This window comes from Taudactylus pleione, unplaced genomic scaffold (genome assembly GCF_031769625.1).
Source record: "Taudactylus pleione unplaced genomic scaffold, aTauple2 ptg000043l, whole genome shotgun sequence".
Classification (NCBI taxonomy): Eukaryota; Metazoa; Chordata; class Amphibia; order Anura; family Myobatrachidae; genus Taudactylus; species Taudactylus pleione.
Genome location: NW_028284445.1, coordinates 8,360,744 through 8,504,922, shown reverse-complemented (window position 1 = coordinate 8,504,922; position 144,179 = coordinate 8,360,744). Strand labels below are relative to the sequence as shown.

At 45.0% G+C, this 144,179-nt stretch overlaps 1 protein-coding gene across 1 annotated transcript; it reads left to right on the top strand.

The window, feature by feature from the left end:
- The first annotated feature begins 42,509 nt into the window (after nucleotides 1–42,509).
- On the top strand, nucleotides 42,510–143,423 carry KL (klotho). Its single transcript, XM_088460232.1, has 5 exons — nucleotides 42,510–43,266; nucleotides 121,415–121,925; nucleotides 123,637–123,905; nucleotides 137,092–138,202; nucleotides 142,221–143,423. Exons 1-5 carry the CDS (start codon nucleotides 42,559–42,561, stop codon nucleotides 142,556–142,558), a joined length of 2,937 nt encoding a protein of 978 aa, XP_088316358.1. The 5' UTR covers nucleotides 42,510–42,558; the 3' UTR covers nucleotides 142,559–143,423.
- Nucleotides 143,424–144,179: the final 756 nt, after the last annotated feature.

Genomic DNA, 144,179 nt, shown 5'->3' with positions numbered 1-144,179 from the left:
AAAAAAAAAATTAAATAACAATAAAATAATAAGAATAACAACTATAATGTTTAAAAGCCCTTTTGGGATGTGATGTAGGTGAGTGGTATCACTCAGTCTCTGGTTAGAAGCTGTCCATGGAGTCAGACTCCTAACACTTGCCCTTACTGACCCTACCTTTGACTTGAAAATGGTGTCCTCTGTAAGTGTGTTAGATGCCTGGGATCCGGTGTCTGATAACTTTCCGGTGTCCACGAGTACAACATGTCTTCTCCACGGCGCTGAGTAATGACGTCAGGTGCCGTTAGCGATGTTCTTCAGAAATTCTTCCAAGTGCCGCTCTGTGTGCTCCAATGCGTTTCAAACCTCTGCAAGTTCTTTATCAAGGATGGATATGTTTGTCTTTGACTGCTTTAAATACTAAAAACTTTTATTCTCCAAACAGGAAGTGATAAAACAGGAAATGCCCAAACAGGGAGTGATAAAACAGGAAGTCCCCAAAAGAGCGGTATCCACATGTTTCTCTGGGGCTCCATTTAAAATAAGAAAAAATATAAAAAACAGAAAAAATTATATAAAATAAAATAAATAAATATATAAAAAATATATATAAAAAATAAATATTTTCAATGCTTTCTCAATAATGGTGATCAGTAATGTAGTGAAAAAAAGGGGAAATATATTTATGTTCGAAATGACTATAGAGATCGATATTTTAAAAACTAGTATAGAAACTATTATAGAAAAACTTTCAGCTCTATATCTATATTGAAGCCATTTGGTTCAAGTGTGTCTAAAAGGAAGATCCACTTAGTCTCCTCTTTTTTTCTAATGAGGTCTTCGCCTCTCCAATCAGGAGAATTTTTTTGGATGGCTAGGAATTTTAAACCTTTTGGATTCCTTTGGTGGTGTTCTGAAAACTGGGCTGATATGCTGAGTGCACCGAATTCGCATTCTTCCATTCGCAACTCCCTGAGGGTGAGAGATGGAAAGGAAAATCTTTATTTTAAGGTTAAAATGTTGGGACACTGTGCTGAACCCCTTGGACACCTCCCTCCCCCAATGACTAATTAGGCAATTGGAATAATTATATGTCATGTTTGTGGGTAAAAAAAAGTCTTTAAATTACCTCAAATCAAATGTTTCATTAATTTAGGCACCCCACATTTAATTACATTTTTTTCATTGAAAATTAATTTTCTTGTTTATAATTTTCTTTACATTTTCTCAAGATGCCCTCAAAGTACCGCAAAATCACCTTTTTTCCTAATTTTTTTTTTGCATTTTTTGTTTAATTTGTATGAGATTAAATGAAAAAAGGTTGCTTTTTATAATTTTTTTTGCATTAATAAAAAAAACCCCACAAATCAGCCATTTAACACCATTTAAAAACCTACAGTATCTTCCTAATGCCCACAAAAAGCCTTCTAGACGATCCTGCTAACAAAATTATCAATTTTGGGGTGTCCAGGATGGCCTCCCCACTTTTTTTATACACTTCTCTCACATCTCAATTGGCAGTCAACTCTCTGTGGATTAACGCACCATTGTCCCGACTGGAGTATTATCCTAGAAAGTTAAAGAGCAGATTGTGAGGAAACCTCTGCAGTTTTTGGGTGAGCCCACTTCTCCCCGGTATAACATTATTATATTGCAAGCACCTTTTGGGGTGTATAGGAGGGACTTTTTTTCTGCTACATTGTACCAACTAGCTGATTACTTCGAGATTAGACACATACATTGATCCATTTTTATTTAATTCTGCATTCTTGGGCATTTCTCCCAGCTGGTGAGCAATAAATAGCATTGACCTATATTAATGTTATTAATTTGTATTAATTTAATTATTTGCCATTATGTGTTTTATTGATTGTTAATAAATATTGTGGAATTTTAATGGTACTGGTGTGAGTTAGTTTTGTACAGCACAGGTGAGAGACAGGCAAATTCTCTCAGAGGTGTGCAGCAGCGCTCTTTATAGCACATTGCTTTTTGCACAGCGCCAGGATTGTTTCATACAGCAGCTCTCATCATGCTGCTCATCCAGACCCTCAACATGGATTTTCAGCAGCCTGGACTCAGAGGTCACCAGCGGGGAAGAAGAGGAGGAGAATACTGCAGCTGGGAGAACAGGGACCAAGGCAGCCAGGGCAACAGGGATGACTCCAGGATGGTACAGCAGCATCAGCAGTGCAGAGGAGCCACAGCACTCAGCAACCAGACCCTGGTTGATGCTGCTGGCATGGTGAGCTTGGTGCTGGTACACTGTGCCCTCCGATGTCACCAGCCATGTACCAGCATCAGATGGGGGTATGGGCACTATGTACTGATACTGGCCACTATGCTTTGTGCAGCCAGCTCACAGCAAGGTAATACGGATGGCAGCAGAGCAGGTTCCCAGTGGCACTGGCAGTAGGGCACATCTTGCGTTGCTGCTCGTTCAGGATGCCCAATTGGCTACAAAGTTTTTCCAAGTGGCTGTATAATTGCAATAACTGTATATATGTCCCTGTTATGTACATAGAATTATCCCAGCCATACAGAGTAGCTGATCTGCCCCGTGCCACTCGTGTCATGCAGTTACTGAGATGTCCTCATAGTGAAGGGGTCCGGGGGGCCAAGGACCACCACTCCCTCTTACCTGTCATCAGCTTCTCTCCCCAATGCTGGGCTGCAGTGTGATTTGGTAGGCTGCTGAGCAGCACCAGTTTCCTCTGTCTGTGCAGAGGTGTTGGGGTGTGATCAAACTAATCATGGCCCCCCTGGATTTGTCCCTGGCTGAGGGGCTCACAGCACCCCCTTGTTCAGCACACAGATATTTTTTTCTATTTCTTTTTTCTAAGGAATAAATGACTCCAGCAATTATGCCACACCCCAAAAAAATTACCGGGGCCAGACCGACTCTGTACGGGCCTGAGGAGGACGACGACTCCTAGCTGGCACATAAAAAAGGTGGACTCTGGGCTGACACATATGGTGTGAAGAACTCTGAACTGGCACTAAGAGGGACTGTGGTCTGGCACAAAAGTTGTGGCTTTGTGCTGGCTCATAAGGGGGGTCACTGGGCTGCAGAGCTGTAACTAGACTGTTTGGTGCCCTGTGCCAGAGAGCGCATTGGCGCCCCCCATTTTTTAAATAGGGACATAAAAGAGTGCACCTGAAAAAGGGCCATGGCCTCATGAGGAAGGGCCAGGGAAGAGATAGGGGAGGCCAGGAGATGCTGGGGATAAAAGAAGAGGAAGCTACAAGTGAGAATAATAATAAACAGGAAACTGACAGGCCCAAACAGCGTCCCCTGCCCTGCGGTGCCCTGTGCCATGGCACAGGTCGCACCACCCTAATTACGGCTCTGCTGGGCTGGAACATAAGGGGAGACTCTGGACTCCGTCTCTGTGTCCCAGCACTCTGGCTGATGGCCGATCACCATAAGGAGATATGTGGCCCTCACACCACTGTCAGTGACTAGTGCAAGTGGCAATTTTACCTTTTGTTCTAATCTCTCCATTTTAAATCAGTGGTATCTTTTCTTGTGTTCTCTATTTCATATCATCGTAAGTACATACAAAGAGTGATTGAGTTTGGTGTTCAGAACAATACTAGTGAGTGGCCACTGTTTATAGATTCCTTGAAGAGTAGTCTGAAAGCAGTGTTACTACATATTGTTAACATACTCCCTCTAGTGCCTCTGGCCTATGCCGTGGACATGAAAGACATTTAAGTATGGGTATGTTGTTGGAGGGAATCAAGTATAAGGATCATGTATTGAATCTTTGTTTTAAAGGTAGTTGCACTGCTGTAAATAATTTAACCTCCGCTTCACAGTAAGTTGGGCCTAATGAAGAATTTCATGAAAGTACTGGATAAAGAAGGCCAGGCTTTCAGTAATCTGAAGGAAAAGTTTCCAAAGTTAAGCAAAGTAAAGCTAAAAGAAGGCATAATTGTTGGACCCCAAATACGGAAACTGCTTGCTGATTAATATTTAATGCTAAATTTATGGACAGTGAGGACCTGAATTATCAACAAGTTTTATCACTCACAATAAGTTGAATATGATAAATGGTGCTCCAGCCAATCAGCTCCCAACTGTCATTTTCCAAACAGATGACAGTTGGGAGCTGATCGGCTGGAACACCATTAATCATATACAAAGAGTTTTATCACTCGTTGAGTCCGCTCCGTCAAGGCTGCTGTGCAAGGCTTCTTAGGGAACAGAAAAGAGTCCAAATACATGTCCATCGTCAATGGACTATTGGACAACTACTAAGAATATGGGTTGTAGAATGTCACTTAAAATTCACTTTTTACATTCCCATCTAGACTTGTTCCCTGACAACCTGGGTAGTGTAAGTGATGAACAGGGGGAACGCTTTCACCAAGACATTCTGACAATAGAGCATCGTTACCAAGGACAATAAATATATAATGGTGCGCTGACAAGACAGAGAAATATTACTGAAGTAACAAGCAGCTCACACAGCAGGTGCTGCTCCTGCTCAACTATATGGACAAAAGAGAAAATGGTGGAGCGCTAGTTAAATCAGATGATTACACAATAAATATAAAAAATGTAATGAATATAATTAATATACCAGATGGAGATGAAAGCATAGATCACATATAACATGAACCAATGAACAATAATGCATCAATTTAATAAAAAAATGGACCATATGACTAGGTCTGTAGCATAAAGTCATTCATATAGTGTTCGCTTCTGAATAACAGTATATTCTCTCTGTTACTGTTATATATGATACACTGTAACACCCACAGTGGGGAGATGGTAATTCACCTAGGAGCTATAATTCAGATGTATCACTGTGGAACAAAATGAAAATCCAGTATCTTGTGGAACACTAGGCTCCGTTCTTGCTGGGTATCTGGTGTTGTGCACTAGCCGGGCTAACTTGCACAGTGTAATTGGAGCCGCACTCAAAATTAAGTGGCTGTGAATATTTACCGTCAGGTGCACAGCTTGTGTGGTCTCTGTGTGGACCTTTGTTTTCTCCGATAGCAGGAGAAACCGTGATGCTGTGGGAGGCAGAAGGTGGCCGCAGGGTGATGAGAGGTAAAGTTACTCAGTGCTTAGACGCACCGGAGTCCATTCCCACCAGGGACCCAGCGCCGTGTGTTTGCCGGGCTAGCTTCTGCAGTGTGTGTGAAACTGTGGTGATCGTCACTAGCGGCTGTGGGTTAATGCCGTCTGTTGCACAGCTGGTGGAATCCCCGTGTGGAACTACGTCCTCCCTGGTGGTGGAAGGGCCGGGGTGCTGCGGGAGGTTGATAATAGCCATGGTGGGATGAGCGGCAGAGTTACTCACGTATAGCAATTAGGAGTGAAAAGAACAAGTGGTCTGTAGCATAAAGTCTTGGCAATAGACTCCTTGACGTGTTTCTCCGGGCTAACAGTGTTCCCAGTTTCCTACCAAGGACACTGCAATGATGGGGGACAACTGCTGGATCCTTTTTAGAGAGACCAATGTGACACTGTACAAATGGAAAGCGTCAACATCCTATTATCCTAAAGCAAAGTGACTTTACATTTTATCTTTTATTAAAGTCTCTTATTTTTAAGATGCCTTCACATAGGTTTATGGTTTATGCCAGGATTTGTTTCCTAGGTGATGAATGGAGCAAGTTGTCCCCACCCCCATAAAATGAAGGAATAGGAAGCCATGTCATCTTGAAAGTTGGGGTTTCCTACAGAAGTCAAAATGTACAGAATATTATGCCTTGAGGACTGCTCTCTTGCGTAGTATGTGCCAAAATGTTCTTGTTGTCCATAACAGAGGATTATCCTGTGTTTTAGAGGGTATCTCCTGGTCAGGCTGGTGGAGGAAACACACAAGGTCGGTAAAAGTGAGAAAGTTCCTCTCTAGAAGGGTATTGGCATACAGTACATGTCGGTGCCATGCAACCAGTCTTTCAGATAAAGCAGAATAGCTGCTGAGATGTCTAGGAAATTAATACCCTCCTTAGCTTTAGTTTGGTATAATTTTTGCAAACCTATACGTGCCCTACCTCCCTTCCAAATGAAGATGTGGAAAAGAAAATTATCGGTGCTAATATCTTGTTTGCTCGGAAGAAGCGGCAAGAATTGAAATGAATATACAGGTTGAGTCTCCCATATCCAAAATGCTTGGGACCAGGGGTATTTTGGATATCGGATTATTCCGTATTTTGGAATATTTGTATACCATATTGAATTGTTTTAGAAATAGGGCCCAAATCTAAACACAGAATGCATTTATCTTTTATATAACCTTATACACTCAGGGCCTGATTCAGAGGCGGACGCTCTGACCAGAGCGCTCGCTCTGAATCAAGGACCTCCTACCTAAACTTGGAGCGGCCTCCTGGCCGCTCGCATAGCTGTGGGTGACCACCCACAGCATATGCGAGCAGCTAAAAAGATGGTCGCGATGGTCAAGACCATCGCGACCATCGGGCTTGCGACGAGACCCTGCGGTAGGGTCTCGGTGACCGCAAGCTCTGGAGTGATTTTGGCTCTATCAGAGCCAAAATCACTCCCACTGACATCACTAGTGATGTCAGTGGGGCCGGACCCAGACGGTAGGCGTTCCCATGGGAACGCCTCCGTCTGACAGCCACGCCACGGCACGCCCACCAAAGGGGGCGTGCTGTCAATCAACATCGACAGCACGCCCGCTTTGGTGCGAGACCCATAACGACGGCTACCCCGTCGTTATTCGGGTCTCACGCATGCGCACGACGGAGCTCCCTCCGTCGTGCGCATGCGCACTAGGGCACCATCGACCCGCTTGCGAGCGCTCAGCGCTCGCGAGCGCGTCTGAATCAGGCCCTCAGCCTGAAGGTAATTTTATACAATATTTTCAATAATTTTGTGGCTCAAACAAAGTTTGTGTACATACATTAAATTAATTTATGTTTCATATACACCTTATACACACAGCATATAGGTCATTTTATACTTTATTTTTAATAATTTTGTGCCTTAAACAAAGTTTGTGTACACTGAACTATCAAAAAGCAAAGGTATCACTATCTCAGTCATGCTAAAAATATTCCGCATTTCGGAATATTTGGATATGGGAGACTCAACCTGTAATAGCTTAGTAAAGGAAACCCTTTTAATCATATCGGCTCTACCTTGGTAGGAAAGCATAAGATGTTGGCAGCCGTTTCGTTCATCAGATAATGATTTGATAGCTGTGGTCATGTTAAGACGGTAAAGGTTGGCAGGATTCTTAGGTAGTTGGATACCTAGGTACGTCTAGCATTCTGAGGCCTACTACGGTGGGCAGGCTTATTCCCAAGTTGGAGGACTATGACGTGTGTCTAGAAGAATCGTAACAGACTTATCAGTATTGATAATAAAACCTGTTAAAGGGCCAAAAGAATTAAGCTCATTGAGGATTGACTGAAGTGATGAATGGGGATTGGAGATATATAGAAGAACGTCATCCGCAATGCACAGAGTTTAACCTCCCTATGACCCCCTATGATGCACATATCCGTAAAAGTCATCCAATTTTGCCAGATCCTTAATACAAAGCCATAGCCATATTACATAGAAGGGATGTCTCAAATTCACAGTTTTCTCAAATACCACATGGTATATGCTCCGTATGGTAGATAATGATGCTCCAATTGTTACGAAATTTTCTTTTTCCTAAGAACTAATAGTGTACAGAAGTGAGGGATTGCTTTGGTCCAGGGGAAGGGGGGGAGCCGAGCAGATCAATTTCTCCTGTATATATCAATTTTAATGCTGTATTTCACATGATCTTTTGTATTCAAAGATATTTCATGTTATTTCTCACTTGCATGAAATGTGTAAACTGATGGCCATCCTATTGTTTTATTTGTATTCTTCTTAATGTAATACTCATTGCTTCAATAAAAAATAAATGTGAAAATAAAAAAGAAGTGATGAATGTGGGCAGACCAGGCGTGTTCCACATTCCATATAAATCTTATCCACTTTAAGTCCATTTAGTAAGATAGAGGCGGTAGGAGGGCCTTAGAAGTAATGGACAAGGTTTACAAAAAATCTCTCAAACGCCCTGGTCTCAAGAACGGCCATAGCACCATATTAAATGCTTTGTAAGCATGTACACTTAAAAGCATGTTGGTAGAGTTAATTCGTCAAGTGGGGGTAATGACTGCAGCAATAGCAGTTTCGGATCCCTGTTAGAGAATACCTGCACTGGATAAAGCCTATCTGGTGGTCGTGGTGCAGATGTGGCAAAATTGATTATAATATTGTCACCAGAATTTTGTCAAAAAGCTTAAAATCTGTGTATAAGAGAGGAATCATTCTCGCTTGTGTCATGTTCATCAGAAAGCGCCGGCTTTCTAAAGCTGTGTGCAGGCTCTACCGCTGTGTCCTTATAACATATGATATAATTTGTTTATACTGTGCCCACACTGTGTATCACTTGCCTGACCTGGGAGGACATATACTGCAATAATACAGTGTGAGGTAGCTATCAATCTGATCACATTGCTCCCACACTTTGTATTAAGGAATGGGTATGCCGGGATGCCTCCTGTCAAAATACCGACAGCGGCATCCCGATGGTCGGTATCCCATTAGGGGTCGGGTAAGTTTACTAACCCTCCCTTATTGTAGCCTAACCCTTCCCACCCCGCGCTCTAACCCTCCCTGTTAGTCAGTAATGTGCGGTCAGGTGAGGCAGAGCCTTCCTGTCATACTTGGGTATATTCCAGAGTTTTTACTATAAAAATTATAATAAATATCTTCTTTGTATTATTTTAATCATTTTTATACTCAAAACTCTGGAGTAAAAAGTGTATGACTGACAGGTGAGGCACTGCCTCCCCTGTCTACCATTTCCGCACATCCCTGATCAAAACACATCAAATTTCCAGCAGTATATACTGCTGCACCTTTGTATAATGCCCACATGAACCCTCGGGTTCATATATGTATCTGTACATCTGGCTCTGATACTAACCAGTGCCTCCCCAGCCATTTACCTCACCGCACGTCACAGCCATTAGTGACTAAACCTAATGCTGGCCATACACCTGCACGATTTTGGGCCGATTGCTCGTATGCTGGTCGTGCAGATGTATGGCCAGCTTAAGTCTCCCCCCTTCGTGCCTAACCTAACCACCCCCCCCTTAGTGCCTAACCCTAACCCCCCCAGTGGTGCCTATTCCTAACCTCCCCCCTAAAACTTAACCCCGCTATGCTGCCTAAACCTAACACTCTTCCCCGCACGGCTATCGGCTAAGGCACTTGGCTTAACTTAGTTCGGGATGGTGTCTGTCTAGATTACGGCATCGGGATTATGATAGGCATCGGTATTTCGATGCCTATCTTTAGTCCCGTGTCGGTCTTGCAACTTCGGAATCTCCTAACCACATCCCGTGTATTACTTGCCTGTCCTGGCAGGGTTTTTATACATATATATATATATATATATATATATATGTATATATATATTGTGATATGATCGGGGTAGGGGGTCCCTCTCCTGGGGTGGGTGGACACTTCCTTACACACAGCAGCCAGGAAACAGCACTCCAGTCATGGATTTTCGTGCAAGCTGGTTGGCATCAGTTTTTATTGTGCAACACCAATAACCATATAAACAATGCATAAAATAAATCCTAGCCCATCTGGGCTCTAACTAGACAGTAAATTCCCTCACTATCAAATCACTAAATAAGTTCACATCCACAGTACTTACAGGTTTGTATCAAACAGTGTCTCAGAGCAAGCTAACCTGCGGGCCTGCTCTCCCAGGTGTGAGACACTCAGCTATGACAAAACCCAGCTTATCTGAGCCACTTTCAGGTGCAAGCCCTATCGAGCCTGCTACCAGGCTGAAAGGCCCAACACCTGGAGTGGCCTGTGGATGGAGCCCTCCCTCTCCTCACATCCACACCCCCAGGACCCATTCCGGCTCTTCACAAAAGCCGACATTTCTAGTCCGCTTTGTTCAACAGACTTCTCCTGGGGTTTTTTAAAACACATAGGACAGGAATCTGGGACAGATATAGAAGCCATTCCACACTTCTCCAGTGCTTCTATCACAATATATATATATATATATATGGAGCTATTAGAACTGGAATAGAGCGCCTAATGTGCTTATGTACCTTTATATATACACAACCGGTATTAATTGATTAATAAACTGTGGAAAAGTGCTATAGTGCAACAAATAATATATTAAGGGATACCTCCCAAACAATGAAGTACCCAAAATAAATATCAATCAAATTCATATAAATGTGCAACCGTGCATCAATTATTAAAGTGCAAAAATATGAAAGTGCAAATCAGACAATGTTAAAAAATTAAAAATAATAGTTTTAATCAAAATCAGCAATAATATCCTTCCACATGAAGGATAAAATACATAAAAATTAAGAAAACAATTGCACGTCTGTATATATATATATATATATATATATATATATATAAAAATACCATAAAAAATCAGAATAAATAGGGATTTAAAAAATAAATATAGCTTATCTGATAAAAAATGGCAAGTTCATGAATGGGTAGAGAACAGGAGCATCCAACGTGTTTCGTCCGTATCCTGGACTTCTTCAAGGGATAGTAAGGCTCCTATGGGGTATCCAACATTTATACCCCTCTAATAAGGACAAACAAGGAATGATAGCAATCGTTAGTGACATCACTTCTGGTTTTCCGATTAGCATAAGCTTATTAAAGAGTCATAGTTGTTATATATCCACTTAAACTATTCTCTTATTAGCCACACTGTTCATATACATCATCATATTCCTAGAATTTAAAGTCATTTTAGATCTTTAGTTAGAGTATTGCACCGTTTATGGTTGTATTGCGTCACTTCCGCCCTTAGTTCCCGCGGCACTTCCGCCCTTTACTTAGTATGCAGTATATTATACTCATTTCCATTAGTTGTCTCCAGCTCACGTGACTTCCGCTCAATTTGCATACAGCGCTACACACCATCCTTGGCTTTCCGTGATAGGCTGGTCAGCCAGCTTCCTCCACTCGATCATCCGGTCATGTGTTCACGCCTCCTCCACTCGATCATCCGGTCATGTGTTCACACCTCCCCATGTCTGCCGGTATCCATCTTGGTACTCTCATTGATGTCCCCACTCGCGGCCATCTTTCTACTCCCAGTGACCATCTTATTACTCTCACAGGTGTCCACTCGCGGCCATCTTTCTACTCCCGGTAGTGGACACCTGTGAGAGTAATAAGATGGTCACTGGGAGTAGAAAGATGGCCGCGAGTGGGGACATCAATGAGAGTACCAAGATGGATACCGGCAGACATGGGGAGGTGTGAACACATGACCGGATGATCGAGTGGAGGAGGCGTGAACACATGACCGGATGATCGAGTGGAGGAAGCTGGCTGACCAGCCTATCACGGAAAGCCAAGGATGGTGTGTAGCGCTGTATGCAAATTGAGCGGAAGTCACGTGAGCTGGAGACAACTAATGGAAATGAGTATAATATACTGCATACTAAGTAAAGGGCGGAAGTGCCGCGGGAACTAAGGGCGGAAGTGACGCAATACAACCATAAATGGTGCAATACTCTAACTAAAGATCTAAAATGACTTTAAATTCTAGGAATATGATGATGTATATGAACAGTGTGGCTAATAAGAGAATAGTTTAAGTGGATATATAACAACTATGACTCTTTAATAAGCTTATGCTAATCGGAAAACCGGAAGTGATGTCACTAACGATTGCTATCATTCCTTGTTTGTCCTTATTAGAGGGGGTATAAATGTTGGATACCCCATAGGAGCCTTACTATCCCTTGAAAAAGTCCAGGATACGGACGAAACGCGTTGGATGCTCCTGTTCTCTACCCATTCATGAACTTGCCATTTTTTATCAGATAAGCTATATTTATTTTTTAAATCCCTATTTATTCTGATTTTTTATGGTATTTTTATATATATATATATATATATACAGACGTGCAATTGTTTTCTTAATTTTTATGTATTTTATCCTTCATGTGGAAGGATATTATTGCTGATTTTGAATAAAACTATTATTTTTAATTTTTTAACATTGTCTAATTTGAACTTTCATATTTTTGCACTTTAATAATTGATGCACGGTTGCACATTTATATGAATTTGATTGATATTTATTTCGGGTACTTCATTGTTTGGGAGGTATCCCTTAATATATTATTTATTGCACTATAGCACTTTTATACAGTTTATTAATCAATTAATACCGGTTGTGTATATATAAAGGTACATAAGCACATTAGGCGCTCTATTCCAGTTCTAATAGCTCCATTTTTATATATGTAGCAGATTACCACTGATACATTGTTTTTACTGGTTGAGCTGACACCCATATCATTGGGGGAGTGCATGATAACCATCTATAAATCTTTGGTTTGGTTAAAGTATATGTGTGTGAGATAAGTAACACACAACTAAAAACACAATTTAGGAGGATTTCTACCCAGTTGGCGCTGTAATCTCTCTCTAAACATATAGATATATATATATATGTGTGTGTGTAAAAAAACACAGTGTGAGTAAGCTGGCAGTTCAGAGGTATTAAAATATCTCCATAGATACATAATGCAAATCTGATTGTGGTGGGTGTGTGGCAGCACATAGCACCTTCATTACATTAGAATCCTGGAGGTACATTAATGGCATGTATACTGTATGTGGTAGTGTTCCTTTTGGCGTGTGACAAAGAGGTAGATTACTCTCTACAACACTAGCAATGATAGTCATGGACACACAATACCCTGCAAAAACCCTTGAGGACATTACCCAATATATAATCAAAGGATTTTTTGGATTGTGGCTACATTATTACCATTAATTTTGATAACATTGTCACACAGCGGATGTTACATCACACTGTGTAATCCCTGGGGATATCTGTTACTCCCACCTTCATCTGATACAATATAAAATATATGAAAGAGATACTTATAGCGGCATTCCTGCACACAGGAATTTTTAATCACAATTTCTATCTTTATTCACACTTCTTAGTATTATTTTACGTCATTTTAATTAACGGTATTTTAATATATGTAATAAAAGTTATATTTTATTAATTTCTCTCACCACAGTATACACATTCTAGTCTTTGAAATTCTTTTTTTTTTACTACTACTACTGTATGCTTGAAAGTCCTCTGAGTGTGATAAGTAGTGTGGGAAGCACCAAAGACGGTCAGTGGGCCTTAAATAGACATGGAACCATTAACTGAAATTAAGATATCATGTATGGTCACTCTATGCACCTGAGAGGACAAGGCATCCACACTATTCCCAATTTTCCCATTAGATTTGTTCATGCTTCACCTGATTTTTGAACTAATCAGAACAGTTAAAATGGATGGGGGGGAAGGTGGGGTCCTAACCTAATACCAGATAACGAGGGCAGGAAAGCTTATATTACCTAAGTTCCCACAAATAGGGGAAAATAATTTGTGAAGAGAAATGCACCTTTGTTTATAAAATTGTTGTTTTTTTTTAGCCTTGAGCAATTGTGCAAATAAAAATATGCATGTAAAAAAAATCTCATAACATGGCTGCAACTAAGGGGGGGGCTGGTGGTGCACATGCCCCAGGCGCCGGATTATTCGGGCACTGATGTCCGATGCCGAAATTATGGCGGGGTGACAAAAGCGGTCGTCCCATGGCCCCCAAACTGTCTGCATACTCCCCCACTACTTGCGATAATAAATGGCTGCACATTGTAGTACTCCTCAGTGGCTCAGCTCTTTCTTACAGTGGATGCCAAGGAGCCTCTCCAGTCAGAGTCTTGCGAGATGATGACGCCATCATCCCGCGAGGCAATGACTGTGAGGCTGAGATAGGGTTGTGACTGCCTAAAATAAGTCAGTGGCACAGACTGACATAGTGCACTTGGTAGGTAGTCCGTCCACTATGTTAATAAATTATATATATCTACATGAATTATATATATCTTAATAGAGATATACATATTTATCTATAGATATTTATATATAGATATTTATAGAGATATATCTATAGATAAATATATATACATAGTTACATACATACTTGTTTGGACAGGGGACATAACTTTCTAGATACTGTATATCTATATATTTCCATATCTATTTATCTCCATATCTATCTATATGGATATTAAATCTATCTATATGGGATATTACATTTATGTCAGAAAAGGCCATTTTATAGGGGGCGCCAAATTACTGTCTTGCCTCGGGTAAAATCATAGTTTCGGCCCTGCTCATAAATATTATGGTTAGTAAATGGCTTTTAGTATCTACTGGATGTGGGAGTGGGTGGGGCGATATAAATATAGAAATACATATGGTATATGAGTATGAAAATAATTCATTGAGTAGGAATATGATCTCAGCGTGATAAATACTTTAATAAAACCGCATTAACGGAATAGATGACAAGTACAGTAGCAGTCATTTAAGTTTCCTGACCACAAGACTTGTAAAGCACCTAAAAAACATCTAAAAATAATCCAAAGAGCTTCATGGAAAATGTACTATGTTCAGCAGAAATAGGTTCTAGACATTGTTGGGATATTTTTATACAGATCCACAGAAGTTCAAAGTCTTAACAACTAATTCCTGTAGTCGTTACAGCTCTTAATTGCTTTTTTATATCACATAAACTGTATAGTAAGAGTGGAAAAAAGTCATAAAAATTATACATTAACTAAACTTTTACTATATACTCAACAAAAAAACTAAATACATTTGGAAAATAATTTTATAATCTTTGGCAAAGATCCACAAATAGCTCACGCTATGTAAAACAATGTCTGTTATAGATTTGCTTTATTTTTCAAACTAAATTTTTGTTTTAGATCCAATTAATACAAATAAACAAGACTGGTGTAGAGGCAAATAGGGCCTGATTCATAGATAGACACTATAGCGATACTAGCTGCTATTTCAAAAGGGTACATGATACTAAACACTCACATCCATTGCCACCTTGTTAGAATGTATGATGGACAGCGGTTTGCACCAATCCAGAGTGTCTACCGGTTACACCAATCACCACAGCTGGATTTACATATGTGAAGACCGCCCCAAAACTACTTATTGAGACTTCTTCATTGTAACTACTACCTCCTTGAAAAAGGCCTAAAGGCTGAAACGCATTGGAGACCACTGCATAACAAGCTATCCTAATTTTTTTACCTATTTGTGCTATTACCAAAGACCCCAGACCAGCGTGCACTTTGCAAGAAACAGGAACTGATATCAAGTATCCACATTACCTATCAGGACGTTATTACTTGGAACCCTCTAGTCACGTGACCAACCCCGGAAGCAAGCATCATCATCAACCGAACGAGAGCCGGCAGGACAGGAGCGGTGCCCGCTGGGGTAGAGAGGTAAGTCCCCCGGCTACGGTGGAAGACGCTCGGCACATTGCTCTAACAAGCGGTGTAGCCGTGCTGTCCCCTCCTTAGACCACAGCACGTACCCCGGTACGTTCCGCCGGAGGCAGCCTGTTCAGTCAGGCGCCATCCGGCGCCTGAGCCGCTGGGTACATACGTGCTGGAGTTAGGCAGCCTCTCCCCTACAGTACACACCGTACTCCCTGACCTAAGAAGACCATCCTGGGCATCCATAATTCAACTCTCATATTCCACACAGACACTACCTTAGCGGGACGCCGCTTACGAAAGTATTCCCTTCCCCCCTTTTTTCGCCCCATCTTCATTTTTTGAACAGTATTCATTCAAACATACACTCGGATTTACAGCTAATAACAGTCTGGATTTTCATTACCCATCAGTCTGGGTTATGTTCTGGATTGATTGACATTGTCACCATCTTGCATGTGCACCTTTTCTGGCTCACTAGGGTTTAGCGCATAATTCAATAAATCACCTTAATTTTATTTTTGTTTATTGGCATACTTTCACATTATCATATTAAGTACACTGTATTTACCTCCATATCTGTACGTGATTCTATATAGGCCAATTAAGTGTACTACCAGCCTATACAGGGCCGAAACTAGGATTTTTGTCACCAGGGGCAAGACAGTAATTTGGCGCCCCCCATGTAATTCCCCCTGCAGTAGTGCCCATATTGTAATGCCCCCATAGTAATGCCCATATGTTAATACCCCCATAGTAATGCCCCTGTAGTGCCCACCATACAGTAATGCCCCTGTAGTGCCCATGCTCCCATATTAATGCCCCTGTAGTGCCCATGCTTTCATAGTAATGCCCCTGTAGTGCCCATGCTCTCATAGTAATGCCCCTGTATTGCCCATGCCCCATAGTAATATCCCTGTAGTGCCCTTACAGTAATGCCCCTGTAGTGCTCATGCCCCCACAGTAATGCCCCTGTGGTAATGCCCCTGTAGTGCCCATGCCCCAATAGTAATGCCCCTGTAGTGCTCATGCCCCATTAGTAATGCCCCTTATTGCCTATGCCCCCATAGTAATGCCCCTGTGGTAATGCCCCTGCCCCCATAGTAATGCCCCTGTGGTAATGCCCCTGCCCCCATAATAATGCCCCTGTAGTGCAGCTTATTAAAAAAAAAAATACTTACCTTGAACCCCGCTCCTGCATCCAGCGTCGCGTCCGGTCCGCCGGCTGCTCCTTGGAACTATGGGGGAGATGTCATGACGTCTCCCCCATAGTGCCCGTGGGGAGAGCCGGAAGCTGGAGTTCGGGAGAGAACTCCGGCTCCGGCTACACCGCGTCGCTGCAGAGAAGGAGCCGGGCGCCCGCTGGTAATAAATATTACCAGCGGACGTCCGGCTTGGAGCCTCTCTGCAGCGCCGGGCTGGAGGTCACTGGCACCAGGTACAGCGGCTCACCCGGTGCACGTGCACCTCCAGCCCCCCCCTAGTTGCGGCCCTGGCCTATATATATTTTGTCATCAGGGACTTACATATCCATATATTTGGATTTACATCTTATGAAATGAATGATTGAGAACGTCATTTCAGTATCATATTAGCTTTCATAAAGGTTGAGCGCTACACAATCTGTCTCTGATTACGTATATTTTTTAGGTAAGGGTACCTACAAGTTGTCAGCAGCTCACCTTTTCATAGGCAAGCTCAGTGCGCAGGTCTACTACGTGTTTCATCACTCATCTTCTGCATGGTGCTGTTAATATTAGTGGTAAAATTATCAGGATGGTCTGGGGGCCTTCTTAACAACTCTTCTGCTTGTTGCAGAAATGTGTCTGCAGGATCTTTGCTTTGGGTCTTTTTCCCAGGACGTTTTCTTTTTGGCTGGGTAGGTGCTTGTTTGTGGTTGGTGGTGTGCATTGGAATAAACACACATCCCCCACTGTCTGCAATGCACCTTAAATCGGGCATATACCCCAAATCTAGTTCTTGTGTTGGAGTCTGTATTGAAAGAAAAAATTAAAAAATTATCAATGTTTTAACATTTGTTTTTGTTTTAATTTTTCCCTAGTTTCCTAATACAGCTGAAGAGTTGAAAACCATTACTGAAGACTTCGAATGGCGTTGGAATTTCCCTAACTGCGGGGGAGCAATCGATGGCAAACACATCTACATCAACCCACCTGCCAACAGCGGATCATACTATTTCAACTACAAGGGGTACTTCAGCATCATTCTCATGGCGGTGGTGAATGTCAACTATGAGTTTGTGTTTTGTTATATGTTGGCAAGAATGGCCGTGCTTCGGATGGTGGGTCGGAACGGCATTTGGCTCACCTCCAAAACTCTCAACTTGCCATCAGTGGAGGAGACGAAGCACGGCCTAAACTTCGTTTTTGTGGCTGAGGAAGCGTTCGCATTACACGAAAATGCGATGAAGCCATATGCGCAAAGGGGCTTGATATCTGAAAAGAGAATCTACAACTATCGGCTTTCTCGGGCACGCAGGATTGTGGAAAATGCCTTTGGGATACTCAGTAACAGGTTCCGCATTTTCCACACCAGCATAAACCTGCGTGTGGAGAAGATAGACTGAGTTGTGATGGCCTACTGTGTTCTCCATAACTTGTTACGCCACAAAACCACCCTACAAAGGGCATCAGGCACAGCTATGCCAGAAGACCCAGACCTTCCGGAGGTGATTGGCCAGATTTCATCTTTGGCAGCACCAACAATGCAAGCAACAGGCACTGCACGGGCCAAACAGGTGAGAGAGGAGTATATGTCCTATTTTAATGGCCCGGGAGCAGTACCATGGCAGGAGGGACTGTCTCTGATAAATAGTAAAAAAAAAAAAAACAGGGTGTGTATGCACTCTACTTACCAAACCAGCCTGGGACGAACTGCTGGACAATGGACTGTCGCTGTGGTTCCTGCTCCATTAAAAATTATATCAGAGGATAGTACCACAGGGTGGGGCGAGAGACATCATCAGCAGATGCTCTGGATCGTTTGGAATCCTCTACCTTCTTCCATTCTTTTATAAACACAGTGTGGAGGTTTTGGATTTTAAGGCGCACCGACTTCAGTGTTGCATCGTGGTAGAATTGGCGACTGTATTCAACCAGTTCCTCCAACGCGATAAGTTTCTTCGCCCTATTGGAGTAGTCGCGACTATTAATCCTCCATAGGCACTCATTTGCCTCCCAACGCTGCAGGAAGCCTGTGATGTACTCGCGTTCCTTATTCATAGACATTTCTGTTGGGAAAAAAAAAAATTATAAAAAAATATGGACGTATACAATATTGTCCTAATTTGTAATAATTTGGAAGAAAAAATTATATATATATAGGGTTCTGTTTTTGGTTTGGTTATGTTGTTTTAAATTTTTGAAATCCTGATTGCATTTTAAAATATTTTTTTTTTGAAAAATCAGTAATTTACTTGAGTCAGTGGTGCATTATACACACATAGGTGGTGAGTGGGTGGGTGGGTGATGCATTATACACACATAGGTGCTGAGTGGGTGGGCGGGCGATGCATTATACACACATAGGTGCTGAGTGGGTAGGTGGGCAATGCATTATGCACATAGGTGCTGGGTGAGTGATGCATTAAACACATATAGCGGCTGAGTGGGTGGGTGGACGATGCATTATACACATATAGGTGCTGACTGGGTGGGTGGGCGATGCATTAAACACGTAGGTGCTGAGTGGGTGGGTGATGCATTATACACATATAGGTGGTCAGTGGTTGGGTCACATTGGTGGCCAGTGGGCAGGTATATTCATTGGTGGACAGGGTCTGCATATACTGTACATTGATGCTCATTACAAATATGCTCACCAAATTACCAGATTCCACGATCAGGTGAGCTCAACAAGGTAATCGCGTCCGTCTTCCTTGATGTCATGATGCTGCACAAAATGGAGACTGGGCGTGTACAGGGGTATGCCAGTCAAGTGACGGAAGGGACGATATATCGTGCGATGGATCACAAACACATGTACGATCCGCACCACATCGGGTCCGAGATTGCAGCAGGCAAGATCTGTTTGTTTATTATATATGTAATTTCACTTTTCTACTCTATACATGCAGCTGTTCCTGTATATCTTACTTTTCACTTCACCTTTCTCCTTAGAGCGATGCCCTGGGGTGGCTCAGCTGAGCTGGTTTGGGGGTGTCCTGCGCCCTGGATTTGAACCCCTGTATGTTAGGGACCTACCCTACAGAGGTTACCTGGATATGGTGGGTAGGCCCATAATCTTGGCCATGATTATGCTAAAAGCCTCTATTTATTGCAAAAAATGTATTGCAAAATGTATTTATATATCTAGAATTAGTAATTTTTTTAAGATCTGAAGATGCGATGTATGCCCAGCGGTGTGCGCATCGGCATCGTAATCGTGAGTAGAGACTCACGATTAGGACATATTTTACATGATCTGTCGTCCCGATGCGTCGGCATCGGGCTGATCGTGTATAATATTGGCTAGTGTGTGGGCACCTTTAGGTCAGGGCTACTGTAATTCTGCATGAGGGGCAGATGTTACTTGATGTTCCTGATGTTAAGGAGGTTTGCGAAGTATTACGGATGTGAGATAGCGGTAGTGGGAGGTAGTGAGCATCTCTATGCTAGCAGTGCGACAGCATTGTGATAGCATTCATTAGCATATTTTCGCAGCAGACCTGCATGCGATTACGGAGCTGCGATTGCAATAGTGATCCTTAATGATCAGGCCCATAGTCACTTGTAATTGAGCTGGCGGCGGACAGTCATGGTCATTCCTGGGAGGTGGCTTGAAAAAGGCCATCTCGTGGGCGTGTTATGGGCACATCCAGGGGTGTAAGTTCATGCCAGGTCCAAGAAGCGAGATAGTTGTTGGTGCCCCCCCTCAGCTTGCATTCACTACCAACACCCCATTCCCCACAGCACTCACACATTTCCCCTAAACCACATTCACTACCAACACCCTAGCAGTACCCAGTCACACACTCTCCTCCGCCTGCATTCACTTCCAGCATTCACAGACACACACCCTGCAACTGTATTCACTGCCAAAACCCCATCCCAGTAGCACCCAAACACACATCCTCCCTCCTGCATTCAGTGCCAACACCCCAGCAGCTCCCAGACACATACCCTCCCCCCCCCTGCATTCACTACTAGCAACCTTGAAGCACCCAGACACACTCTCTCTCTGCATTCACTGCCAACACCTCAGCAGCACCAAGACACACCCTCCCCCCTGCATTCACTACTAACACCCCAGCAGCACCCAGACACATACTTTCTCCCTCTGCATTCACTAGTAAGTACCCAGAGACACATTCTCTACCCCTGCATTCACTACTATAACAATGCACAACAATGAAAATGTTTCTGATGTGAAAATAGTTACTTCTAATTGATTTCAGCATGCAAATAATGAATTTGACAATTAAAACTCTCAGTTAGCTCTGAGTTCCGAGATCTAGCCCATTTATGACGATGTAGGGGTATTCCTAGTGAAGTGGGCAGAATGGAGAGAATCTTACCAGCAATCTGCGTTCCGCGCAGAGGGGGTGGGGCCTAATGACCCAATTAAATGAATCAGTTATTTGTTCCCTCCCCTATTCAAATATATGCGATTCACGGGATTACCCACACAAGATAACTGTCGTGCACTGAGTGACAAGCATAGTGAGCGATTCCACCAAGGTATTTCAGCAATGGAACAAAGATATCAGGGGCTGTGGGTAAAAGCCGGAAACATAGTAAATGCATTGAAAAACCCGGAAACCATGAAAAGTGTATTGAAAAAGCCGGAAATCTTATTAAATGTATTGAAAAAGCCGGAAATCTTATTAAATGTATTGAAAAAGAAGGAAACCATAGTAAATGAATTGAAAAAGCCGGAAATCATAGTAAATGAATTGAAAAAGCTGGAAACCTTATTAAATGCATTGAAAAAGCCGGAAACCATGTAAAGTGTATTGAAAAAAATCTGGAATTCATATTAAGGGCCATATCCAATTAGCTGTAAAAAGCTGCAGTTTGTCGAAAAGTTTACACTTGTGCAAACTTTTCACCAAAAATGCGTATCATGCTATCCTATTAGCCGCGGCTTTTCGTACATGCAAATTTTTTTGATTTTTTTAACACATGTGCTATGATTTCTGGCTTTTTCAATACATGTAATATGATTACCGGCTTTTCTAATACATCTAATACATAATACATCTAATGGAATTTATCCAGCACCGACTCGGGATATTCTCGAGTCGGTGCCGCTCACACCGCAGTCGGGTCTGCATAGACCCGGCTTTACCGGCATGAGAGTGGACGCTTGGAGATGACGTCATCTCCAAGCGCCACTGAAGCCGGACCAATCGGCCGGGTTGCGGCGCACTGCAGGTCATCAAGACCCGGAGTGCTCCATACACACAGCAGGGTTTCACTCGACCCGGCGATCCAACCCTCACCCCTTTTACACCAAGGAACTGCCCGGGTTAACCCTGCAATAACCCAGGTTTTAGCTCCGGTGTAAAAGGGGTATTACTATGATTTCCGGCTTTTCTAATACATTTACTTTGATTTCCGGTGTTTCTAATACATTTACTATGGATTTCCGGCTTTTCTAATACATTTACTATGATTTCCGGCTTTTCTAATACATTTACTTTGATTTCCGGCTTTTCTAATACATTTACTATGATTTCCGGCTTTTCTAATACATTTACTTTGATTTCCAGTGTTTCTAATACATTTACTATGATTTCCGGCTTTTCTAATACATTTACTATGATTTCCGGCTTTTCTAATACATTTACTATGGATTTCCGGCTTTTCTAATACATTTACTAGGATTTCCGGCTTTTCTAATACATTTACTTTGATTTCCGGTGTTTCTAATACATTTACTATCATTTCCGGCTTTTCTAATACATTTACTTTGATTTCTGGCTTTTCTAATACATTTACTATGATTTCCGGCTTTTCTAATACATTTACTTTGATTTCCGGTGATATCGCGATGTGATTTGTATAGTATTTATAAGCCTTACTTATTATAATAAGAAATGAAATAATTCACACCAATACCAACTCTAAAATAAATAACAATGTTTTACTTAAAAGCAAATGAATTATACTTGTATTATTGTATTATTGTCAAAGCAGACTTACAACATAAAAAAACATTAGTTCAGCTACAGTGACAAAATGATTATTTGCAATGCCTAGCATAGACTCACAAGGTGACAGCCAGCCCTGTTTATACTTACAGCCCAGCGCCCCGGGACTCTCTCGACCTACGATCTCTCCTGCTCAACCCGACTGACCGACCCCTCCCCTTTTTGATCAATCTTTTATACTTTTTCCCTCTCTGCTAATGACATATTCTAAAATGGCGAATATTAATTAATTAATTCAATATTTAAGCGCACTAAACATTTCACTGATAATATGTTTTATCATAACAAAACCTATAATCTCCTTTCTATGTTCTCAAAATACTGGTGACCGCATATAGGCCAAGGCTATCCCGATTAGCTCCCTTCTTGTTTATACGGATCTGGGACCTACTGTCTACTAGTCTGTTCATACTCAACTAACCCATTATGCTGTCTTGCTAGAGAAGAAATAGTTTTCCACAGTTCTGATTTATACCTATTTCCGTAATAACACTTATACCTTTTAGATTAAACAATATCAAACAATAATAACTGTTGCTTCAGACAAACACCTGCCTACTTTAGAGAGAGGGTAAACCTCATCTCTAGGCCTGAGGCCATTCGACACATGTCGGTCCTCCGCAACTTACAACTAATATATATTCTGAATCATTTCTATGTACTCTTAATTGCAATGAAAATAATGAAAGACATAAGCATGCATATATTCGTGAATTGCTGAAGGAATATGGACGGTCACATATTCCGATGTTATCACCGGCTTTTCTAATACATTTACTTTGATTTCCGGTGTTTCTAATACATTTACTTTGATTTCCGGCTTTTCTAATACATTTACTTTGATTTCCGGTGTTTCTAATACATTTACTATGATTTCCGGCTTTTCTAATACATTTACTTTGATTTCCAGTGTTTCCAATACATTTACTATGATTTCTGGCTTTTCTAATACATTTACTATGGATTTTACGGCTTTTTCAATACATGTAATATGATTTCCGCCTTTTCTAATACATTTACTAAGATTTCCGGCTTTTCTAATACATTTACTATGGATTTCCGGCTTGTCTAATACATTTACTTTGATTTCCGGTGTTTCTAATACATTTACTATGATTTCCGGCTTTTCTAATACATTTACTATGGATTTCCGGCTTGTCTAATACATTTACTTTGATTTCCGGTGTTTCTAATACATTTACTATGATTTCCGGCTTTTCTAATACGTTTACTATGGATTTCCGGCTTTTTCAATACATGTAATATGATTTCCGCCTTTTCTAATACATTTACTAAGATTTCCGGCTTTTCTAATGCATTTACTATGGATTTCCGGCTTGTCTAATACATTTACTTTGATTTCCGGTGTTTCTAATACATTTACTATGATTTCCGGCTTTTCTAATACATTTACTAAGATTTCCGGCTTTTCTAATACATTTACTATGGATTTCCGGCTTTTCTAATCCATTTACTATGATTTCCGGCTTTTCTAATACATTTACTATGGCTTTCCGGCTATTTCAATGCATTTACTTTGTTTCCGGCTTTTACCCTCTTCCTCCAAAAAATACTATACTGTGTTTGAGGCTACTGGACCCCAAGAATAACCCTTCGTTGTTAGTTTTTTTTCCCCAGTTATATATATAAAAAAATTGCAAAAAAATATATATTTTTTTCCTGTTAAAAACAAAAAACCCTGCAGTTTATTCTAATTGAATTTAAAAATTATATTGTGTACACATGTTTCAAGAAGTGTGTACTCAGTTCAGATGAGTGATGCAGTGTATATTACTGTTCTTTGTGCTGTGGTGCACCACTCTTAATCTGCCCCCCAAAACAATTCTCACAAAGACCTATTCCTTCAATGAGTGCAAACAATTGCCAGAGTTTTTTTGTGTAAAAAAACAAAGCCATTAGTGCAAAAACTTGCATAGTGTTTTCCATCCAGTGTAAGAGACAGTTTGTGCGGTGGTGTTCACTCGTAATGTGCACCCCAAAACAATTATGTCTACTGATTTAGTTTCTCCAGCAAATGCTGCTGCCACTGGTGAGGAGGATGAGTCCGCACACCAGAGCGAAACACCATTATGACATCTGGTCAGGCTTAAAACTATTGGCTAAAATTATTGACACCTCTACCATAACTTAATCTGATACAGTAACCATCAATAGAATGGTGGAGGATTACTTTAATGACAATATACAAATTAGCATGTCACACAGTTCCTTTGAATACAGGGATGAAAAAAAAGAGAATTTGGAGCCCCTTGTACAAACTAGCTTTTCTTTACTTAAGTAATGTACTACTTCCATGTGTACTCTGAAAGAGTGTTTGCCACAGCCGGGAACCTTGGCGAAAAGAAACTAATGTTCATAAAAATTAACTACAAATTCTATGAGGAAGACCTTTGTAACCAATTACAACAAAATACAGAGACTTCTCTAATGGTGGATTCCAGTGGGGGTGAGCTAATATTGTGTGATGATGATAGTAACAACACTGATGAGGATGAGGATGATAATGACATCTTCCAAATGTAGAGATGATTACTAACAACACTGTTAGCCACCTTAAGTCCATTAGTAGCTTGTTTTATGGGGGCCCAAAAGCACTTCAGCCACAAAAGTGGCAGTCCACTGATGTAACATAAGATAAAAAGAAACTGTAAATTATTACATTATGTGACTTATAAAAAAAGACACATACAATACCAATTCAACAATTAAAGAATTAGCAAATTAAATGTGTGACACTTATTTTCTGTTTTAAGTATAATGTATAATACCAATTAGTCTTTCTCTGTACAGATAGAGACAAGGGCCCTCATTCAGAGCCGTACGCTCTGAGCAGAGCGCACGCTCTGAATGAGGGCCGGGCTCCATTTTCATGGAGCGTCCTCCTGGACGCTCGTATAGCTGTGGGTCACCACCCACAGGCTATACGAGCGTGCATTGTGATGGTCGCGATGGTCGAGACCATCGCGACCATCGAATTTGCGAGCCGGAGCCTGCGGTTGAGTTTCTCAACCGCAAGCTCCGGAGTGATTTTGGCTCTATCAGAGCCAAAATCACTCCCACTGACATCACTAGTGATGTCAGTGGGCCGGCTTCTGACGGGAGGCGTTCCCGTGGGAACGCCCCCGTCAGGGAGGCACGCCCCCGGCACGCCCACCAAAGGGGGCATGCTGTCAATCAACATTGACAGCATGCCCCCTTTGATCGGACACAACGAGCGAAGGACTTTCCTTCGCTCGTCGCATCTGGCGCATGCGCACGACGGAGCTCCCTCCATCGTGCGCATGCTCAGTCCATAACATCGACCCACTTGCGAGCGGACAGCCGCTCGCGAGTGGGTCTGAATCAGGCCCAAGGTTCCAATATAACTCTCCCAAGTTTAAAAAAAATTAGCCCGTTTGCTTCTCCTTCTCAAATATGGTCTCCACCCAGTCCATCCTGAAAATGTGATGAAGTTTCTCTTTATATAGGGAAAACACAAGTGGACCTAGGGGTATCCAGTTTAGATTTTTTTTTTGCTACAGAACTCAGGGCTAATAAAAGTTTTCTACCACCTTTTTGTGACACTTTGGGATTTAGGCGGGAACCCAAATATACCCCATTCTGGTGTAACGGGAACGTTATTAATCCGTAATCTCTCTGCAGCCTGTTTCACGCTCAACCAAAAACCCCTGATTATTGGGCAATTCTAATACATCTGAAGCTAGGCCAAGTTTGTAGAATCCTCAATAATGGGTCAAGGGATAAATTAAAAAGTAAGAGAGAAAGTGGACAGCCCTAGTTAATATGCCTTCCTCTCAGTCCATTAATCAAAAGAGAAGTAGTTGGAGAATGGTAGAAAAGGGAAATGAATGTAATAAAATCAAGATCAAATGCTCTATGTTCCAATAAAGAAACTAAATGGGGCCAGACCACTGTATTAAATGCTTTATGTGTATCCAAACTCAATAACATATTATCAGAATGTAAGGATTGCATCGAGGACATCATTGCTGCAATAGCTGTCCAAATACCTTCTGTCTCCCAGCCACAAAACCCAACTGGTGATCTATTAGCAGGCCTGGCAAAATTGCTTGAAGATGATTGCCCATAATTTTCAACAAAATTTTGAATACGCCGTTCTATAGCGTGGTCAGCCTATATGAACCCAAAGTTGTGATCTTAACCTGGCTTAGATAATAATATTGTGTGCGAGTCGTTAAATGTAGGATATTGAGGGGAAGATCTATATATTAACTGATATAGCTCCTGTTAAGCCAGAATAATATTATAGTGTAATAACATAATAATCACCGGACAAACCATCCGGGCCCAATGCTTTTCGAGGAGATAAGCCTTTGATTACTCATCAAGTTGAAATTGTGACAGCTTGGGGAGATGGGATTCTTGCAATATGTTCTTGTTTTTTAATGGTTTGTTCCGTTTATCAAAAATTATTTTATTTACAGTTATATTCTGTAATCAATTGGATTCTTGTTTTTAATGGTTTCTTCCATTTAGCCCATATTTTTTCCTGTATAGTTATTTTCTTATCAAACAATTAATCACTTAATCAATCAATCAATCCATCAATCAATCAATCAATCCTTTACCTGGCTTCCACAAATACTATAACCTCTATTTCCCTGTGCTGGCCTCGGGCCTCTAGTTCTTCATTAATGAAAACATTCTACAGCATCGTATGGTTTATAATAAACTGCCATTCTGTCTGCCACTGCAGTGCCACTTTGTTTTCTAGATGTTTAATATGAGAAAAATACAATGATTCAAGTATATACAAAAATAATTAATAACAATGACATACAAAGATAGTCTTAGGCAAATAATTTTCTTTTAAACAAAAATTAAAAATTTGACACAACAACCTCACTTACATGATCCTGTTTGCTGTGAGAAGCAAGAAGATGTAGCAATTCCCAATGATTGGGTCCCAAGAACTCTGGTTGTATGTGGGATATTGTATTTATCCCTATCTGGGTGTCAAGTGACCCTCCTGTGATTATGAGCATTGGCTGTTTTCTGTGTGTAAGCAAATTAGCCAGCAGTGGCGTAACAGGGCTCAAATGCCCCCTGAGCCCTCCACATCATGATGTTGCATGCAGGACATCATTACCTTGCACAGAGGGGACAGTGGCAACAGCATCGGGAAGGACTGCCGTGGTCCAGAGCATCCTAAGGACACTCTTATTGACTATAGAAGTTGGAGGGTACCTGGTAGCCAGGATTCTGCTTGGAAACAAATGTTTCTGAGGTGCTGGGTGAGCATGCTGTCACTAAATTGGGAATGTATGCCACTCTCCAGGCCAGCATCATTTTGGTAAGATGGGCAAGCCGGGAATGTATAAGACAGGTTGGGTATGAAATACAGACGGCTTAAAATTCGACACTGGAAGCCCGACAGCAGAAAATCCTGATGCTGGCTGGTAGGTATAGTTAACCCTCCCCTCTCCCCCCCTAACCCTAATCCTCCCTTGGGAGTGCCTAACCCTAAATCCCCCCCATGGTGTTTAACCCTAACTGCCCCTCCCTGCACCCTAAACCTAACCCTCCCAAGGGAGTGCCTAACCCTAACTGGAATCGGTATGATTCGATTCCCGGCATCGGCAGGCCGACAGAAGCAGAGTTCCCAGCAGCGGAAGCCCGACAGCGTTGGAAATCCCAATTGTTCCTAAGGTAAGTATAAACTAACCTAACCCCCTAACCCTCCGCCGGGGTGCCTATCCCTAACCTCCCCCCAAGTGCCTAACCCTAATCCCCCCTCTAAGTGCCTAACCCTAACCCCCCCTTCCCCGCTGCCTAAACCTAAATCCCCCCCGGGGGTGCCTAACCCTAACCCTCCCTTCCCCTAGCCTAACCCTAACCCTCCCGGGAGGGTGCCTAGCCCTAAGTCCCCCCCCGGGTGCCCTAAACCTAACCCTCCCCCCCGCGGCTGTACGCTCGCGCGCCCGGCATCCCTTCGATCGGGATGCCGGGCGCCTGTCTCCCGGCGTCGGGAAAATGTCAGGCGTCTAGACGCCCAGCATTTCATCCTCACCGGGATATGACAGTCGGGAAGCCAGCTGTCGGTATTAAGGCAGCCGGTTTCCCGATTGCATCCCCCCTAACCTTCCCGAGGGTGCCTAACCCTAACTCCCCCTTCCCCTAGCCTAACCCTAACCGTCCCGGGAGGGTGCCTAAATCTAACCCTCCCCCCCTCATGACTAACAGCTCCTGATGCCCGGCTTACCTACGTTCGATATGCCGGGCGTCGAGATTTCAGCGTGGGGCTAATGATAGGCATCGGTATTTAGACACCTATCTTTTGTTACATGCCGGGCTTTCAGTGTTGGGATTCTGGCGGTCAGCATTCCAGCCGTCGGCATCCTGACTACATCCCATATAAGACCCCGTCATTTTACCATTAACTAACTGTCTGTTGGATAATTTGCTGGCAGTTGGACAGGGCAATACATAAATTGGTCAGTCAGTCCCCCTCATATGCAATCTTCTTAGAGAAATAATAACTCCAGCAGCTGGACATAAAGGTTAATTCACAGATCACTATTCTGGTATTTAAAAAAAATCTCAAAGTATTATGCAATTAATACATAGACAGGGTTCCGTGTTGCCCAATATCTTGTGATCCATAACATAATCACGACAACAACATTAATGATACATAAGTATTTATTTATTGGTTACTAGCGAAGTGGTATGTTTCATTCTGATAAATACTGATGTAGTCCATAACAAGTCTGTCTCCAATGTGTGCACGTGGCTGCAGCAGTTTAATACTGTGGAGAATGTCAGGATTAGACACAGATTGTGAAAATGAAATGCTCTATAATAAAGTTCTATAAAATAATTTATGCATCATTCTACTGTACAGAATACATGTTATACAAGGTCAAGTGAGATGAGAATATGAGGCACTGAGTAACCACATTACTTTGATGTGTTACAGTGTATGGGAGAACCTGAATGAGATTATTATACTGAACACAACTGTAAAATGAATGCTATTTCATGGATGATAATAGTACAGATAGAACAATGTTTATAAGATATTAGCCCTTATTAATCACTTCATGTCAGAGGTTTTTTTTTTGTTACGATCCAGTTTGGTTCTACTTTCACCATGGGGTGACTGACAGGTGCTGCCACCCAGGGTACAAGTCTGAGGGCGGCATGGTCGCTGTCTGCATCATGGTACCCATTTGTAGTAGGTAGGGTGCCTGGAGACATACCTTACCTTAGAATTTTGCAGGACTCCTGCCTGGCACCAATTTTCTTGCTGCCCCAGTGTTGTTCTTTACGTCATGATATCACATGGACCGGGGCAGGAGTGCTGGTCCAGGGCACCCTTGCACATTACTATGGCTCTGCTGTCACACTATGCAACCTGCAACATTAAATGTAGGTGAGACCAAAATGCATGACTAAAGGTGCGGACACACACAACGATTTTTTGAACGATTTAATTATAACGACATCGTTATCGTTCAGTTGTTCAAAAAATCATTCAGTGTAAAACGATAAACGATGAACGATTATCATTCATGTGCGTTTCACGTTAGTCGATTGTAGTTTGTAGTTCAGTCAGACTGACCAACTGAGCGATTTTCAATAGAAGTTGCAACATTTTTCCTTCAACACACAGAAAATCGTTTATTATGTAACGTAAAACCAACTACTTTGTAAAACGATTTTCGTTCACTTTTTCAAGGGAAAAACTGAACGAAAATTGTTCAACGAAAATCGTTCATTACTAACATCGTTGTGTATGTATGCACCTTATGTGTTGCATTTGTGTTGTCAGTAAATGGAACAAAGTGATACGGTTACAATGTCCAATGTACATCTTGTCATGTGTTTCCCAATGTAGTCATTACAGTCATAACAGCAGCCCATATCACTGTCACAGGTTCTGATACATGGAGGACTCTAAACCAGAAGAAAACAAGCACTTCTATAGTCCCACCTCAATCTGACTGCCTACAGTATATGCATATCGGGATATTCATACAGCAATTCTAATAATAAAACCATGTATATATAACTCATGGAAATAAGTTGGATTGCTAAATATAATAATATAACATATCTGCAGACACAGGAATCTCACCTTTTATAGAGGTTGTCTGCTTTGACCTCCGTCCTAACCAATCCTGCCCCATATATAGCAAATAAATGAATTGGGAACTGGCTCTTGGCGCTGCTATCGGCATTAGAGGACTTTGTAAGAGCATATGGAACTAATTAGTAATATGGCTATAGTTAGTTCTGATTTAGCATCTTCTTACAATTCAGGTATTTTACACTTGGCCATTAACTTTGAACTTGCTCACCTACTATAAATATTGTCAAATTACCATAAACTATTTAAAAAGTCTAAAAATAGCCATCTATCTTCTGAGAACATCTAAAGTGGGTGGTTTAATGTCTTTAAGTGGAGATGAAGAGAGTAAAACAATTTGCATGTGCAGACATCATTTGCCTTTATATTGCTGATTACAATATAGGAAAATATAGGTAACATAGGTTACAATAGACAGAGGTTAGCAGATTTGCAACTAGCAATTTGCAACAATATCTTATTATCAGGCTTAAGACACAAACAACATAATTAAACCAACTTGGTATTTTTCCATAAAGGCTGAAGTATTAATTTAACTTATTTATTATAACTATTTTAACAGCACCCGAATATGGCATTTAAATGATGTACTGTAAAATAATTAATGTGCAAGCAAAACTATCTCTCTGTAACGTGACTTTTGTGGCTTTCATATTAAACGCTTAACAAATGATGTTGAGATGCTAATGCATTTTTGAACAAAGATACTTATATTTGCAACACAGTCACAATTCAACACCAATCTCCATGCAGGACTGTGCGGCTAATTCAGTGCACTGCTGAACGCGGATTCCAGATTATCGGTAACTTGTGCATGCGCAGGACCCGTTCTGCGAGTGTGCAGAATGGGTCCTGCTAACACGCACACTTGCCCTTGAATGCCTGATGGACGGCCGGCGTTACCGGAAACGGGGCATGTCCGGTCCGCCACGTTTTCCGGGAGTGGCCAGCCCAGAGACTGCGTGGACGTACGCAGTCTGCTGGGCTCACAAGCCTGCCAGCCTGAGTAAGCGACCATTTTCAATTGTAACACTAAAGGGGTTATATACTGTATTGAATGTCCCTATAATAAGAGATATGCAGGAATGACCTCTTAAAAAGAATTTTGGAGCATGTGGGTAATATCCGCAATGCAGCTACAGATGTTGGAAATTTCAAAATGATAACATCCGTAGCACAACATTTTTTTCAAGTACATAATGCTAAATATGAGACCTTGAAAGCTTTTGGCTTAGAAAAGGTCAATTTGGGCATCAGAGGAGGTGATCTTACCTCTAAGCTATTGCAGAGAGAGAGTAATTGGATCTTTGACCTGGGGACTTTGATACCTATTGGAATGAATGAGAATATCCAATATGGAGCCTTCCTACACTAAACTAGGTATTACATTCATAGCATGTGAATTCAAATATACCTGCTTGGTGGGTATAACTAATATGGAATCACCTTGATACATCTGTACCATAAGTGCTAACATATCCACTAGTGAATTCAGTATGATTGACCGCTGGCCGGTTCAAATCCCGAAAGCGGCAACCCTGCAGCAGTGAAACTCCCAATCGTCCTAAGGTAAGTATTTCCTACCCTTTACTACCCCCTAACCCTAACCCTCCCTTAGGGGTGCCTAACCCGCCCCCCAAGTGACTAACCCTAATCCCCCCTCTAAATGCCTAAACCTAACCCCCCCTTCCCCGCCGCTTAACCCTAAAACACCCGGGGGGTGCCTAACACTAACCACCCCTTCCCCTAGCCTAACCCTAAACTCCCAGGGGGGTGCCTATCCCTAAGTCCCCCCGGGGGTGCCTAACCCTAACCCCCCCTTCCCCTAGCCTAACCCTAAACTCCTGGGGGGGGTGCCTAACCCTAAGTCCTCCTAAACCTAATTCCTCCCCTCCCCCCAGCGGTCGTCCACGGCCGGCTTACCTTCGATCGGTAAGCCGGGTGTTGGTCTCCCGGCGTAGGTAAAATGACAGTCGTCAGGATTTCTACACCTGTCATTTAACCCATTGCCGGGATTAGACAGTCAGGAAGCCGACGGTCGGAATTCCGTCCGTCGGCTTCCCGACTGCTTTCCCCACTAGTAGTAAGGAAATAGATATAAGGAAATAATCTTTTGATTCCAAAGCTAAATATATATATATGGATATAGTAACTTAATTTTATCATGTGGATTATATCATGGGTTTCCATATATCTATATACTGTATGTATAAAATAAATGTATGAAATAATTCCTTAATCCCCGTATGTTTTACAGATATGGACTATAAAAGAAACCCAGAATGAGATTTGTTCTTCACTAATTTTATTATTCGCACTTTGATAATTTGGTGTGATTTTCACTAGTATGCACTTTACAGTAGGGATACATAATTTATGATTGTACCATAGGTTTATGAATTAATAATACATAGACACAAATATATATTAGACAAAACTATATATTTATATATTAATTTATTATTATCAATGATCCACGAACAATCAGCACATAGGACAGCAGTCCATTATAATCTTCACAGATTTTGTGACATTTTGTTCATATGTATAATTAACTTGAGGGCTATGTATGAAACAATTCCCTAGTCTCTGCAATTTTACAGATATGGACCATAAAAGAAACCCAGAATTAGTTTTTCGCTAATTATTTGCACTTTGATAATTTGGTGTGATTTTTCACAAGTGTGCTCTTTGCAGTAGGGATATATAATTTATGATTGCACCACATGTTTATGAACTAATAATACACAGACACAACTATATATTTATATATATAATGTTATTATCTTTGATTCACAAACAATCAGCACATACTAGGACAGAGCCGTAGCTAGACATTTTGGTGCCCTGTGCCAGAATTTGCATCGGTGCCCCCCCTCATGTTGTACACAGGGACAGTGCGCGTTACAGGAGCGCGTCCGAAAAAAGGGTGTGGTCACACTATACTACCCCCCAATTCACATTACGAGACATAGTAGTTCCCCTTATTCACATTACACTACATAGTAGTATCCCTTATACACGTTAGTAATGCCCCTTACACATTATGACCATACAGTAGTAGTGCCCCTTACAGATTACGCCACACAGTAGTAATGCCAATTACTCATTATGCTCACAGTAGTAGTGCTTCTTATATATTATGCCCACAGTAGTGATGCCCCTTACACATTATACCCACAGTAGTGATGCCCCTTACACATTATGCCCACAGTAGTGGTGTCCCTTACACATTATGCCCTCAGTAGTAATGCCCCTTACACATTATGGGCCTGATTCAGAGCCGGACGCTCTGATCAGAGCGCTCGCTCTGAATCAGGGCCCTCCTCCATGAAAATGGAGCGGCCTCCTGGCCGCTCGCATAGCTGTGGGTGACCACCCACAGCATATGCGCGCGGCCAAAAAGATGGTCGCGATGGTCTTGACCATCGCGACCATCGGACTTGCGACGGAGACCCTGCGGTAGGGTCTCCCTGCCACAAGCCCTGGAGTGATTTTGGCTCTATCAGAGCCAAAATCACTCCCACTGACATCACTAGTGATGTCAGTGGGGCTGGCTTCAGACAGTAGGCGTTCCCATGGGAACACCTCTGTCTGGCAAGCACGCCCCCGGCACGCCCACCAAAGGGGGCATGCTGTCAATCAACATCGACAGCACGCCCCCTTTGGTGCGAGACCTGGAGCGATGGGAAGCCCGTCGCTCCCCGGGTCTCGCGCATGCGCACGACGGAGCTCCCTCCATCGTGCGCATGCACAGTGGGGAACATCGACCCACTTGCGAACGTACTGCCGCTCGCGAGTGGGTCTGAATGACCCCCTATGCCCACAGTAGTAATGCCCCTTACACATTATGCCCACACAGTAAAATTCCCCCTTACACATTATGCCCACACAGTAAATTTCCCCCTTACACATTATGCCCACATAGTAAATATCCCCCCTCCCCCTCATACATTAGGCCAAACAGTAACCCCCCCCTTACACATTAGGCCAAACAGTAAAAATCCCCCCTTACACAGTATGCCAATTAAAATCCCCCATCCCCGCACATAAAGCAGCACTTAGCTTTATAATGAACTGGGGGATGGGCGCATTGGGGAGCTGCAGTCTCTGTATCTGCCGCAGCAGGATGAATAGCAGCGGGCCAGCGGCTCCTCATCACAGGGCACCTTGGAACTGACTGGGAGATGTCATGACGTCTCTCCCAGTCCACAGTGATACTACCAGAAACAGAGAGGGGGCACTGCAGTGCTGCCTGGCCCACTGTAAAGTATATAAGTAGCGGTGTGCCCGGCAGTTAAAGAGCCAAGCACACAGCTACTATTAATCGTTGTAGCGGGCAGTAGTAGCCATGATCGTAGATGGAGGCGGCCGGTTCCGCCCACAGAGCAAGTGTGCTCTGTGCGGACGCTCTGGCCGCACCACCCTAGCTACGGCCCTGTACTAGGATAGTAGTCCATTGTAATCTTCACAGATTTCGTGACATTTCACATGTATAATTATTATTATTTTTTTATTTTTATAGATTATGGTGATTTTTATTCACAGACTACACTGAAGGGTTTATTAAATACTCTATCACTGATATGGGCACTTATGAGGAGTTTTAATATTAAGGAATAGGGAAGAAAGGCACCAAATGATGAAGGAAGACAGGCCACCCAATAATGTGATTAATATATGGAATACAAGAAATGACACATACGTATAAATAGGAACAATCAATACTTAGGAATAGGCTTTGTGTTTGTATAACTATCTACTTTGCATATTCATTCTATGTAATTAATCTTCAAATTAAAGTATTGTGTAGCTGAACAATTGCTGTTGCAATGTAAGTTCAGGGATATTGGGGGTTAATCTCGCCTCTTTCCTGTTGTAATTAAAGAGCAGTCCGATTGGTGGAATGACCTTTGAATAGGAGGGAGTAGCCATACTCTAGTTACTCCATTTGAAAAAGCATCTTGGATGCGAAACGTACGTCAAACGGGCCCAGTTTGATGGACACCTATATGTCCTTTTAATGTTAAAATTGGCCAAGCTAGTTTCTATTTATGGAGTTAGCAATACATTGTTTTTTTTATTTTTATTTTGCAGCAATACCTCCTGCTTTGTGCATAATGGCGTTGATGTGTATTTAAATCTGGTATGCAGTGTGACCCTCTGAGTGGAGAGTAGCCCCCAAGGAGATTTATTTTCAATGCTGACAGCATCAGCTATATGAAATAATAGCAATACAATGACTCTCTCCAAAGTGCAATTCACTATTGAAACATTGCATTTATAATAGTGTTACATACAGGGTTATGTTGTACCTGAGAGGTAGAAGAGTGGTATACTAATTCACAAGAAAATGTATTCAGCAATTGCTAGTAGGTGAACCTAGATCAGCGTGCCCGTTGAATGGAGGATCCGCAGACATACTAAATGTCTTAATTAACAGTATATGGGGCCTATTCATCAACACTAAAATAACGTTTTTAAGGACATTTTCCTTAATTACCGTTATTTTAATATTCATGAAAAGACTTAACACAGGAGATGTCACTGATATTTCCTGGTTAAGTCCCCCTGCGTTAATTTACACACTCCCCATACATTAGTACATTAGTATGGGGATATGGAAATTATGCTATTCATCAAATTCCGAAAATTATGTATTTTCGGAATTTGATGGCGTTACTATTCGCCACTGTGAGTCCCTCGGCGTCTTCCTCCAGTGGTTTGGTCCCTCCTCTGGATCCGGTGTCTGCTCGGACACTGTGTTCTCCCAACAGAACACAATAAAGTTTAGAAAAAAAAAACCACAGTGTCCGAGCAGACACCGGAGCCGGAGGTGCTGCAGCGGCCAGATAAGTGCGGGACAGGGGGGAGGTATGCGGAGGGGGGGTTGGGACACAAACAGAAAATTACCGCAGCCGTAGGCAGTGCTGCGCATGCGCTGATTTTATGGATGTAGCAGCGCATGCGCAGCACAGATTCCTGCTGCGGTAAGTTAGAGTAGAGAGGGAAAATTATTTCTCGAAAAGCTGTCATCGCAAAAATGAAAGCTTTTCGAAATAGATACTGATGGAGAGGAGGAATGATGAATTCCTCCGGTAATTAGGTAGAACTCCATGCGAGTTCTAAACCTAATTACCTCCATCGATTTTAAGTTATGATGAATAGGCCCCATAGGCCAGGAGGCCGCAACTAAAAAAGCAGCGCCCGCCCTGATTCAGAGCGAGCGCTCGCTTTTTGCGAGCGCCTCTGAATCAGGCCCAGTGTGTGGTCTTTTTGTTTTGTTTGTTTTTCTATATCATTTTTCCTATACAGCAATACAGACAATTGGTGTGTCATATAAATAAAAGAGAATAACTAATAAGTTCTTTAGGCAGGAGAATAATTCCAGCTATTCGGGTTAAACCCAGAAAATCTTTCCTTAAATGTTCCTTTTATGTACCTTGAATTTCATGGTGTCTGAACCCTGAAGGCAAACTTGTCCGATACAACGATCTTATTTTTTAATTTAGGCTATATAAAATATATATGCAAAAAACATACAATACTGTGCAAAAGTTTTAGGCAGGTGTGGAAAAAATGCTGCAAAGTAATAATGCTTTCAAAAATAGATGTGTTAATAGTTTATTTTTATTAGTTAACAAAATGCAAAGTGAGTGAACAGAAGAAAAATCTAAATCAAATCAATATTTGGTGTGACCACCCTTTGCTTTCAAAACAGCATCAATTCTTCTAGGTACACTTACACAAAGTCAGGGAATTTGTAGGATTATAGTCAGGTGTATGATTAACCAATCATACCAAACAGGAGATAATGATCATCATTTTCATATGTAGGTTGAAACACAGTCATTATCTGAAACAGCTGTGTAGGAGGCTTAAAACTGGGTGAGGAACAGCTCAAACTCTGCTACAAAGGTGAGGTTATAGAAGACTGTTTCATGTCACAGGTCATACACTCTGGCAGGACTGAGCACAGCAACAAGACACAAGGTAGTTATACAGCATCAGGAAGGTCTCTCCCAGGCAAAGATTTCAAGGCAGACTGGGGCTTCAAAATGTGCTGTTCAAGCTCTTTTGAAGAAGCACAAAGAAACGGGCAACGCTGAGGACCTTAGACACAGTGGTCGGCCAAGGAAACTCAATGCTGAGAAATACAGGCAGGTACTCACCCATCATGCAATACCATCAGGGAGGCGTCTGATTGGCTCCAAATTTATTATGCATCAGGACAACGACACCAAACATACAGCCAATGTCAATTGAACTATCTTCAGCGTAAAGAACAAGGAGTCCTGGAAGTGATGATTTGGCCCCCACAGAGCCCTGATCTCATCATCATCGAGTCTGTCTGGGATTGCATGAAGAGGTCAGGGGCGCAGAGAGGGGGGGTGCGAGTACTATTTACCCGGGCTTGCTAGAGAGGTCCAGCGGGGGCCCGAGTCCGGCGCCCCCCCTCTCTCTTAACTCTCTTACCTCACAGCAGCCAAGCACACGCTGCTGTGTGCTGGGCTGCAGTGGGAGATTGCTCGCAGCTGCTAAGCAACAGCTGCAGCAGTCTCCTATGCCTGTGGGGGTGGAGCAATCCCCAATTAGGCCACATCCCTTCCCCCGGGCCCGGCGCAGCTCTCTACAACCCTGGAAGAGATAGAAGGATTTGAGTAAGCCTACAGTAACAGAAAATATGTGGTTAATTCTTTAAGATATTTGGAACAACCTCCCTTCTGAGTGCCTTCAAAAACTGTGTGCAAGTGTACCTAGAAGAATTGATGCTGTTTAGAAGGCAAAGGATGGTCTAGAACACAGGTTCTCAAACTCGGTCCTCAGGACCCCAAATAGTGCATGTTTTCCATGTCTCCACACTGAATCAAGTGAAATAATTAGCTCCACCTGTGGACCTTTTAAAATATGTCAGTGAGTAATGATTACAACGTGAACTGTGTGGGGTCCTGAGGACCGAGTTTGAGAACCACTGGTCTAGAAGATTTGATTTAGATTTTTCTTCTGTTCACTTACTTTGCATTTTGTTAATTGATAAAAATAAACTATTAACACATCTTTTTTTGAAAGCATTCTTACTCGGCAGCATTTTTTCCACACCTGCCTAAAACTTTTGCACATTATTGTATATACACACATATATATTCTATGTATAGCACACACACCTGCAGGTCTCATAGAAGTGCATAATATTGACCCACTCCCCATCCACCCATGAATCGCAGCATTACGCCGCAATGGGGCGGGGGCTCCTCTGTCAGTACAAAACTATTTGGTCGACAGGGTGGGCTTCTGATTATTCAGAAACCCCTCTAGATGAGCCACTGACCCTCCACCTCTCATGAAGGGAATCCCTGAAGACCGCAAGTTCATCTGCCCCCCCTGTATATGTATAAACAGATGCTCCATGGGCACACAGTGTTCCATATTTGTCTTTGATCCTTATTTTATTTAAATGAAAGAAGAAAAACGCAGCATCAGTGCTGTACTGTGCTCGGGGACGGCTTCATTAACAGAAAGGGTCATATAGCAACAGAAGTGATTCAGCATAAGACATGATACAGACAAAGATGACAGAGAGAGGATAGATATGAGATGTATGGTAGGGATCCTGCTCGTGAGAGTTTATGTTTTATATTAAGTTATTTTAGTACAAACATTATTTTATTTTCTTACTTCCAGGCCTGTTTTATTGCCATTGCTGCCTACTGAGCAGCATAAACAATATTTGAATCCAGATTGCCAATGGTTGATGCCAATGATATTAAGATGTATCAAAAGCAACAATGAGATGCTTCCATATCTGTAGGGAACATTCAAATTGCTGACTATGATTTTAATTTGAAATAATCAAAAAATGACCATATTGCATGATGTATTGCCCCTGTGCTGTACAACGTTCAGCCAGCATGAAATAAAATAATAACTAGCAATATTTACCTAAAAGTGTATTAAAATAAGTTATTTTCACCGATACATCTGTAGCATTAGAAAGAATTTACTTTGCATCAAATATATTTCTGCTTTAATCATGAAATCAAGTTGTGTTGCTGTTTCCATCCTTTTCATGTAAGTAGGGACAATCTGTTATCTTCAATGATTCCCAGAGACAGACTGCTAATGTAATTATAATTTGCAGAGCAAGTATCAGTGATTTTAAATTGGTTTTACCCTTATTAATTGTGACATAAATGCATCTCAGTATCTGCCACAAATACATGACTTGTGCCTTTTATTTCCCTAGGGCCGCCTGTTGCCCATCATTAATGTAAACCTTCATCATCTCTAATGTAAATCTTCAATTCCTATATCTAGAAAATGGCACAATCCAAGTCCCTTGCACTGGCCCTGGACATATATGTACACATTGGTCTTCTTATACACTGATTGTGTATGTAATGTAATAATTAACTATATAGATGGTCTAAAGCAGTGTTTACCAAAATGTATTCCGGGCAGCTGGAAACCCCCATCCACCCACCCACACCCTGCCCCCACGAGTGTTTGCCTATGATATATTTATGTATTTATGTGTTTGTGTATTTGCCATATACTTGGTTATATGGCACTTTAAGGGATAGGCAACACATTTAGTTTGTAGTTACCTGCTCTCACAAGATTCATCTCATGACAGGTGATTAATGTTCTCCATAGACTTTAATGATTAAAATGAATCACACATTAAGGAAATTAGCCAGTTCTTACCATAAAATGCTAATGCAATGAAAAACACAAACTTTTTTTGCCTTTGAATCTTCTGAGATGAATCCCATATAATAGAATAAAATGGTGTATAATCGCACGGTATTCTAGGCGATAAATATAATTCCATTTCACAGCTTGAAAATCATCCATATTGCCTACTTGCAGAAGTTTGAAATTTTTGGCACAGAGGACCCGAGAGATGTACACTAATGCCATTACAGCTGACAAATTCTACGCAGCGGAAGTTGTAATTTATAAAGCTCCGGTAACCAAACATTGTCATAACTGGTATATAAAAGCTAAACCCATCTTCATCCCGATGGTTTGCGTAAAGCTCTGATGGAGGCCGATCGGTACATGCGCAGGATCTATACTGTGCATGTACCAATCTGTGTCTGCAACGATGGCCACAGTGCCCCCGGAGCCACAGCATAATTGATATGCTGCGCCCATTTGGGGGCGGGAAGGGGCAGTGACGGACAGCTTCCCAGAAAACGGGGCCGACACCTTCCCGAGGCCAGTGTCTGCATCTTCTGACGCAGCTTCACTGGCCCCGACAGCATAAATTTCATGGCCAACCCGATTCACTTGAAGGCTGCTCACATGGCCAATGCTCAAGCAGTTGATGTGATTCTGCGTCATTGGAAGCAGCAGTGGATCACAGAAGCTGGCAGGAGGCATCTATTTACAGAAGACATCTCCTGCTGCATTAGCAGCTGCTACTTCAAAGCGCACATCGCTGAATCATGCCCAGAGTTAGCAGGCTCTTTGCAGTGAAAGCGCTATCAGAGTGCAAAGAGGGATCACCCATGAGCCAATGCAGCAACTCAGTCCAAGCGACTGGACCACTTCCAGGACCCACAGGCCATCTTATTGGTTATCATACAACAAAATACCTGCTTATGACATCATATGTACTCTTAAGATTTGCTTGTGGTTTGGGCCACATATGTTGGAGGAGAGTGCTCGCACTGTCTCCTCGGTCCTCGGCCTGCACCCATAGTAACAGAGGTGCACCCCACCAGGCATGTGCGACCTCCGACCCAATGCAACTTCTGTGCATGCGTGACTTACCGCACGTTCTTCATCTTCCTCCTTCCTCCATAGGAGTAGGACGTGCCCACGAGTTTCCTGTCTGTCACTGAACTTTACAAATGCGGTGTGGAGCTACAAGTCCCACTGCCAGTACTGTGTGCATATTACCCTGTGCAAAGCCCAGACACTGCATGTTATACTGCTCCTGGCTGGATCTGTATCATACCGCATGTGCCTGAGTTATGCTGCATTAACCCTGTGTTGTCTCACACCCTGTTGTTAATAAAATAAATACCTGGATAAGCTATTCAATGTGTGGACTGACCTCCATAACACACCGCTGGCACCTGTCAACATAAGTTCTGCCAATAACATAAGTCATAATTTAGGGTTATTTGATACATTTCTCTAACAAAATACCAGCAATAGTGAGAGTATGAACTATTCATCTCAACTCTCTAGAATGGATTGTTCCAAGTCACCTGTATACTGTAGGTCTGTATAAAGCTGTGAACACTGTATTTGCCTCTTTGCACAGTAGCACTAGGAGATTTCATGGCACTATGAATAATAAAGTACTATATTATAGAGAATATAAAGGAAGCAGCTTTTTGCCTGACAGACTCAATATCTCTTTTCATGTAGCTGTTACTGTATGTACAGTACGTATTCATCCATCAGTGTGTAATCTGTCTCACTGTACCCAGCCCTGCATCTGCCACTGTGCACCCCCGAGTCTCTGACTGTGCACCCCTGCCCCACTCACTTTGCACCTCTACCCTCCTGTTTGTGCTCACTTCCAGCTCATAGTGATTGCTTCTTCAGGAACCGACCATAAGCACCCCCAGCTCTCACTGTGCCCCCAGCAGGTACCTCTGTGCTCCCATATCCCTCAGTGTAAGAGGTGTGTGCACACTAGGAGAAGGCAGAACACCACTGCTCAGCCTTGTTGCATGTTGCAGAGCACATTACTATTGCTGCACACAGCAGGGGAAGCAGCACAACAGCTGATGAGCTCCTAGCTAATGATTAATGGCCTGTCCCTCCCTGCTAGGTGATATATATATATATAGAGAAGGGAGCTGGAGGGTCCTATAATCCCCGTATCCCCAGGAGTGAGAGAGACGCACCTGTGTGCCCTGTCAGCGCCCGGATATGAGCAGGGGTGCCATCAGGTCACTGGTGCTGTGCCTGTCACTGACCTGCGCCGGGGGTGCAGAGAATGTCTGGCTCAGGTTTGCCCAACTCCCCTTCCCTCAGGATGGAGAGTTTCTCTATGACACCTTCCCCCCGGACTTCATGTGGGCAGTGGGCACAGCTGCCTACCAAGTGGAGGGGGGCTGGCAGCAGCATGGCAGGGAGCCCTCCATCTGGGACACTTACTGCCACAGGAAAAAACGTGCCTGCGGGGATGTGGCCAGCGACAGCTACAACAACCTGTTCAGGGACACGACTGCGCTGCAGGTGCTGGGGGTCTCCAGCTACAGGTTCTCCATCTCATGGTCACGGCTCTTCCCAAACGGGACTGGGGCAGGTGCCAGCCAGGCCGGTTACTCCTACTACAGGGCACTCATTGACCGGCTGAAGGAGCTGGGCATACAACCTGTGGTCACCCTCTACCACTGGGACCTGCCGCAGAGGCTGCAGGACCTCTATGGGGGATGGCTAAATGACTCAATGGTGGGGATCTTTGAAGCCTATGCTGAGGCGTGCTTCCAGATGTTTGGGAATGATGTGAAGTACTGGATTACCATGGACAATCCCTATATGGTGGCTTGGCATGGCTATGGCACCGGCAGCCTGCCCCCCAACATCAAAGGAGATAAATTACTCGGGTATAGAGCTGGGCACAATCTTATTAAGGTAAGAGGTGGGCACTAGACTAGAGTGAGTGAATGGGTTATACTGTAGTCGGGCAAGAAATATGTATATTCAGCAACAGCAATGTATATACAGGATGCCCAGGAGGAGGTAACAGGTGCCTGTATCCAAAATAATGGTCTTCAGTCCTGATAAATCAATTGTACTGTCCTAACTTTACAGGAAAGTGTGTGTGTGTGTGTGTGTGTGTGTATATATGTATATATAGATAGATAGATCTATCTATGAACATGTAAAATTAGACTTTATAAATTGTGTATGATATGATAAATCACCTGTCCTCTGCCATCTCTCATTATGTAAATGTTGATGAATTATATGAAATGAATAGCTCTGAGGAATGTAATGTAATGAATAAAGGTCAAGACATGTACATGAACATATATAATTTATTTATTAACAGTAATTGAATTTATATTAAGCGCACACATATTGTGCAGCTCTTTACGGAGAATCTTTAGTCATTCACTGCCTCAGTGGAGTTTATAATCTATGGGCAGATGTATCAAACCCTATAAAGACTGGAGAAATGGACAAGAGGTGAAGTTGCATAGCAAACAATCGGCTTCTGTTAGCATTTATCAAGTACATTGTATAAAAGTATTGGTATAAGCTGATTACTATGGGCAACTTTACCTCTCTTTAGAAAGTTTGTTACATCTCCCCCCTAAAGTCCCTACCGCATGTATACACTAGTGTCACCTTTTTTTTGTGAGAAGCCCATGGAGTGTGTGAGGAAACTGGAGCACCTGGAATAAACCCTTTAAAAAATGGGGAGAACATACAAACTCCACACTGTTATGGCCCTGGGCTTGAACTCCATGACCTCAGGGCTGTGAGGCAGCAAAGCTAACTATGATGCAACTGTGCTGACCATGATGAGCCACCTGTAGCTAAAAATGTGCTCCAAAAATGGGAGAATAAAGTTGCCATATTCCGGGGTGAATTACTAATATAGAATGTAAGCCAGATCAGTTTATAAATATTTTACTGAGAAACTAGACTTTAATTTTTGGGAAGTCTTTATACATTGGTGTTGTGCTGTCAGTCCTGCATGACCCCAGAAATATGTACTACTACATTTCTGTTCAAACCTTTCCATTGGAAAGTTTTTGTGGTCATCACAATGTATATATTACAACACATCTAAATTCTTCTTAAATATTACTGTTCAATTGCAATAAATGCATTTATAGAAAAAAACACTGATGTAACGTAAAGGAAGAAACAATGGAAAATGTGTCTTTCCAAAGGAAATATATGTAATTTTAGCTATATGGGGTGAATATGGAAACATTTTGGTGAAGAAATCTGAGCTAAATGACTTGTTTGTTTTCTTAGTTGAGTTTTGGGGTACCTAAAACTACATGACTATTGAGTGTAATTGTTGTTTATTAAAAATTATACTGTGCCAGCATATTCTGTCTCACTTTGCAATTGAGAGGAAAAAAATAAAGTAATAGAAGATTGAGACCTATATATATTAATAATTATGGTAATTGCGTTTGTTAAGTCAGTATCACGACGGATATTTTAATTTTGAATTAAAATATCCTTGCTATGTACTAAGTGTAACTCGCAGGGATGCAGTGTCAGATTCCCTCCTCTGCATGTGCACAGTAATAGTTTCCAGGGCCGTACGGGGGCTGTTGGAGAGGGATCCTAATGGTGCATACACACGGTCAGATTTTTCTTCAGATCTGAACGATAACTATTTTAAAAATCATTCAATCGTTCAAGGAAAATCTGACATATCTGAACGATGAACGATGCGCGGCCCCGATGGTCAGATAACTATATCTGACATCTGATGTGTTTGCAGTCAGTTTTGGACGATTTCAGTCATTTTAATGCAGTCAAAAATCGTTCATAGTTCAAATCGTTCATCTGACACATCTGATGAATCTGACCCTGTGCATACACCATAAGATCCTACTCCTGCGACCCTACCTCCATAGACATAAAGTGGTTTAGTGTAAACCAGCGAGGCCAACCTTGGTACATAGGTGTCAGATCACAGTCCTCATTGATGAGGACTGTGATCTGCAGTGCTAATTAGCCTTCTGCAGGAGAGTTCTGTGAAATTTCCTGCATTAGGCTGTTAGTACATAGCACTGACGCATAACATTATGCAGAAACTGCGGCTTCTGTCTAATTTTATGAAAAAAGAACCTAGATAGGCCCCTGACTATTAACAGACAATAAGGTAAGAGGGTCCTGTTTGGTAGCTTACAATCTATAGGAAAATAAAAGGTGGCTATCTGAGTAGCACATATTACATAGTGGTCCAGCCAGAATACAATGCAGACAGAAATGTCCAAGAGTGCTATATGATCCAATCACACAGCAATGTTGGTTTCTGGCTTACGGCTCAGTAGTTTGTTTCCCTACAGAAGGAGAATAAATGTAAGTTTAGAGTGATGTGTAGCTAAATGGCAATCAGATAGAAGATTTTAGGGAGGATAAGAATGATTAGCTTGTCTGAAGAGGTTAATAGAAAAAGGAATCCTGACCCCAATTATTGTAAAGCCGCTCCTGGCTCCCACCATAAGCATTAAATAAAATAATCAGAAAAAAGTAAAAAAAACAAACTTTTTTTTTTTTTTTTAAATCTATGCTTTTGTCTGTGTGTTTCCTAGTATTTAGTATGAAGTAATTTAGGAGAGACAGTCCCAAATCTAGTCCTGCTAGACATCTGTCCCAGCTAGGTGGGAATGTTAGTAGATATAATTAACTGTGCACACCTTCAACTGGTTTGCAGGTCAGTGCCTGAGTGTTATTAGAGGAATGGAGTTGGGGGTTGGTTGTACACCCCTGGGTGACATGGCATGACTTAAATATGAAGCAACACCCTACCTAAATAACATTATCCCTTTTCCATTGATTTTTATTATCCTCCTCATATCTAATGGATATAGATCTATTACAGTGAAGTTTAGAAAATAAATTTGTTTTCTTATTACATTGAATAAAGATATTCAATGAAACAATGAAATTAAACATAAATTGGAAGGAATTTAAATGGTTCTATGACATTGGGCTTGTTTTGATGACTTCTAATAGGATTGGGTACGGGATCCTGGTGGTTGGGATACGGGTGGTCAGAATACTGTCAGCGGCATCCTGACAGTCAGAATACCGATGCCGGCAGGTAAGTACTTCTACCCTAAGCAGGCCCACCAAGAGCTGCAGCGTGCCCGGGTAACAGGGCGTGGCCTAATTGTGGTAGGTGTGGCCACGCCCCCTTCCCGGAAAAAAAAGAAAAGCTTTGCACGCTGGGGAGGGGGGCGCTCTGAGCCCCCTCAGCCCTGCTCAAAGCCAGGGGGGTGGGATCAGTGTGATCCCTCCCCCCACAGACATAGGAGACTGCTGTGGCTACTGCTCAGCAGCCACGAGCAGTCTCCCACTGCAGCTCAGCACACGCTGTGTGCTGGGCTGCTGTGAGGAGGGGCGGTGCCAAACCCGGTCCCCCAAGGAAGCCCGGGTAATCTATACCCGCTCCCCCCCCTCTCGGCGCCCCTGACCCTAACCCACCTATCCCTAATCTCCCCCCACTAAGTCTAACCCTAACCCACCTCCTAGTGCCTAACACCTAACCTTCCCCCTTACCCTGATACTTTCCGTCGGGATGCCAGCGGTTGGGATTCTGGTGCTGGGATTCCGACCGCCGGGATGGTAACTACATCCCTAATAATGTTATTGGGCTTGTTTTGATGACATCTACTGTAATAATGTTGTTCATGTTACAGTGGCATCCCGACAGAATCCCGAAGCCTGCAGGTATGTACCCCTTCCCTTAACCCCCCCCACCACCTGCAGTCTAACTCTAGCCCTCCTCCTAGTACCTAACCCCTAAACCTAACCTTCCCGCTATCCCTAATACTTACCGTCGGGATGCCAGCGGTCAGGATTCTAGTGCCGGGCTTCTGAGCGCCGGCATCCCGACCGCCGGGAAGATAACTACATCCCTAATACAGGTTGAGACCAGGGGTATTTTGGATATCGGAATATTCCGTTGTTTGGAATATGTGCATACTATAATGAAATATCTTGGGAATAGGACCCAAATCTAAACACAGAATGCATTTATATATTATATACTGTACACCATATACACACAGAAAGCATTTATGTATTATATACTGTACACCTTATACACACAGAAAGCATTTATGTATTATATACTGTACACCATATACACACAGAAAGCATTTATGTATTATATACTGTACACCATATACACACAGAAAGCATTTATGTATTATATACTGTACACCTTATACACACAGAATGCATTTATGTATTATATACTGCACACCTTATACACACAGAAAGCATTTATGTATTATATACTGTACACCATATACACACAGAAAGCATTTATGTATTATATACTGTACACCATATACACACAGAAAGCATTTATGTATTATATACTGTACACCATATACACACAGAATGCATTTATGTATTATATACTGCACACCTTATACACACAGCCTCCAGGTAATTTTATACAATGCTTTCAATAATTTTGTGGCTCAAGCAAAGTTTGTGTACATACATGGAAATCATTTATGTGTCTTATACACACAGCCTGAAGGTATTTTTATACTTTATTTTCAATAAATTTGTGCCTTAAATAATGTTTGTGTACATTAAACCATAAATAATCAAAGGTCTCATTATCTCAGCTATGCTAAAAAAAATTCTGTATTTCGGAATATTTGGATATGGGAGATTAATACCCCTTTTACACCAGAGCTAAAACCTGGGTTATTGCAGGGTTAACCCAGGTAGCTCCTTAGTATAAAAGGGGACAGGGTTGGATTCGTGGGTCGAGTGACCCGGCAATTCAATCCAGGTAACTTGCAGGGTTTAACATGGGAATGACCTGTGAAACCCTGCAGTGTAAGCGGCACGCTCCGGGTCACAATAACCTGGATCGCGCCGCATGCTGGCCGATTGCCCGGCTTCAGTGGCGCTTGGAGATGGTGTCCTCTCCAAGCGTCCACTTCAACGCTGGAAGACCCGGGTCTCTGCAGACCCGGCTCCGGTGTGAACGGCGCCGACTCTGCAATATCCTGAGTCTGCACCGGCTAAATTCCGGGTCTGATTCAGTTTGGAACCCAGGGCCTGATTCAGAGCCGGACGCTATTTGCGCTCGCTCGTTCAGAAAAAGGGGCTCTTTGCGGTCTGTTGACGCCTCTATGTCTGAGCGAACGAAACATGCGCTCGCTATTTTGTAAAGACTCCCGCTGGCCGCTCGCATCCTACGTCATCTCCGCTATTTATTTGATTAATCGAAAGGCGTCTGAACTGCTCGCAGTGCTTGTGGTAGGATTTTCCTACAACAATCATGCGAACAGTTCAGGCTAAGAAACAACCAAGTGACGTGGTCGATGACGCTGCTTTGTTAATTATGCACACCCTTAAAACGCCCGTTTTGACCGTTTGGCACGGCTGCGTTCGGATCACCACTCCCCATTTTCAAGCACCTTCCCTGTTAACACCCACAAACGCCTCATCCTGTCACTCAAACTAGCAGGCACTTGCTATTTTGCGAGCGCTCGTTTTCCGACCACAATGACTGGTCGGCGCATGCGCATTACGACCCATACGCATGCGCAGATGTGCGAACATCGCTCGGAGCAAACGAGCGGCCGCTTGCGAGCGGCTCTGAATCAGGCCCCCAGTTCCAACCTTCCGGTCAGACCCGGAATTTAGGTATAAAAGCTGTATAAACCTGTTATGTTGTTGGGCTTGTTATGATGACTTGTAATAAAGCTATTGGCTTGTTTTGATGACTTCTAATAATGTTATTAGGCTTGTTTTGATGGCTTATAATAAGTTAATTGGGCTTGTTTTGATGTAATTGGCTTGTTTTGATGACTAATAATAATAATTTTCCCAGTGAGTGTCATATTAATGCTCCAGTATGGTTACAGTATTGCGAGACAGAAGATTTTAAATATACACTTTACTATAATTATTACATTGTACACAAACTTGACGGTAGAAACGCTATGTGCAGCCATATGTGGGAGGACACTCTGATAACTACCTAGAATGATTATTGGCGTTTTCTTTCAGTTGTTGTGATACTCTGTTACATATTTTAGATAAATGATTTCACTATTTTGATTTGCCTTCAACAATAAAAAGTAAAGTAACATAAATGTTATCCAATCATTTATCACTGGGGGTATTCCCACAATACATCAATAAAGATCATGTACAGTAGTAGATGGCCCCCTGAACCTATACATAACATGCCCATTACAGCACAATCTAGTCAGTAGTATAAATGAGGCTATTATCTGTCTTCTAAGGATATAAGGGAAACATTGATGTATTTATCATGCCTCTAATAGGGGACATTTATTGTTAAATATTTGGTGCTTATTCCCCGAAAACACACATTTTCGGGGGGTAACTGCAAATATTTAGTATCACCCCCATGTATAAAGGAGGGGCCGCAGCAGATATCTCTGATACCTGCTGCGAGCCCTCCATTATCGCCGGCAGCCGCATCCCCATTTGGTTTCTAGGGGGGGTTGCGATGTTGCCACAACCTCCGGAATGCGATGCGCTGCCAGATAATACATTCCGGCACCACATTACCGCCCATGATAAACTCCGGCACCGCATTACTGCCCATGATGATATATTCCAGCACCGCATTACCGCCCATGATGATATATTCCAGCACCGCATTACCGCCCATGATGATAAATTCCAGCACCGCATTACCGCCCATGATGATAAATTCCAGCACCGCATTACCACCCATGATTGCATCTTGCCATGCGATCATGGGTGGTAATGTCATTCCCAGATCACAATGCAAATGCGCTCATTAATAAATGGGCCCCATAATGGTTTTCACAGCAGGCAGAACTAATACAACTTTGCGTAAATGTAGAAACTGACACGAATAACATAATTGCTTTCTATCTATTGGTACAACATGCAGATGTGCCTTTGCAGACATCCTATCACTTCAGTCCTCAAACCCTCTCTCTCTGGGAATACCAGGTGCACCTGCAGAAAAGGAAATACATGTGTGCTACGCCTCTGCCTATTCAGGTGTGATCCTTCCAGACCCTTTTGGGAGCTAATTGAGGATTTTTTTTCATTCAATGTGTAAGATTCAAGCGAGGGACACATTGTAAAAGAAATGGAGAAATGGACAGAGTGATTATACAAATCTGCAAAAATATATAGGCTGTACGCAAGGGCTCCTGGCACCCCTCAAATAAAGCCACCCCCTCTTTTCTGTTAATTACTGCTACAGAAACAGGTTGAAGTTTGGAGCTTAGTATACTACATCCATACCCCCCTGTAGTATTAATTTAAATTTTGGGGGATAGGTATTTGACCTTGCCTCACTGATTTTGGCCACGCTCCATCCAGTACCTGGGCCCATCCCCGCTGTCTATGGACCTGATCCCAGGGCTACTACTACGCTAAACATATAAATATATAACTTTGGTCCACCCCATCCCCTCCCCATTCCGTGGACTAACGTGAACAAGCGGGTACGCTGATAATGCAGGCGGTCATAATCCCGGCAGCGTAATCCCGACTGTGACCGTTCCCCTAATCCTACCAATAATTCTAACCCACCTTTCCCACAGCCTAACCCTCCCCCTAGTGCCTAACCTATACCCCTAACCCACCTTTCACGCAGCCTAACCCTAATAATCCCCGTCCCCTCCTGCAGTTTAACCTTAATCCGCCTTCTAGTGCCTAACCCTAACCCCTATACCTAATACTCACTGTCGGGATTACAGCCATTGGGATTCTGACTGCTGTATGGATTCTGGTGCTGGGATTCTGACTGCTGTACGGATTCCGGTGCTGGGATTCTGATTACCGGCATTGTGTGCGTCGGGATATCGACTACATCCCGACCCAGCATCCCTTTACTGGTACAAATACAATCACGACCACGTCATCCTGTGCTTCCACTAATCATTTTGTTAATCCATCTTTTACTATTTTAATCGGGGCAAAACTTCATGGAAATAAACTATCTGCATTTTATCTCACTTGGGGGCCTATTCATCAACACTAAAATAACGTTTTTAAGGACATTTTCCTTAAATAACGTTATTTTAGTATTCATGAAGCCACTTAGCACAGGAGATATCACTGATGTCTCCTTGCTAAACTCCCCTGCGTTAATTTCCACACTCCCCATACATTAGTATGGGGATATGTAAATTATGGTATTCATCAAATTCCGAAAATTACGTATTTTCGGAATTTTATGGAGTTACTAATCACCACTGTGAGGTGGCGAATAGCAGGACAGACTCACCTGCTTCCAGCTGTGCAGGTCCCCCGGAGACTTTCTCCGGCGCTCTGATGCATCCTCTGGCTCCGTCTGCTATGCTGACATTGTGTTCTACCAGCAGAACACAATAAAGTTTAGAAAATTTTATTTATTTATTTTTGTAAACTGCACTGTGAGACCACATGACAGACCAGCAGGACGGAGGCGTGCAGCGGGCAGGTAAGTGCAGGACGGGGGGAGGTGAGCGGAGGGAGGAGGGGGGGTTGGGGGGGCACACACAAACTTACCACAGCTGTAGGCAGTGCTTCACATGCGCTGCGTTTACGATTGTAACAGTGCATGCGCAACACGGATTCCAGCTGCCGTAGGTTAGAGTAGATAGGGAAAACTATCTATTTCCCGAAAAGCTGCCATCGCAAAAATGACAGCTTTTCGGAATAGTTATAGGGAGGAGGAATGATTAATTCCTTCGGCAATTAGGTAGAACTCCATGCGAGGTCTAAACCTAATTACCTCCCTCGATATTTTAGGTATGATGAATAGGCCCCTTAGGGATCTATTTATTATTACATATTTGTGGGATATTCTCCGAGAACACCAGCAAATACGTAGTATCCCCCAGATGTATTATGGAGTGATCACAGCAGGTATCTCCAAAAGGTCCCTCCATTCTCAACAGCAGCAGCAGCTGCCCCCATAGGTTTCTATGTGGGATGAGATACTGTCAGATTTACCAAGCTCCGGAACGTGAAGCTTGGTCCCCGCAGCTTATCCCGTATTAAGATGGCCGCCACACATGAGTGATCTGAGACGGTCTCTTCACTCCAAGCACATCGCAGGACTCCGTTCAGAGCTCCTGTCCCTGCATGTGCTCTTTAATACGTGCTGATACTAAGATCACATAGTGCAATGCGATAAGGGGCGCTAATATCGCAGACAGAACACAGTGCATATGCAATTATTGATAAATGGACCCAATAATACTTGTTCTGACAAACAGTGATGTAAAGTCGACAAAAACACTGAAACTGAACTTTGTAATTTAGAACTAGTCAAGCATTTTAATTGTGGGCAAAGTTAATGTTTTGGATGCACATCCTCAGGCTGCTGGAATAAGTTTGGGATTTTCACAAATATGTTGGTAGCTTAATAGTTGTCAGCAAAATAACCAGCTAATGGCTACAATATCACTGGGTAGCAGGTGGTGGGAGCTACAGGGAACCAGTCATGCCTTTAGTGCCATCACACACCATATCCGATGCTGCAGGTTTTCACCACACATCCAGACGCCTGCAACCACTTGTGCTCATTCGTCTTATGTACATGTGCTATGACACTTCATGAAAATGAAGAATTAAATGATTTATATTATGAACAACCAGTGTTCTCCATCTTAGAGCAGACTGGAACTGGGAAGACGCCAGCAGCCTCTAATTCCAGCTATGCGCCAGGATCATCCAGTTCAGTTTTTGGCCACTGAATTAGCAAACATTCAATTCAATATACCTCCTGGCATTTTAAAAGGCAAATTGAGGACATAATAAGCACTCCCATGATCCACCCAAATCCAGCCAAAATATCCTTATCTTCATGAGGCCACGCTCCTTTGAACCACAGAATTGGGGCACTTCCTCTAAAATAGGAACTGTAGGGAGCACCTATAGTCATAACTACAAATTGTAATGTTGGAGGCAAGAATCAAAATTGATGCCCCTTAAGATCTCAATTGTGCCCAAATTATCCTAAAATATAAATTCCCTGCACACCCTTCAGCATTGCCTCCTTGATAGCACTCGCCTAGTTACAGTATTGGATAGGAGGTAATATGTACTAATACCAGAGTTGCCGACATTCTGGCTGCCCCTTGCGGGAGGGGGCAGCCAGATTGGCATCGTAGCTGGGCGTAGTCTTCATTGAGGGGTGGAGTGGGGCCGTGGCCACGTGATTACCAAGATTACAAGCCTCGTGAAGCAGGGGATGGGGCCAACATTCTGCAAATTGCATCACAGCCCCCCCCTACCCCGATGCGGGGGATTCTCTTGATACCGCTGGTGGAGCCGCCGGGAGGCTTGCCTGCCTTTCCAGGGTGTCGGGAGCGGCACCCGATTTTCGGGAGGCTCCCGGCCGAATTGGGAGGGTAGGTAAGTATGACTAATACCATATTTCCCAGTACAAAGCTCCATTCAAGGATAATTGGTAGTTCCTGTTGGCATCCAGTAGCTCTCACTATAATCTTTGTGCATACGGCAAGTAATTGAACATCTTACAGTCTAGAACAATAAATTAGAAAACTGAACCTAGGAGACATACATCTTTAGACCCGAATGTATCAGAAAGCTTTCACTTCATTTATATCTGTATACCTAACGAATGCTCTTAAAATTATCACTTTTTTTATACTTATTATAGAACAGTGGTTCTCAACTCCAGTCATAAAGTACCCCCCAACAAGTCATGTTTTAATAATTTTTTTTTTTTTTTTAAATCATACACAGATGACTTAATCTATTTTGCTGAGTCAGTAATCACCCCACCTGTTTCCACAGATAGAAATCCTGAATATATAACCTGTTGGGGGTACTTACGGGTTGAGGGTGAGAAACCCTGCTGTAGAATAAAGCCTCAGTGTTGAGGCTAATGAAATGCTGCTTGATGACTGATTATGTTCTTATGTTAGCTGTAATGAGTTCTCGTCTAATTAGATAGACAATTAACATCTGTTGGAATACAAACACACATTTTTACTTGTAGTTTGTGTAAAAATACAGCATAACAGGTCTGTATCTAGCATATATAGGTAGACACTGTGAGAAGAGGTTACTTCCCCGTTGGAAATTCATGACAAAGTAATCCGCACTCCTGATCAGGGGTGGATTGGGCCACCGGGAACTCAGGAGAGTTTCTGCTGGGCCAGCCTCCTGCTCCCCACCGCGCCAACCCACACTGATGCAGAGCCACCTGCCACGTTGTTCGGTCTCCAGACTGGGGCATGAACGGGGTCCAGTCTCTGGTGTTCTTCCCCTTCAGGCACTCTATGTTGCAGTCCTCGCAGCATTGTAGGCCCCTTCATGTCCTCTTAGATCTGTCTCTAATGTGCTCCTGGCCTCCTCTCCGCTATCCACTTCTGAAACTCCTTAGTTGTGGTTATTCTTTTGGTAGGCAGTACAGACATAGGTAGTTATAAGCAGCAGAAGTAAGGAGCTAGTAAGGCAGCAAATCAGTAGGCAAGTCCAATGTTGAAGACAAGCTAAGTTGGAAATCAGACAGCAAAGTACCAGAATGCAAACCAAAGTAGTACTCTAATTCAAAGAAGAGGTCAGGGTAGGCAGCAAATTAAGGAGGTCCAAATCAAACAAGACATTAAGGGCAGGGCCGAATTTACTGCCATGCAACCTAGGCACCCGCCTAGGGCCCGGCGGGTCCCATGGGGCCTGCGGACGGGCACCACGAAATCCGGCCCTGATCATCTGGCAGACTCGGTGGCGGACAATGCATTGCACCGCTGCCCGCCGTTCCCATGGCAATGAAGGGACCCACACAGCAGCAGTGCTAATAGCACTGCGTCGGCCATAACAAAGAAGGAGGAGGTGTATGGCCCGCCTAATCTCCACCCCTATTGTCTCAACTCCTCCCCTTACCTCATCCTCTGAGACTGCTGTCACGAGGGGTCCGACGTCACAATATAGTGACTGGCCCCGGCATAGAGGAGCTACAGCCAGGACTTGGATAATAAGTCGGGTAGCTGGCAGGTCCATGTCTCCTCTGACTCTCTGGGCTCCTGCTGCTGTGCTGCAGAGAACCGCGTGAAAGGAGGTCAGTTATTCTCTCTCCCCTATGATTTCCCATCTACCCATCTAACTTGAATTTTTAATCTCACTTTCCCATCTGGAAATTAAGCATTGGTTACTCTCACCTTGAAGCAGTCACCTCTTGATCTATCCTCTACAAGCAAGAGTAAGGTTAAAAGCAAGGTGGTAATCTACTGAATGCCTTGTGTATGCCACTTAATATTTATCATACCTAATATTTCTTTTAACACCATTTGTAGGAATTAAGAAATGTACTATTTGAGGCTTACATATATTTATTTGCAAACAACACTGACAGATCTTCATATCTATAAATGTATTTTGGTAGCTATAAAAAGTTGTAATCCAATAATTTTTTGAGAAAACAAAAGTAAAAAAAAGGAGCTGCCTATTTTCTTATGGTGAACATTACTGACAGTAGGGATCAAAGGGAAATAGTAGGGAGATGTATCAACCCTTCTAAAAAGATCACAAGATCTCCCCCACTGATACTTTCCCTTCATGTCCCAGTGAATCCCTTTCAAACCTAACATACCCTTTGCCTGTCACTGACTGCTTCTCTTTGTAACCCTCTTCCTGTCACACTCTCTCTATCCCCATCTCACACTGCCCGTCATCCTCTGCCTCTCTCTGTCATCCTCTCCCTTTCACCCAATCTCCATCACCCTCATTATCTCCGTTACCCTCTCCCTGTCACCTACTGCTTATCCCTATCACCACCTGCTTATCACCCTCTCCCCATCACCCTTTGCCTCTACCTGTCCCCCCTCTCCCTGTAACTCACTGCTTCTCCTTGTCACCCACCCTCTGCCTCTCTTTGACACCCTGTCCCTTTCATTCACTGTCCATTATCCACTGCCTCTCCTTGTCACCATCTACTTCTCCCTGTTACCCTCTCCGTCACCCACTGCTTCTCAGTATCACCCTCTGCTTGTCACCCTTTCCCCGTCACCCTCTTCCCCTCTGTTACCCTCTCCCCATCCCCCTCTCTCTCTGCCTCTCCCCGTCACCCTCTGCCTCCACCTGTCACCTACCGTCGTGGGGTATATTGTGTGTGTGTGTGTGTGTGTATATATATAATATAATTTATCCTTCATTTATATGGTGCCACAAGGTTTCCGCAGAACCTAACAAAGTACATGAATTGTTTGAGGGAAGGTGGGCCCCAAACCTGTACCTTACCTAGGGCCCCATGATGTCTAAATCCGACACCGATTAAGGGTCATAGGGCTCTATTTACTACAATCCGCATTGGTAATGTAGATTGTAGTGTGATATTACCGAGTGAATTCGCATTGCGAATTCAGGCAATATCACAGGGATTTACTACAAATCCCTTACAGTGACAGAGCTTGCGATAAAGCTCTGTCCCTGCGAATCCCCTTCGAGCCTTATCACGGTATTTTCGCAAAAAATACCGTGATTAAGTGCCTGCGCATGCGCCGGTCGCCGCTGCTACTCCCCCTCCGGTGCTAAGCCCTGCCCCCCAGCGCTGAGCCTTGCCCCCCACGATCGCGGACCCCCCCTCCCTTACTTACACTTACCTGCATGCTCCAGGCCTCCGGTGATGTTCTCCATTCCTCCGGTCAGGTGATCTCCCATACTGCACTGGGACCCGATCACCTGATGTCTGGGCAGCAGTGCACTGTGGGAGACCAGCTGACCGGAGGGGAGTCCTCTCCGGAGGCCCGATCACCGGTCCCTGGAGTCAGGTAAGTATTTTTTTTTTTTACTTTTTTTTTTATTTTTTTTTTTTACAGTAATCAGCTTGCAGTCTGTTTAGACCACACAGCTGATTACTGGGACCGACTCCCGGCTCTGCTCTCCCCGTTAGAGCAGAGTAGGAGTCCGGTAACCGGGAGAGACCCTGGATAACGGCACCTCCAGGTGGCATTATTATCACAGGGCTTTCCCCGATATTTTTTTCACATTTATTTTTAGTAACTATGGTCAGATCACATTTCCCATTACAGTTATGGGAAATGTGATCTGCTTTAGTAAAAATAAGTGATACTTAGGGCTTGGAGTAGAATTTTACGAATTCTACTCCAATTGCCCTGTAATAACTATAGGTGATACTAAAATAATGTGAAATGGGTGTGAAAACACCCTTTTTCACATTATTTTAGTAAAAATAATGTTGATAAATAGAGCCCATAGAAACTATTGCATAGAGGCAGTGGCGTAACTACTGCCCCCGCAGCCCCCGCGGTGGCTTGGAGGCGCTGGGTAGCTTGGGGGTGACGGGGGCAGTAGTAGTAACTACGGAGGGTGCAGGGGGTGCGGTCGCACCCCCTGCACCCTCCATCTGCAGGGCACCCGCTGAGTGTGTTACCAGCAGGCGCCCGGCTCCTATTCAAACCCCCGGCGGCAGCCGGAGGACGGAGCTCCCTCCGTCTTCCGGGTCCTGCAGAGCACTATGGGAGTGACGTAATGACGTCACTCCCATAGTGCCGAGGAGCGGACGCCGGGGTATGGACGGCAGCAGCACTGGAGCGGGGATAAAGGTAAGTGTTTGTGTTTTTTTTCTTTTGTGTGTGTTTGTTTGTGTGCATGCGGAGGGGGGGAGCAACTACAGGGGGCTAACTACTAGAAGGGGCACTACAGGGGGCCCTGCATAATGGGCACTACTACAGGGGGCATTACTTTAATGGGCACTACTACAGGGGGCCCTGCATAATGGGCACTACTACAGGGGGCATTGCAAAAGGGGCACTACTACAGGGGGCATTGCAAAAGGGGCACTACTACAGGGGGCATTGCAAAAGGGGCACTACTACAGGGGGCATTGCAAAAGGGGCACTACTACAGGGGGCATTGCAAAAGGGGCACTACTACAGGGGGCATTGCAAAAGGGGCACTAGTATAGGGGCATTGCATTTTGGGGCACAACTACAGGGGGCACTGTTTAAGGGGCACTAATTTGATACACAGTTTACAGGTTATAAACTATGTTCCCAATAATCTGGTTCTACACGGACATAAAAACTGTGCAACCTGTCTTGAGCTGAGGTGACGGACTGGCAGGAGCAGAAAGGAGGGTTGGTGAAGTAGATCTGTCAGGGTGGGATGTAATGGGCATTACTGTTTGGCATAATGTGTTGTATGTGGCATAATCTGTTGTGTGTGGCATAATGTGAAATAGGGGCATTACAGCATGGCATAAATTTGTTATAAGCGCTTTACTGTATGTCATTGTGTTATATGTGGCATTATTGTGTGGGATGTGTAAGGGGCATTGCTGTGTGGCATAATGTGTTGTAAGGGGCATTCCGGTGTGGCACACTGTGTTATAAGTGGCATTACTTAGTGTGTCATAATGTGTAAGGCACGTTGCTGTATCATGTAACCACACACCTTAAACATAGTCTTTGGGTGTGTTTGATCTTTGGGCGGGGCCCCCCCCCGCCCAAATGACTAAGCGAGGAAGCCTGTCTGTCTGACCTTTATGCACGGCCAGTTTTGGACCTAGCTCCACCAAATTTGGCTTGAAGGTGTAGTTTGATCAGCGTTAGGATTTTGCCTAGTTTCGAACATCGTCAGGGCCACACACTGTCACACAATTCCTAAAAATGGTGACACGTTAAATTGCACAGGTTCTAGAGCTGGCTCAAGTGGAAATTGGCAGTCTGCCAAAAACCTATGTGAAAGCTACAAAAGTATCCTTTAAACCTCAGTCTGAGCAAGTGTCACGTTCATATTAAATCCAGAGTAGTCATTTTTAAAGTGACCAAATATATTACTGTGTTTTGCCTGTAAAGGCATAACTAGAATTTTGTGAGCCACATAGCAAGATTGTAAAAGGGCCCACCAAAAGTAAAAAAACATACACTTGCCCTCACACAGAGCCCATTCATGTTATGCCACACAGTAGTACCCCTTATACACATTATGCGATGCAGTAGTAGTGTCCTTTATACATTATGCCACCCCAAAATGCCACTTACACATTATACCACACAGTAATGCCCTTTCCATGTTATGTCACATAGTAGTAGTGCCCCGTATAACACATTATTCCACACTATAGTAGTGTCCCTTACACATTATGCCACACAACAATACCCCTTATACCATTATGCCACTTACACATTATACCCCTCCAGCAACTCCCCTCCCCGTGTTCTTCCAGCAGCCTCTCTCCTTCCCCTGTATGCCATCAGCAGCAAGCCGATGTGGATGTGGGGCTGGGCCGCCAACTAATTACAGCTGGCGCACCAGCAGGCAGCGACAGACATGGACAGACAGCCCCAGTGCAATTTGAATCTGGTGGTGATTGCAAGACAACCGGAGCTTGTGGGCCGGCAGTCAATCAGGAGCTGCCATTGCTGATTGGCTGCCAGTCAGCGAGCTCTGATTGCCTAACGACCAGCGGCACTGTCTCTCCATGTCTGCCCGCCGGTGCGCCAGCTGTAGTCAACTGGGGGGCCGACACCAAATCAAAACTGACACCGGCCCCTGACTGGGCCGGTCCACTGTGTGTGTGTGTGTGTGACTGGGTGCAGGGCAGGCGGCGGCCCACAGAGGCAGCTCGGGCACCATAGCAGCTGCACCCTTTCCATCCAAGGTAGTTACGCCACTGTTTGCAAGCATGTTAGCAAACAGTAGGGTCCAATTCAGGATCAATGGAATGGGGTTATAGCTGGGATAGTGTAAACAAATAAAGGCTGCAAGTGTACTTCAGGGTTTAGGCTTCAACCCGGGCAACACTGGGTATCCAAACTAGTACTATATAATGCTCCTCCCTGGTAGGTGTCTGTCTGTTCTGGCTAATCTCAAGAACCACTGGACAGATTTTGATGCAGTTTTCACCTTTCTATAGACCATTTGTTGAGGAAGGGTAAGGTGTATAACATATTAATCTATGACAAAAGGGAGCCAAGTTGTGGTGATTTTAGTGAAGCTAGTCAATGAGAAAATGGATGTCTGAGCACTTTCTTAGCTTACGTTGCCTAAATAATTAAAGATATATCACAATGATTTTATTTTATACCATGTAGAGATTGATACATATTATCCAGGTTCACCAGAAAAAATGATGTAAGCCCTGGTTACTGATACAAAATAAATTTTTTTCCCTTGTTACCATTCCTATTTCATTTTGTGAAAATGATTCTGTAATTTGAAACAAGTCCATTTCCCGGTCAGAGTCTGCGTTGGCATGGCAATAAATAAAGCACAGGGACAGACACTTAATGTAGCTGGAGTTGACCTGAGTGGAGACTGTTTTGCTCATGGACAGCTTTACGTGGCCCTTTTGTGTGTAACGTCAAAACTAAATCTTTCGTGTTGACGTCAGGTGGAAATACGACTAATGTCGTCTACGGGGCGATCTTATAAGACCCTAGTTAAAAAAAGACTAACTGTAAATTCTAAATTGCTCCTGTGCGAAGTCTGGTAGTGTGAAATATAAGGAAATGCAAAGCCACAGAGGAGTTTTGTGCGCAGGCCGATACAGTCTTAGGAACTTTGGCCTTCGTCTAATGGAAGTGTTGCTGGGGTGTGACCATAAAGGTCTCTAATCAGGCTTGCCTCCCCTCTCGATTTGGCCGGGAGCCTCCCGATTTTCGGGTGCCACTCCCGGCCCCCCGGAAAGGCAGGCAAGCCTCCCGGAAGTCTCACATCCTCCCCACCTCCCCCCTGAAAAAAACAGAAATCCCCGCAGCGGGGGGCCCGGTGACGCGATTCGCGCAGAATCGCGTCATCGTGGCCCCGCCCCCTGCTTCACAATGCCGAAAATCACGGCATTGTGAAGAGGGGGCGGAGTCACGATGACGCAATCGTGCGGCTCCGCCCCCAGTGTGACCCAAAATGGCCCCCCCGCCCCCGGCTCCGCCCCCAATGGCCGCCCCCCCCCCCGCTATTAGCCGACAATCAGCTCCCTCCCGGAAGGCTGGAGCTGATTGTGGGCAAGTATGTCTCTAATAATAATGTATTACTTTGGAAACTTGAAGTGCGGCTTTCACATGTATTTGGAAGTGTAAATGAATCTCATACCATAACTGTAATTACATTTACATATGGCATAGCCAGTGCTTACATCCAAGTCAGTCTTGGACAGTTTCACAGCAGGAGGTAGATGTGTATTTCTTCTGACAGTGAGAATCCCTGGGAGAATCCGTCTGTCTCACCAGTGGCGGCAATCAATAATGTGAGTGTTAAAGGGGGATACACGGAAACAGGGCTTTATTTTACTAATAAAGAGGGTGGTAGCCATAATAGGATGAGATGCATCTGACTCAACATACTGTGGGGCAGATGTACTAAGCTCTGGAAAGTGATAACTTGGAAAGTGATAAACTACCAAACATTCAACTCCTAACTGTCACTTTACAGGCTGTGTTTGAAAAATGATTCAAATTATTTATATGGCGCCACAAGGGCTCTGCAGCACCTTACAGAGTACATAGACAGAAACAGTATAAACAAAATAAGAACAAGGGGCCTGATTCAGACCCGCTGCGCTCGCGAGCGGGTCGATGGTGGGCCATTGCGCGATCCCCGGTGCGTGTGAGAAATCACTCGCTCCGGGGCTCGCTACAAGATGGGGCGGCTGTTGATGTTGTTTGACAGCTCGCCCCGTTTTGTAGGCGGGAAGGGGGGGGTGGCTGCACAAACTGAGGCGTTCCCGAAGGAACGCCTGCCGTTTGTGGGCGGCCCTACTGACATCACTTGTGATGTCAGTAGTGGACTTCCTGCTCTATTAGAGCAGGAAGTCCACTCGGGCTTGCGAGACCTGAGACCCTACCACAGGGTCTCCTCGCAAGCCTGATGGTCGCGATAATCGCGACCATCGCCAGGCCGCACGCACACGCTGTGGATGGTCACCCACAGCTGTGCGAGCGGCCTGGAGGCCGGTCAAAAAAAAAAATAGGGACACCCTGATTCAGAGCGAGCGCATGCAGATAGCATGCGCCTCTGAATCAGGCCCAAAGTCACTTACAGTACAGAACCTAGCAGGACATGGACATGGTTTATAAACATTGCTGCTTCAGCAGTCATAATACCCAAGGGATAGGTGCTGTTGTAGGCAGTGGGGAGGAGGTGATGGTGTAAGTGAGGGAAGGCAAAGCACATGAGGGAAGAGGGCCCTGCTCGTGAGAGCTTGCATGTAAGTATCCTTTTTGTTTGGACCTTAGTTTTTTCCCCTACATACATGACTGCATAGGCGTCCATCTAAATAAGTCCTTATGGGCCTGATTCAGAGTTGTACGTGAACCCGATAGTTTAGGCACAAATTCGATAATTATGGGCGCATGCGCAGGACCTGAATTGCACATATGCCAATCACTGACTGCAATGGTGGTTACAGTTCTCCCTAAGCCGCAGCCTGATTGAACAATGTTTTCGTAGATGATAGGATGCTACGTCCTCGGACACACCAACGATTACAGAAGCTTCCGGGAGACTCCGCATAAGGCTGGATCGGACACCAGTGGGGAGTGGGAGCAAAAGAGCAGCTTTTTGGAAATTATATTTTGAAGGCATTCATTATGCCTCCCTAACAAAATAATATCTTAAACTCGCAGCAAGCTTGAAACATAATTATCACTAGTGATAATTATGTAATGATGAATAGGCCCCCTAGTCTCCTTAAGGCTTGAGGAAAATATTGGTTCATCTTTGACCGCTTAAATTTCTCATAAACACTGACATAAACAGTCTTATTCCTCACACTCTTGTATTAAAAAGGCAAAAAGCCCTATTGTTAGCGAAAACAGGCCAGCATCAGTAAAAGCTGTAACAGTTTCACGAATAGGATAATACACCCTAATGCCAGTGAAGTTATTTGCTATACAAAGAAACTGTATTGTACAAATTACCTATTAGCTTTATCATTCTAATTTGTTACAGAATTAAATCAAACGGCTGATTGGTTGTTATGGGTTACCTGCACTTTTTTACCTTGTTAAATTTAAACCACCAAGTATAAATCCATTAACTGGAGATGTTTTCTTTATATTATGAGATTATTACTATATTTGTTATTAGTTACACTGCATTTTAGAGTTTGATCGTTATCATGTAAATATTGCTATTGTGTACTGGTTCTCCATTTATTCCTTTAGTAAAAAGTACTTAAAAGCTTGTTACAGCTATTTGTAGAACTTCTGTGGAATTCCTTTTATACTTCTTTTACACCAAAGTTCCAGGTCTGATCCAGGTGGTTGGAACAGGGGGCTCGATTCAGACACGCTCGCTAGATGCGTATGCTCATGGCCAGGGCTGCCATCAGAAATCATGGGGCCCGGGACTACCAAAATAGGCAGGGCCCCCCACCCCCACAACCCTGGACACTTATCATAGTTACCACTCTTCTTATTATTCTGTTCTAGCTGCTCCCCAGTCCTCACATGCTGCGGCTCCAAGGGGAGAGGCAGTGGCTGGCAGTAGATATGGGGGACTGGTAGAGATAGTGGGAGATGGAGAGGTAGTGGGTGACAGGAGAGGGTGACGGGAAGAGGTGTGATATGGAGGATGACAGGGAGAGGCAGTGGCTGGCAGGAGAGAGAGGTGACTGGTAGAGATAGTGGGAGATGGAGATGGAGAGGTAGTTGGTGACAGTAGAGGAAGACGAGAAGAGGCAGTGGGTGATAGGGAGAAGCAGAGTGACTGGGAGAGGGTGATACCTTGTAGAAAGCAGAGGGTGGCAGAGAGAGACAGAGGGTGACAGGGAGAGGCAGTGGGTGATGCCAGGGAGAAGGTAACAGGGAGAGGCAGTGGGTTATGCCAGGGATGGTGTCAGGGAGAGGTAGTGGGTGATGCCGGGGATAGGGTGACAGGCAGTGGGTGACAGTGAGAGGCAATGGGTGATGCCAGGTAGAGGGAGAAAAGGAGAGGCAGTGGGTGATGCCAGGTAGAGAGTGAAAGGCAGTGGGTGACAGAGGATAATGAGAGGCAGTGAGTGATATATAGGGGGCACTGGGCTGGATGGAAAGAGAGCAGTGAGATGGTGGTGGGAGGGGGGAACCCTGGGCTGAATGATGGTGGGACACTGACTGGACTGGCGGGGTTCTTGCTGAGGGGCAGTTAGATGGAGGCAGCAGGCTGGGGAGGGAAGGGGTAGACACTGTGATGGGGGAGTTAGTGAGATGGTGGGGGACACTGGGCTGGATGGGGGGCACAGGACAGGATGAGAAGGGGGATCACTGTGATTGGACTGTTTGATTAGTACCTGTGCCAAATAGAATTGCACATGGTACATGTGCTGGGGTTTTGGAATTGCAGAGGAAGAACAGAACAATGATCTGCAGCACAAAACATGTCGTCTGTAGAACTGCTTTTCCACATTTTTGTATTTCAGCTCATTGGACTCTCTCTCTCTCTCTGTCTCTCTCTCTCTGTCTCTCTCTCTCTGTCTCTCTCTCTCTGTCTCTCTCTCTCTGTCTCATTCCAAAATCTCGGCACATGTACTATGTGCAATTCTAATATATTTGGCACAGGCACAGCATGTGCATATGAAATAAAAAATACACCTGACCTTACCTATATGGAAGTTTCTCTGCGATGGGAGACCTCTGCAGAAATGTGATCCTCCCTGGGCAGACTGTGTCTTCACTCGGTATTCACTATTCATGTAGGAAATCCCATTGTCCGGAAAATGCCTGTTTGTGTAGGAATATAACTAAAATCATTATCATACAACAAAGGTTCAACCAGACTCGCCACTTGTGTCCCCTCCGGCCTTCTACCCATGTGTCACTCCAGCCTCCTGCTCCATTTCTCTTCTGTCAGCTACATTATCATACCCCATTTCATCTCCAGCCTCCTGCTCCCTGCAACATTCCAGCTTCCTGTCCCATCTCCCCTCCAGATCCCTGCGTCATTCCAGCCTCTCTGCCCTGGGGCATCTCCAGATCCCTGCACCATTCCAGCTTCCTTGTCACTTTCCTCCCCATCTTTCAAGCCACCTGCCCCGTTGTCTTTCCAGCCTTCCACCCCCTTGTCTTTCAGGCCACCTGCCCCCGTCTTTCAAGCCACCTGCCCCCGTCTTTCAAGCCACCTGCCCCCGTCTTTCAAGCCACCTGCCCCCGTCTTTCAAGCCCCCTTGTCTTTCCAGCCTTCTGCCCCCATTGCACCCCCTTGTCTTTCCAGCCTTCTGCCCCATTCCACCCCCTTGTCTTTCCTGCATTCTGCCCCCCCTTTCCACCCCTTTGTCTTTCCAGACTTCTGCCCCCCCTTTCCACCCCTTTGTCTTTCCAGACTTCTGCCCCCCTTTCACCCCCTTCTCTTTCCAGCCTATGTCCCCCTCTCTTACCATTTGCATGATTCTCTGTTAGCTGGTCCGGATCTCAGTCCCACGCGGCCGGCGGCTCCTCTCCTCGGCAGGGAGCGCGACGTGACGTCACGAGGTCAGCGTCGTGCTCCCAGCAGTCCTTCAGGTAGGAGGAACTGTGTCATAGCAGGAACTGCCGCTGCGCCGCCGAGCGAGACCATAGAGCTTGGCGGCACAGCGGCAGTTCCTGCTGTGACACAGTTAATAATGGTAACGGGTGTACTGTATGGCGTGGGCTGGCGGCGTTTCTAGGAGCGGGCAGGGCCCCCAGAGTGTCCGGCTGCTGTCATGGCTTGTGCATCGTCAGGGGTTAGGAGCAGGTGGGCCCCCGGAGCTGAGCAGGAGGACTTACCTGGGCTTGGACTGCGGCATGGGGTAGGAGCGGACGGGCGCCCCCCCTGATGGCGGCCCTGCTCGCGCCTAGCGTATGCAAATTTGGGAAGGCAGGCGATCGCACGGCAAGGCATTAGCACGCCCACTATGTCTTGGCATGCAATTGCTCAGTGTATGCAGACGCACACCAGCCTGTCTTAAGACGCCCACTTATGCACATCATCTCCAGGAAGTGTATGCAACCATCGGTACATCGGGTACCATCGGATGCGACCGCAGCGCTTGAGGTTGACCATACCCTGCCGCAAGCAATGCTAGCACTTCAGTGTAATAACCAGCCAACTATTATGCACACCTCTGAAACGCCATTGAGATGCTCAGACATGCCTGCGTTCGCACCTCCACTCCCCCCATTTATAGTGGTCAGCCCCTGTCGCCACCCACAAACGGCTTCTCCTGTCACTCACTCTGCTGGGTCTATGCGCAGTGAGTGAACGGTTCCCGATCTCTCGCACTGGTTCGCATGCGCACAATGCGAAAATCGTCCGGCTACGAGCGAACGCATTCTAGCAAGTGGGTCTGAATCAGGTCCTGGGTTCTAATCCGGATCAGACCCAGAACTTAACCCTTTCACCCTGCAGTGCTGACGAAGGATATTCCCGAGTCGGCGCCGTTCACACTGGAGCCGGGACTACAGTGACCCGGTCTTCCGGTGTCATGATCCAGATGGCGCCGGTTACACTGCAGGGTTTCACGGGTCATTCCCTTGTTAAACCCTGCAAGTTCCCTGTCCCCTTTTACACCTAGAAGCAGCCCGGGATAACCCTGCAATAACCCGGTTTTAGCTCTGGTGTTAAAGAGGTATTATTCTATTATCATGACAGTTAAACTGGTGGGTGGGGGACGGGGACGTGCACTACTATAATTACAGTTCATAGTGTTTATGAAATATACAACGTGTTTTTTTTGGTGTCTGTCCCTTTTCAAAAACAGCTGTGTTGTTGTGAAACTATGACAGTAACTATATGTTCGGCACATTTGCTGCTGGTCTCTTTAAGGTAAAGGACAGCACAGTGTAATAGGGTTTGCCATGGTGTTACTGTGCTAGCCTTGGTACAATTATGTAATCAGCTTTTATTGCATACCCATTTGACAACATAAAACGATTTAACTACACCATATTCAGGCAATAAACACAGATGACTTCAGGATTGTTGTCATTTTCTGTGACACTTCCACTTCTGAGTGCAATGGACATGCCAATTAGTAACACATTATCAAATCATACCTGTGGGAAAAAAAAACATCAACGACTAGCTGAGATACAACATTCTAAATAGTAACAATATATTCTAATAAATATAAACGGGGTCAATCCAATTAGGTGCACGTTTGTTTCATGAGACTCGCACGAATGCACGCACCCGAGAATTCTCCAATCCAATTAAAAATGCCTATTTGCGGTACTCGCAGCTGGGGTTTGTCAATTGTCAGCCAAATTCGATGCGAGAGAGGTGCATGAAAAAGTGGGATTTTATTTGCAGATTCATACAGAAGGCTGTCCGTGGGCATAACAAAAGTACTGGAAGTATTGTTGATAAATTGTTGATTTGTGCATTTAGAAAAAAAAAAAAAAAACTTTAAGAAATTATAGAAACTATTTTCGTTTACTTTAAAAAACAAATGCAAAAAAGTAGGCAAAAATATGCTTTTGTGGTGACATTTAAATTTTTTTTTAAATATAAAAGACAATTGTTTTTCAAAAAAAATAAATACTGTAATTAAATTTGGGTTGCATAAATCAACAATATAGCTTGATTTTGGGGTAATTTTGAGGTAATTTTTTAAACCCCTAAAAATTACATGTGTTAGAGGACTAATTAAGCTAATTGGAAACTACCAATGGACTAATTAGTCATGGGGGGGGATGTCCAAATATATATAGATATAGATATATATATATATATATAGGGGTGTGCACCGACCACTTTTCGTGTTTTGGATCTGGATCTTTCTTCGTGTTTTGGATCTGGATTGGTTTTGCCAAAACCACCCTTTCGTGTTCTGGGTTTTGTGTTTTGGATCTGTATTTTTTTGAAAAAAAGCATAAAAACAGCTAAAATCACAGAATTTGTAGGTTTTTATGCTCCTATGCTATTAACCTCAATAACCTTAATTTCCACTCATTTCCAGTCTATTCTGAACACCTCACAATAGTGTTTTTATGTCCAAAAGGTTGCACCGAGGTAGCTGGATGACTATGCTAAGCGACACGAGTGGGCGGCACGAACACGTGACCCATCTAGGCGTGATACTGCAGTGGCAGACAGGATGGCAGTTTGAAAAACTAGGCCCCAAACTGTACATAATGCAAAGAAAAAAAAGAGGTGCAAGATGGAATTGTCCTTGGGCCCTCCCACCCACCCTTATGTTGTATAAACAGGACATGCACACTTTAACAAACCAATCATTTCAGCGCCAGGGTCTGCCACACGACTGTGGCTGAAATGATTGGTTCGTTTGGGCCCCCACAAAACAAGCTGGCAATTAATCTGTCCCTGCACAAACTGGCTCTACGGAGGCAAGATGTCATCCTCATCCACCGATTCCTCACCCTCTTCAGTGTGTACATCCTCATCCTCACAAAGTATTAACTCGTATTAACTGGAATCCACCACCACAGGTCCCTCTGTACGTTCTGGAGGCTGGTCTCCCTGGAAGAGCTGATAATTCATTTTGATGAACATCATCTTCTCCACATTCTGTGGAAGCAACCTCCTACGCCTTTCGCTGACAAGGTTCCCGGCTGCACTAAACACTCTTTCGGAGTACACACTGGAGGGGGGGCAACTCAGGTAAAATAGAGCCAGTTTGTACAGGGGCCTCCAAATTGCCTCTTTTTCCTGCCAGTACAGGTATGGACTGTCTGACATGCCTACTTGGATGCTGTCACCGATGTAATCCTCCACCATTCTGTCAATGGTGACAGTATCATATGCAGTGACAGTAGACATGTCAGAAATTGTTGCCAGGTCCTTCAGTCCGGACCAGATGTCCAAACTTGGTCCTGCCTGCCCTGCATCACCGCCAGCGGGTTGCTTAGGATAGCTAAGTTTTTTCCTGGCAGCCCCAGTTGCGGGAGAAAATGAAGAAGGAGCTGTTGACGTGTCACGTTCCGCTTCAGCTGACAGTGTGTTCACCAGCAGGTCTTTGCACCTCTGCAGGCTTGTGTCGGCCGGAAAGAGAGACACCACATAGGCTTTAAACCTAGGATCGAGCACGGTGGCCAAAATGTAGTGGTCTGATTTCAACAGATTGACCACCCTGGAATCCTGGCGAAGCGAATGAAGGGCTTCATCCACAAGTTCCACATGCCGAGCGGAATCGCTCCGTCTTAGCTCCTCCTTCACTTTCTCCAGCTGCTTCTGCAAAAGCCTGATGAGGGGTATGACCTGACTCAAGCTGGCAGTGTCTGAACTGACTTCACGTGTGGCAAGTTCGAAGGGCTGGAGAACCTTGCACAACACGGAAATCATTCTCCACTGCGCTTGAGTCAGGTGCATACCCCCTCCTTTGCCTATGTCATAGGTGGATGTATAGGCTTGAATGGCCTTTTGCTGCTCCTCCATCCTCTGAAGCATATAGAGGGTTGAGTTCCACCGCGTCACAACCTCTTGCTTCAGGTGATGGCGGGGCAGGTTCAAGAGTGTTTGCTGGCGCTCCAGTCTTCGGCATGCAGTCACTGAATGGCAAAAGTGGCCAGAAATTTTTCGGCCACCCAAAGCGTCTCCTGCACGCCCCTGTCGCTTTTCAGAAAATTCTGCACCACCAAGTTTATTGTGTGAGCAAAACATGGGACGTGCTGGAATTTGCCCAGATGTAATGCCCGCACAATATTGGTGGCGTTGTCAGATATCACAAATCCCCAGGAGAGTCTAAGTGGGGTAAGCCACTGGGCGATGATTTCCCTCAGTTTCTTTGTCGGCGGTGTGCCTCTTACTGAAACCGGTGATACACAGCGTAGCCTGCCTTGGAACGAGCTGGCGTTTCTGAGATGCTGCGACTGGTGACGCTGCTGCTGTTGCTGCGTAAGGTGATACATCTACCCAGTGGGCTGTCACAGTCATATAGTCCTTAGTCTGCCCTGTTCCACTTGTCCACATGTCCGTGGTTAAGTGGACATTGGGTACAACGACATTTTTCAGGACACTGAGGACACTTTTTCTGACGTTTCTGTACAGTCTCGGTATCGCCTGCCTAGTGAAGTGGAATCTAAACGGGATTTGGAACCGGGGACACACTACCTCCATCAATTGTCTAAATCCCACTGCACTAATGGCGGATACCGGACGCACGTCTAACACCAACATAGCAGTCAAGGCCTCAGTTATACGTTTTGCTTCAGGATGACTGCTGTCGTACTTCATCCTCCTCGCTAAGGACTGTTGGAGGGTCAATTGTTTAGTAAAAGTAGTGGTGTTCCTACTTCCTCTCTGGGATGATGAACGACTCCCAGCAGCAGCAACAGCAGGAGGCGTAGCAATGCAGGATCCTCCGGAGGAATCCGGGATAGGAGAGTCAGTCATGCCAGTGACATGGCCTGCAGGACTACTTCCGATCCTGACTAAGGAGGAAATTGACGAGGAGGGAGTTGACGGTGTGGTTTGCAGGCGCTTGGATACAACAGGACAACGGGATTTAGGTGTCCCTGGACTGCTTACGGTCTTAGCCAAAGTTTCTGAACTTGACAGTAACTTATTATGAACGCGCTGCAGGTGCCGTATAAGGGAGGATGTTCCTAGGTGGTTAACGTCCCTACCCCTACTTATTCCACCTTTACATAAGGTACATATGGCAAGACAGTTGTTGTCCGGATTTGGATAGAAATATTGCCAGACCAAAGAGGTGGAATGTTTGGTCTTCTGCCCAGGCATGACCGTGATGGGCTTTTTCATCCCACGGACAACAACTGTCTCCCCCGGAGCCTGATTTAAACAAACCACATCACCATCAGAATCCTCCTCGCCAACTTCCTCCTCAGCGCCAGCTACACCAGTATCCTCATCCTGTTGTACTTCAACAGTGACATCTTCAATTTGCATATCAGCAAGTGGACTGTGGGTGCTCCTTTCAGCACTTGCAGAGGGCGTGCAAATGGTGGAATAAGCCACCTCTTCCCGTCCAGTGCTGGGAAGGTCAGGCATCGCAACCACCACCACACTTGGACTCTCCTTGGGGATTTGTGATATCTTCTTAGAAAGCACAGTTTTTCGCTGTGCTTTTGCCAGCTTAACTCTTTTGATTTTTTTAGTGGGAGGAGGGCTTCCATCGTCATGTGAAGCTGAACCACTAGTCATGAACATACTAGGGATCGACCTTAGCCGTTCCTTGCCACTCCGTGTCGTAAATGGCATATTGGCAAGTTTACGTTTCTCTTCAGATGATTTAAATGTTTTTTTCAAGGTCATTTTCCTGAACTTTGTCATTTGGGATTGTATGTGCCCTCTATTATGACATTGGGCATCGGCCTTGGCAGACGACGTTGATGGCATGTTATCGTCTATGTCATGACTAGTGGCAGCAGCTTCAGCACTAGGAGGAAGACGCACGCACGCACGCACGCACGCTTGTCGCTGCTGCTTTGAGGATGCAAGTGCGGCTACAGCCCACACAATTCACAAAGACAGAAAAAAGAAGAAGAATATTTTTATTGTTTGTGGAGCGCACTTTGAGGGTTACACCATCCTTTAACAGACAGACGCACGCTTGTCGCTGCTGCTTTGAGGATGCAGGTGGAATCTAGACGGGATTTGGAACCGGGGACACACTACCTCCATCAATTCTCTAAATCCCACTGCACTAATGGCGGATTCCGGACGCACGTCTAACACCAACATAGCAGTCAAGGCCTCAGTTATACGTTTTGCTTCAAGATGACTGCTGTCGTACTTCATCCTCATCGCTAGGGACTGTTGGAGGGTCATTTGTTTAGTAAAAGTAGTGATGTTCCTACTTCCTCTCTGGGATGATGAACAACTCCCAGCAGCAGCAACAGCACTAGGAGGAAGTGGTTCTTGATCTTTCTCTATTTTATTTTTATCGGAGAAAGTTTAGTCCTCCATTTATGTTATATCGATTTGATATATACGTGCGGCTAAACACAGAAAATATCTTTTTATTTTTGCTGGAGAGTAGTGCACTTTGTGGGTTACACCAGCCTTTAAGAAATGAGCCAGCCGGCTCTTTACTTATGGGACACAGGCGCACGCTTGGCGCTGCTCCTTTGTTGATGCATGTGCGGCTACTGCGCACACAATTCACAAACACAGAAAATATATATTTTTTTTGTTTGGAGTGTACTTTGGGGGTTACAGCACCCTTTAATGGTCAAGCCAGCCGGCCCTTTACTTATGACACAGGCGCACGCTTGGCACTACTTTGTTGATGCACGTGCGGCTACTGCGCACACAATACACAAACACAGAAAATATTTTTTTTTTTGGTTTGGACTGGAGTGTACTTTGGGGGTTACAGCACCCTTTAACGGTCAAGCCAGCCGGCCCTTTACTTATGACACAGGCGCACGCTTGGCACTACTTTGTTGATGCACGTGCGGCTACTGCGCACACAATTCACAAACACACAAAAAATATTATTTATTTAGCACTTGGGGGGAGCACCCCTGATGGACAGAGCTCCCCCTGGACAACACTACACCCCTTTAGGACTGGGACACTGCACAGTACTTTGGAGTGGACACAGCCCCTATGGAGAACTGACTGCACAACACAGTGCAGCCAGCCCCTATGGACTTTGAAGTAGTGGACACAGCCCCTATTAACAACAGCAGCACAGCACAACACAGCCAGCCCCTATGGACTTTGAAGTAGTGGACAACAGCAGCACAGCACAGCACAACACTACTCTGCACTACACTACACTACACAGCCCAGCCAGCCCTAACTCCCACCCTCCCTCTTCACTGTCCACAGCCGAGTGAGAAAATGGCGCCGACGCGGGTACTTTATATAGGTTCCAAAACCCGCGAGACTCGGAAGGCGGGATGATGACGTTTTGCCTCAATTTCAGATCCGAGTCAGGCGGGAAAAGTCGAGCCTGACCCGGATCTGCCTCGGATCGGGGGGGCTCGGGGGGGTTTGGATTTCAGAAATCCAAACCCACTAACCCCTAATATATATACACATATATGGCCTATGCACACACTTACCTTGCAGCAACTGCAGGCTGCAAGTTGTGGATGGGACCTTGCTGGCAGGCAACATGTTAAAACCAAATGACACGATTCTAGTGGAATCGCATCACATATTGGAATCGTTGTATTCTTACCATGAGGGGACGGGGCTTAATAACCTGGTGCCTGTTCTTGCATATGCGTGCGCTACTGTGTTCAGACCTGGCTATATAGGATCCTTGCCCACAAGATGGGAAAGGTGTGGTTACACACCTGTCTGTCGCTCTGTGCAGACCTGCAAGCAGCAGGCAGACAGATCAGCTGAACAGGTGCCAAGTAGAGACCTGCAAAGTGTCAGCAGTGGCATAAGTTTATGCCAGACGCCCGGAGGCAAGTTATAATTTGGTTACAGCCCTAAGTGGGGTGAATATGTTGTGGACAATGCAGGAGGTGCCCCTTCAAAGCTGGAGCCCGGCGGCAGGCGCCTCCATTGACTCCCATAATTCTCCACCTGAGTGGCAGGGAGTCTGAATTGGCAGCTCTAAAGAGAGTGCCGACAAGACGGCCAAATGTGGGGCTGAGAGAGACTACGACTGAAGAGGTAATCAGCTTTGCTGCCTGCTGGATAGTGAAGGCTGAATACATGAGCCAGCACTCACTGTGACTAGGTTTATCATTTCCTGCAAAAGCTTAATGTTGCTGACAAATAATTTTAATTTCAAGTCTCCATTGTCAGTGGGCTTCCCTATTGTACGCCCAAATAGATGACATTTGGCAAAAGACTGCTACCAGAGTTCAATCCCTGGCTAAAACTGGTGCACCTAGAAGTGTCTGTCTTTACTACCGCTACATGCTAGACTAAATTGATACGCAGCATACTGTACAACACTCTCTAGGCAAATAAATGTGTGTGCGCGAACCGGCCACTGCAATCGGGACTGTGATTGCAGTCACTGCACACACCCATCATAGAGTGATTGACAGGAGGTGCCGTTCATTGATGATGACAGGGGGGGGGGGGGCGGTGAAACACAGGCGTGCCAGTGCATTTGAACGCCGTTGCAGGGGTGTGCATAAATTATCCACTGCGATGCCATACCCAGCCTGAGCACTTATAGCGTGCAATGAAGTTAGCAATTCCTGAGAAAGGTCAGAGCTTGTGCAAGTGTGCGTGAGGCTGCGATGGTACTCGATGTTACCGATGTTTCGCAGTCTTGCTAAATATTACGGATGCATGTAAGGTAAAGTGGGCGTCCTTGTGCAGTGCTGTGACGGCATAGCGATCGCAATGGAATAGCATACTATCCCAGTGAGACTGTGCGTAATCACTATTACATTCGCTGTTGCAATTGGTAATGAATCAGGCCCTTAATCTACTCGATGGATTGTCCATACGATAATTGTATTCTGGCAGCGCTCCTCATTTTTCTTAAACTTTTCTTTGCAAATTAGTATGTATCATCCCCCACAGCCACTGTCCTAAGCAGGAAGGAATAAACTTCTTATAATATATGTCATTCTTGTTAATGAAAGGGGTTTAAAATAAATTCAAGGGGCTTGCATTATGAGATGATATTAATTTGATGCCCTGCTACTAACATGTTGCTTTTTCTCTCTAGCTTCATTCTGTGCTTTTCTGTGGTGTATTTGTATCATTTTTGACTTATTTTTAAAAACCATTGTAGGGAGATTGTGTAAGTAAAGCTCGGTACACACAGCACGATATAGTTAATGATTTGGCCAATTCTGACGCATCGGAACGACAAATCATTAGTATTGTGCAGTGTGTATGCACTACATCGTGTAGTGCGCACTCCCATGGGGTCATCAGCGCATCGTCTGATCTTTGTACATGCAGTAAAATCAGGCAAAATGCCTGATGATCCCATTCAGCGCTATGCGGCAGGGGGCGGCATATCGGAAAATTGGGGTCGCCGGTCAGATCGATGGGTACACACGTCGTTAAGTCTGTACCCAGCTTAAGTGCTGCACACATCCTGGTGTGCTGCTGAAGGAGGCATATCCAGACCCACCAGGCGTAACCTATAATATTATGCATAAAATGATGTCGGAGGAGTTTGTGTATGGGTGGCATGCAGCCAGAAGGGAAGATCATGAAGAGGGTATCCGGTCGTTAGGTCTACAGTAAAAAGGTAGACCTAATGTTTAGGTAGACAATACAAGTTCGATAGGCAATAGGTCGACGGGGTCTGAAGGTTCACACACTAAAGGTCGACTAGTAAGAAGGTCGACAGGGACAGAAGGTCGACAGTTTCATTAGGTCGACACAAATGGTCAACACTTTTTTTTTTTTTTTTTTTTCATTTGGTTAGGGATAGGCACTTACCCCGACAGTTAGGGTTAGGCACTTACCGGAGGGTTAGAGTCAGGCACTAGAAGGGATGGTTAGGGTCAGACACCTACCCCAATGATTAGGGTTAGGCACCAGGAGGGAGGGTTAGGGTTAGGCACTAGGGGGAGGGTTAAGGTGAAGATTAGGGCTAAAAAAAAAAAGTCACCACATCCGTGTCGACCTAATGACCCTGTCAACCTTTTGTCCTTGTCGACCTTTAGTGTGTTGACCTTCAGACCCTGTTGAACTATTGCCTGTCTAACTAGTATTGTCTACCTAAACATTGTGTACCTTTTTATTGTAGACCTAATAATCCACATTCCATGAAGAGGCTGAAGGGAGGCATAGTTTGGCATCATCATGGCACGGCCCATGCTGCTCAATGGTTTGATTTGCGTCTTCATGCAGGTGAAGCCCCCATAACTGCTGAGTGCTGATGCAAATTGCATCCCCATCCAGGCATCTAACCTTGGGCATAACTAACATAGGTCCAAGAGGTGGAGCTACTATGGGGCCCAGAGCTGAGGTGGGGCTATCTTCCATGTCAAAGTTACATGTGTTATATAATTTGGCTAAGATGATTCTCTGCCACGAGATTAGAAGACGTGGACACAGGTGGAGGAGGGAACAGGAGGTGAGGGAACTAGATTAGTGTCTTCCTCATCCACCAGTACTGGATGTTGGTCGAAACCTGACCAAAGGCGCACAGTCTAACCTACTGGGAGGTGTTAACCAGTGACCTCTCCAAGCAGGATTTGGGCTTAAGCTTCACCCAGTAGGCAGGTCGCTGCCCTTTGGTCAGGTATCCGGCACAACTGGGAATAAATGAAATAACACTACCACAGGGCAAGCACTGGTGAAAGATATTGGAGGATTGTACTGAAGTGATGTACAGAGGACACACTTAATGGTTTTAGTCACAATGCTGGCACAGGAGATGGTATAATGAGCATGTACTTGGATGATGTACTAAGTACACATACTGTGGCTTTAGACGCAGCACTGACACAGGAGAATGGTACAAGATGGTACTTGAATGATGTACAAAGTACACAAACTGTGGCCTCAGATGCAGCACAGGAGAATGGTATCACGAGATGGTACTTGAATGATTCAGCCGTGGAGCTAGCACAGAAGTTGACTCTTAATAGATTGTACTCAGCAGACGTTCTGAGTACATACACCGTGGAAAACACTAGAAACAAGACACTAGAAGGAACGGAGCTTGGAATCTGGAACAATGCAACAGCAAGTAATGCTGGAATTAACGACGTTGTACAGGCAACTTCCTGTTGTCCAGAGCCCGGTTATATTCCCTATGGCAGCAGTCCATTGGAGGATACTGTCGGCTAAACGCAACCAATGCTACCATTTGGTAAAGAGTTAATCAGGTGAAAACAGACTGTCATGGCTGCGTCCATGACAGTAACCGCAGAAACCACATCAAGGAGTGAGCACATGGATGTCCTAGCAGATCCCAGGTATAATCCTCAGCACATCACTCTCCACCGCACCTGGCGTCTGATTGCTCTAGAGATCAGGGGAAGTCGGAGCTGAGGTGAGTAACAGCCGATCCTAGGCCGCAACCTGACAGTAGCCTCCCCTTTCAGGGTGGACTCCGGACACACACAAGGCTTATCAGGAAATTTCTTATGAAATGCTCAAACCAGCATGGACATTAGACACCTTGATCCATGCTCGTTCTTCAGGTCGTACCCCTTCCAGTCAATGAGATACTAAAGATGATTCAGTTAGTGTCGAGAGTCAAGGAAGCTTTTTTAACTTCAAATTCAACTCCAAATTGAGTCTGTACTTGAGGAGTCTTGGGTGGAGAGTGCTGAAATCAATTAAGAATTAATTGTCGTAGAAGAGAAACATGAAATGTGTTGGAAATCTTCAATTGAGGAGGTAGCTCTAGTTTATACACCACTGGATTGATGATTTTAAGAATATGAAGCGTGGAGCAAATTTTATGCTTGGAACCTTTAATCAAATGTTCTTAGTAGACAGCCACACCCTAATCTCCAATCTTCAGAAGAGGAACGGCCAGATGTTTTAGATCCGGAAACTTTTGTAATTACTAGAAGCTTTTTTTCAAAGAGGATTGAATGTTTTTCCAAGTATCAGACAATGATTTCACAAGATTAGTGACAGCAGGTACTTCCATGGGAGGTACATCTTGGAAATCTGTAACACGCGGATGTCTTCCATAAACTTCTTCAAAGGCTACTCCATTTTTTGCAGAGTGGTACCTAAAATTGTGGGCAAACTCCGCCAACGGCAATAAATTGAGCCAGTCATCTTGAGAAGAAGAAACAAAGTCTCAAATGTCTCCAATTCCTGATTCATCCTCTCAGTTTGGCCATTCGTCTGCGGGTGATAGGCGGAGGAAAACTTCAGTTTAATTTCACAAAAGGCACATAAAGCCCTCCAGAATTTGGCCACAAATTGCACACCTCAGTCCGACACTATCACCTTGGGTAGTCCATGAAGATGGAAGATGTCACGAATAAACATTTTGGCCAACTGTGGAGCATAAGGAAGTCCCACCAAGCTTTCGAAAATTGGGCCACTACCACCCAGATGGTATTATGTCCCTTGGAGGGTGGTAACTCAGATAAAATCCATCAACTGGTGAGTCCAAGGAACATCAGGAATAGGCAAAGGACATAAAGGGCCAACCACTTTATTGCGAATGGATTTATGCTGGGTACACTTTGCACAGGAGATAAAAAAATCCCAGACATCTTCTTTCATAGTGGGCCACCAGTAGGAGTGCTGTAAAAACATAAACGTCTTGAGAATGCCGAGTGACCAGCAAACAAGGAGGTATGAGCCCAAGTTAATAGGTTCTTATGCAACTGAGGTGCATTAAAGACCTTGCCAGGAGGAGGAGGAGGCAGAGGAGGAAGCAGCTGGGTGTGAGCGAAGATAAGCGGATCTAAAATAGGATGAACTTGAGATTGTTGTACTTCCTGTGGAGGCAAAATGGATCGGGAGAGTGCATCAGCCTTTTTATTTTGTATACCAGGCTGAAATTGTACTTTAAAATCAAACCTGGAAAAGAAAAGACCAGCGAGCCTGTCTGGCATTCAAATGATGAGCTGTCTTGAGATAAAGAAGATTCTTGTGATCCTTAGTGACTGTAATAGGAAATTTAGCACCTTCCAAAAGGTGTCTCCACTCCTTTAGTGCCAATCTCATAGTCAGCATTTCTTGATCCCCATGGCATAATTCTTTGAATTTGTGAGAAAAGGAACCACAGGGATTATTCTTTCCATCTTCAGCCACTTGAGACAGTACGGATCCCACTCCTACCAAAGAGGCATCGACTTCTAATGTGAAGGGTTTTTCTAGTTGTGGTTGACAAAGAATTGGAGCAGTAGAAAAAGCTGCTTTGAGGGCTTAGAAAGCCGCCACTCCTGCAGGAGGCCAACTGGATGGGTTAGCACCCTTCTTGGTGAGAGCCGTGATGGGAGCAACAATCGTAGAAAAGTTTAAAATGAACCTCCTATAATAATTTGAGAAGCCAAGATATCATTGACTGGCTTTCAAGGAGTGCAGTTGGGGCCAATCTTGGATGGCTCTTAGCTTGTCTGAATCCATTTGAGGAGAATTACCAAAAATGGCACGGAGGACTGTTCAAAAAGGCATTTCGAAATGTTCCTGTAGAAATGATTACCTCGAAGATGAGATAGGACTTCCCTGACATGAATGGCAATAAGATTGCAGGTTCTCTGAAAAAAATTAAATGTCATCTAGATAAACTACAACGACTTTGTAAAGGAAATCTCAGAAGATTTCATTGACATAACTTTGAAAGACTGCTGGTGCATGACAGAAGCCGAAAGGCATCACCAAGTATTCATAATGGCCATCTCGCATATTAAAAAGCGGTTTTCCACTTGTCCCCAGTCTTAATACAAATTAAATTGTAGGCTACGAGGAGATCCAATTTAGTTAAAAAGGACGCTCCACAAACCTTGTAAAAAAGCTCAGAGATAAGTGGCAAAGGATACCTATTCTTTACGGTAATTTGATTCAGCCCACCGTAGTCTATGCAGGGTCTGAGACCTCCATTTTTTTTCTCGACAAAGAAAAATCTGGCCCCAGAAGGAGAGGAAGTTGGTCTTATAAAACCCTTAGCTAGGTTTTCTTTTATGTAGTCGGACATAGCCGCTGTTTTCGGAAGCGAAAGAGGATAGATACGGCCACAAGGTGGCATCTTCCCAGGGATGAGATCAATACCACAGGCCCAAGGGTGATGGGGAGGCAATTTGTCCGCAGCTTATTCACAAAAAACATCAGCAAAATCTTGATATGGTTTGGGTAGATGAGAATCTGGTTTAAAACTTGATTGGTCAAAAATAGAAGGATTCAGTAGAGACTTGTTGGGTTCATACTAGAACAACACAAGGAAGACACTGGTGAAAACAATTGGATCCCCAGGCCAGAACATGCATGGTGGACCAGTTCAGCGTGGGGTTGTGACATTTCAACCAAGTCAGAGCTAAAACTAGAGCATGGGGAGTCATTGGTAAGACCAGGAATTCTAACTCCTCTTGATGTAGGCAACCTACTCGAAGTGAAACAGGCAGAATAACTGACAATATAACGTCTCGGAGGATAAAATTGCCATCCACCCCAGAAAGAGCCAAATTGTTTGGAAAAAGAACTGGGATTCCTAGTTCATGTTTCAGAAATACAATTTCCAGCAGCTCCTGAGTCCACCAAGGCTTTAATATTATTTTGTCTGAGTCTTGAAACAAATAGACACTGGTAGAAGACTATCCATCAATTGGGAAGACTAACACCCCCAACTGGATGCTCCCAGAGCCAGTTAGAGTCTCTCTATTCCTGTGAGGAGAGGACAAAGTTTAAGAATATGATCAGGGGCCACACAGTAGAGGCAAAGCTTGTTCTGGAATCGGCGGGTCCGTTCAGCCGAAGTTAACTGAGACCTGTTGATCTGCATAGGTTCCTCTTTATCTGGTGCAGAAGAAGAACGTACAGCTGGCAGAAATCTATCCTTGAAATGATCTTCATGCCCTTTATTAACCTGCCATTCTCTGTGGCACAAGTCTATCTTGATACATAATGATATCACTTCTGATAAAGAGTCAGGAACAGCTCGAGAGGCCAAGATGCAGAGCAGGACTCGCTGGAGGTCAGCGGCTGTGGTGGAAGCAGAACACTGCCACAGTGAAGGTATCCCGGCTGCAAACAGCCGGCTCAAAGACCCCAAGAGAACTCATAGCTGTAAGGACCAGTGAAGAACTGGGAGGACCCCCCAGTATGGAAAAGCCCCCTGCTAAGTATGAGGGCTGTGCTGTTGCTGCCTGCTGTTTAGAGGAGTGCCTGCTGCAGGGACCTCTGCTACCCACCTGGATTATAATCATTGAGCCCCTGGGTTGCTCTGGATTACAATTACTGTACTATGTAGCAGAGAGGAGTACCCCACTGGAGTGTTATACCAAGCCCCTACAAGTGCCTTACCGTGAATTATAAATACTGTACTCACTGGAGTGTTATACCAAGCCCCTACAAGTGCCTTACCATGGATTATAAATACTGTACTCAGCAGCAGAAGAGGAGTACCCCACTGGATTGCCATACCAAACCCCTACAAGTGCCTGAGGTGTAATTACACTCACCCTGGAGGCTAAAGAACCCTGCTGAGCCTGCCCCTGCAGGACCCCTAGAGTAATCTCCACCTGTACCTGTACCTGTCAGCCAGGAGCAGACTGTTGCTGCCGGGACTTGCTGGGAGAGCCGTAGGACCCCTTATACTGCCCGGAGACATGCCTGAAGACACGGAAGATCAGCGCAGAGGAGCTGCCTGTGAGATCAAGGGGAAGGAGCCCGCACCGCGACTGGTCCACTAGCGCTGACCGGAGGGGACGCCCACCTGGAGCAAGGCTATGCTGGGAGGACCCAAAGACAGTGTGCAAGGGAAGGGACAACCACAAAGGAAAAAGCTCAAGGACCCCTGGGCTGCAGTAACTTCTCTGCCAGACAGAGCCCTGGGAAGGGGAATTTCCCCTGCAAGCATCCCTGTGTACTGACATCTGAGGACTGCTTCTTGGAGCTCTGGTGCGGTGCCTTGCATCCCGGAGCTCCCCAGGATTTTGTGGGAGGTTGAACAGCCACTGCATTGGGGTGAGACACTATATTACCCTGCAACCTGCCCTAGTGTTTACTCCACTGCCCACTGTTTGCCCTGGCAGTGGAGTTTGGAGCTAGAGGAGATAGTTGTGCCATCAATGGATAATGAAATTGTGGGAAGTAATTAAGTGGAAGAGGGTGGGAAGATGATCAGCTCAGTCTTAGACATGTTAAGTTTAAGAAAGCACTGGGACATCCATGAAGAGACAGCAGAGAGACAGTTGGAGATACGGGTAAGGAGCGAGGGGGAGCGCTCAGGGGTGGAAAGGTAAATTTGAGTGACATCAGCATAGAGATGATATTGGAGGTCAAAGGAGTTAATGAGTTCACCTAAAGAGGATGTATATAGGGGGAGAAAAGGAGAGGTCCAAGAACAGAACCTTGGGGAACTCCTACTGTTAGTGGAAATGGGGGGGGAGGAGGAGTCATGAGAGGACACAGAGGAACGATCAGAGAGGTAGGAGGAAACCCAGGAGAGGGCAGTGCCACGTAAACCGAGAGAGTAAAGGATTTGCAGGAGGAGAGGGTGGTCTACAGTGTCAAATGCAGCAGAGCGGTCAACTAGAATGAGCAGAGAGTAGTGGCCCTTGGATTTGGCAGCAAGGAGGTTGTTGCTGACTTTCGTGAGGGCAGTTTCATTGGATTGAAGAGAACAGAAGCCAGATTGAAATGAGTCAAGGAGGGAGTGGGAGGAAAGAAAGGTGATAAGGCGGTTGTAGACAATACGCTCAAGGAGTTTGGAAGCAAAAGGGAGAAGAGAAATGGGTTGATAGTTGGAAGTATGTTAGGCTCAAGGGTAGGGTTTTTAAGAATGAGGGAGACAAGGGCATGTTTGAATGCAGAAGGGACAGAGCCAGATGATAGGGAGAGATTAAGCAGGTGAGCCAGATGGGAACAGGCAGAAGGGGACAGGTAGGAGAGGAGACGGGAAGGGATAGGGTCAAGAGGGGAGGTGGAAGGAGGGGAGGACCGGATGAGGGCCATGACTTCCTCTCCAGAAGCAGGGGAGAATGATGTCAGAGTTGGTGAGGCAGAAGGGGGGGGGGGGGTGGTCAGGGCAAGGAGGGGGAGGAGTGCTGAGGGTATACAAATAATAGAGGGTTGTACAGCGCTATAAAATTCATCAAAAATATTAAATGGGATATAAAGACAGAATTGAAGTGAAATGAGCAATAATAATAAAACACAAGTCACATGTAAAATGGGATTTGTGGCTTTTTTCGGCTGCAAATTGCAATTTGTTAGTGCAGATGTGCGTTTTCTTGCAGCCACAAACCTGACTTGTGAGTGTGTACAACTAGGAGGTCAGGGACAGAAGTGGGTGTGTAGTGTATGTGAAGGGTTGGGCGGAGGAGGGTATTGTGGGAGAAGGGGTGGTAGAGTGTAGCTTTGCCTATGGCGCCTAGAAACCTTGCAAGTTGCACCGGCCCTGGTGGTGCCACGATTTGTACCTCTCTGTATTAAAGTATTTTTTTTCTTTCTTTAATATATTTATCTCTCACATCCTGCTGATGCATTAAGTGTGTGTGTTCTCTTTGTGCTGTCTCCATAAGCGTTCAGAAGCTTTACAACATTTTTTCAAAGTCTCATTTTGTCTTGTTTGTGCAATACATAATAGTAACACCGGTTCCTGACTGACTTGATGATTTACTTAGTTAGTTAATCTGTAAAAGCCGTCATGTAAGCTACAGTGACAAAAAATGAATTACAGTGTTAATATACATTCCAGGACAAGTAATGCTAATGCGATAGTCACTTTTTTTCTTATTTTCTGTTAGGACTGTACATTACAGACTAGTTGAGTCTGACTGCGGTGTCTCATATACAAGCGTTGTTTAAGTCTGGATTGGTATGGCAATGTAGATATGTTTGGAGAAAATGCAGCGGTAGCAATGACTGGGAGATACCTCTTAACTTTCCCAGCAGTTAGCATTTAGGACCATTAGCGTATCTAAAATGGGTGCACACGAGCCCCTGGATCCAGGGGAGCCGACGGTGCACACTTTGCACAAATGTTTAATACTTACCCCTCCCGGAGTCCCACAAATCACTGGAAAAATGGTGCAGTGGCCATTTTCCCAGAGATTTGCGCATGTGCAGTAGAGGAGCCAGCAGTAGCATGGCACAGGCGCACAGTAGACTCTGAGACAATGCCAGAGTCTACCGCATCGCTGAGAGGAGGGGGCCCCACTGAGTCTGCACAGGGGCCCCCTCCTCTCTTAAATAGCCACTGGTCGGGACGGCTCAGAGACCTCCCGGAATTGGGACAGTCCCACCTTAATTGCGACAGTGTATGTTATTGTACATCAGACCGATTTCCATAGTACCAGGAGTTATCAGTGTATGTTATACATGTATATACAATGTCATTCACACTGTATACTGTACTATGCTTCTTTGACTGACTGCCTTATGGCTCTTAAAGTAATATAATTGACACTTCCTTTAATAGGGGATTTATTTTACAAATGATTAACAACTGTGTTATGGGCAGATCTATTGTAGATTAGTATCTTTTGAAGTTAGTACTTTAAAAAAAAAAAAAAAAGTGTGTTTTATGTCCATTTACAACCAAAACCTTATTAAGGTATAGGAGTATATTTACTAAAGGTCCATTTGGCTTTTTGGTCATTTTGCAATTGGTTGTTAAAAAAACTACCATTTATTAAAGACAAAACCAACACCAAAAACCAGACTATAGAACACTTTAAAACATCGGACCAACTATCGATATTTTCACATAGACCAGTACAGTAGCCTCAGTGGCGTCCCTCCCCGTGGTGTCACCCGGTGTGGGGAGGGATGATATGCACGTTTAATCGCCGAGCGCTGTCGAAAGGGGGCGTGGCCTCATGGACAGGGTGTGGTCTTTTGGGAAGGGGCGTGGCCTCACAACCGGACCCCCATGGACCCATTGTGCCTGGGGGACAGGGGGTGCCGGAGGTGCGAACTGCCCTGTGTGCAGTGCCGGACGGCTCCCTCATAGTTGTCAGCAGCCGAGTGCTGCACTTATTATACAGTGCAGCACCCGGCTCCTGTCACTGAGGGGGAGTCTGCACCTCGGTGTCACCTCTCGGCGAGTGACACCCGGGTGCGGCCCGCACCCCCCTTGTGACGTCACTAACCTAATATGTACTAATAGTCGGATTTAAAACCGACCTGAAAGCCAGACCTTAAAACGATGGTAAACCCACCCCACAATAGACCTGCCTGTGGCAGGCGAGTTTGGGGGAAGCACTGCACATATTACAATGATCTGTGCCGGCTTCGTTAGGTTTAAAAGTAATTAAACAGTTAAATAAATGTTTTTGAAAAAGCATAGATTCCCCCCTCAAATTCACAACCAGACCTCTGAGCTGAGGCTGGTATTGGAAAATAGTGGCAATATATGACATGGGGTTCGCCCAATATTACAATAACCAGCACTAGGCTTAACCAACCAGGGCGATGAAGCTTTAGCAGGGAGACACACAGTGGGATCCCCAGGGAAGCGTCCCCCCAAAAATAAATAAATAAAATAAAATAATGGAAATAACTTTCCCTTTGCAAAGCCGCTAAGTGACTGGAGAAGAGATGTACTAAGTGTGGATGTAGATAAAGTACCAACCAATCCGTTCCCAACTGTCACTTTACAGGCTGTGTTTGAAAAATGACAGTTAGGAGCTGATTGAGTGGTACTTTATCTCTGTCCACTTTATCTCTCTGCAAGGCTTAGTACAGTACATCTATGCCATGGTCAATCGCAGTCATTGTCCATAGTAATGAATAGGGATGTGCTGATTGCAGGGCCGGCCCAAGCCTAAAATTTTTGGTAAGCGAATATAGATTTTGGCGCCCCTTACATGTTTGATAATTGTGCGATTTTAAATTTAGCTTAAATATTGGTCCAGTACTCCAGGCACACCTGATATTAATAATTGTATAGTATGTAATAATCTAATTCTATATGGAATAGAAACAGATGTATGGTTTTCGTTTTCAGAAGATTTCCAATAAGGCCAGATGTAGCCTTAGTCATTTTGGGTGGCAGACAGGTAAAGCTGAGAAAATATAACTTCATGTAAATGAGCCAAGAGGTGAGGATAAATGATGTAGGGTCTGGCACTATAATAACATTTTATACATTTGCATTGCAAAGAAAAATAACTATTTATTGTAAAAGAATCCCATTTAATGAGCTTATACATAAAAAACCATACCCTAACATTGCTGCCTAGGCTTAAATTCTTTTTGGTGAGGATATATAACTAAAGATATATCCAGGGCAGAATCATAGGAGGGGTGACAGAGGCAGTTGCCCTGGGGTTCCCACATACTGGGGCATATGTATGATTCGCCACAGAGGCATCAGCACACGTTATGTGCGCTGATACTGGTTCTGCCCCATGTATGATTGGGGTGCTGGCCGGTAAATGACAGGGATGCTATGTCATTATTGGTGCTGCTATATACAAGATAGTAGCGCCGATAGACGGGTCTATGTATGAACGGTAAGCCTGACTGTTCTGCCAGCTGCAGCCATCGCAGTACGCATGCTCAGTGGAGCCAACCCTGACTGAGACACAGCGAATCAGCACTAGCCTGATGCGCTGTGTCCTGTAGCTGGGAAAGCCAGTGGGGGGAGTTATAACTCCCTCGCTCCAGCTGATAAGATGTTAATAGATCTGATCGTTGGTGCTTCCCGCTTTGCCTCGTTAATGAGGCAAAGCAGGAAGCGTTATAGATGCACAATAAGTGCAGCTTTAATACATCTCCCCAACTGTCCCCATACTCCCCACTTATAATAAATAAAATCAGAGTATAGCATTTAGCTGTCTCCGCTCTGGTCCTCTTCAGGTGCTCAGCTGTTTCCTAACAGCCACATTCTGAGTCTCGTGAGATGAGTTATCTGCGATACAGTATCTGGTCAAACCACAGCCAATGGTGCAACACAGAGAAGAGCGGAGTCAGACGCCCAAAGGCACCATTATACTCAGTTCCTCTGTGGCTCGTCCGTAGAATTCACCAAGTGGAGCGCAGCTCTGCAACTATTGTAGCAGACTATTTGAGCTGAACTAGAGAACTGATAGCTAGGTAGCTCACTACCCACCCTCTCTCCCAATCAAATTAGAGGAAATATATATATATATATATACACATACATATATAACACACACACACAGATACACCGTATATATATATATATATATATATATATATATATATATATACTGTGTATCTGTATGTATGTGTGTGTATATATATATATATATGTGTGTGTGTGTGTGTGTGTGTGTGTGTGTATGTATGTATATATATATATATATATATATATATATAATATAAATATATATATATATATATATATATATATATATATATATACACATGAAACCATAAATATAGATCTCAAAATGGACATGCCACTCCAAATAGCCAAAACCCTTTGTCTGCCATAGGTAACAATATTTGCGATATACACTCAGTTTGTGTGTGTATTTGTGTGTATATATATATATATATATATTTTTTTTTTGTCAATGTTGGATAGGGCCCCCACAGACGTTAATCTGGTCCTGCTATAGTGGTAGATATAAATGTGTATATAGCTGTATATAAAGCTATTAGGCTACTGTATATCTACAGATATAGCTGTACAGTTGGCTGCTGTAGATAAAGGTATATCAATTGGATGTCTTTATGTTGTATAAACATATTTATACCTGTAGCAGGGCCGAAACTAGGATATCTGTCACCCGGTGCAAGGCAGCAATTTTGCGCCCCCCTCCCTTCCCGTACCTGGATTTTGTCCTTGCTCCTCCATAAGGTAGTGCATTACTCAGACGTCCCTGGTTCCATGCTCGTTGCCATGGGGTTCCATGCTCGTTTCCAGGGGGGTTTATGCTCGTTGCCAGGGGGGTTTGAAGGGAGAAGATGCAGCTCTCAGCATCCTCTCCCTGCAGCGCCAGCGTTCTCGGCACTTCGGGAGCACTGTGTGCATTGCGCTCTGCTAACAGACACTCGAGGTCCAGTAGGACCTCTAGCATCTGTCTCTTCCTTGACGGCGGCCATTTTTGGATGGCCGTTTTCAGCAGAGTCCATGCGGACGGCTAGTCCGCATGGAATCTGCTGAAAATGGCCATCCAAAAATGGCCGCCGCCAAGGAAGAGACAGACGCTAGAGGTCCAGTAAGGACCTCTAGCATTAGTCTCCTCTTCGGCGGCGGCCATTTTCAGATGGCAGAGTCTACATTTTCACCCCCCCGCAATTCCCTCCCGGTGCACCTCTAGCCCCCCCCCTAGTTGCGGCCCTGCCTGTAGGCATTATGGGGTTCATCAAAAATATATTTAGGTAGCAAAGAACATCTATCAATGCTTATTAAACTGATAGAACCACTTTTATGGCCACAATTAACATAGCCAAAAGGACTCTCCATGGCAGCCAAGCGTTGCCTGCAGGTGCAGTAAGGGCGGCTGAGTTTGCCATACCAGTGTAAAGACATATACACTCCCATACATGAATGAGATATATATATATATCTCACATTTTTGTTTGTTATATCCCAGATGGGGCATGGCCTCACTACAACTATACCTATCTACAGATATAGAAATATCTGTTAAATATCCTCACCTAAATGAATATGCATCTAGCCTATCATATAGCTATATCTATCTATAGGGCTTAAATATTCTAATAGTTGATTTTATAGATATAGCTAGCCTATCTCTATAGCTATATCTATAAAACCACACCAATATCATGTTTAAGCCCTATGGATAGATATAGCTTTATGATATGATAGGCTAGCCTAGGGGTCAATTTATTTTAGGTGATGCATATATATTCTTATAGATATGATCTATAAACCAAAAACATATGCAGGATTAAGCCCTGCTCCAGGGCCAGGCTAGCAAATCATCACTTGATGAGAGAAGTTTTTAGGGAGTGTGACATTGACAGTGTGTGTCAGACTGTCACAGACTCACTGACAGTTTATAACAACTTACCAACCAGGGAGCCCTGGCCCAGGAGGGATGTGGTTATATGCCCTCCCCGAATCCTGGTGACGGCGTCTGGAGGCCCAGGCGGGCAGTTCTGCCGCTACAGCCCACAGAAGTACAGTAATGTTTAAAGAAAGATGGGCGCTAGCGCTGCGGCGCCAATATTACTGTACTCCAAGCGCGGGCCTGCCTTCAGCACCGCGCTCACGAGTCCTGCCCTAGCCTTCACCACCCGCTCCCGTCTCTGCCTTCAGCACTCAGGTGAATACCGCGCAGCGCTCCCGATTCCCGCCCTAGTCTTCACCACCCGCTCCCGTCCCTGCCTTCAGCACTCAGGTGAATACCGCTCAGTGCTCCAGATTCCTGCCCTAGCCTTCACCACTCAGGTGAACACCGCGCTGAGTGGGCTCCCGCCCTAGCGTGATGTGCCTGCGACGTGCGAACTTGCGGCGTGACGTCATGACGTCACGCCGCATACAAGGCATCAGACGGCCGCCCATATGAACCATATGATCAGCCTCTCCGCTGCTGCCTCAGGTAATGAATTAATAAAACAGCATAGTCGCGGCCGCGGCGCCCTTCACTGTGTGGCGCCGTACGCGGCCGCGTACCATGCGTAATCATAGAACCGGCCCTGGCTGATTGGCCGAGAGCATGGGAGATGACCCACTTCCCTAGGGATTCCTGCACTTGGCTGACCAGTGAGCGATCACTTTCATTGGCCAGGGGCCAATGCGCTATTACGTATGTGCAGCCTGCTATTCATGCATACACAAGTGGTGAGTGCCGGGGAGGGATTATGCAGACAGCAGCTACAATAGTTACTTGGACCATGCTCCAGAATGCTTCACATTCCGCAGCTTGGTAAATCCAGCAATAAAGCAGCTCCCATAGAAACCTATAGGCACTGCTTTTTCTAATGAAAAGGGGAGATTGCAGCAGATATCTGCGATACTTAATATTTGCAGCAGTTACCCCTCTAAAATTTATATTTGCAGGATATCCCTTGAAAACATCTATTGATAGGCCCCTATATAATATATATACACACACACACACACACACACACACACACACACACACACACACACACACACACACACATCCCTCACATAAATGATAGAATAAAAATAATAAAGTTAAATTAGATGCTGCAGTAGTATTTATTAATAATACCGATAACAGAATAAAATCATGCATTTATAGATTAAAGTTTGAAGACATGTAAAAAGTAATTAGGAAAAGTAATGTCCACATAGTGGACATTGGGCCTGATTCAGTACCGATCACAACTGCGATTACGCACACAATCAGTGAATTGTTGCGTTATGTGCATGCATGCGCGAACCGGCCACTGCGATCGGGACTGCGATCGCAGTGACTATCAGAGTGATTGACAGGAAGCGCCGCTTGTGGGTGGGTGAAGGGGGGTGGTTGGCGAAACGCAGAACTCATAACATACGATGAAGTTGGCAACTTCTGAGTAAGGTCTGACCTTGTGCTGCGATGGTACTCTATTGTACCAATGGTTTTGCAGTCTTGCTAAACATTACAGATGTGTGTAAGGTAAAGTGGGCATCCTTATGTAGTGCTGCGACTGATAGCGATCACAATGGATTAGCATTCTATCGCAGTTAGACTGCGTGCATAATCGCTATTGCATTCACAGTTGTGATTGGTAATGTATCAGGCCCTTAGAGATGTAAACTAATGCAAAGGCAGCAGACCAGTCTGTAAAATGCGTCAGTCTACAAAATTGGAACGCAAGACTTTTAAAATGTTATGCTTTTATTTTTATTAGTTGTTCCTAATGGTTTTATCGTATATACATCTACATTTTTTATGATTATATATTATGCCATTATATATTTTTACATTTGTTTTATTTATATTTATAATAAAGTTGTACAGGTTGAGTCTCCCATATCCAAAATGCTTGGGACCAGGGGTATTTTGGATATCAGAATATTCCGTATTTTGGAATTTTTGCATAAAATAATGAAATATCTTGGGAATGGGACCCAAATCTATACACAGAATGCATTTATGTTTCAAATACACCTTATACACACAGCCTGAAGGTTATTTTATACTATATTTTTAATAATTTGTGCTTTAAACAAAGTTTGTGTACAGTGAACCATCAGAAAGCAAAGGTTTCACTTTCTCAGTCATGCTAAAAATATTCTGTATTTTGGAGTATTCCGTATTTCGGAATATTTGGATATGGGAGACTCAACCTGTAATGGTTGTGTAGAATATTTTTTGAGAAATATGCTCCTTGGGACTGTGTATGAACCGTGGAGACAAAAAAAAATGTTCAGTATTGTTTGTATGTCTGCAGGTTTATTCAGGCATCACGCAAAAACTGTGATGAATTTGGAATGCTCTTTCAATATTTTGTAGCTTAGTCACCTAGAAAGAAACTAGGGTATTATCTCAATGCGACATCAGAGAGAGGAGCAATAAAGGAAAAAAACAGAAGCTTGACACTCTGTGTGTGCAGTATGCAGGCTCCTCAAGCCAAAAATGACTAGATGTACAGTATATAAATATAAATTTTTGGGGACAAATATACTTTTAAGGACTGTTGAGACAAACTTTTTTTTATCGTAATTTGCAAAGGCTCCTCAAGTCCAAACTTACTATATGTATATAGCAGCACAGACGGTATAATGGTTAGCATTACTGCCTCACAGCACTGAGGTCGTTGGTTTGATTCCCACCATGGCCCTAACTGTGCGGAGTTTGTATATTCTCCCTGTGCTTGCGTGGGTTTTCTCCTGGTGCTCCGGTTTCCACCCACACTCCAAAAATATACTAGTAGGTTAATTGGCTCCCACCAAAAATGAACCCTAGTTTGTATGTGTGTGCGTGTACATGTGGTAGGGAATATAGATTGTAAGCTCCACTGGGACAGGGAATGATGTGAGTGGACAAATATGCTCTGTAAAGCGCTGCGGAATATGTGTGTGCTATATAAATAACTGAATAATAATAATAATATTTCACACCCCGAACGCAAACAGTCTATTTTGCAGGAAAATCCAACTATATATTAATCATATTATATATTAATCATGCAGCTTATCTCGACTCATGAAGTTGCAGTATACATGTCAATCCAGTAGATGGCGCACTAAGGCAAATACTATATATCATAGAGTCGCTGCTCATGTTACTTGCAATCTTTCAGTGTTACTATAGGTTAAGTAGCAACAGATTTGGTATCTACAAGATAGTGAATCTGGACTTCCAGTGCACAGTATTTTGCTGAAAACTGGTGTTCCGATCATGCTTCTGTGGAGCTTGACTCCGCCCAAGGAACCCGACTTAAATTTACTGCTCTACAGAGGAACCTAATTGAGGCACAATTTCTAATGTGATCTGGCTCAGGTGAGACTGTGTTTATATTATACCACGTATATACCCCTTATCCCAACTATTTTCCTTTTTTGGTCGCAGGGACAAAAGCTCAGGGCTGCAGGCGTAGATCTCAGGACCAGCTGCTTCTCCCATGGGTAGCTTTATGTGGCTTGCTCACAAACTAATAGCCCCAAGCATCTTTTTGTGTTAATCCCTGAAGGTAAAACTGCAAAAATTGGTTACAAAGACATTTTGTAATCAATGTCTACAATCTAAAATATACATCACAATATTAGATGCCACTACTGTCTTTGTAAATTAGTTCTGCTGAGCAATAACCGACGGGATGTAGTCTCTAACCCGACTGTCTAAATGACGACCGCCGGCTTCCAGACTGCTTTATCCCGACTAGGGATGAATGACAGGCGTCTAAATGTAGACGCCTGTAATTTGCCCGACGTCGGGATCGAGCGGATGCCGGGCGCCGCAGTGGACGGCCGCAGGGGGGGAGGGTTAGGTTTAGGGCTCCCGTGGGGGAGGGTTAGGCACCCCCCCCGAGAGGTTAGGGTTAGGCTAGGGGGAAGGTTAGGGTTAGGCACCCCCCCCGGGGGACTTAGATTTAGGCAGCGGGGAAGGGGGGGTTAGGTTTAGGCACAGGGGAGGAGGTTAGGGTTAGGCACCCCTAAGGAGGGTTAGGGGGGGTTAGGTTAGTATATACTTACCTTTAGGACGATTGGGATTTTCTCCGTTGTCGGGCAGCCGCTGTCGGGAATTGAACCGCTGGCCGCAGACACCCTAACAGACATCCACGTGGGCAAAGCATACGCTAGTTTTAAAAAAAATGTATTTCTTTTTTGCCTATGAATTGTGATGCAAATTGAGTTCAGTGTGTGTCCATAAGGGTTAGATCATTGGACACCTCCAAAAACATGAAATATATCTCCCGCTTCTGAGCAATTCTGCAAGCACTACTTTAAGCGGGAAGGCCACATTTTATGTAATTTACCCAGGTTGAAGTAAAGCTGATGGAGCATTTTATATTGCATTTCCAAATGGTTGTAACATTTGGATAGCCAATGAGCAGTGATAAATATGGACTTCCATTGCTGGGCCGTGTATGTCACCTGAAGGTCAATTTCCCATTGGAGTTGGACATTATATTTGTTTATTAGACTGTCCCCTAAATATTGAGCATACCAAAAAACAATATAATCTCTAGAGTTACCACGGGTTATTCTAGATACCATGTGTAATACAATTAAATACAGACATAAATACATATAAAAGTATAAATTAAATACAAACACACATTTTCTTTCATGACCACTGGACCTCATGTGCTCACTATAAACTGGCCCACTCAAAATGGCAGTGCACATGAAGGAATTTCTTTTAAGATGGCCACCGCAAATCAGCTAGTGACTGCGCTGCTCTGTCTAGGAATGTTTTAGGTTAAGATGACATCAGAGGAGGCGGAGGCCAGAAGTAATTGGTGCCGTCGGAAACAGACTGGCAGAGGGTATAAAAGGAACAACCTTGGCACCAAACGGGGTCTCCGGAGCTGCAGACAATGATCAGAGCCAGGAGGCTGACTGCATCTAGTCAGTCCTGCCGGGGCGTGGGGCCATTGCATAGATTAGATGCCACTGAGGAACAGAGCTACAGGGAGGTGCTACACCTGATGTGGCTACAGAGCAGAGTGTGGCGCTGGGCAGAGCAGGTTGTAGGGCTGCGGAGAGCAGTGTGGAGTTAACGCAGATCCCTATAGAAAGAACCAGCACAGGGCTCAGCCTTGACCTGCTTGAAGACACTCTATGTGTTGTTCACACTGCTGGATGACTATTACAGTTCTGATCCCAATACTGAGAGATTTTAAATACGAAAGATAACTTTGCTTAGCCATCTATTGCTATAAAGGACTAGTGTACAGTGTGAGCAGCAGATTATACTATAAAAGTGTCTGCTACATCTTCAAGCTGTCCTCCAGAGTGTATTAGTGCATTTCAAACCTATTGAAGTTGCCTTTTCAGAGTATGTCAGTGTTGGAAATATGTGTGCACAGATGCGATGGCAAGGCAGAGTTATGTAGAGACCACCCAATTGCTTATCCAGTAGGATGGTTTATGGAAAGATATGTGATGTACAGCTGTACTCACTGTGATACTTTTTTGGATGGAGCGAAGCTTGAGTGGGGTGTGATACAGCTACCCCAGCCGGTCACTGTATATAGCTTGCAGGTAATGACGCCGGGTCTCTCAGAGCTAACAGACAGGCCTCTCCCACTGTGTCACTCTCTCACAGTAAAGACAAGATGGTCCCGCACATGTTCAGTAGTAAAATTGGTGGCTATCTTGGAAAAGGGAATGAAGCCTCCCTGGAGAAACAAAATGGAGTCTGCACAGTCAGACCATTTCAAAACTGTTCAAGCTGCATTCAGAGTGTCTGTATCTGTAATCCTATTTAAACTGCTTTCAGAGCTCATTGTGTTAATATGTCCTATTGATGTAGAATGTAGAACAATAGGCACCACAGGGACATGAAATGGAGTGGAGGCCAAACAGTTTTTCCTTAAGCAGGTTGGAGGTTTATTCAGGATATCGGCGGTTGTCAATAACAGTATATAGAACAGAGTAAGTGGTAGTGTTGTCACAGACCGCAGTAGCTGTAATGCTGCTAAGAGTATCTGTAGTAAGACTTTCCTAGAGGAATATGTACTGCCTGCTACTGCAGTACATCAGAGTCAGAGGTGTAAGTTCATGAGAGGTGCCTAGAGGCAAAATAGATGGTGATGCCCTCCTTCTGTCTTTCCAGTTCCCCAGTATTTCTTCAGCTTTAGCCAGACCCCTTCGGTCTCTCCAGCTCCCCAGTATCTCTCAAGCTCTAGTCAGCCCCCTTCTGTTTCTCTAGCCCCCCAGTGTCTCTCCATTTCTAGCCAGACCCTTTCTGTCTAACCAGCACTAGCCAGCACTCTTCTGTCTCTCCAGACCCCCAGTGTCTCTTCAGCTCTAGCCAGTCCCCTTCTGACTCTCCAGCCCCGCCTCCCCCTAGCTTATACTTACCACCATTTGAAGTGTGCTCTCAGGGAGAAGACTCCATCCCTAGATGCAGGTGGACAGTAATGGGGACGGGGCCAGACTATTGTCACGATTATTTTAGAATTGTGTCATTAAGCCCCGTCCCGACAGAGGATTCACTGTAAGATTCTCTCCAGTCTGCCCACTTTAGTAGGAAGTCATTGCTGCAAATTGTGTGTTGCTTGTTGCTACAATTTTTACAAGTAATGGTGATTCTGCTACGATTTTGTGTTCTCTTGTCTACATTTCTGTACTGCATATTACTGTTCTCATTTGAAGTTTCAGGCTTATATTGCCTTGTGAAAAACTATGCCAGAGATTTGTTTCATGTGTATTGAGCGATTTCTTTTGTTGGATAGTGATTTCAAACATTGGCAAAAATCGATTATCACCAATGTTTATTGACATTTCCATGCATTGTCTATTTTCTCTTTCTATGACCTATAACTAGAGATGAGCTGTTCGGTTTTTGACTAGGTTATATTTGCCAACTTAAGGCCTGATTCACTAATAATCGCAACAGCGATTATGCACGCAATCGGCAGATTGTTGCATTCTGTGCATGCCAGGGCCATAACTAAGGTAGTGCAACCTGTGCCGTGGCACAGGGCACCGCAGGGCAGGAGGCGCTGTTTGGGCCTGTCTATTTTTCTATTTATTATCATTTTCACTTGTAGCTTCCTGTTCTTTTGTCCCCAGCATCTCCTGGCCTCCCCTATCTCTTCCCTGGCCATTCCCAATGAGGCCATGGCCCTTTTTCAGGTGCACTATTTTAAAAATGGGGGGCGCCAATACTCTCTGGCACAGGGCACCATAAAGTCTAGTTACGGCTCTGGTGCATGCGTATGCAACGCAGTGCGCGAAGACTCCATGCGTTCGGGACTGCAATCGCAGTGACTACGCAGACCCATCGTAGAGTGATTGACAGGAAGTACCGTTGGGGGGTGGTCGGTGAAAACCACAGGCGTGCTAGTGCGTTTGAACACCGTTGCAGGGGCATGCATAAATTAGCCACTGCGATGCCATACGCAGATTGGCCAATCACTGCGTGTGATGAAGTTAGCAATTTCTGAGTAAGGTCAGACCTTGTGCTAGTGTGCATGAGTACTCAATGTTACCGATGGTTTTACGGATGTATGTAAGGTAAAGGGGGCGTCCTTATGTTAGGCTGTGACGGCATTGCGATTACAATCATTAGGATATCTTCGCAGTGAGACCGTGCATAATCGCTATTGCGATCGCAATAGCGATCCTTACTGAATCAGGTCCTTAGCGCAAACTCAGATCTGATTAAGTCATTATTATTATTATCCTTTATTTATATGGCGCCACAAGGGTTCTACAGTTATTAACAAAGCACATATACAAATGAGCAGAATGACTTGCAGTACAAGACAATGCAGGACAAGTACATGGTTTATAAACATTGCTGCATCAGCTGTCATAACACTGAAATAAGCAGCAGGGTGGCAAAAATCAACTGTTAGGTGCCGCTGTAGGGAGTATGCAGTAGATGATAGTATAAGTAAAGGAAGGAGAAGCGCATAAGGGAAGAGGGCCCTGCTCGTGAGAGCTTACATTCTAAAGGGGAGGGTCAGACAGACTGATGACACAGATGGGGTAGACAGTGAGCATGGGACAGAGGTTTAGGATGAGATGGATGGCTTTGATGAAGAAGTGGGATTTGAGAGCCCATTTTGAAGTTTTGTAGAGAGTCTGATAGGGAGCAGCATGTGCAAAGTAATCTAATTGGCTATCCAAAACACAAGACAACTGGATAGGCAACGTTTTCAGATCCGAGTCAAAACTGAACTGCTCATCTCTGCCTATAACTATTTGATTGTTATCCTAAATAACTGTTTGCTATCTCAAGTAGGGATGAGCTGGTTCGGATTTCCGAAATCCGAGCCCCCCCGATCCGAGTCCAGATCCGAGCCAGCTCGGGATTTCCCGCCTGGCTCGGATCTGAAATCGAGGCAAAACGTCATCATCCTGCTGTCGGATTCTCGCGGATTTTGGATTCTATAAAAGGTCCCACGATCACAGCCGGAATGAAAAATGGCGGCGGAGTGTGCACAGGGAGGGAGCTGGGATTTGTTGCTGCTGACGCTGACCATAAGGGCTGGCTGGCTACTGTTGTCCATATAGTGGCTGGCTGGCTACTGTTGTCCATATTGTCCAAGGGGTGCTCTGTCCTTCAGGGGTGCTCTTCACCCACCCCCAGTGTGAAAAAAATATATATATTTTTTGGTGTGTTAGCCACACCTGTCATTGTCATCAGAATAGCTGCACAGGGGTGCTATGCTGCTGTCTGTCAAGGGCTGCTGCCCGAAAAAAAATAAAAAATTTTTAAAAATTTGTGCGTGATAGCCACACCTGTCACTGTCATCGGCACACCTGTCATGACATCATGCCTCTGTAGAGCCAGTTTGTGCAGGGACAGGTTAATTGGAAGCTTGTTTTGTGGGGGCCCAAACAAACCAAAACATTGATACAATGATACACCCAAATAAGTACACAATGTGACAGCACTGTACAGAAATGACAGCTTCAGGGACTATGAGGTCCATGTACCATGTACCAAGCCCCGGAGAGAGACCAATTGGACGGAGACAATTCCCAACCAATCAAGCTCCCAACGGTCACTCCACAGGGTGTTTTTGAGAAATGACAATTGGAAACCGACTGGCCGGTACTTTATCTCAGTCCACCTCCTCTCTCCCGCCAAGGCTCAGCACACAGACCCCCATGTATGATATTCAGCCATCTGAGGTCAACATTTCACCAACTGCTGTCCTTTGATTAGTGATTTGGGCAGATATTTGGATTAGATCGATCATATTGTGTAAGCACTAAGGTGGATCAAATACCTATGCGCAATACAGGTAGCAAATGTGTGGCTGGAACCTACATTCAGCACATCCATTCACTAGGAACTGGTGAGGCCCTTTCAGCTCACATATAGCATGCCTTTAATGCGTGCAGTTGTAGATTTAATTTAAAATTACTTTTTTCATTTGCTTGAGAATAGGACATGTGCTGTTCTTCTAAAGCAGGATATATTTTTCTCTTTCCATTAAGTTTTCTATTAAAGTATTTTCTTACATTGAATAATTAAAAAAACAAGAAACTTATTTTTATTTACTTATTTAATTTTTTTTCTAATTTAACCTTTTTTTGTACTTCTTTTTATATTAGTATGATTCTCTGTTCGATATTATAATATTTTCTAATTCATTATATAAAATTTTGAAATGTATAATGTTTTTACAATAGAAACTACTGTTTATTAATGTTTTATTTGATGTATATTGGAAAATTGTTTTCTCAATAAAAAACATTTTGAGTAAAAAAAAAACTTGTTTAAAACCCCCACAATGTGAGCCATAAAAAAAATGTGAGAATATAACCATCTGCCCATAACACTAGAATAATAATTTGCGTCTTTATTCTCTGGTCCTTTTAGAGGACACCTACTGTAACAGCTCAAGGAAAGGATTTTTTTTGCATAGAAGTAAAAGTGAGACTTCTGGCCAAACGGAGATCCAGTAAAAAGTAGACGTGACCATGACAGATGAATGCCACCTAGGCTCTTTTCTCTGGTTTCCACTCCAGCCATCAGTGCCATGATAGTGCTCCTCCTGACCTCCTCTGTAGTATGTGTCTCTGCTGCTGTGGTAACTTTCCTTTTGATAAGGATGAGAGCTATGGCTTCTACTGGATCGGTGGCTGGAAGAGGAATCATATCTGTGTGGGGGGGAATGATTGGTGACTGTACCGACTATCCGCCTCACCAAAATGTGATGGCAAGTAACTGGGTTGGACCATCATTGCTATGCTCGATCCATGAGGCGTTTCCGACCTATAGAAGTTATTCATCATTGCTTGTCTTTGAACTTTCACCTCCTGTTTCAAACTATCAAAGATCTTACTCTTCTCCTGACAATCTTCAGAGTATTTTGTGAACTCCCCATTGCCATCATGCCTGTGGTCATGTGTTGATGGACTGTTTCCAGTAAAACTGCCATTTCTTTGTGGTGAGTTGGCTGCACTATTTGCTTCTGCAGAGCCATGGTTGCTTCCTGATCTGAATTGAATTTTCAGCGGCCTCCCAAAGAGTTTGTTCCCTATGGAATGAGTTTGTTAAATGGATTCAGACTCCTCATGTTTGAAATTGACAAAAGCAAATTTTTTGATTTTCCATCCTTGTCCTTTGGAATTTTAACGTTAATTGCAGGACCAGCCTGCAGAAACAGTTCGAGCAGGATCTCCTCAGTGGCCCTGGGATCTAAGTTCCCCACGTACAGCGTCCTATAAGCCTCGGCAGTGCCCATCTCTCTTCTGAGTCCCATCCTGTGTGCCCAGCAGCAGCAGTCGATGGGTGACGAGATAAGTCACCGTGCAGCGCCTTTTGGGGCCTAGTTTTTCCAACTGCCATCCTGTCTGCCACTGCAGTGCCACTCCTAGATGGGCCACGTGTTTGTGCCGCCCACTTGTGTCACTTAGCATAGTCATCCAGCTATCTCGGTGCAACCTTTTGACCTAAAAACAACATTGGTAGGTGTGAGGTGTTCAGAATAGACTGGAAATAAGTGGAAATTAATGTTATTGAGATTGATAATAGCGTAGGAACAAAAAAACAAATTCTGTGATTTTAGCTGTTTTTATGCTTTTTTTCCCAAAAAAATACAGATCCAAAATACAAAACCCAGAAGGGTGGTTTTGGCAAAACCAATCCTGATCCAAAACACGAAGAAAGATCCAGATCCAAAACCAAAACACAAAACCCGAAAAGTGGCCGATGCACACCCCTAATCTCAAGTTCATATTCTTAGTACTATAGTTGTTGCTGGTTAATTAACGTTATTCTTTTTGTTGTTCAAAGGTTGCTACCAACTGTTATATTTAATATAAATAAATAGCAACAAACATTGTGTGGTTTATACCGGTTGATAATAAAAGTTTAGAGGTGTTGGGACAGAGGTTTCCTAAATCAATCTCTGGTTGATGGAAGACCCGGTCATTACCACTCGGGCCTGTACAGATTCAGGTGGGGGCACTGCCAATATGTAATCCGAGTGCTTATGAGGAGTTAGTTGCTACATGGGCATCGCTTGTACATGACCCCTCTTTAAAGGGCGTGTACCAAAGGGGTTTTACAATGATATGACATATTTGGCACCATGGGCCAAGCGCCCGCAAGAGATACACCTCCTGACAGGCGCATATGCATCTGTATTTCTACTGTAACTCTCTCATTTACCTGAGTCAAAGACGCAACATGTAACTAAATCTGCGTATGGACACTACAGAAGCATAGGGACCGTACCCGAATGTGTATTTTACACAAAACACATACAACTAGCTGTACATAAGACCCTGAGTGTCTAGGCAAATGCCGTGCACTTTATTTGTAGCAGATGTCTAGAAATATGGCATTTCACCAGACACCTTGTACAAGATAAACTTTGAACGGCATCCTTGTGGAAGGATGAATCCAGTCATGTTCTATCTGTGAAGTTAATCTTACACTTGTATAACTGCTTTGCAATATCCTCTAGTGAGTCGCACAATGAAGAATTTATTGGCCTGATGTCATGGAAAAAAACATCTGTGTGCACTGGGAACATTAAAAAATTATGCTTATACAGGAATGTTCATGCTACAAGGCGAGGAGGTGTCTGGTTGACCCAAGGAAGTGGTGTACATACAAAAAATTGTATTATTCCTCTATGTACATAGGCCACTTTAGGCAATAATCACCATTATAATCACCATCACTTTGCCCCTCACACACCTCCAGGGTGGACCCATCTCCCAAGCATGTGACATCATGATGAGGGCCTGGGGGCACCAGGACAGGAAGGAGCTGAGCACACTGCATGCCAAATACTAGAGCCATAAGGGACCAACAGTGACGCCCCCTAAGCCCTGGCGATGGCACCTCTTGCCCACCAATATTTACACCTCCCTCTAAAGGACTGCTTTTGACTTCACACTAACCATATTCTAGACTAAAATAAGAATGTCACACAACTTTATTTTTGGATGCATTTTACCATTTTATTAAATAAAAAGTTTGGTAATTACCCGGATCTGGCCGGTGATCTGGCATAGGCCGTCCAGGCTCCAAGGTCTAATGCTGCCACTAAGGTGGGTTAGCAGCGTTGTTGATGCCCCTCACTCCTATTATTATTATTAACATAAATTAGATGCCCACAGGAGGGGATGCATAGGTGCTGTTTCAGAGTGAGTCATGCCCGATTACAGTGTGGCACATAGCATCTCTCTGTCCAACCAATGCAGCTTCCGTGCAGCTCTGGTAGATAGCAATCAGGTCAGTGACTGCCGGCCTTGTGTCTGCAATTCTAAACTGTGTATGACAATATTTTTTTTTTGTAATGCGCTTTCTGGACTAATGCAAAACGTGTGTAAATTACTCCCCAAAAAACGTGCATGCACACATAGCTTATCCTGTGTATAGGCCGAGCCATACTTACTCATCTCTGGGTGCAGGAGCCTCCACATTGCTTCTACTGCCTTCTAGGTCATTACAAGTATTGATACCGTTTGAACAGCATCGATATTAGAGAGATTTGATTGCACAGACCAGATTGCCCATACCTCCCATTTCAATATAAAATAACTTTGTCACACAGAAACAGTTTGCGGTTACAACACACACAAAGGTACTATATTGTAAAAAAAGGTATAATCAGCCTTAATCTATACAATGCAGCTATATACAGGATAAAGACAAAGATACAATTACCAACACTTCGCTATGCGGTCTGGATCCTAGACTAATCAGCTGTCCATCAGGATTGCTGTGTGTTTCTTTAGGGTCAGGCAGGGAGGAAGGTAGCAAAGGAAAGGGGAGGGATCCAGACTGCATGGCAATTTATAGGTGTACAATTACCTTTGAACATAAGCTGAATACTCAGAGGGGTTCCCTATTGGCCCTTTATTACTGAGTCACAATGGTTGTTGCTATTCATTTGTTAGTAAATGGTTGACGTCACTGGAGGTTGAACTGTTAAAAAAATCCCTTTGTACTAACATTTGGCATGCAAATCTACAGGGGAGGTGTACAGTGATTTATACAGTATAGAGTATAATTCTTGGCAGGTCTTCATAACTCGATAGTGATCCCTTCCATATTCATTCTGTTGGTTTCATATTCCTGTTGAGACAGAGGGAAATCGGTAGATACTACTCATGACCCATTTATCTTATTCCTAATCCCAGATATCATATAACTGCTATTTAACATGTAACATTCACTGTATACCTTTAAAACACATAGCATTGTGCGTATCTCAGTCAGTTTAGGGTTAAATGGGATATAAGTTTATTGTAAGGAAAGGCTGCTGTCCGTCGGGGTAAGGTTTCCGACAATAATACTTAAAAGCTGGCTATGCGATTGAAACGCAAAACAGTATTTAAACAGTATTGCTGTACTAACTTTGTGTTTATGTAATGTAAAAATGGCGCTCAACTGTTGTGCGCACAGAAGCATGGCTCGCCATTCACAATATGACGAGTTGCGGGGGCATGGGATGCGTGTGCATGTATAGCGAGCACGCACTGGCGCGTGCGCAAGTGTGTGCGCAAATGCGGCGGGAGCCTGTGTTCGCATAAGATGGCCGTGGACGATCAAATCGTCCAATGGATGTCGTGTTGCGATTCGTGCACAATTAAGCGATCGCAACCAATTTTTACGGTTTCGACAGTCCACCCTTTGATAGCAATTATATGCTATCACCATACGCAAGCAACAATTAATAATTGGTTATCTGATTAGCCATACTATAAGACATTAGTTAATGTTATTGTTATGGGATGGCATGAGTTGTTAATTAACCCATCAATGAAGCGCTCTTGGGGGAAGGGACATAAAACTAGCCTTATGTGCACACCACAGGCCAGACTGAAGAGGTCGTGACCATATGTTAGATGTGGGAATGCACCTAACCCATAAGGATAATTTTGAATTGTTTAGAGACTTCATTTTAAGATGTTTTGAAATAGCATTAATAACACTTTTATGCACTGCTAAACAAATCCAAATCACATCATTACAAGGTACGTGTTCTTATGGGACTTCTACTATCATTCGGATCTTATTTCATGTGGACACTGTATTATAAAGTATTGTTCAATGTTCTTAATGATACGACTCCGTGTGGTCATTTGAATCATTGAATAATGCGCCCCTGGGGACATAAAGTAGCCCCTCGTACGCATACCACGTGGACTCTAAGTCGAGGACCAATGGGGAGCTAGTGCGGGAAAGCACCACTCCATGGAGAGGACAACCTTGGAAGAAAGGGGAGATGGCGACTACATTTAAACTAGGGTGTTCTAAAGAAACATTGACAATACTTTATTATACATGGCAATATGCAAGCAAACATTAGATCGTACTCTCTAATTCAGGGTTATAATGTAGGGTATTAGTTACATTAGTATTCACAGCATCATGGGTAACTACCATCATTATTTTATTTTCCTGGTTTCCATTGGAACAACCTTTTGCACACTTCATAGCCGCTGGAACACATCTGATACATATGCCAATTATTAGGATGACCACCAACACTAGGATCAGGAGTTTCCCTATACTCGCAATCAGTCCTTGGACCCACTCTCCTAGACCCGAGAACCATTTCATAGGGTTCAACCAGGAGAACCACTCTTCGACCTGTTCCTCCACTTCAGCGTTTGAAGCATTATGGTTCTTCCGAAATTCCCATTTCAACTGCAGAATTTCATCCATTTTCCGGTCTATCACCTCCTTGGGGTCACTAGTGCTATTGGTGATATAAGTACAACATTTAACACCAAACTGGGTGGCTAGGGTTATGCAATACCCTCCAGTGACAGCAGTTAAATAATTCAGCACTAAACAATGTTGGACCAGCTCTTTCTTGTACACTTGCAACTCCTTACCAGTGTACCTAAAGGTGTCATCATATAGCTCGGTGATATTATCTATTAATTTTGCGAGATCTTGAATATACCTAAAATTTAGAGATCCCCGAGCAATCCTGGTGGGATCAAGTGCAACTAAAACCTGGAAGCCAGTCGTCTCACTTATCATTTGAGTGGCTTTATGCACATCACCAGGAATCATGTTTCTCTTATTTCTGTGTTCATAATGCGTATGAAGGTATGGAGAAGGTATGTTCCTATGGACATCAATCATTTCATTATGTGCAAGAGTCATGACTTCAGGGAGTACCTTTCCCAAATAGCATAGTCCACTGGAACTTGGAGAGAGCCATTTATACGCTTTTCTACCACAAATATAATATACATCATCTGGGAGGATGAATGGGATGGAATGTTTCATGATACCGGTACACATCTTTTCTATGAATGATCCCATCCCTATCTCCTCCATTTGGCTAATACAAGTATCAGTTTGTATGATCTTCGCACAGTACCCGGGTGGTACTCTTCCAACCATCACTTTAACATTACTCCGCGTATACCTGTACCTATAGAATTTCCCACTTGTAACAATGTTGTATAAAAGTGCTGAGTCTATAGATACATTATCGGCTCTCAGTGAGAAGGTCATTGTCTGGTTAATTCCTGTGACTTCCCAATTCCCAGGTTTGTTGGGATTGGTGAAGTTGAAACATAACAGCGATTTATCTACTTGATATTGGTGGAGCTTCAAATTAGGGGAATCGGATATGTTAAATTTTCTGTCCACCGGTTTGCCTCCCTGTAAGTCAATGACTTCAGAGACCTTTAAGGGGAATGGGACTAACCCTACATTATGCTGTCCTTGAGGAACCTGGGAGCATACCCAACATTCGGTTTGGTTCAAAACCTTGCCTACTAGGGAATGGTAGTCCTCTAACGGATGCTCGCCCAAGTATAAATTACTCTGGGTCTGACATCGTAGGATGCATTTATCATTGACTACAGGCCCACAATTTGCGCATATACAATACTCTTCAGACAATAAACCTTCACACTGCCTCCGAGATTCCAAGAGAGCAGATCTTTTAACCATTACAGTGCTAATATTGGTCAGGTACTGGCCTTGTTTTTGCAGCTCTTTCTCTCCCAGCTCCTCTCCACCGACACCACTACCGATCTCTCTCTCCATCCTCCGACCACCAGCACAGAACCAGGACATCCCGAGACACAACAGTATGATATGAACTCTGGGAGGATACACAAAAGCAGTTACAACCTGAAACCCCATCACCATACCAGGTCTTACCAGCCTTGTTCAAGTGCTACTGATACAATTAGTAGCTTTCACGGAACAGGCTTGCAATTGACAGGTCCAGGTTCTCTGTCTCTCCCCTGGTCTGGTTCTCCTCAGGATTTTTGACCTTCCGACAATGGCTGGAATGGACCCAGGTTTCTCTCTCAGCTACTTTCATGGATGTTGTTCTTGTCAGTAGCACTTGCTATGGTCCTTCCCAACGGTCAGTCAAACAACCTGAACGTAAAAAGTTTCGGATCATAACATACTCTCCAGGTTCAACATCATGACAGTTCATTTGAGGCATATCAGGTGATAACAGTTTTAGTTTCTGCTGCTGCTGTTGGAGCTGCTTACTCATCCCTATAAGGTACCTCACAGTAACCTCGTTGTTACTTTTCAAATCTTCCTGAGGACTTATAATTAAATGAGGTTGCCTCCCGAACAGTATTTCGAATGGGGAAAGATTAAGAGGGGATCTAGGGGTGGTCCTGATACTATGGAGCACAAGAGGCAGAGCTTCTGGCCATCCCAAACCAGTTTCAGCCATGATTTTACTCAGCTTGTTTTTAATAGTACCATTTACCCTCTCCACCTTGGCACTGGCCTGCGGTCGATATGGGGTGTGAAGCTTACTATTAATACCCATCAACTTACACATACATTGAAAAACATCTCCGGTAAAATGGGTACCCCTATCACTTTCAATTACTCTAGGGATACCATACCTACATACAAACTCCTGAACTATTTTCTTTGCCGTGAATGCAGCAGTGTTGGTAGCAGCTGGGTATGCCTCTACCCAATTAGAGAATACGTCTATGCAAACCAAAACATACTTCAAGTTCCTGCAGGGTGGTAACTGGATGAAGTCAATTTGTATGACCTGGAAAGGGCCGTCTGCTGGAGGGATGTGAGATGGTTCGGTGGGTACAGTTTTTCCTATATTCTTCCTTAAGCAGGTCAAACAGGACATTGCCCTCTTCTCTGCTTGGGAAGAAAAGCCAGGTGCATACCAGTATGCCTTCACTAACTTACACATACCCTGCTTACCCAGATGGGTCAGACCATGTGCTGCTTCTGCTAAGCTTGGGTAGTATGCCTTAGGAGCTACTGGCTTCCCTTGTCCATTTCTTCAGAGCCCAGAGGACTCTTGCTCACATCCCTTGGATCTCCAGCTTGCCTTTTCCTGATGGGTACACAGACCTTGCATTTCAACCAGTTTCTGCATGTCAACCGTTTCAAATACCAACACTTTATCCATTTGGTTAAGTTTTAAACCTGATGCCCATTTGGCAGCTTCATCAGCCCTGTTGTTACCCAATGATACTGGATCATCTTCGCAGGTGTGGGCTTTACACTTAATGACAGCTACTGTCTTGGGTAGCTGTATTGCCGTCAACAGTCGTTTTATGTGTTGTGCATGTGCGATTGGTGTGCCTGCTGCCGTTAGAAAATTTCTTAGACGCCATAGGGCCCCAAAATCGTGCACCACTCCAAAAGCGTACCTGGAGTCTGTGTAAATATTGGCCGTTTTTCCTTCGGCCAACTCACACGCTCTCGTTAGTGCCACGAGTTCCGCCACCTGCGCTGAATGGGGTGGACCGAGTGGTTCGGCCACTATAACGTCCTTGTCATCAACCACAGCTTAACCTGTACATAACTCACCTGTATCAGTCTGTCTATGGCAACTCCCATCCGTGTAAAACGTTAAGTCTGCATTTTCTAACGGTGTGTCATGAATGTCAGGCCTAGCTGTAAAATTTTGATTTAAATACTCCATACAGTCATGCCTATTAATTCCTGTACCAAACTCACCTTCTACCACTGGTAACGATTCACCTTTACCTTCCACCCTTTGTGCATCATGAGGCACACTTGGTAAATATGTAGCAGGGTTTAAAGTAGGGATGTGCAGGCTCGGATAGGTTCGAGTTTGCACGTGGAGTTCGGATTTTTCCCTCCAAAAAAACGGAACTCAGAACGAGGCAAAACGTCATCTTGCATGGACGAACATCATCATTCCTGGACAAAAGACCAGGAATGATGATGTTCGTCCATGTAAGATGACGTTTTGCCTCGTTCTGAGTTCCGTTTTTTTGGAGGGAAAAATCCGAACTCCACGTGCAAACTCGAACCTATCCGAGCCTGCACATCCCTAGTTTAAAGTATTACACCTCTTTATAGTAATGTTGGTCGGTGCAATTAACGCTAGTTCCCATTTAGTGAACCTAGCGGAGGAAACGTGTCTGGTCTGGGCCGAATTTAACAGGGCAGAAACAGCATGTGGTGTATGTACAGTCATGTCATGGCCTAACACTACATCCTCACTCTTTTCCACTAAGAGTGCGGTTGCAGCTACGCTCCTTAAACACGTTGGGAGTGCTCTTGCCACAGCGTCCAACTGGGCACTGTAGTATGCTACTGGTCTATTGGCATCACCATGTTTTTGTGTGAGAACTCCTGCCGCACAACCAGCAGCCTCCGTACAAAATAAATCAAAGGGTTTCCCATAGTCTGGAATCCCCAATGCAGGTGCTCTTATCAGACTGTCCTTAAGATTAAGGAAGGCTTGCTCTGACTCTTCAGAGTGCAAGACACGGTCTGGTTTTGTGGAAGATACTAACTCCTGCAGTGGTAAAGCCAGAATGGAAAAACCGGGTATCCATGACCTGCAATACCCACACATGCCCAAGAAGGTACGGATCTGATGCTGGTTCTGCGGTAGTGTCATGGTCTGTATGGCGTGGATTCTGTCCGCTGTCAGATGTCGGAGGCCTTGGGTAAGACAGTGTCCCAAGTATTTAACCCTGGTCTGGCACGGCTGTAACTTGTCCTTAGCAACCTTATGCCCTGTGTGCGAGAGGTGAAGCAACAAAAGTTTAGTATCATTTAAACATGACATAAACGAATCAGAGCATAACAACAAATTGTCTACATATTGGATTAGTACCGATCCATTGGCAGGTTGAAAAGACTGTAAACAATCATGTAAGGCCTGGGAGAAGATACTGGGGCTGTCAATGAAGCCCTGGGGTAGTCGTGTCCATGTGTACTGTACGCCTTTGTATGTGAAGGCAAATAGGTATTGGCAATCAGGATGAAGGGGGACGGAGAAGAAAGTGGAGCATAAATCTATTACCGTGAAATGGATTGCGGTTGATGGGATTTGCATAAGGATGACAGCTGGGTCAGGCACTACGGGAAATTGACTTTCTACCACCTTATTAACCCCTCTAAGGTCCTGTACCAGCCTGTACCCCCTCCCACCACTCTTTTTCACAGGGAAGATGGGACTGTTGGCCACACTGGCTGTACGGACTAAAATTCCCTGTTGTAGTAAACGCTCAATTATGGGGTGAACCCCTAACTCCACGTCTGGCTTTAATGGGTATTGGGGAATTTTAGGAGCGTGTCTACCGTTTTTCAGGTTTACCATGACGGGAGCTACATTTGCCATTAACCCAGTGTCCTGTCCATCCTTAGTCCAAAGGAAACTAGGTATTTGTTCTAACATTTCATTTACCTGAGCTGAACCCTTGTCTGATGTTATGGTGTGCAGCATTAACCTTTGGGGAGTGTCTAGCACATCCCTTACCTCGTGTGCAAACCTTCCTGGGACATCCATAAATATCCCGTCAGGGGTACAATAGATAATACATCCCATTTTGCACAATAAATCTCTTCCCAGGAGATTAGTAGGGGCTGTTGTTGCCAGGAGGAAAGAATGCCTGGCATGCAAAGGCCCAATGGTAACCTCCGTGGGTTTGGTTAAAGGGTAATGCTGTACGCTACCTGTTACACCCATTGCTGGTACTGTCTGGTTTGTTATCTGTAGATTTTCAAGAGATTTTAAAACAGACCTGGTCGCCCCTGTGTCTACTAGGAAGGAACGTTCAGTACCAGCTACATTAACCTTTATTACCGGCTCTTCCCTAGTACCTCCCGTTATCCTGACTGCCTGCAGACTACAGGTATGACCTAACCCCTATAGTTGGCTATCTTCCCCCAGCAAGGCATTTGCAGCAACTATGTGGGCAGGATTTATCTGGTAGTTCTTATGGTTACGAGATGCATCAATACGTTGCTGCATGTGGGGTTCCTGAATTATGACTCTACAGTCCTTCCTAACGTGTCCTACTTGGTTACAGTTAAAACATTTCTTAGCTGATCTGTTGGGGAAATTTTGTTGAAGTCCGGGAGGAGGGGATTTTGAGTGTGGGTATGATGGTTTTGGGTGTGTGTGAAGAGTGTGTTGTGGTCTGGTGTGGTATGTGTGAGGGAATTGTATGGGTTGGGCCTGCGCAGGATGGTAGGTGTTTAAGACTTGTAACTGTGCAGGTGGATATGTGTCTGTTGGCTGTAAGTGCATATCTTCTAGAGCTCGAATGCTAACAGCCATCAATTTCTCGCTCTGAGCTTCACGTTTCCTGGTGATATTTTTGTCATGGTCTATTGCAGTTTCCCTGAGCGCGTCAACTGTTATCCCTCTCCAACCAGGGTGTGAGGTCTGAACTCTGTCTTTCAAACTGTCTTTTAGACCGTCCATTAGAACAGTGATGACCATTCCCCGGTAGTGCGTGCTATCCTTAATGTTTTCGATCCCAGTGTACTGAGTGATCGTCTGCAGCCCACGATTAAAGTAATCTTCTGCAGGTTCACTTTCCTTTTGTTTAATGGAGAAGATTTTACTCCAATTAACAACTAACGGGAAAAATATGGCTAGTTGGGCAGCTATACGGGCAATGCAATCCTGATTACCTTGATCAGTTAAGGGGATGTCTGCATCCAGAGTACATGCTGTGATAAACTTTTTCACATCTGTACCTTCTGGGAGACATGCTCTTAACACCACTCGCCAATCCTTGTTGGTTGGCTCATGGGCATTGCCTAGATCCTTTATGAAACGCTGACATTTTGCCAGATGTTTCTTGGGGTCAGGAAATTCAGACATAATGGAATGTAGTTCCGCCCGTGTCCAAGGACAGTGCATCGCTACTTCCCTTGTGGGTACGACACCATTCGCATCTGCGTTCCCATTAGGGACAATAATTGTCCTTACAGGGTGGATGCCTCCCACCTCTATACCTTTAAGCCTATTACTGCAGCGAACGGTATTAGTAACCTCCGCTATTGAAGCAGTTGGTTCTAATACTTCCTGCACCCTTATTAAAGGAGCCTCCCCCACCATGGGTTCTACTAGGGCCTCCCCCCCCATGAGCTAAGGATCCCTCCCCCCCTCTTGATGCCATAGGGGCAGCTACTTGTACTTGCTGGGAAAGGACATTTAATAACTGCACAGCATGGATACAGCAGACATTGCTACAGGATCACTTTCTGCATCATAGACATTTTCCAAATATTCACTCAGGACCGGGTACAACTTACTTGGTTCAGTTACAACATTTTTATAGTTTTTGTTATGTGGTAATGTATCATCACCGCCCACCACATAAGGTGGCAGGGGTGCGCAAGCGCGATTCGCAATACCTTTGGCAACGCTACCGTGCCGCAAGTTTGCATTTCCCTGTGATGCGTACGCTACGCTGTGTAGCGTTGCGTGCGCATCACCCCTAGGCATGCACGTGGCTCCACGCGGTGCCCCATGCACGCCATTAACCCATGTGCGACTCTCATTCAGCCAGAGTTTCAAAGAATCATCATACTCCACTCTTTTCTTTAGGGATTTCACTCTACATATGTGATCCCTAAGGTTATTTAAAATCTCCATATTAAAGCTTCCAATCTTTGGGAAAGGTTTCTCACTCTTACTCGTCATCTTAACCCACACAGTACAGTGCGTTGTTGCGTACGCACCATATTTAGTGTACATTATATGAAGAGCCGACCCGGTCGGACCTTGCATACACAGCGCATCGTCTACCATCCCTGTTGACTGTTTTGCGCCCATTTTGCGAAAAAAAAAAAACAACAATGATGAGACCGGTGGAAGAATTAACCAATAGGCTGCCTCCACACACCTATTCTACAGTTAGCTAATATCTAAAAATAGGGAACACAGCAATACCTACTAAGGCAAGCACAGTACCACCTATAATAGGGAACACAGGAGTTTTCTAGCTATAGATAAAACCACAGTAACCACCTATTGTCCTTTTGTCCCCGCAACCAGCCTCAGTCAGAGATGCCACACTCGTATGGTCCGGTCGCAACACTCAAAGGCCCTAACTGACCGATGAATATTACAACTACACTGGAAGCTATATTTTATCGTTAACTCTCTTTAATGATAGGAAACCAGGAGGATCCCCTCTGCCAGTATACCTGTTATGTATACCCTATATTTATTACCTAAAATAGGGACCACGAAGGCACAACCTATTTCTCAATCATACACCTTACACACTTCTATATTGTGGCCAAATTAAAAAAAATACCTTTCTTTTGATTACAGCCCTATCAATATGACGTATTTCAGTCTTGATGATTTATTTGAATTCTAACAGAAATGCTAGTCACATGCTTCACTTGCTATTGTACGTTCGGTTACAAACAATTAGATGTAATCACTACACATGGCAGGAAGTGGCCGTACATCCGGTCGCACGCACTATGCTGCGACTGTTTGCACGTTATGTACACTAAAACCTTTTGTGGCGTTATTGTGCGATCGGTTGCGCATGCAATGCGCGGCCGTTCTACAACAACGTGGGCAAGCACAAATCTCTCTCCACTATCCCAGATTCTAATCAGCCCTCTCTGAATTCGCAAACTGCGAGTCTCCGTCTCTGAACAAAAATAGGAATGCAGGAAAAAGATCTGCGGGCGCCTTTCCAGTCTTTTGTTCCAAGACGAGGGGAGCAGTTCAAAAACACAGTGATGGGTGATATCCAACTCGATGAGCCCCCATTTATTGATACCGTTTGAACAGCATCGATATTAGAGAGATTTGATTGCACAGACCAGATTGCCCATACCTCCCATTTCAATATAAAATAACTTTGTCACACAGAAACAGTTTGCGGTTACAACACACACAAAGGTACTATATTGTAAAAAAAGGTATAATCAGCCTTAATCTATACAATGCAGCTATATACAGGATAAAGACAAAGATACAATTACCAACACTTCGCTATGCGGTCTGGATCCTAGACTAATCAGCTGTCCATCAGGATTGCTGTGTGTTTCTTTAGGGTCAGGCAGGGAGAAAGGTAGCAAAGGAAAGGGGAGGGATCCAGACTGCATGGCAATTTATAGGTGTACAATTACCTTTGAACATAAGCTGAATACTCAGAGGGGTTCCCTATTGGCCCTTTATTACTGAGTCACAATGGTTGTTGCTATTCATTTGTTAGTAAATGGTTGACGTCACTGGAGGTTGAACTGTTAAAAAAATCCCTTTGTACTAACATTTGGCATGCAAATCTACAGGGGAGGTGTACAGTGATTTATACAGTATAGAGTATAATTCTTGGCAGGTCTTCATAACTCGATAGTGATCCCTTCCATATTCATTCTGTTGGTTTCATATTCCTGTTGAGACAGAGGGAAATCGGTAGATACTACTCATGACCCATTTATCTTATTCCTAATCCCAGATATCATATAACTGCTATTTAACATGTAACATTCACTGTATACCTTTAAAACACATAGCATTGTGCGTATCTCAGTCAGTTTAGGGTTAAATGGGATATAAGTTTATTGTAAGGAAAGGCTGCTGTCCGTCGGGGTAAGGTTTCCGACAATAATACTTAAAAGCTGGCTATGCGATTGAAACGCAAAACAGTATTTAAACAGTATTGCTGTACTAACTTTGTGTTTATGTAATGTAAAAATGGCGCTCAACTGTTGTGCGCACAGAAGCATGGCTCGCCATTCACAATATGACGAGTTGCGGGGGCATGGGATGCGTGTGCATGTATAGCGAGCACGCACTTGCGCGTGCGCAAGTGTGCGCAAATGCGGCGGGAGCCTGTGTTCGCATAAGATGGCCGTGGACGATCAAATCGTCCAATGGATGTCGTGTTGCGATTTGTGCGCAATTAAGCGATCGCAACCAATTTATACGGTTTCGACACAAGTCATCATCATCAGTGTTTATCTCCAGCTGCCCTGTAGCAGCCTCCTGACAGGAGGGGCACTCAGTGCTGCCTATATCCATTACTGAGAGCTGGCGGGCACTACAACCCACTGCGGCTCTCTCCAGGAGGACTGACCTCCAGCATGTGCTACTGCTCATGCGCGGCTTCTCTGTGCGTCATTCACACCACATGGACGTGCCTCTGAGATTCTCAGTCATCAGCAAGCCATACAAGGCCCCACAGGTCCCCTGTTGCCCTGTACAACCACCACTTACCCCGAGGAACATACCACTACCTAGCAGGAGGGTACAGTATGCAGTCGGGAAGCCGGCGGACCTAATCCTGACAGCCGGCTTCCTGACTGTCATATCCCGGCAAGGGTCTAAAGACAGGCGTCAATATGCCAATGCCTGTCATTAGACATACGCCAGGAGCCCGATGCCCAGCATCCCGATCGAAGGGACGCCGAGTACGGATAGTCATGGGGCGGAGGGTTAGGATTAGGCACCCCCCAGGGGGACTTAGGTTTAGGTGGCGGGGAAGGGGGGGTTAGGTTTAGGCACATAGAGGGTGGATTAGGGTTAGGCACCCCTAAGGGAGGGTTAGGGGGTAGAAATAGGTTAGTCAATACTTACCTTAGGACGCTAGGGATTTCCTCCTCTCCCGGGATGCCGCTGTCGGGATTCCAACCGCCGGGCATGGGTCCGGCGGTAAATCATACCGATTCCGGAGGGTACATGTGCCCATACTACCTGGCACACTACAACGCGCAGCATAACCTATATGCTCCACGCTGCACCTGGCACTTCAACCTGTACCTATTTAACCCTGTGCCTAATGCCTCCTGTGTTTACCTGGTTAATAAACCTTCAAGCTGGTTAAGTTGTCTGCTGTATGGACTAATTGCCTCTAACCACCCTCTGCGCACCCAGCACACTTCCATATGGAAGTGGAGAGTATTCCAGTACTCTCATATTATCTTATGGGTCCTGAGTACTTATAGTATAAAGAAATGAATACTTTGTGCTAATGATGTGTGTTCAGCAGCTCAGTTAAAATGATAAAACTGATGGGTCAACTCTGCTAATAGTATCCCAGGTGTGATAGTGGGCACAGAAAGGTTAGGTGTAGATGGTACCAGCTGAGACGGCAGCTCCAGCGGATCTTCCTTTTCCTTTTATATCTAGAAAAAGGGGCAATTTCTCGGTTGTCTCAATATACTATACTTTAAACACACATTAACCTGTGCAAAACACAAATATACAGTAATAGCAACATGGATTATTATTCAGCAGATTTAGAAAAAAAAATGAGAACTCAAAACTGTTATTATTTTACTCTAAAGTACACAAAGTTCTGTTGGAGTAGTCTGCTGCTGGACGATCAATGGCCCTGATTCAGAGATGCACACATTTAGCATCACTGCTGCATCTTTAACATATGGTAATGCAGTAGTAGGCGTCTGTAGGAAAGACTCCTCCTGCCAGCATCTGTGACCCGAGTGCTGCGTCCGAAAACGCAGTATCAGATCACCATCACTACCATTGGAAGACGCAGACCCTGGTTTTGGTACTCCCAGAAAACAAGGGGCGATATACCCCCTATTTCAGCGAATGCCGGCCGGCCCAACCCACTACCCATCCCCAAATGACTGCAGCCTTTCAATTAGCTGCGGCTTTGGGGAACTGCAAGAGATCTTGCAGAAGAAGAATGAACATATGCAGTACAGATTCTGCCCATACACTGCTCTTAACATCATACTGTACATCTCTGAATGAGGCCCATTGACCTATAACATGCATGTATTTGTAATCCACAACTGGTAATAGCAATAAGCTTAGCATCCTCTGCCGCTCTTTCCTGATTCTAGAGAGCAATAGCTTTGGCTTTCCAATGACAAGGCACAACAAACACAGGGCCTGATTCAGACTTGGGAATAGAGTGACATATCTCTCTCAACTGATCATCTCGGTGAAACCATGCTGCACTGAAGGTGGGGCAGGTTTAAAATGTGCAGAGAGATTTAGATTTGGGAGGAGTGTTTCCAAACTGATATCTAAATTGTAGAGTAATAATAAAACTGTGCAGCATTTGTGGGCCACATGCAAAATCAGCCAGTATTTACCCCACATGTATAAAAATGTATGTATTTACACCCCTTACATTGCAACATGGTTTGTTCACGCTCACAGTTGAGAGAGATATCTTACTCAATTCCCAACTCTGAATCAGGCCCACAGTTCCACTTTCAAAAGGTCCCAATTATCTTCAACATTGTACAGTAGCAATAACAGCTCAGTATTCACAGAAAATGGCTGCCTCTCCTTACACTGACACTGTTTCTCTAGTAGCTCAAACAAGATGAGTATCACGCTGTGTACTCAAACTTAGCTACTTGCGCAAGTCAGGATTACACAGTTCTTGAAATATAGCAGATTCTCAGTATCTGTTGATAATTCAGTATTTCAGTATCTCTCATACACTCTCGTAATTGCTCTGTAACAGTTCTCAGTAGCTCTCAAACAGTTCTTGATAGCTCCTAAACAATTCTCAGTAGCTCTGCTGCTCAGAAGGGACATCCTACATATCTTTTACTAACTCAGTCTCCACGGATCTCAGCTGCAGCTCCCAGACATCCTGTCTCCAGCTTTGTCTCAGTCTCAACTAGTGCTTCTGCAGTGGTCACTTAGCACACCATCAGCAGATATTCAGCGGCTTCTGTCACCTCACCACTTCAGCTGTATACTTTACCTAGTCTTTTGTCTCTCACAGCAGACCTGCGTCAGCTCACTCCTATCTGCACTCCACACTTCTGAGTCTCCCGGCCTCAACTGTGCATGTGTGGCCACAAATACACTGTCCTGTTGCTGGATTTTCTCAGTTTTAGTGTGTAATGTCTCCACCTGTTGGCAGCCTCCTATATTGCAACATCCACTGCATCCTGTCAGGGCCAGGGGTATCACACATGTTCCAGATAAAATGAAGAATCTCATAGCACGTGGTGGGTATACATTCATGATTTCTCAATACCTGTGCAGCAACTCTACAGCTGCCACCGACAGAGCCTGACAATACTGCAGATACAGTACACTTAAAATTGTATTGAATTAAGTCATTTCGATGCATAACTGTTCAAACCCTGTTTTCACTAAGGGTTAGATACAGAGCTAAAATTAAAGTACTATAGATCAAAAGACGGTAACATAAAGCTACATAGGTCATACCTGATAACAGAGTTTTGGCTTTTGGCACAGAGTAATTACCTTCCCTCTGGAAGATTTGTATATCTTCCAAGACCGTTATTAAGCAGTGATTAGTGCTCTGGGTTTCTCCAGTCTTAGAATAAAGAATATCGATTCCCGCAGAGAAATGACTCAGCTCCACTTAAAACAAAATGATCATTATTCCAATACTGTGACATCCTGCACACACCAGTACAAAACAATAATTATTCCAACACTGTAACAGCCATCAGCGCCGAGACATAATTTTTTTATAGCTTTGGGATAAGGATAAGTTTGTATTACTACAGAAATATGGTGGAGTTGTAGCCTTAAGTCAGATGTTTACCTGAAATAAAGACAATATATAATCTAGACATGCCGATAACAGGGGGAAGTTTCTGAAACCAGGTGGAACTAAAATGGTAGTGCTGCCCATAGCAACAAATCAGATTCTAAGGGGCAGATTCAATTAGCCACAGAGTTTACCCCACAGCTAAAGCTCTGCCCTGAGCTATTCAATTAGTGTCGCTATTAGTGTCGCTATAAACATATCCAAAGCTAAAACACTTGAGGGTGGTTTTGCAAAACCAAAACACTAGGATGAATCCAAAACCAAAACATGGGGGTCACACGCATCTGTAATAGTTATGAAACAATGCAAACATACAATTACAGCACCCAAATATACAAGCAGGTGCCTTCTCAACAGCCTACCTTTAACGAGGGCCTGACTGTGGCAGATTCAGTTACTTCTACAGCATACCTTTATTTGGGGCCTGACTGTGTGGGGCTTATAGTGACTTGCCAACAGCCTACCTATAATGAAGGCCTGGCTGTGGGGGAATACAATGATTTAGCACAGTCTAGCTTTCATGGGGGCCTGACTGCCTAACCAAGGGGCTAGTAACCATGCAATTTAACAATACCTTTAGGACCTATTGCCCTCTGTACCAATGCCTAGTGCTGCCTAACATGGGGGTCAAAATAACGAAACCAAAGGCCTAATGACCTCTCAAATGTTGTGGCCTAGTGCCACCTATTGTTGGGCACAAACTAATGACACTATAGGACCTAGTGCCCTCCCGTACAAGACGACTTAGTGCCACCTAATATGGGCCCAACAAATATATCTATAGGGCCTAAGGGTCTTGGGGCTCGGCCCTCTGCTGTCATAACAGACGGGGACTGGATCCTCCAAAGTCCAGGCCCTTCGTCATGCCTGGTGTCTCTGGGTCCCGCCGCATCGGCGGATGGGCTCGGACCCCACCCCGCCATGCTACCTGGGGCCTCTGCCAAGCTTGACACTTCCACAGTAGCAGGGCCAGTGAGTGGACCAGCACTCTGGCTCATGCTACAAATGTACATCCAGCGGCACACTGAATTAAACGTTTTTAGGCTGATGCGGAGTGAGTACTACACCAGCTGGAATGTGGTAAAATTCTGAATTTCATACTACGCATTTCCAGAAAGTGGCTGCGTGCATCTGTACCAGTGCAGATACTGTATGTGTCATTTTGACGCTTACGCCTACTTGCATCTGCACATATGTGGGGGCCATATGCAGGCCAGCACACAGACGCCTACATGCCTGAGAGAGATGTATTATTTGCGGGGCAGATACAAACAGCAGATGATGATAGTGAAGGTCCTCAGAGCTCTCTCCCTCTCCCCCTCCCCTCCTCTCCCTCTCCCTCTCCCTCTCTCTCCCTCTCCCCCTCTCCCTCTCTCTCTCCCTCCCTCCCGCCCCCATTATTTCTGTTCTTGTCATTTAAAAAAAAAAAGACTTGTTTATTCCTTTTTGCTATTATATACAGGATAGTGGCACCTGAACATTTTATCTCATTATTATTTTCCTTTATTTGTCACCACAAGGGGCCCACAGCGCTTGCCAGGTGCCGTTGTTGGCAATGGGGGGAAGATGATGAGGTCTGGAAGGAAAAAAACATGAAATAGGAGGGAATCGCTCGATAGCGCTTACAATCTAGAAGCGGAACAGACAGACAGGGGGGACATAGAGGGCAGAGACAGTGAGTATAGAGGGTATATTGTGGATATAGAGAGGTGGGTTAGGCTCTAATAGCAATTGTATTCATTACCAATATATTGCTTTGCAAATGTTGGGGATACAAATAATGCAAATGGACTGCCAGGGATACCAAGGTGGAAAATGATTCCCAAACATTGCTCTGTATAATTATGAGTGCTACATTTGGATGTGTGCAATCATTTCTTATGACTAATGAAAATGCCAATACAAGGAACGGAGTCTGAGCAGCACAACATGTACAGTGGTGCTAGAAAGTTTGTGAACCCTTCAGAAGCTTCTATATTTCTGCTGAAATTTGGCCTAAAACTACCTCAGATTTTCACACAAGTCCCAAAAGTAGATAAAGAGCGACCATATTAAACAAATGAGACAAAAAAATAGACATGCTCCTTTTTTTTTTTTTTTTTTTTTCTTCAGGAAAATGATCCAATATCACATATCTGTGAGTGTCAAAACTATGTGAACCTTTAGGCTTAGCAGATATTTTGAAGGTGAAATTAGAGTCAGGTATTTTCAATCTATGGGATGACAGTCAGGTGTGAGTGGACAACCTGTCTTTTTAAAAGAACAGGTATCTATCAAAGTCTGATGCTCACAACACGTTAGTGGAAGAATATCATACCACGAACAAAGGAGATTTCTGAGGACCTCAGAAGAAGAGCCGTTGATGCTCATCAGGCTGGAAAAGGTTACAAAACCATCTATAAAGACTCCACCAATCAACAGTCAGACAGATTGTGTACAAATGGAGCATATTCCAGACCATTATTACCCTCCCCAGGAATGGTCGACCAACAAAGATCAAGCCACGAGCAAGGCTTCTAATAGTTTGCAAGGTCGCAAAGGAACCCAAGGTAACCTCTAAGCAAATGAGGGCCTTTCTCACATTGGGTGGGATGTACTAAAGGAAAAATGTGGTGAAAAAAATCCAGTTTTCTGGGTTTTTACCACATTTCTATATGTACTAAGCCCCGGCCACCCTATTATCAATGCGGAGGGTAACGCCAGAAAAACCTGGCGTTACCCTATAGAAGCCTATGGGCTTCTTACTGCATCCCGCATCCGTCGCTTTGCCGTCACCCAGCACTGGCCCTCCACGCTCCACCTGGGTCCTCCGCTGGGAATTCCTGCACAGGTCACCAGCAGGAAGTTCCCGGGGCTCAGAGGGGGCGGGGTCCCATGGAGACCCCTCACCCGGCATCGGCTGCTTCGGAAAGGGCAGTTCTTATAGCAAGAGCTGTCCTTTGCGATACTAATCGCATATGTTAGTAAGGTTGCGGTGACTGGTGGAATGGTCACAGCAACATTAGTACATCCAGCCCATTAGCTAATGTTAATGTTCATGAGTCCACCATCAGGAGGACACTGAACAACAATGGTGTGCATGGCAGGATTGCAAGGAGAAAGCCACTGCTCTCCGAAAAGAGCATTGCTGCCCGTCAGCAGTTTGCTAAAGATCACCTGGACAAGCCAGAAGACTAGGGAATAGAGCGAGAGATTTCTCTTAACTGTGAACCTGAACAAACCATGTTGCAATGCAAGGGGTGTAAATACATACATTTTTTTACATGTGGGGTAAAATACTGGCTGCTTTTGCATGTAGCCCACAAATACTGCACAGCTTTATTATTACTCTACAATTAAGATGTCAGTTTGGAAACACTCCTCCCAAATCTAAATCTCTCTGCACATTTTAAATCTGCCCCACCTGCAGTGTAGCATGGTTTCACCAAGATGATCAGTTGAGAGAGATCTCTCTATTCCCAAGGATGAATCAGGCCCAGAATGCAAAATAGAGCTTTTTGGTTTAAATGAGAAGCATTATGTTTGGAGAAAGGAGAACACTGTATTCCAGCATAAAACCTCATAGCCTCTGTAATACACATCAGGCCCAGGATGACTTACCATCATTGATGGGACAATGAATTCTGAATTATACAAGAATATTCTAAAGGAAAATGTTAGGACATCTGTCCATGAGCTGCATCGCAAGAGAACGTGGGTCATGCAGCAAAGCACACGAGTCATTCAACCAAAGAATGGTTGAAGAAAAATAAATTTAAAGTTTTGGCCAAGTCAAAGTCCTGACGATAATCCAGTTGAAATGTTGTGGAAGGACCTGAAGTGAGCAGTTCATGGGAGGAACCCCACCAACATAACAGAGTTGAAGCTGTTTTGTATGGCGGAATGGGGTCAAATTCCTCGAAGCCGATGTTCTGGACTACTCAACAATTACCGGAAACGTTTAGAAGCAGTTATTGCTGCACAAGGGGGTCATACCAGATATTGAAATACTTTTGCCACTCACAGATATGTGATATTGATATTGAATAATGTTCCTCAATAAATAAATTTGCATGTCTAATTTTGTTGTCTCGTTTGTTTGATTTGGTTTTCTTTATCTACTTTTAGGATTTGTGTGAAAATCTGAGGTAGTTTTAGGACAAATTTCAGCAGAAATATAATAAGTTCTGAAGGGTTCACAAACTTTCAAGCACCACTGTTTATATAGCACCAAAGAATGTACAAACCATTTTAAAAATCTACAAAATGCAATACAAAAGGGAAGCAGCAACTGCAGCAGTGAAAATATTATGATTGAGATGGTTCCTTTCATAGAGCTTGTAATCCTAAATTGGAGTTGGAGCACACAGAACACCAAAAGACAACTTAATAAGTACTGATATTTTTTATACAGGCTTACAATGTTTGTGTTTCCCACAACAGGCTCATGCTCGCGTCTTCCGGCTGTACGACAAAAAATTCCGTTCTCTGCAAAAAGGACAAGTGTCTATAGCACTGGCCTCTCATTGGATCAACCCTGTGAACATGACACAATACGGCATCCAGGAATGTCAGAAGTCCCTGGATTTCGTGCTGGGATGGTTTGCTAGGCCGATATTTATAGACGGGGATTATCCTCAGTCCATGAAGAGAAACCTTTCTGCCCTTCTGCCTGACTTTACAGAAGAGGAGAAGAGGTTCAATAAAGGGTCAGCCGACTTCTTTGCCCTCTCCTTTGGGCCGATCCTGAGCTTTCAAATGCTGGATCCGGACATGAAGTTCAGACAGACGGAGTCTGTGGATTTGCGGAAGCTACTGTACTGGATCAATATGGAGTACAACAAACCACCAATATTTATTGTGGAGAACAGTTGGCTTATTGCAGATTTTACTAAGCGTGAGGATGCAAAGTATATGTATTACCTCAAGAAGTTTGTCATGGAAACTCTAAAGGGTAAGTTAAATTCAGACATAAGCGTTCTGTACATTTTGTATGGGGATATAAAATAGAAATCTTGTGATAAAGTTATTTGGAAGATGTAATTGCTGCTTTTTTATTTATCCAAAATGCTTAAAAATAATTTGATAATGTAAAAAAGTTTAATCTATTTCCAATCTAAAATAAGTATCACCTTACATGTACAAGATCTCAGAATTAGGGCTCTCAGTGTTTTACTAGTTTAAGAAATACACTTACATGCAGATGTGTCCTCATACACCTAGCGTCAATACGCCATACTAAGCGAGACGCCCAGCACGACTACGCCGCTCTGGGGGGCATCTTTTTTTTTTTTTAATATAGCTTCTCATATGCATCGCAGACGCAGTGAAACACAAGTCTCAGTGTACTAGATGCGCCAGGCTGTGACTTTAACCGCACACATTAGTTTTAAACACGTACAGAGTCGCAGATGACGCACAATGGAATGGTGCATGAGAAAAAGCCCTTGCTGCTGCATCGTAGCGCTTCATAATCGTATACAGATTCAGACTCATTCGCACACACCGATGTACAAATATCGCACATCAAATTGATCATTGTAATTCAGCAGAGTAGTTTTAACGCTTCCAGTTGTTTAATATGCGAATTCAGAGATGGACGGAATTACTGAGCTGCACACAAGCAAATCCGTCCATCTAAAATGCTAATTCAGCAGGAGGTGTCTGTAGGAAACAGATGACCGAGGTCACAGCCTGGAATCACCACCGCAGCTGAAGCTTGCCGCAGCGTGGCCGGGTCCTGGCAGCTGTGAGGCCAAGAAATCGGTGTCAACCAACGCAGACCCTGGCCTCGTCCCTCCGGAAAACGGGGACGACACACTCCCGTTTACGGGAACAGAGTGGTGGCCAGCCACGTCCCCACTCCGTCCCATAAACGATTGACATAATTGACATGCTGCGGCTTGGGGGGACTGAATGCGAGATGCAGAGACCCTAAACCATCGTAGATGTACACTAACGATTGGGTTAGCGCACATCTCTGAATCAGGCCCAAGTTGCACAATTTTTTACAAAAAAGACACTCAGCGTGGCCGAGTCTCCCAGGACCTGGCCTGCCGAGAGCGGCTGTTTGGTGTCACTGAAGCCACAGAAGTTGAGGACACATCTGTAAAACAAAAACAAATGGATATATATGAACACTTAACACACTCTGCCTGACATTTGAATACATCTGGCTTTATATCCTAGGACCTTTGGCACACACAAATGTTGGTGCACTAAGAAACACTCTATTCACTAGCCACACGTATTCCACATTCTGTAACTTTACCACTGCCCTACACAATCCATCCCCAATTCAGTTATGTTTCTTAGATCGTATCCACTTTAGCACTTTCTAGTTTTTAAAATTGGTGAAGTGTATTACCTCCTGAGCTTTCCAGCAGGCGATTTAGATCTCGCCCCCAGGAAAGCTCACGGGTTGGCAAAACTCAGTGAGGCAATTTTGCATATAATGCCCCACCCTCCACAAAGCGCCATTTAACCACAGTGGCTGGGGCCTGATAAATCTGCCCACCGCTTCTTTATTTGGCTTGGCTTCAGGTATATTGCCAGAATCTCTCAGGGATCCACCATTTTGGAAGTGTGTGTGTGTGTGTGTGTGTGTGTGTGTGTGTGTGTGTGTATATATATATATAATGTTTCTTGCTCTGAATCATTTTCAGCAATTAGAACAGATGGAGTAAACATTATTGGATACACAGCCTGGTCTCTCATGGATGGGTTTGAATGGCACAGAGAGTACACGATCAGACGTGGACTGTTTTATGTCGATTTTTCAAGTCCCGTCAAGAAGTTGATGCCTAAATCCTCAGCTTTGTTTTATCAGCAGCTCATTAAGAAAAACGGATTCCCACTATTACTGGAGAATCAACTGGTCACAGGAACTTTTCCCTGCAGTTTTGCTTGGGGTATTTCTGCATGCACAATACAGGTAATACAGTTTATTAAAAAAAAAGTTGTTGTTTTTTTTTTTTTTTAAAATATCCTTATTTTTTTTTATTACATTTAGTCATTTACCTGCAGTGTTTACGGTGCAGGTAAAGCTTCACATTTAATGGCTGGAGGTATTCAATTATTAGTCAGTTTCTTCACACAGTAAACTCTCAGGTAAGACGTGTACTAAATGTGGATTTATCCTCACAGCCTCAGGAGCTACTATGAAAAATGCATGTTAAATGCACCCTCTGGGACATAACGTGCGGGGTATCCCATAGGTTACTGCACTTAACAGAGAATCCATGGGTTACCCCGTGCATTAAGTCCCAGAGGGTGCATTTAACATGCATTTTTCCTAGCAGCTCCTGAGGCTGTGAGGAAAAAGTCACGTAAAGTGCACCCTCTGGGGCTTAACGCTCGGGGTAGCAGCCCTTCATTGAATAGCTCAGGGTTGACTATTAGCTGCAGGGTAAAGCCCCCTGCTAACTGCAGGCCTGATTCAGCAAGGAACGCAATTGCTAATACACACGCAATCGACCGATTGCAATTGGTCTGTGTAGTCATGCATGCGCAGTTCACAACAGAGTGATTGACAGGAAGTGTCGTTTGTGGGTGGTGACGCAGGGGTGGTCTGCGAAACACAGGCATCCCAGTGAGTTCGGACACCATTGCAGGGCAATGCATAAATTAGCCACTATGATGCCTTATGCAGCCTGAGGCAACATAGGGTGCGTGGAAGTTAGCAATTTCAGCGTAAGGTCAGGGATTGTGCAAGTGTGCGTGAGGCTGCGATGGTACTCGATTGTACCGATGATTTTACAGTCTTGCTAAACATTCCGGATGTGTGCTAAGCAAAGTGGGCGTCCTTGTGTAGTGCTGAGACTGGATAGCGATCGCAATTGATTAGCATACTATAGCAGTTGAACTGCGTGCGTAATCGCTATTGCATTCGCAGTTGTGTTCAGTAGTGAATCAGGCCCTGAATCTGTCACATATGCTTTGCAATCAGGGCTGGCCCGAGCCTAGTTTTGTGGGTAAGCACAGCACCTCTCGCCCCTCTCCCCACATCACAGCACCCCCCCCCTCCACAGCACAGAAAATCCCTCTCCCATTACAGGATTCCTCACAGCCCCCCCCCACAGCACAGCATCTCACACCACAACCCCCATTATCACAGCCCACCTCATCACAGCCCCTCACACCTCAGTGCCCCTCAGCACAGCTCACCTCACCACAATCCCCCTCACAACACAGTCTTCCTCACATCTCAGCCCCTCCTCATCACAGCCCCTCACAGCACAGTACCCCTCACAGAACAGTACCCTTCACGGCACAGTACCCCTCACAGCACAGTCCACTCATAACAATACAGCCCCCCCTCAGCACAGCATCTCACACCACAGCCCCCATTATCACAGCTCTTCACACCACAGTGCCCCTCAACACAGCCCCTCACAACAGTCACTCTCATTACGGCACCACACAGCACAGCCTCCCTCACATAACAGCCCCCTCACAGCACATTACAACCCCTCACAGCACAGCATCTCACACCACAACCCATATTATAACAGCCCACCTCTTCACAGCCCCTCACACCTCAGTGGCCATAAGCACAGCCCACCTCTTCACAGCCCCTCACACCTCAGTGGCCATAAGCACAGCCCACCTCATCACAGCCCCTCACACCTCAGTGGCCATAAGCACAGCCCACCTCATCACAGCCCCTCACACCTCAGTGGCCATAAGCACAGCCCACCTCATCACAGCCCCTCACACCTCAGTGCCCATCAGCACAACCCACCTCATCACAATCCCCCTCTTCACAGCCCATCACAACACAGTCCCCCTCACAACACAGCCCCCCTCATCACAGCCTCTCACATGAGTCTCCTCATCACAGCCCCTCCTCATCACAGCCCTTCACAGCACAGTCCCCCTCACAGCACAGTCCCCTCATCACAATACAGCCCCCCTCAGCACAGCATCTCACACCACAGCCACCATTATCACAGCCCTTCACACCACAGTGCCCCTCAGCACAGCCCCTCACACCAGTCACCCTCATCACAGCCCCCTCACAGCACAGTCCCCCTCATTACAATCCCTCAGAGCACAGCCCCCCACAGCACAGAATCACACACCAAAGCCCCCTATTAACACAGCTCCTCACACCACAGTGCCCCTCATTACAGCCCACCTCATCACAGCCCTTAACAGAACAGCCCCCCTCATCACAGCACCACACAGCACAGCCCCTCACAGCACAGCCCTCCTCATCACAGCCCCTCATTACAGCCCACCTCATCACAGCCCCTCACAGAACTGCCCCCTCATCACAGCACCACACAGCTCACCCCCCTTGACATCACAGCCCCCTTCACCACAGCCCCTCACAGGACGGCCTCCCTCATTAGAGCCTCACATCCCAGCCCCCCTCATCACACCCCCTCACAGCACAGCCCCTCTCATCACAGCCCCTCACAGCACAGTCCCCCTTATCACAGCCCCTCACAGCACAGCCCCCCTCATCACAGCACAGTCCCCCACATCACAGCCCCCCTCATCACAGCCCCTCACAGCGCAGTCCCCATCATCACAGCCCATCACAGCACAGCCCCTCTCATCACAGTCCCCCTCATCACATCCCCTCATAGCACAGCCCCACCTCATCACATGCCCTCTCATCAAAGCCCCTCACGGCACAGCCCCCTCATCACAGCCCCTCACAGCACAGCCCCACCTCATCACATCCCCTCTCATCACATCCCCTCAAAGTGCAGCCCCCCACGGCGCAGCCCCTCTCTTCACAGCCCCTTACTGCACAGCCCCCTCATTACAGCCCCTTATAGCTAAGCCCCTCTCCTCGCCAGCAACATCAAACTTACCTGCCGGCTCTGCACAGCGGGGGACTGGCAGTGGCAGTGGGGGATTGGTGGCGGTAGCGCCATTCTTAAGCCGCATACACACTAGACAATATATTGATCAATGTGGATGAAAATTATATCGTTATCGTTCATCTCGTTCAATATTAGCCAGTGTGTATGCATGATATCGTTAACGATGCGCGCTCCCGCGGACCATTAATGATGTCTTTCATCGCCTGTACTTGCAGGGCAACCTGATGATATAGTCAGGTTGTGCAAGTTCGGGGATGAGGGAGAGTGACGTCACTGAACGATACCGTTAATGTGTATGCTCAATGACGGGAACGACATTGAGCCCGGCAGTGCAGGGGAAACACTTAATGATATGCTCCATGAACGATATCATTAAGTGTGTGTGAGCCTTTAGTGTGGCGCTCTAAGCAGCTGCATACCCGGCATAACAGGCAGGCTGGCACTGTCTGCAATATTCAAAGGGGGAGGGCATATCATAGACATTCATATATGCAGACTCATGCATCTCATTTTACTCCTACAAGCAAAAACAAGAATTGGATTATACTTTCAGTGTAACACCAATTATATATGGCAAAGTGAGTATTGAGGTACATTTCTAACAATGTAAACTTTAAAATGAATGATAGTGTCATTTAGCAAATACATACCTCGGGCAGAACGTAAATTTGTGACAGGTTTACCCTCCAAATTGCAAGATTGGGGCTCATTTATCAACGAGTTTTATCATGCGCAATGAGTGTTAAAACTTATTGCCTAGGATAATGGTGCTCCAGCCAATCAGCTCCTAACTGTCATTTTTCAAACAGATGACAGTTGGGAGCTGATTGGCAGGAGCACCATTATCCTAGGCAATAAGTTTTAACACTCATTGCGCATGATAAAACTCGTTGATAAATGGGCCCCATAGTGCACTGTGATTTGGAAAGTGATAAACCAAGCTGACAGCAAGTGGAGATGGTGTAAAAACCACACACTGATGGCTACTTGGACAGTGCAACACGTTGAAAAATTATAATAACAATTAAAAAGAGGTCACGTACTCCCCCCTCACCTTCTCTAATAAGCCTGTGATATTTGGCATCAGGCCGAGTGTATCCTTCTTGCTACCTTGAGCTTCTGGTACCCAGTGTCAGACAGGAGCAAGACTGGAGCATGAAGGGCCCACCGGGGGAATGCATTGGTAAGGGTCCATGCTTTGGGATGTCGTCAGTTACCACAGGGGATGAGGCCAGCCACCACAGAGGCTTGGGCAGACATTAGAGACCATGTAACTGACCCTCTAATAGAGTAATAATGTAGTGCGCAGTGTGGAACCTGAAATTAGAGCAAGTGGTGGGGCCCTCAGGCAATGGGGCCCACCGGGGAATTCCCCTGTACCCCTGTTGGCCAGTCCAACCCTGCTGGTACCAGTGTAATTATAAATACTCCCTTACCAAATGAAAATGTATTTACTTATGGTCTTATAAAATAGAGTGCCCCTTTAAAAATAAAATAAAAGGTGTGGCCTCTATTACAGTTATCAAAAATATTGATCCTTTATAATGAAATATAAATAAAAGTGCCAATGTGTTGCAAAAATGAAAAAATATTGTCCACCTTTAAAAAAAATGGCACTAAAAAAAATAAACAAAATAGTAATTCCTTATCTTCAGACTTATCTGTACCCTCAGCAGCTCATTCAGACCCACTTGCAAGATGCGATCGCTTGCTGGCAAAAAGGGGCCGGCTGTTTAAACTAAGCGCTCGCACTGCGTCGTGTAAGGATGCCCACTGTGTGTTAGCGAGCTGCGGCAAAGTGCGCTCGCAAGGGTCTGAAGACTCCCCCTTGCCTCTCGCAACACACGTCATGTCTGGGAAATGTATGATTAATCTGGACCATCGTGAGCCAACGGAGCTGCTCGCAGCCCTTGGGGGTTGCCTTTCCCCACCGCAAGCACTGCGATCAGTGCGGGCTGAAATACATGCAGGTGAAGTGTTCAGTTACGCTACTTTGCTAAATATGCACGCCCTTTAAACAGCGTTTTGGTGGACTGGCACACCTGCGTTCGCAACATCACTCCCCCGTTCACAAGCACCTTCCCCTGTTACCACCCACAAACGGCACTATCTGTCACTCAAAGCAGCGACCTGATAGTTGCTTACGAACAAACAAAATCAGATCGCAACAAATGGCTTACGCACTGCGAATCATGCGCAGATGGGCAAAAATCGCTCAGAGCGAGCGATCACGCCTTAGCAAGCGGGTCTGAATCAGGTCCTCAGTCCTATTTTCATCCAACCAAGTCCAGTGGGAAAAAAAACAAAAGCATGTCCTCACTGCGACTGGCGCCCAAGATCCCTGGTAAAGCAGTGAATTAAAAAATGGATATCTGGCCTGGTGGCCAAGAAGGAGCTGTGTCTTATCTTTAAGGTACAGCCAACCATATCCTTCCTAGCTCCTGAGGTCCAGTCCCAACGTTGAATAGGTTAGGACTATTAGTGAAAGGGTAGCCTATGCGTGCTTTCCCCTCTCAGTATGATAGGTTAGACAGGGGAACCTGTGGGCCTGATTCAGTACAGATCGCAACTGCGATCGTGACTGTGATAATGCACTTAGGCCCTCATTCAGAGCCGTACGCTCTGAGCAGAGCGCACGCTCTGAATGAGGGCCGGTGTCCATTTTCATGGAGCGTCCTCCTGGACGCTCGTATAGCTGTGGGTCACCACCCACAGGCTATACGAGCGTGCATTGTGATGGTCGCGATGGTCGAGACCATCGCGACCATCGAATTTGCGAGCCGGAGCCTGCGGCTGAGGTTTTCAACCGCAAGCTCCGGAGTGATTTTGGCTCTATCAGAGCCAAAATCACTCCCATTGACATCACTAGTGATGTCAGTGGGCCGGCTTCTGACGGGAGGCGTTCCCGTGGGAACGCCCCCGGCAGGGAGGCACGCCCCCGGCACGCCCACCAAAGGGGGCGTGCTGTCAATCAACATTGACAGCACGCCCCCTTTGATCGGACACAACGAGCGAAGGACTTTCCTTCGCTCGTCGCGTCTGGCGCATGCGCACGACGGAGCTCCCTCCGTCGTGCGCATGCTCAGTCCATAACATCGACCCACTTGCGAGCGGACAGCCGCTCGCGAGTGGGTCTGAATCAGGCCCTTAGTCTCACTGTGATAGTATGCTAATCCACTGCGATCACTATGCAATCACAGCACAACATAAGGACGCCCACCTTACCTTACAGACATCCATAATACTTCGCAAGACATCGGTAACATGGAGTACCATCGCAGCCTCACGCACACTAGCACAAGGTCAGACCTTACTCAGGAATTGCTAACCTCATTGCACGCAGTGAAAGCCCAAGCTGCGTATGGCATCACGGTGCCTAATTTATGCACGCCCCTGCAACGGCGTTCAAACGCACTGGCATGCCTGAGTTCGCCAACCCCCCCCCCCCCCCCCCCGTCACCTCCCCCAAACAGAACTTCTTGTCAATCACTCTGCGATGGGTCTGCGTAGACACTGATTGCTGTCCAGATCGCAGTGGAGTCTTCACGTACGCACACTGCGATGCATGCGTAGGACGCAACAACTGGCCGATTGTGTGTGTAATCGCAGTTGCGATCCTTGCTGAAACAGGGTGATTCTACCTGTGTTGCTAGGATGGACAGATGTTCACCATGCACATACCCAGATCACCATGCACATACCCAGATCACCATGCACCTGCAACTCTACTATATACATTGCCTTATCAGTCATATGTGGACGCAAATGTCATAGCAGCTGCGATCTCTCACATATTCCCTATTGTGAAAATATGCCAATGAAACACTCGCCATCCAGTGTTTAGAGATGCCCACTGAGAGCATCTCACATCAGTAGCTCACGCACAAAAACCAGAAACATGGAACGCAGATAAGGCGGCCATCAGGTCTCTGAGTAAGTCTAAGCTGTCGCAGACACAGCGGGTCTCCAGACACAGTGGGGGCTCTCCTGGTGTGATGAAGGACGCAGTGGCTAATTTATGGAGGCCCTGATAACGGTGTCTAAATGGTCCGACATGCCTGCGTTTCTCTAGCCAGCCCCCATTACCTACCCCAAACGCTGGCTGCCTGCCACTTACTTTGCGACTAAATCCTCTATATGTACGTAATCGCAATTCATTCGCTGTGCATGCGCAGTGCGGATTACGTGTGCGCAATGGCTAACAATCGCTCAATCTGCGTAAATATCAGCATTGCGTCCTCATCTGAATCAGGCCCAATGTTCTAGACTTTCTACTTCAGGGTCCATAGGGTATCCACAGGATACCTTGGGGTATAGGTGTGACGTCAGTCGCTGGGTACCATAGAGTTAAGCTTTTCAGCCTCCCAGGATGCACTAGGGTCCCCCTCCTATACCCCGCCCCCGAGCCAAGGCACCTCAGTTTAGTTTGGTGCCCGGCCGGAGTCGGGTGCACCTGTCGGAGTGGGGGCTAGAAGAGCCCCTGAAGCTTTCTTCAGTGCAGCTGTGGCTGCACATCTGGATGTACAGCATGGACAGTCAGTCCTGACGTCCATGCTGTCTTCCCTACACCCCTGCCGGTACCAGAACGCCGGTACCGATCCGGGGATGCTGGTGAGCATCTGGGGTCACAGCTAGCGGTGACCCCAGATGTTCCGGACCATGGCCGGATCCAAGGGGGACAAAGGTAAGCAGCGGGGTCCCGCGGTGGGTCCCCACTGGTCACATGGTCCTAAGTCCCCAGGCAGGGGGCTCCCTGGGGACTGGCTGCAGCGTGGAGCCAGGCGACCAACCTGCGCTTTCCACTACCCCCTGGGACAGCGGACCGCAGCAGAGCGGTAGCGCTGCGGCGTCCCAGGGGTTAAATGCATGCCAGGGGAGCGCGCCTTCCCTGTCTCACAGCCGGCGCCTCCCCCGCTGCACACAGCCCTCTCTGCACGCTGCCGACTGGTCCTGTGGCAGCGCTCCTCCCCCAGGCCAGCCTCCTCTCTGCTCCTCGGTGGCCATCTTCTCCAGAACGCATGGTGAACGCTGCTGGAAGCGCTGGACGGAAGCATCGTGGTCTGGGTCCCCCCGCATACCTCTCCTCCGCTGTGGTCAGGTCTGTGTATGCAGCGCTGTGTCCTACCAGGCCCTGTGTCTGCGTAGTTGAGTGATCAGCGCTGTTAGTGCAGGAATTGATTTTCTTTGCATTGTATGTGACTGTGCTAGCGCTGCTGCCTGTAACTTTTCTCTAAACTGTCAGCTTTATTACTGTCCCTGTTCTTTCTGCTAAGCCCTTGCGGTGCGGTGCTGCAGGGTGGTCTCTTGCATATTTAAGTTATAATTGGTGAGAGAGGTCACATACGTGGTGCCATCATGTCCGAAAGTGATTTTCCCCTCCGGCTACAGTGTACTACGTGTAAAGTACCGTTAGCGGAGGGGGAGGGTAGCGCGGAGGGCCTTTGCCGGCAGTGTTTGTCCATGGCGCGGCCTCTTACGGTTACAGCACCGGTACAGGAGCCGCCCTGGACTTGTTTCGCTCAGGCGCTTACAGCCTTAGTGGGCCAGTTAGCTCCGCAGCCCGCGTTTACACCGATGAGTTTATCCCAGCAGTCAGTGGTGTCGTCACCCATGCAGGGTTTCCCACGACAATTGGTGGTACCCCACAATCTCCCTATTTCCCCGCTCCCGGTTTCTCAGGAGCCGGCGTGGGTTAACTCCCTGATGAGTTCTGTACAGCACTTGTCGGATGTGTTGCAAGGGGAGTCTGTGATGCGGCCGCATAAACGGCCGTTGGCGTCTCTGTCGGCTCCTTATGAGGATGACGAGGGGACGTCTGATGATGGGGAGATTCTGGATCCTTACGATCAGGAACCTCTCCATACTAAGGACGCTGATGCTAAGTCCAAAGTATATATTCCTGGACTTATTCGGGCGGTCCGCACAGCCTTGGTGATTGAGGACGAAGTTCCCCCAGCGGCTAAATCTAAGTATGCCTTTTTTAAAGATGTGAAGGGCGATGCCACAGTCTTTCCTCTTTCGGGTCAGTTGGTGGACCATTTAGAGGAGGCGTGGAAACAGCCTGGCAAAAGATACCAGCCGCAGAGACGCCTGGCGGTGGCTTATCCGTTCGCGGATAATTATTTTGCAAAGCGGGAATCCCCTCCACAGGTGGATTCTCACGTGACCCGTCTTGTCCGTAGTGCCACATTGCCGATGCCATCTATGTCCTCCCTTAAGGATGCTACGGACCGCAAGGTGGAGATCTGCCTGAAGTCCGCTTATTCCCTTGCGGGGGGGGCAGCACGACCGGCTATGGCCATTTGCTGGGTTGCCAGAGTGATGGAGCGCTGGGCGGATTCATTAGAGGCTTCTTTTGATTACGACTGTCCGGCCGAACAGGCGGAGTTGATTGGTAATCTCCGTGATTCGGCCACTTATATCAACGAGGCGGCCCTAGACATTAGTACTCCTGTGTCTAGAATTTCTTCAGCAGCGGTGGCTGCTCGTCGCACCTTGTGGCTGCGATCCTGGAAGGCGGACGCAGATTCCAAAAAGGCGTTGCCGTTTACCGGAGAAGTTCTCTTCCGTCCGGATCTGGATAAGATTGTGGCCACGCTGGCGGCAGCCAAATCGGCTTGTCTCCCGTCGGCCGCTGCTCCTTCTGGTTCTGGACCATCGTCCTTTCGGTCATCTAGGGCCCAGGGCAGGCCCAAACCACAGTCGTTTCCTCGACAGGCTGGTCCTAAGAAATCGGCCAAGCCCCGGAAGCAGGCATGGAGTACCAGACGTCCGGCCCCCAAGCCAGATGACAAGCCTGCGGCCTGACGGTCCGGGCCTCCCTTTGGGGGATCCCAGGGTGGGAGGCCGCCTGCTGCAGTTCGCCCAGTGTTGGTCGGCCACTACGACAGACACTTGGGTTCTGGAGGTGGTTTCCCACGGATACGCCCTCTCCTTCCGGCACAGACCCCCGGCTCGATTCTTCACCACGGGTCTACCATCAGACCGGAACAAGGCTTCGGAGCTGCGGAAGGTATTGCACACTATGCTCCAGGCTGGAGTTATAGTGCCTGTTCCATTCTCCCAGAGGGGCCAGGGTTTCTATTCAAATCTATTTTTGGTACAGAAACCCAATGGGTCGTATCTTCCGATTCTCAACCTCAAAGCACTCAACAAGTCTTTGCGGGTCCCGAAGTTTCGGATGGAGACCCTACGGTCCATCATTCTGGCGCTGGAACCTGGGGACTACATGGTGTCATTGGACATACAGGACGCTTACCTGCATGTCCCTATTCTTTTGCGCCATCAACAGTTCCTCAGGTTTGCAATCCGCAGCGACCACTTCCAGTTTCGGGCGTTACCTTTTGGCCTGGCGACAGCACCACGTGTTTTCACCAAGGTGATGGCGGTCATGGCGGCTTCTCTGCGGCTGCAGGGAGTCCGCATGTTGCCGTACTTGGACGACCTGTTATTGGTGGCAGGATCTCCAGAGCTCCTGTTACGCCATTTGGACCTGACCATTGCACTGCTGCAACGGCACGGCTGGCTAATCAACTGGCAGAAGTCCACTCTAATCCCGTCTCGGAGGATTCTGCATCTTGGAGCCTTATTGGACTCGGGATAGCAAAGGATCTTCGTGACGGAGGACAAGATCTCTGCTTTACAGTCAAGGGTGCGCAGTTGTCTGCACAGCCGCCGGGTGTCCCTACACTCGGCGATGAGGTTACTGGGCTCCATGGTGTCGGTGTTCGACATGGTGGAATACGCCCAGTTTCACTCCAGACCTCTGCAGCACCTGATCCTGTCCAAGTGGAACGGGCTGCCTCAGTCTCTGAAGTCCCAGACGATTGTGATCACCCCGGAGGTTCGCCTGTCCCTTGCGTGGTGGTTACAGACGACCCCCCTCAACAAGGGACGTCCGTTCTGGGTTCCAAATTGGGTCCTGTTGACAACGGACGCCAGTCTTCGGGGCTGGGGACCAGTTTCGGGTCCACACTTGTTCCAGGGCAGGTGGACGCCGACAGAAGCGGAGCTTCCAATAAATATCTTGGAACTCCGTGCGGTCTTCAATGCTCTCCAGCAGGCACATCGGTTTCTCCAGGGTCACCCGGTGTAGGTCCAGTCGGACAACGCTACCACCGTGGCCTACATAAACAGGCAAGGAGGAACTCGCAGTCGGGCGGCTCTCGTAGAGGTCTCTCGGATCCTGGTTTGGGCGGAGCGCAATCTTCCGGCCATATCAGCGGTCTTCATCCCGGGAGTGCTAAATTGGGAGGCGGACTTTCTAAGTCGCCAGGACGTTCATCCGGGGGAATGGTCCCTGCACCCGGACGTTTTTCAACTGCTGGTGGACAGGTGGGGTCTTCCAGAGATCGACCTCATGGCGTCCCGGCACAACAACAAGTTGCCGGTGTACGGGTCTCGCACAAGAGACGAAGGGGCGTCTCTGGTGGATGCTCTGTCCGTCCGGTGGACGTTCCGGTTCGCATACCTGTTCCCTCCGGTCTCCCTTCCACGGGTAATCCGGAAATTCAAACAGGAAGGAGGGACGCTCCTGTTGATAGCTCCCGCGTGGCCCAGACGGCACTGGTTCTCAGACCTTCAGGGTCTGTCCGTAGACAGTCCTCTGCGATTGCCGCTACGACCGGACCTTCTGTCTCAGGGTCCTTGTCTTTGACGGCGTGGCTGTTGAGACGGCCATGCTGAGGTCCCGGGGGTTTTCCAGCTCTGTGGTGCGTACCATGTTACGAGCTCGGAAACCGTCTTCCGCGAGGATATACCATCACGTGTGGCATACGTTCTTCCAGTGGTGTCGACCGAGAGGTTATGCACCGCGGGAGTTTCGTCTGTCTCGGATTCTCGCCTTCCTGCAAGCGGGACTAGATCATGGGCTTCGCCTTGCTTCTTTGAAGGTACAGGTTTCGGCCCTATCTGTGTGGTTTCACCGTAGGATTGCTACAATCCCGGATGTGCGCACCTTTATGCAAGGTGTTCTCCGCATTCAGCCGCCCTTTGTTCCACCTGTGGCGCCTTGGGATTTGGCTGTGGTCCTGAGGGCTCTCCAAGGACCGCCGTTTGAACCACTGGGCAGTGGATCTTAAATGGCTAACAGCTAAGACTGTTTTCCTTCTGGCCATTGCTTCGGCCAGACATGTTTCTGAGTTAGGGGCTCTTTCTTGTAGACCCCCTTTCTTGGTTTTTCATGGGAACAGGGCAGTACTCCGCACTCGGCCCGAGTCTCTTCCCAAAGTTGTTTCCCAGTTTCATGTTAACGAGGAAATCGTTGTTCCGGCCTTTAACTCACCGGGTCTTTCCGTGGGTGAGGCCTCTTTGGATGTTGTGCGGGCCTTAAGGACTTATGTTGACCGCACTTCTTCGTTTAGGAAGTCGGATGCCTTGTTTGTCCTCTATGGCTTCCGTAAAAAGAGTTGGCCTGCTTCAAAGCAAACTTTGGCAGCCTGGATCCGTATGGCTATTTCTGAAGCTTATCTTCATGAAGGCCTACCGGTCCCTCCTTCTCTGAAGGCTCATTCCACTAGGTCTGTGGGTCCTTCGTGGGCAGCTCGACGTGGTGCCTTGGCAGTTCAGATCTGCAAGGCTGCTACGTGGTCCTCTGTCCATACCTTCGTGAGGTATTACAGGTTTGACACCTTCGCCTCTCAGGATGCTTCCTTCGGGCGGCGGATTCTCCTTTCTGCACAGGAGCGTCCCCACCCTTAAAGGATACTGCTTTGGGACATCCCCAAGGTATCCTGTGGATACCCTATGGACCCTGAAGTAGAAAATATGAGATATGGTAAGAACTTACCCTTGTTATCTCTATTTCTACGAAGTCCATAGGGTTCCACAGGACTCCCGCCCTGTCGCACCTGTGCTGCAGATGGGCTTTGCTCTGGTCACCGGTTTTCCGTCTCCCTCTGGTGAGAATGTGATTCTTGTATGTGTCCAGATCTTTTTTCTCTCTCTTCCTTCTCCTCCTCCGGCCTATGGCTTGATAACTAACTGAGGTGCCTTGGCTCGGGGGCGGGGTATAGGAGGGGGACCCTAGTGCATCCTGGGAGGCTGAAAAGCTTAACTCTATGGTGCCCAGCGACTGACGTCACACCTATACCCCAAGGTATCCTGTGGAACCCTATGGACTTCGTAGAAATAGAGATAACAAGGGTAAGTTCTTACCATATCTCATATTTTTTAGCCATCTCAACTTGGAAAACCAGTTTAGCCAGTTAGTAGGTCTTTCTTCTGTGCTGTTGTATGTATAGTCCTATGTATGTATAGTCTTAGCATTTTTGTCTCCTGCAGATTGATACAACTCTATCCCAATCCAATGACCCAAGTGTCTACATATGGGACATGAATAAGACCAAGGCCCTTACTAAAGTGGAGGGCCTCAAAGCGCCCAAGAGGAAAACCCATTGTGCTGACTATGCTTCTATTAGGCTACAAATATCTTTGCTAAAGTCAACAAACATCTCCCATTTTTACTTCACACTGAAATGGACGTCAATCCTTCCTCATGGAAACACTTCCCTGATCAACCACAGCGTTCTACACTATTACCAGTGTTTCCTCAATGCACTTGTACAAGTCAATATTACACCAGTGGTTGCCCTATGGCAGCCTATGGCCAAACACCAGGGAATGCCTACAAAACTCTTTACAATGGGAGGATGGAGGGACGTTCGCACTGTCCATGCTTTCGTTGAGTATGCCAAGGTATGCTTTAAGGAACTTGGAAAATATGTGGGCATCTGGATAACTATGCATGAGCCCCCAGTGAGAAACCTCACCTCGGCTGCAGTCCACAACCTCCTGAAGGCCCATGCATTAGCTTGGCACCTGTATGATAGAGAATTCCGAAAATCGCAGAAAGGAAAGATCTCTTTGGCTCTTCATGCCGATTGGGTGGAACCAGCTTCTCCCTTTTCTAGGGATGACAACAACACCAGCGAGAGGTTTTTAGAATTTGAGATCGGTCGTCTAGCAGAGCCAATATTCCTCAGCGGCGACTATCCCAAAGTGATGCGGGAATGGCTAAGCCAGAGGATAGGCCAACACATGTTTGACTTTCATTTGCCACATTTCACGGAAGCAGAAAAGCACATGATCCGAGGGACTTTTGACTTTTTTGGTTTGACCCACTATACTACTGAACTTGTGCACTGGGAAATGGAGGACACAGTGAGATATGACTATGTCCTTGAAGTCCAATTTATTACAGATAGTACTTTCTTACACTCCCCAAATAACTATGCTGTGGTTCCCTGGGGACTGAGAAAAATCTTAAACTGGATAAAATACAAGTATGGCAATATCCCAATTTACATACTAGCAAATGGAATTGACGATGGTCACCTGAAAGATAAGTTAAGGGTCTATTACATGCAGCACTACATAAACGAAGCATTAAAAGGTAAAGTATATATAAAGTAAGCTAACTTAAAACTTCTTGAGTGTTATTTACTGGGGTTTAAGCAATTATGGGCTGTTTGTTTTGTAGTGAGATCATTTTGAGCCAACCAATGTTGAGATGCAGATTTGGCATTAGCACCTGGCAAGAAACACTATTTAATTGTTCTGTTGCATAGGGTCTGATCCATAGATGGACATAGGAGTGATCAGGGCTGCTTTTATAGCCACAGCGGATCTAAGACGTTTTATTAAAGACGCCCACTGCTGGCTTCTTAGATCCGCTGACTGTGGGCCTGATTCAGCTTCAGACGGAATTGCAAAGCTGCTCGCAAGCAGCTTTGCAATTCCGTCTGTGCTGATATGGTAATGCACAGGAGGCATCACACGTCCTGCTGCATTACGCAAAATGGGTCTGGTGCCTGTGCATGTTCCCGATCACCAGGAATCTGCATTCAGTAGAATTACTAACGTGCACTGCTGAATTAGGCCCTGTGTCTCAAAATGCAACATCGGATCACCATTGTGACCATTGACCGAACCATCGGACATCTGCGCAACACCAAAGGGCCTATTCATTATTTGAGGCCGATGATTAAGTATTGAACTCGCTGCGAGGGATACTTAAGTATCCAGCTCGCAGCGGGGGAAACGGGACACTGGAACAATTAATCATTGCTCCGGTGAGGGGACAGCTGCTCCGAAAAGCAGTTGTCCCCATGGTTAGTATCACAGCTACAGAAGTAGCTGCATTACTTACCTGCTCCCCGTCGTCCCGGCTATGCATGTGCGACCTCAGGTCACGCATGCTCACAGCCGCCGGGGAGGTAGTGAGGAGGCGGCGGAGGGATCCCTCTTCGCAACCACGGAACTCCTTCCCATAGGAAGGAGCGGGTCTATGAGAGCAATCGCTGTCTGAAGATAACGCTTGTTCTTGGAAGCAAACTTTGTTTTCGGAGTTTGCTGACTATCAGGGGGTCCTATCGGACCCATAATGATGACACGCCCGATAACCTAAATATGCGGAAACTAGTGTTTCTGCATGGCTACCGGGCCATTTATCGTATCATGAATAGGCCCCTAAGGCTGCTCAGAATGTCCAGCTGCCAAGGCCAGTGAAGCTGCTTCTAACAACGTAGTCGCTGGCTTCAGCATGCCCCTAAAATTCTGGCTACACACCTACATTTTAGACGCTCCTCCTCATCACCCCCCTCAAACAGCCACAGTGTGTCAATCAGGCTTCCATTTCCCACACACACCAGTACTGCAGCAGCATTGTGGCACAGGCGCGTGCGGAGTCCTAAATCCTTCCGTGAATAAAGACTGAACTGGGACGGTGTCCAGGGCTGAATCAGCCCCATCTTATGCAGCTAGATTAAATAGGTACAAATGTGAATCAACAGCACAGAGAACATAACACACAATCAAAATATAATTATAAAAGAGCAGTTACAGAGCATTGCATTCGGCATAGAGAAGTAGCACGGCGCAAACATTTATATTGCAACTCAGGTTATAGCATACTGTAGCACCATAGATGATTGCAGGGTTTATATAAAGTATGCCATTCTTATAAAGCTTTGAAGCTATTTGAAATAGTTATATTTTAACAACATATAAAAACATATACTCAGGGGGCTTATGTGATAGGGTGCTACTTTAAAATTATTGCCACTTTAAAAAGACGAAGACTCACAGGAGTTCCCGCAGCAGCTGGAAGTGAGCGGCAGGTTGGTGGTAATAATGGAGGAGATTTTTAGGAAATGGAATTGCTGCTAAAACAGCTGAGGAATATCATGGGTGGGTGGAGGGAGCAGTGTGCTTAGCCTTTCCTTGTCTTGTCACTATCGCCTTCTCTATCCTGTTGATCTTTTAAAATGCGTCAGCCAGTAATAAATATACTTGTGCACCAATTAGGGGATCTGGAAAATATGCACTGTTAGGGGTGCACTGATATAGACCATCTATAGGGTTAATTATTAATACTGCCCAGTGCATTAGGAGACCAATCTGTACATATATTCCAGGGCAGTGCAAGATTCTTTTGCTGCTCTCCCAGACTTGCTCCCATACTCTGTAATGGAGCCCACATCTGAAATAAAAACATTCAGCTCAGGCAGGATGGCCCTACTACCGCATATAATGGCTTACTGTGATTGCTGGTCCTGTATATATGTCAGAATTATTACATGCACTATACTTAGTATGACGTATATTATAGCTGGTTATGTGCTAATTATGCCCTCTTCATGGACTGGCCACACTCACTTATAAATGAAGCATTTGGAAACCCCTCTCTAGAAATCCTGTGTATGCCACTGTTACCATCACGTTGAGGCTATACTGGCTGGCAGTTGTAAAGGTGCATACACACACACAACGATTTTTTGAACGTTTATCGTTAAACGATAATCGTTTGTAAAAATCTTTCACTTTCTGAGTCAAACGATGAACGATTTTCGTTCATGCGCGTTCACGTTTGTAGTTTGTAGTTCAGTCAGACTTGTCAACTCAACGATTTTCAGTAAGGGAATATGCAAAAATCGTTTGTAGTTCTAAAAAATCGTTCATTACATTTAAATGAACATAGTAAATGAACAACTTTAGTAAACGATTTTAGTTCATGTTTTTTCAAGGTAGAAAATCGTTTACTAAAATCGGTCATTAACTAAATCGTTGTGTGTGTATGCACCTTTAGAATGAATGCCCCTAATGCTTTACCTTGACTCTATCTGTGCATGTGTCAGACAACTTTTGGTTCCAATTTAGTTTAAGCAATATTTGAAAACAGAACATGCAATGCAATCTGACCTTTCTGATAGGGAGAAAGGCTTCTGGAAAAAAAAAGAAAGAAACTCTTCAACAACTAGTGTAATCGCCATTCTGAGGTGGAGCAGAACCAACGCTGAACTCCATGTTAACTAGTGGAGACTATCACTGTCTATACTTACAGATGATTGTTGTCACCCGCATGGAGTGTTTGATACATAGGAAAAAGCAATATATCCCGTGAAAACACCCATTTCCCTCAGAAATAATCCCTTTCTCCTTATAATGAATAGGCCCCATGAGTAGAACATACCAACTCCACACAGATAGCACATTGCATTGGAATCAAACCCAGTGACTCCAATGTTGCCCAGACAGTAATGCAAACCACTGTGTTGCCATACATGACCACTAGGTGGCTTTATATATGTTGTATTCTATGGGCTCCATCCGATTAGGTGCAAGTTTGCAAATACGAGGTTGGTTCATTAAACTCCCTCGCTTTGCATTAATGCGCGCTCCTGAGAAAATGCGCAGTCTGATTAGAAATTACAATTCGTGCTACTCGCTGCGAATTGTGTACAAAGAACGAACTGGGAGAAGAGTTTGAAAAGTGGGAAAACCATCCTTGACCCCCAACTGAGATAGCAGGACCATATAGAAGGCTGTTAGTGGACATAAATTAAGTAATGGAGGTTCTTAAAATGTGTTAAATACCTGTTTTTTGCACTTTTTTTTTTTTACCCAACTCGCACCCATTATAATTGGATTGACCCATAAGTATGATAGTTCACCTTAGCTTTGCTGGGGAGCAATATAGAATATTACACTCATGGTAACTTTTAAATATGGTTCTCAGTTCCAATTAATTACACCCCATTTTTGCCAAGTACAATATGGCACAGTGCTTAGCATTACTACCTCACAGCACTGATGTCAAAGAGCAATTCTGGTCTTGGCTAATATGTGCGGAGTTCGTCGGTTCCCCTCATGCTTGTGTGAGTTTCCTCCAGTTGTCTTCCACACTCCAAAACCATACTGGTACCGTAGGCTAAAATGAACCTTTGTAGGCTTGTATGTTAGGGAGTTTAGACTGCAAGCTCCAATAGGGCAGGGACTGATATGAATGACTTAGATTCTGCATACATCGCTGCGTAATTTGCTGGCACTATATAAATGATGACAATAAGAAGCATAATTTAGTATATGAATACGAAACACTAATAAAAGTATTTTATTTCAATCTCTTTCAGCAACAGTGATAGATGGAGTGGATCTCCGCGGATACTTTGCTTATTCGTTCACTGACAAGATGGATCCCCAGTTTGGCTTGTTCAAATATGTCACCAATAAGTACGAGTCTAAAGACTCAAAGGACATATATAATGAAATCATAAAAAAGAATGGATTTCCAGGCCCGGGAGCGACTCCGACCCCTTGTCCAGAGGAGATGTTTGAGTGCTCAGACTGCCACTTTATTCAGAACAGAAAATATTTATTTGCTTTCTTGGCTTTTATAGGTTGTACTTTTGTTATTTTTGTCTTTATGATCACATATTATTCAAAAAAGGGCAAAAGGAGATATAAATAGCAGAGCACAAAACAAACCCAGAAATCTTATTGGGAAGAGATTAGGGGAAGAAGGCCCTCGGCTACGGATACCTCCTGCTGAAAGGGTTCCTGACAATTGCCAAAGCTGACTAGGAGAGCCCAAAACACTTTGCACAGTCCTACAGAAGTATCCATTAAGATTAGTGCATTTATCGCACTGTACAATACTGTGAAATAATTTATAGGCGTGAACCCTACTACTGATGCTTTGTAGAGCTCTACTTTGTAATACGCTTTATACTGTTTAGAATTTTCCTCGATATTATGTGTAAGTCTCAATGAAAGTCCTATATAATAAATGTAGACTCGGATACTCAGCACATAACAAACATAAATGCAAATTATGGGCCCCATTTAACAAAGAGACATAACCCCTTTAGCACTCGCTAAAAGGGTGATGTTCTCCTTTCAGTATTTAACAAACAGCAGTAAGCTTAGCTCACTGCTATTTGTCACTGTGTAGCTTACACCATCTATAGATTGCGATAACGATTCTGCCCCCATTGCCACCAATGAGGACCCAGCAACAGAGAAGCCTTCCAGGCAGTGCTGAGTCCCCGCCAGGTGAAAGTGTAGTGAGCATACATACGCAGGCTGGCCATCAGGCATGCACATGACATAACAGCGTGGTGCTGGCAGTGATAGGCTGCCAGCATCAGCATGGAGGATGCTGCTGAGGAGGGGTAAGTAATGGTAAGGGGATGTAGTCGGCATCCCAGCGTGCAGGATGCCGACGGTCTAAATACCGACGCCTAAATCCTGACAGGTCAGGATCCCGGCACCAGTATCCTGAAGGTAAGTATCGGGGTATTAGGGGGAGGTTAACGTTAGGTAGCGGGGTTAGGATTAGGCATTAGGGGGAGGGTTAGGATTAGGCATTGGGGAGGGAGTGTTAGGATTAGGGTGCGGGGAGGGGGAGGTTAGGTTTAGGCACTATTGGGTGAGGTTAGGTTTAAGCACCAGGGAGTGGGTGTTAGGTTTAGAGTGTGGGCAGGGGGAGGTTAGGTTTATGCACTAGGGAGGGGGGTTAGGTTTAGGCACCTGGGAGGGAGGGTTAGGGTAGGGAAAATACTTATCAGCCATTCTTATGGGTGTCGGGATTCTGGCTGTCGGTATTCTGAACAGCGGCATCCGGACAGCCAGGATTTCATACCCATCTCATGGTAAGTACCAATGTCATATTCGTTAATATCACTGTGATACTCAAGGCTGTAGCTACTGTAGTGCGGCCGGTGCCGCCGAACAGAGCGCAACAGCCCTATGGGTGGAACAGGATGCCCACCGCAATCACTATACGCCGGCTCTTACACTCAGGGGCGCCGAGAGGGGGGGTTCGGGTACAGTTTACCCGGGCCCGGGCTTCCAGAGGGGCCCGGCGGGGGCCCGGGTCCGGCGCCCCCCCCCTCACTTCCTCCCTCTGCAGCAGCCCAGCACACAGCGTGTGCTGGGCTGCAGCGGGAGATTGCTTGCGGCTGCTAAGTAGCAGCCACAGCAATCTCCTATGCCTGAAGGGGGGAGCGGTCACACTGATCGCGCCCCCCACTGGCTTTGCGCCAGGCTGAGGGGCTCACAGCGCCCCCTCCCGGCGCTGCAAAACTTTT

Coding starts and splice junctions, on each gene's coding strand:
- KL (XM_088460232.1), top strand. CDS start 42,559: ATGAGCAGGGGTGCCATCAGGTCACTGGTGCTGTGCCTGTCACTGACC. Junction 123,906..137,091: donor TTTCTGCATGCACAATACAG/GTAATACAGTTT, acceptor TGTCTCCTGCAG/ATTGATACAACTCTATCCCA. Junction 138,203..142,220: donor CATAAACGAAGCATTAAAAG/GTAAAGTATATA, acceptor AATCTCTTTCAG/CAACAGTGATAGATGGAGTG.